Source organism: Lepidochelys kempii, chromosome 3 (assembly GCF_965140265.1).
Source record: "Lepidochelys kempii isolate rLepKem1 chromosome 3, rLepKem1.hap2, whole genome shotgun sequence".
Taxonomy (NCBI): domain Eukaryota; kingdom Metazoa; phylum Chordata; order Testudines; family Cheloniidae; genus Lepidochelys; species Lepidochelys kempii.
Window position 1 is genome coordinate 15295812 of NC_133258.1, and position 102136 is coordinate 15397947.

At 43.8% G+C, this 102136-nt stretch overlaps 1 protein-coding gene across 3 annotated transcripts; it reads right to left on the minus strand.

Moving 5' to 3' along the window:
* Nucleotides 1-9496: 9496 nt before the first annotated feature.
* Nucleotides 9497-90010, minus strand: CYP39A1 (cytochrome P450 family 39 subfamily A member 1). 3 transcript variants are annotated; one of them, XM_073335797.1, is made up of 22 exons: nucleotides 89904-90010; nucleotides 85994-86129; nucleotides 83875-84049; nucleotides 83237-83374; nucleotides 83068-83161; nucleotides 82382-82477; nucleotides 77580-77670; nucleotides 76777-76913; nucleotides 74397-74492; nucleotides 73910-73998; nucleotides 73043-73130; nucleotides 41907-42042; nucleotides 38860-39034; nucleotides 35284-35433; nucleotides 34343-34436; nucleotides 33657-33755; nucleotides 26308-26398; nucleotides 24055-24188; nucleotides 23340-23435; nucleotides 21433-21521; nucleotides 12687-12774; nucleotides 9497-11135 (listed from the first exon to the last, which is right to left on the minus strand). In XM_073335797.1, the coding sequence occupies exons 3-22, from the start codon at nucleotides 84009-84011 to the stop codon at nucleotides 11064-11066; spliced, it is 2190 nt and encodes a 729-aa protein (XP_073191898.1). In that variant the 5' UTR covers nucleotides 84012-84049; nucleotides 85994-86129; nucleotides 89904-90010; the 3' UTR covers nucleotides 9497-11063. The 3 variants fall into 3 exon arrangements, with proteins under 3 accessions (XP_073191898.1, XP_073191897.1, XP_073191899.1); XM_073335796.1 differs by lacking the exon at nucleotides 89904-90010 and having other exon boundaries at nucleotides 76777-76910; nucleotides 85994-86068; XM_073335798.1 differs by lacking the exons at nucleotides 73043-73130; nucleotides 73910-73998; nucleotides 74397-74492; ... (6 more) ...; nucleotides 85994-86129; nucleotides 89904-90010 and adding an exon at nucleotides 62769-63056.
* Nucleotides 90011-102136: the final 12126 nt, after the last annotated feature.

Below are 102136 nucleotides of genomic sequence, written 5' to 3' on the forward strand. Positions count from 1 at the left end.
AGTCTGGAAAAGAGAAGACTGAGAGGGGACATAACGGTTTTCAAGTACATAAAAGATTGTTACAAGGAGGAGGGAGAAGAATTATTCTTCTTAACCTCAGAGGATAGGGCAAGAAACAACGAGCTTAAATTGCAGCAAGGGAGGTTTAGGTTGGACATGAGGAAAAACTTCTTGTCAGGGTGGTTAAGCACTGGAATAAATTGCTGAGGGAGGTTATGGAATCTCCATCATTGGAGATTTTTTAAGAGCAGGTTAGACAAACATCTGTCAGGGATGCCTAGATAATACTTAGTTCTGCCATGAGTGCAGTGGACTGGACTGGACAACCTCTCGAGGTCCCTTCCAGTCCTATGATTCTCTGGTTAAATACTCTCACTGTTAAAAATGTATGCCGTAGTTCCAGTCTGAATCTGTCTAGCTTCAACTTCCAGCCATTGGACGGTGTTATACCTTTCTCTGCTATATTGAAGAGCCCATTGTTAAATATTTCTTACCCATGTAGGTACTTATAGACTCTAATCAAATAACCCCCTACCCTTCTCTTTCTTAAGCTAAATAGATTGAGCTCCTAGAGTCTCTTACGATAAGGCATGTTTTCTAACCCTTTAAATATTTTTGTGGCTCTATGCTAAACCCTCTCCAATTTATCAACATCCTTCTTGAATTGTGGACACCAGAACTAGACATAGTATTCCAGCCGTGGTTGCACGAGTGCCAAATGCAGAGATAAAATCACCTCTTTACTCCTACGAGAGATCCCTGTTTATGCACCCAAGGATAGAATTAACCCTTTTAGCCACAGCATCACAGTGGGAGTTCACAGTCAGCTGATTATCTACCATGACCACCTAATCTTTTTCAGTATCACTACTTCCCAGGATAGAGTCCCCCATCATGTAAGTATGGCCTATGTTCTTTGTTCCAAGATGTATGCATTTACATATAGCAGTATTAAAATGCATATTGTTTACTTGGGCCCAGTTTAGCAGGTAATCCAGATCGCTCCGTATCAGTGACCTTTCCTGTTCATTATTTACCACTCCCCCAATTGCTGGGTCATCTGCAAACTTTATCAGTGACAACTTTTTTCTTCCAGGTTATTGATAAAAATCTTAAATATCATAGGGCCAACAACTGATCTTTGCAGGATCCCACTAGAAATACACCACTCGGTTGATGATGATTCCCCACTTACAATTACGTTTTGAGACCTATCAGTTAGCCAGCTTTTAATCCATTTAATGTGTGCCATGTTAATTTTATATCTTTCTAGTTTTTTAATCAAAACATCCTGTGGTACCAAGTCAAATGTCTTACAGAAGTCTAAGTATATTATATCACCACTATTACTGTTATCAATAAAAATTGTAATTTAATTTAAAAAGTTATCAAGTTAATCTGACAGGATCAATTTTCCATAAACCCATATTGATTGCTGTTAATTATATTACTCTCCTTTAATTCTTTGTTAACTGAGTCCTGTATCGACCACTCCATTATCTTATCCAAGATAGATGTTAGAAAGACAGACATAATTAACAGGGTTGTCCTATTTACCTTTTAAAAAACTATTGACACAACATCAGCTTTCCTCCTGTCTTCTAGAATTTTTTGAAAATCAACATTAACAGTCCAGTGAACTCCTCAGCCAGCTCTTGGATACAAATTTTCTGCACCGGCTGATTTTAAAATGTTTAACTTTAGTAGCTTCTGTTTAACATCTTCCTAAGCTACTAGTGGAGTGGAAAGAGTGTTGTCATATGACATGACTACATCATCTGATTTTTTCCCAAATAAAGAACAGAAATATTTATGGAACACTTCTGCCTTTTCTGCTTTATTATTGATAATTCCACTGTTTCCATCTAGTAATGGACCAATAGCATTGTTACAATTCTTTTTGTTACAATATACTTTAAAAACTCCTTCTTATTGTCCTTAACTCTGTGGGCCAAAGATTTCACCTTGTGTCCCTTTGCTTCCCTTATCAATTTTCTACAATTTCTAGCTTCTGAGTTATAGTCAATACTATCAAATTGCCTTTCCTTCCATTTGTTCATTTCCCTTCTAAACCAAACCATTTTTTTAAACCAATACAACCTTTTTCGTAAATGGCTTTTTAGTCATCTAGTAAAGTGTACTTAAACAATTCCAATGTCTCACTCCTATATTCCTGATTAAATTCATCCTCTCAACAGATTTGGCTCATAATTGTTTTCAGCATTACGAAGGCACCAAGTGTATTATTGTTCTGCACTTTATTCTGTTGGCATATTATAAATGTGATCAACCCATTAGCTGTCTAAGGCAGTTGGCCCTGATTCAAAGTACTTAAGCACATACTTAAACTGAAGTGCATAGTTAAGTCCCATGACCCAAGAACCCCTCCCTGCCAACTGGCAAGGAGGTTATAGGAATGTGCTAATTCTGGTATGTACATTCTGGTTCACCAAAAACTGTTATGTGAGGTCTTTAATGAAATGCAGGGTGACACTGGTCATTAATACCAGTGTGAAATGTATGTACAGATACAATGTGAGGACAAACACACATACAGAAAATATGTTTTAAAGTCTGTATTGAGGCAGAGTTGACAAACAGGTTTTTCTGTCAGACAAGGGATATTTATTCACCTGTCTCGCTATTGAAATGTAAATTGAGTATTATCTCATTCACAATGGCTCTCCCATCACCCATCTAAGCTGAATGCAGATGAAAGACTAAGAATTTCAGAAAAGAACTAACAGGTAGAGAAACACTTAGGGGAAATGAACTTTTTCTTGAGCTACACTTCAAAGGTTTGCTGGACTATATTTGGAGAACAAAGATGACAACGAGGAAGTAAACAGGAAGTGCATTTACATTCATGACAATGGGATATCATTTTGCAATCTTTTGTTTCCATTATCATAGAATCATAGAATATCAGGGTTGGAAGGGACCTCAGGAGGTCATCTAGTCCAACCCCCTGCTCAAAAGTAGGACCAATCCCCAACTAACTCATCCCAGCCAAGGCTTTCTCAAGCCTGACCTTAAAAACTTCTAAGGAAGGCGATTCCACCACCTCCCTAGGTAACCCATTCCAGTGCTTCACCACCCTCCTAGTGAAAAAGTTTTTCCAAATATCCAACCTAAACCTCCCCCAGTGCAACTTGAGACCATTACTCCTTGTTCTGTCATCTGCTACCACTGAGAACAGTCTAGATCCATCCTCTTTGGAACCCCCTTTCAGGTAGTTGAAAGCAGCTATCAAATCCCCCCTCATTCTTCCCTTCCGCAGACTAAACAATCCCAGTTCCCTCAGCCACTCCTCATAAGTCATGTGTTCCAGTCCCCTAATCATTTTTGTTGCCCTCCGCTGGACTTTCCAATTTTTCCACAGCCTTCTTGTAGTGTGGGGCCCAAAACTGGACACAGTACTCCAGATGAGGCCTCACCAATGTCGAATAGAGGGGGACGATCACGTCCCTCGATCTGCTCGCTATGCCCCTACTTATACATCCCAAAATGCCATTGGCCTTCTTGGCAACAAGGGCACACTGTGACTCATATCCAGCTTCTCGTCCACTGTCACCCCTAGGTCCTTTTCCGCAGAACTGCTGCCTAGCCATTCGGTCCCTAGTCTGTAGCTGTGCATTGGGTTCTTCCGTCCTAAGTGCAGGACCCTGCACTTATCCTTATTGAACCTCATCAGATTTCTTTTGGCCCAATCCTCCAATTTGTCGAGGTCCCTCTGTATCCTATCCCTGCCCTCCAGCGTATCTACCACTCCTCCCAGTTTAGTATCATCTGCAAATTTGCTGAGAGTGCAATCCACACCATCCTCCAGATCATTAATGAAGATATTGAACAAAACCGGCCCCAGGACCGACCCCTGCGGCATTCCACTTGACACCGGCTGCCAACTAGACATGGAGCCATTGATCACTACCCGTTGAGCCCGACAATCTAGCCAGCTTTCTACCCACCTTATAGTGCATTCATCCAGCCCATACTTCCTTAACTTGCTGACAAGAATACTGTGGGAGACCGTGTCAAAAGCTTTGCTAAAGTCAAGAAACAAAACATCCACTGCTTTCCCTTCATCCACAGAACCAGTAATCTCATCATAGAAGGCAATTAGATTAGTCAGGCACGACCTTCCCTTGGTGAATCCATGCTGACTGTTCCTGATCACTTTCCTCTCATGTAAGTGCTTCAGGATTGATTCTTTGAGGACCTGCTCCATGATTTTTCCGGGGACTGAAGTGAGGCTGACTGGCCTGTAGTTCCCAGGATCCTCCTCCTTCCCTTTTTTAAAGATTGGCACTACATTAGCCTTTTTCCAGTCATCCGGGACTTCCCCCGAGTTTTCAAAGATAATGGCCAATGGCTCTGTAGTCACAGCCGCCAGTTCCTTTAGCACTCTCGGATGCAACGCATCCGGCCCCATGGACTTGTGCACGTCCAGCTTTTCTAAATAGTCCCTAACCACCTCTTTCTCCACAGAGGGCTGGCCATCTATTCCCCATGTTGTGATGCCCAGCGCAGCAGTCTGGGAGCTGACCTTGTTAGTGAAGACAGAGGCAAAAAAAGCATTGAGTACATTAGCTTTTTCCACATCCTCTGTCACTAAGTTGCCTCCCTCATTCATTAAGGGGCCTACACTTTCCTTGGCTTTCTTCTTGTTGCCAACATACCTGAAGAAACCCTTCTTGTTACTCTTAACATCTCTCGCTAGCTGCGGCTCCAGGTGCGATTTGGCCCTCCTGATTTCATTCCTACATACCAGAGCAATATTTTTATACTCTTCCCTGGTCATATGTCCAACCTTCCACTTCTTGTAAGCTTCTTTTTTATGTTTAAGATCCGCTAGGACTTTACCGTTAAGCCAAGCTGGTCGCCTGACATATTTACTATTCTTTCGACACATCGGGATGGTTTGTCCCTGTAACCTCTACAGGGATTCCTTGAAATACAGCCAGCTTTCCTGGACTCCTTTCCCCTTCATGTTAGTCCCCCAGGGGATCCTACCCATCCGTTCTCTGAGGGAGTCGAAGTCTGCTTTCCTGAAGTCCAGGGTCCGTATCCTGCTGCTTACCTTTCTTCCCTGTGTCAGGATCCTGAACTCAACCAACTCATGATCACTGCCTCCCAGATTCCCATCCACTTTTGCTTCCCCTACTAATTCTTCCCTGTTTGTGAGCAGCAGGTCAAGAAAAGCTCCCCCCCCAGTTGGCTCCTCTAGCACTTGCACCAGGAAATTGTCCCCTACGCTTTCCAAAAACTTCCTGGATTGTCTATGTACCGCTGTATTGCTCTCCCAGCAGATATCAGGAAAATTAAAGTCACCCATGAGAACCAGGGCATGCGATCTAGTAGCTTCTGCGAGCTGCCGGAAGAAAGCCTCATCCACCTCATCCCCCTGGTCTGGTGGTCTATAGCAGACTCCCACCACTACATCACTCTTGTTACTCACACTTCTAAACTTAATCCAGAGACACTCAGGTTTTTCTGCAGTTTCGTACCGGAGCTCTGAGCAGTCATACTGCTCCCTTACATACAGTGCTACTCCTCCACCTTTTCTGCCCTGCCTGTCCTTCCTGAACAGTTTATAACCATCCATGACAGTACTCCAGTCATGCGAGTTATCCCACCAAGTCTCTGTTATTCCAATCACGTCATAATTCCTTGACATCACCAGGACCTCCAGTTCTCCCTGCTTGTTTCCAAGGCTTTGTGCATTCATATATAAGCACTTGAGATAACCTGCTGATCGCCCCTCATTCTCAGTATGAGGCAGGGGCCCTCCCTTCACAGACATTCCTGCATCGTCTCTCACTATTACTTGAATCTTGCATCTTTGATAATAAACTTATTCTTGTTTCCTGAGTTAAATCATACAAGCTGTCGTGTACATTGGTCCCTTGGGGACAGCAGACCTGGCATTTCTATGTGTGTACAAGGTTGGACACTACAGGGGAATGCTCCACAGAGACCCTGGGACCGGGATGCACCAACTGTTAACGTGCAAAGTAAAGGAAGGGCTAGCATAGCTCAGAGTGGAGTGCTTGGGTGGCTAATAGGCTGCTGGTGGCAGGGAGCTGACCCCCAACTTAGGGATAAGCAAGTCTCCCTCACACTGGAGGTGAAGGGGAGGTAACAAAGTGACTCTCAGTCCTGCATACTCCAAGAACCATCACACTATATTACCGTTAATTTTTAGTTCTGTGATCAGTGCCTCTTCATCTGTCAAGATAAGGTCTACTATAGAATTCCCCAGTGTTGGCTGTAATGTTTTTTGAGTTAGGAAATGGTCATCTGTACTATTTAGTAAATGGAGTATTGTCTCATTCACAATGGGTCTCCCATCACCCATCCAAAATCAGAGACAGCAGGGTCCAGTCACCCTGTGACAAATCAGGTTTGGTTTCCTGTATTTTATTTCTTGCCCTGAAGACAACCTGTACCACTGGTTTCCCACTGTCAGAAAGGGAGGCTACTTACATCTAAACAAATGAGCACCAAGCTCCTAGAGTCCTTGCTAAGCCAGACTGAGTGCTTTGGTCACTTTGTAAGGAGATAGGTCCAGCTTGTGTCATGATAGAAGCGGTCAGAACCTAGAGTTCCTAAGGCATCTGGTGGGGCTTGGCCCACAGGGTATTACTTAATAGTTCTCTTGTACATACATGCAATAGAGATGACCTTATTCTTACTTATCACTGAATTTTAAAAATCTGCAAACACACCAGCCTGGTGGTGTTAAACAAAATACAGTCCCACCTTCTGCTGTCCATTACAGGTGCACTGCTCCATTAGTCACAGTAGCAGAGTAGAATTTGCATTCAGGCTACCTGAACATCCCACACAATATTTACTGCTACAGCAATAAACTAGGAGCCAGACTCAAAGCCCACTGAAGTCAAGAAGAGTCTTTTCAAGGACCCATAAAGGCTTTGCATCCTCAGGAAGGGCCTGATTCCAAGGCATGATGAGAACTTGCAACTGCTGTTGAAGTCACTGGAAGTTGTAGGTGCGCAACACCTTCTGAGATCAGGACCTAGCAAGTTACTTTTGTATAAAAAAAAGAAACAAACAATGAGCACAAGTGCTTAGATGCAACTAGTGGCCCAGCGCTCTGTACAGTCCTTCTCAAGTGCCACATGACTGGTACAGGCAATAAAGTGCTACAGCTCTGGTGCCTGTGCCGTTGGGAAAAACAGCAACAGAAAATATTAGGCAAAAGGGAGGCCAAAAATCAACAGGGAGAGGACGTTTATTGTTAGAATGACGAGAAGGGAAAGAGTTCAAAACCATTTATATTTGCTTGTTAAGCGCAAACAATGGGTCTCGTCTTGTACCGAACACAGATATGGTCCCTGCCCAGAATGCTTACAGTCTAACCTTACGCCCCATTGCAGACAGTTGGACTCCATATAGATGTAGGAATGTGCCCACACAGTTCCCTTGGCAACTTCAGGGCTTAAATTATACAACCAAGACCGATTAAATTAGCACAATGTGCCTGACAAGATCCCACTAATGGGATACAGCTATTGCACACTGCTTTATAAATCAGAAGATTTAGCAACTTTCAGGTTAGTTACAATACTGATAGCATGATTAAGGCTGAGCTAGTACTTTTATACTTAACCCCTATTTGCAATCACTCAGACTTTCTAGAACAAATAGAAACTTTCATAGGACAAAACCTCTCATATCTGATTTTAGCGCAGAGGTTGTTTTTAGAGGGTTTGAAGAAAAGCATTTGTAGATCTCAGAGGCTTAGACATCAAGTTAAGTTTAAAAAAAACAAAAAACAATCCTGGAGTGTGTTATGCAGGTTTGAAGTTGACACCCGAAGGTATTCCCAGCTCTCGAGGCAGATCGGAACTCATGTGCGCTCTATTTTCAAATATTCATATGTTAGCTGTCAGCTCTGTGTTCTTGAGGAACCAGGGTGCAGAATCAAGCCTGTATGACTCACAAAAGAACACCTGCCCTCCCCTTCAGCCTCTGCTTGACTCAAAACCTATCAGAAGAACGACTTACCAAAAGCAATGAAAAGTCAGTGGGCGACACACCTAAATCCCTCCAGACAAAGGTGACAGGATTAAGGCAACTCCCCTAACCTCATTTGCATGGAAGATGGGACAAGGAGGCATCTCCATTAGCATACAGAATGGAAAACAGAGATTCCAAGGCAAGAACCGCATTGAACTCTTGGACCAGAAAAGCAGGGAAGCACTGCATGATGGGGAATCTCTGCTGCAGATGTTAAGGAACCCATGCGTGCACACACCCAGCTCAGTAGTTATCAGACCAATTCTAGTAATAAATCCTTCATTGGTATCCAAAATACTGAAACTGATTAATTGCATTGTGAGCTCTCTTGAAGGAACACTGCCCATAGCCAGTAATGATCAGTTCCTATTGTCTAGCCTGAACAAAACAACTTTGGTATACTTCCTTGAGCCATTGGTTTACCCATAGACAAATCTTGTGTTCTCCCTTGAACCATTGTTATTTCCCTAAAAAAACCCCTACCTACGCTCAAGTAAGTGTCCTGATGCCTGGATCCAAAATCTGCATCAGTTCCATTGGGACCTCATCTTCTCCTGACTGATCATGCTGGGGTCTCAGCTACCACCATCACCTGGGAACCCTGACCAGGTCAAGCTTCACGGAGAGGTGAGAACCCAACTCTCTCTCTAGCTGTTTTTTTTTTTCTACTCTAGGTATAGTTTTCTAACCCTGACCTGTGTGATCAGGTATAGTTTTCTAAACCTGACTTTTGTAATCAAATTTAAGCTAGATTTAATATTGTAACTGTTTTGTTTGTTTGGCTCTCCGTGTATGGTTATTACCTGGCAATAAATAACTTTTATGGTTAAGGTGGTTGCTTCCCTCCCTCTCTCTCTCTGTTTTGTGGTTTTGGCTTCCCTATTTGCTCTGCAGCAACGCTCCTCTTACCTAAACTAAAGATCCCTGTAGCGCCCAAAAATCCTGTAGGGTTTGCTCATCAGGTGGGTTCTACCAGAACAATTGTAATGTCAAAGTGAGAACAGGGACATGCTGAACCTGTGGCATAGGAGGGTGGCAGCTTGAAAGTGCTGCTCGACCCAGCCTGCTGGGTCCAGGGGCATATCAGGGGTCAATTTGGGAGTGCTGACTGACCCGGTCCGCTCATATGTGCTCTGTTCATCTGTGTGTGTTTGTTCTTCTGATTCTGGGGCTGGAGGAACCCAGCTCTGGGGAACCTAGGTCCGGCAGGATAGCTCCATTGGGAGGAAACTTGCAGAAGGGAGAAGTTGAGCTCCATATGAAAACACAAGTGACGCATACAGTACATTGATAGAATTACAGAAATCCCCTCCCCCCCAGAAAAGTAACCCTAAAATGAGTGTACCCCAAAGCAACAGGCAAATCTGGTAACACAACTCCGCTGGAAAAAAAAATGTTTATAGCACAGTGTCATTACTGCTCATTGGGGATTACTGATGTGTCAAGTGTGATGTTGCCCTTTCGGAGAAAGAAAATATGAGAGAGTGTTTATTTTAAAGCAATGGGAAAGAAGTTTTTCCATGCTCACGACTGCAAAATACCAGAACAGATTTTGCTCAAACTTTCAAAATTAAAAATATATAGACCCATACTTTTACGCAGTGACCACACATGAAAATATCAGCTCTAAAGGTGAGTGTTCAGAACCACTTAAGCAACAAAAAACAGGAGGTGAGAATGGAAACTGTCTTGCAGCTGTAACTATAATGAGCACAACCAGAGACCACTTTAATATACCATTACCAAAATCACTAGCCAACCAGGCGGCTAGGTTGCAATACTGTCAGATCCATAAACCAAGCGAGATAGGATCTGGTCACCAATTTAGTGCATCATACTATAGTTGTTATTTTTTTTCCTATGGAACTTAATTCTGTAGTTCTTACCATTTTAAAATATCCTTTTTGGAGGCAAATATTTGTAAAAGTGATCAGTAGTCTTTACTTAAAACTAAAGATATACAAACAAGGTTATTATAATGTATCAAATCTGACAGCAGTTACAAAATTTTGTATATTCTAAAAGATATTTTTAATTTGTTGAATCGCTTCCTTTAACAGTGGTTTTTTCCAGATTTTCTTTTTAGGGTTAGATATTTTCAGATTTGTGCAACAGCCAAAAAAGGGTTGGCATTTCACATGCTGTAAATCATTAAACTAAAGCAAAAGTCTTCTAGACCTTAGACAAAGTTTCCTTGCAAATTCTTGCAAAGTATAAAATGGAAAACAAACACCATGGCAAGGCTTTCATTATACTATAAGATAGGGGGCAATTCTGAATCCCTGGAGCAACCAAAGCTCAAAAGTCAGTGGGAGTTTTGGCTGCACCCAGGGCACAGTATCACTTTCACTTTTCATATATTTCATTTACAATTATTTAGCTGTAGTTTAGACACAGGTCAGCTCCTCCTCTGGTGTGAATCGTTCCAGCAAAGACAGAAGAGTTATGCTGATTTACACCAGCTGAGGATCTGATCCAGAGGGCCCAATCACTATGGTCCTGAACTTTGTGCATTCATTTATACCAGTGCAAGGCATTACTGTTCTGACCTGCTAACGCTTACCAGCCACTTTGTACTGGTCCAAGTGAACATGCAGCACAGCTGTGAATTAGGCCAAGACGACCTGATTTTCAAAGAGCTCCCAGCACAGCCTCCCTCTTTGTGCCCCAAAGTAACAGTGAGCATAATGAATCTGGCCTCTAAATGCCTGCCTTGTGGGTGCAGTCAGCGAGTTAGAAAGCTACACACTGCCAATGATTACACCCACAAATTGTATATGCATAAAGGAAGGCTGCATTTTAAATACTGTGTCCTAAGCAATCAGGCCCTGGTGCTTAAATACCACAGTGATGGGCATGATACAAAAACTACATGAAGTACATACAGCATTTGAAACTGTTTAAAAACTGCTTATGGCACCGACTACACTGGAGCGCATAGGACATGCTAAAGTGAAACAGAGCAATAGTCCCTCACAGACAGCAGCTGGCAAAGGAACCAGAGTTAGTCAAGTCAGCTTTCATTGCCGGAGTTTATACCGAACCCGGCATGCTCCCATGGGCTGCTGTGTCCCCACTAAATGGAGAAGGCTCTGCAAAAAGATAGAAAAGTAGTAGAAAGACATGGTAAATATGCATCTGGGTTAGTTTAGTGAACGCAGCCCTTGTCTCGGTTTGCTTTGACATTAATGTTATAGGCATTGTTTCTTAGAGATTTGCTTTGCCTTGTTACACAGACTTGAGAACCAATATTAAGGCCAACTCTTACTCCCACTGAAGCCAATCGGAATTGTCATTGTCTTCAGCAGGACCAGATTTTGTCTCCCATGTTTCATTTTAGGTCAGTATTGGCTCTAATACAGTATGAAGCATGAACTCTAAGGGGACTCAATTTACTTTCAGTGGCATGATTGCCTGTGGTGGCAGACAGAAGGTGCAATTCACTCCAGTGGGAGTGCAGACACCAGTGCTGCCCCAGTCCTGAAGAGGGAGCTGCTGGCTGAGATATTGTGGCCATGCCCCTTTCCCTGGCTGCCCTACTCATTTTGAGGGCTGTGCTGACCAGCTCCGCTGCAATCCCCCATCCTAAATGGACTTTCCACCACTGGGGAGTAACAGCCCAGATTCTTCCACCAGAACCAAGGAGTGCCGTTCCTCTGATATGCCAGCCTAATGGGCAACTCCTATAAATCCTGGGTCATTGCAAGCTTCCATCTCTTCTCCTGATGTTAGATACCTCACTTATGGCGGCTTAGATATAAAGGCAAGTGGCACATTTGGGTCCTAGCAGGCTTATGTGTTGTGTTATGCAGAGCACCATGTTTGCGAAGGGGAATGCTAGCCAGCAAGCCCAGTGGGGAGGAATGCAGACATGGACAAGGAGCTGCTGCAGTCAGTGCTGCTCTTAGCCAGTCACTCAGTAACAAGGGGTATTTCAGGCTTAATAATTAGTGCCATTGGATGCTCAAGGGGGCTGAGCCAGGGATGCACAGGCTGCTCCCAACGTGTTGCATTCTGGGCCCTGTTTGAGAGTGCAGAGACACAGGGCCTGTGTGGAGAGGGAGTAGCCTCTGGTGGAACCAGGACTCTGTGCATTGAGCTTCTTTCCCATTCTGCAGGGGAGGGCAATCCCTTCACCTCTTAATGGAATGAGAAGGAATGTGAATTCTTTGGTATTGATGTATCGACTTGCACCTGGTCCTTATCCCTCTGCCACATGAGTGCAAAGGCAATGGAGAAACAGGCCCTTGGAGTTTCCAGTCGCCTACCTGGGAATAACCTTTGAGCACGTAATGTGGCAAGGGTCCAGCCCATCAGACATGGATAAAATTATGTATGAGATGACAGACAGAAGTCATTTCTATATCCTCTACCTTGTGCTAAGTACCGGTAGAGAGGCAAACAGCACAAAGTCATTTAATAAGAAGCTAGGATGAGGTTTAGCCATCTATGGGCCAAAATGTGCTCTCAGCTGCACTGCTGTAAATCCAGAGGAGCTCCATTGGCTTCAATGGCTGGATTTACATAGCTAGAAGTGAGGGCAGCATTTGCCCCTTACATATTTTTATCAATATTTTCACCATTTCAATTGAGAGTAAAGAAACAGGGTTAAAAGATTTGGATTAAACATACAAATATTTTACCTCCTTTGGTACTGGGTCCAAAAGAATAAATTCATATTTGTAAAGGAACAAAACGACTAGCATGTGAACCTCCATTATAGCAAGCCACCTAAAAAAGGCAAAGGAGAAAACAGTCGTTTATCTGGCATGACCACCTCATATTAGCAGAAAAAACACACGATCCCTTTTGCACACTTTAGAGTCCATCGCCTGTCTCTGCACACAAGTTTACCTCCAGCAGAAAATGATGCTGAGGATCTTGCTCTGCTCCTTTAGCAGGTAAAGGGTATGGCTGTTGTAGCTTCCCCTCCTGTCTGTGAAACTCTAAAACTACTGCACTGTGGTCCTCAACTCCTCTGCTACAAGAGTTTGTTTTAAAATAGGGTCTGTATGCTCATCTGTTGGGCCCTACCAAATTCACAGTCCATTTTGGTCAATTTCACGTCATAGGGTTTTTAAATGAGCATTTAATGTTTTCAGATGTTTACATCTAAAATTTCATGATGTTGTAACCGTGGGGGGTCCCGATCCAAAAGGGGATCATGGGGGTGGGGGAAAATCACAAAGCTGTTGTAGTGGGGTTGTGGGATTGCCACTTTCACTTCTGCACTGCCTTCAGAGCTGGACACCCAGCCAGCAGCCGTGGAGCTTCCTACAGCCAAGGGAAGTACCCGGAGTGGGGTCTGATCCCTCCCTGAGAGCAGCCGGGCAGGAGAAGAGGAAGTTCCATCCCTCTACAGCTCAGCTGGGACTAGCAGCTGGAGCTCAGTGCAGTAGGAGCCCCCAGCCTGCCCCAGCCCCTCCCTCTCGCTTTCCCCTCCAATAGCTAGATTTCATGGGGGGAGGTCTGATTTCATGGTCCGTGATGTGTTTTTCATGGCTGTGAATTTGGTAGGGCCCTACTCATTTGGCAGCGTATGCCTTTATTCTCCTCACATTGTTGTGAGCCAGGAGGAACCTCACTGTAGCGTGAGGGGAATGAGACCTAGAAAAATACTACATGGGTACAACCTTCTATGTCACAGTACAATACAGCTGGGAGCGGGACAACAGAGTAACCATGAGATCGCAGCTTATTAGTTAGCATGTCAACATCAAAACCTGGTGAGAGGCCTGAACAGTTAGATCCTTTCCCATGTGCCCTAACAATCGCTGAGCTCTCCATTGTCAGTCTGTAGAGGACTTCAGACAGCCTCAGTCTTGGCTGTTGGGTTTTCCCCTCCATGGATCTGCACAAGAATTTTCTCTACCCACTCAGGCCCAGTTCACATTTAAGTCAAGTCAATGGGACAATTCACATGCTTTATGTTAGGCACGTGCATAAGTACCTTGCTGAATCAAGGTCTCAAGTAATAATACTTTACTCTTATAGCATGATTATCAGTAGATCTCAAAGCATTTTACAGAGGAGGTCAGTATCATTATCCCCATTTTACAGATGGGGAAACTGAGGCACAGAGCAGTGAAGTGACTTGCCTAACATCACCCAGCAGGCCAGTGTCAGAGACAGGAATAGTATCCAAATCTCCTGAGTCCCAGTCCAGTGCCTTCTCCAGTAAGTCACACTGCTGTGAAGAGAAACCAAAGTAGTTCTGTAACTGAGTGGGTCAGATCCTGCAAAGTGTTGTGCACCCCCTCAGCTCCCACTGACTTCTCCAAGATTGTGCTCAGCACCTCACAGGATAAGGCCCCAGAGTGATTTTCCTCTGAGAATTCTGCAGAGTTCACTCCTTCCTGTTTTTACATAGTGACAATATGTGCTTAGTAAAGACTATCAGATGTTCTGTGTTCTATGTGTTACCCTAGATTTAAGGGCTGCGTGTACCTCAGAATGTGATTAAGCCAACTGCAACCATATTATGTGCATTAAGCCACCATGAACTAATAAAATAGAACACGGCATAGTTAAGGGTTAATTTGAATAAAGTAGGGCTTCTGAAGGCAAGGTCAAAACTAGCTGCAAGCTTGCAGACTCTGCTAATCAAAATGGGAGGAGGGGAGAGACAGAATCAACAATTTGAGATTGACAGGGAATAAGTGGACAAGAACCTTGGAGTTTGGGTGCCTTTGACATAGAAGCTTATTATGACTAGACTGTAAGGAATGTTTGTTGATAAGTAGTTTACTGATATTAGGAGAAGTGATGACTTAGCAGGGGTCACTACGATCTGTGTGTTTTGTAAAAGTTAGTTATAAAAAGGACTAGATAATAGAGTGTATTTTGGAGCAGTCCTCTGAAGCCATCCTGAGTGACATTCTTCCTGACACCTTACTCCCCAGTGGGGAAAATGATTGGCCATCGCAGAACTGCTGTAACTACTCAATACTGTCCCCTATTTTAGGTAAATTTTTGGGATGTTCTAAACCTATTGCTTGTGTCTGTGTGTGCTTAAATATAATAAACTGTAGTTTTAGATAAGAGCATGCTTACTTGTGTTAAATCTATCAGCTGGAGTGCTGTGTTCCCATTGATTTATTCCTGACACTTCCTGGAGTGAAACAAGTTACCAATGCTGTGGGTTCTGAAAACCCTGGGTAACACTTGGGCTATTATTAACTATTTGTAACCTGGTAGTGCCTCAGAGCCCCAGTCATGGGCCAGAACCCCATTGTGCTAGGTGCTGTACAAACCCAGAACAAAACAGTGGTCCCTTCCCCAAAGAGCTTGCAATTTAAGTAGAAGACAAGACACAACAGATAGATATGGGGAGTATGAGGAAACAATGAGAAATGCTGACCAGTACTGGTAGGCAGCTGGTGTGCTGAGACACACCAACTCAGTTGTTGTGTTTCTTTTTACAGACACCACAGCAAAGGAGTCAGGAGAACAATGAGGTGGCTTTGTGGATGTTATGAAGAGCTCCTCTCACACGTGAACAGCCTGGGAGAAAAAGCACAATGATGCTCATTTGATAGTTTAACAAGTGGTCTATTTTCATTTATGTTGATACTGGAATTTCATCTGAGGTTGGACTTTTATAATGTGGGAAGACAGAAAAATTATAACACATCATTAAACTATAAAATGCCAGTGTCAAACTAAATGAAGATTCACTTTAGCTTGAGTTATTTTCCTGCCTCTACCACCTACTGACTGTGACATGGGACAGCCTTTCAGGACCCTTTTGCTCACCTGCAAAATGGGGATAGTGTTACACACTTTGGAAAGTGCTTTCAGATATGTGGATAAAAATGATATGTAAATATTACCTGTTATATCACAGCAAGCACAGCCATTATTACATTGTGACCAAATGCACCCTGTATTCACACCCTATTGTAATAATCTTCGTACAAAATATGCCTCATCAGGTATCATCTGAAAACTAACAACTCACTGGTCAATAATATCGTGGTGAAATGTATGTAAAGTAGTACCTCAGAGTTACAAACTGACCAGTCAACGACACACCTCATTTGGAACTGGAAGTATGCAATCAGGCAGCAGAAGACACACACGCAAATACAATACAGTACTAAATGTAAATTACGAAAAAATAACAGGAAATCAGCATTTTTCTTCTGCATAGTAAAGTTTCAAAGCTATATTATGTCAATTTTCAGTTGTAAACTTTTGAAAGAACCATTTAATGTTTTGTTCAGAGTTGTGAACATTTCAGAGTTATGAACAACCTCCATTCCCGAGGTTCTACTGTAGTAACATTATATGTAAGGTTTCAGAGTAGCAGCCATGTTAGTCTGTATCAGCAAAAAAAATGAGGAGTACTTGTGGCACCTTAGAGACTAACAAATATTTGGACATAAGCTTTTGTGGGCTAAAACCCACTTCATTGGATGCATGCAGTGGAAAATACAGTAGGAAGATATACACACACACAGAGAACATGAAAAAATGGGTGTCATCATGAATAGGTTGGAATATGAACAAGAGGCTGCTAGGCAGCTCTCCAAAACCACTTTCTACAGGCCATTACCCTCTGATCCCACTGAGGGTTACCAAAAGAAACTACACCATTTTCTCAAGAAACTCCCTGAAAAAGCACAGGAACAAATCTGCACAGACACACCCCTAGAACTCCAACCAGGGGTATTTTATCTGCTACCCAAGATCCATAAACCTGGAAACCCTAGACGCCCCATCATCTCAGGCATTGGCACCCTGACAGCAGGACTGTCTGGCTAGGTAGACTCTCTCCTCAGGCCCTACGCTACCAGCACTCCCAGCTATCTTCGAGACACCACTGACTTCCTGAGGAAACTACAATCCATCGGTGATCTTCCAGAAACCACCACCCTGGCCACTATGGATGTAGAAGCCCTCTACACCAACATTCCACACAAAGATGGACTACAAGCCGTCAGGAACAGTATCCCCGATAATGTCACGGCAAACCTGGTGGCTGAACTTTGTGACTTTGTCCTCACCCACAACTATTTCACATTTGGGGACAATGTATACCTTCAAGTCAGCAGCACTGCTATGGGTACCCACATGGCCCCACAGTATGCCAACATTTTTATGGTTGACTTAGAACAATGCTTCCTCAGCTCTTGTCCCCTAACACCCCTACTCTACTTGCGCTACATTGATGATATCTTCATCATCTGGACCAATGGAAAAGAACCCCTTGAGGAATTCCACCATGATTTCAACAATTTCCATCCCACCATCAACCTCAGCCTGGACCAGTCCACACGAGAGATCCACTTCCTGGACATGACAGTGCTAATAAGCGATGGCCACATAACCACCACCCTATACCGGAAAACTACTGACCGCTATACTTACCTACATGCCTCCAGCTTTCATCCAGACCACATCACACGATCCATTGTCTACAGCCAAGCTCTAAGATACAACCGCATTTGCTCCAATCCCTCAGACAGAGACAAACACCTACAAGATCTCTATCAAGCGTTCTTAAAACTACAATACCCACCTGCTGAAGTGAAGAAACAGATTGACAGAGCCAGAAGAATACCCAGAAGTCACCTACTCCAGGACAGGCCCAACAGAAAGCCACTAGCAGTCACCTTCAGCCCGCAATTTAAACCTCTCCAGCACATCAAGGATCTACAACTGATCCTGCAGGATGATCCCTCACTCACAGATCTTGGAAGACAGGCCAGTCCTCACTTACAGACAGCCCCCCAACCTGAAGCACATACTCACCAGCAACCACACCCCACACACCAAAAACACTAACCCAGGAACCTATCCTTGCAACAAAGCCTGTTGCCAACTGTGTCCACATATCTATTCAAGGGACACCATCATAGGACCTAATCACATAAGTCACACCATAAGAGGCTTATTCACCTGCACATCTACCAATGTGATACATGCCATCATGTGCCAACAATGCCCCTCTGCCATGTACATTGGCCAAACCGGACAATCTCTACACAAAAGAATAAGTGAACACAAATTAGACATCAAGAATTATAACATTCAAAAACCAGTTGGAGAACACTTCAACCTCCCTGATCACTCAATTTCAGACCTAAAAGTCGCAATTCTCCAACAAACAAACTTTCAAAAACAGACTCCAATGAGAAACTGCAGAAATCGGAATTAATTTGCAAATGGGACACCATTAAATTAGGCTTGAATAAAGCCTGGGAGTGGATGGGTCATTACATAAAGTAAAAACTATTTCCCCATGCTAATTTCCCCCCACCCCTACTATTATTCACACCTTCTTGTCAACTGTTTGAAATGGGCCATCCTGATTATCACTACAAAAGGTTTTTTTTCCCTCCTGCTGATAATAGCCCACCTTAATTAATTGGTCTTGTTACAGTTGCTATGGCAACACCCATTTTTTCATGTTCTTTGTGTATATATATCTTCCTATTGTATTTTCCACTGCATGCATCTGATGAAGTGGGTTTTAGCCCACGAAAGCTTATGCCCAAATATATTTGTTAGTCTCTAAGGTGCCACAAGTACTCCTAGTTTTTTTTTTAAATTATATGTAAGGTTATGCATTCCCTGTATTTGAGGATGGTAGCATGTGTTCAAACCACACAGCCTTGACTAGGCAGAAGTTGTTAAACAGATCCGTCCTAAACAAAGAAATGTTTGCTTAGCTCAATTTACATACAAGTAGTAAAAAAGGTCCTCAAGACTGCAAGGCAGATAAACTGGTTTTTCCAAAGATAAAGGACAAGCTGATGCCTCTGGCCAGATTAATTGGCAATCACCAGTCCATCGGCCTTTTTTTGACAGCAAAAGGGAGCAGGAACAGCTCAATCTGCATTTTAGCAAGGAACAGCATGGAACCTCTTTCACCACAAGACTCCATGTCTCCGTCCACACAGTGGGAAGGAACTTTATCTAATGGTAACCCAGAGGAAAATGCATTTCAAAGGGGCACTGGACTATAAAACTCAGGGGTAAAAACACCCCAGGATTTCTCTCTTTTTCATTCACCTAAGACAACAAAGAAACCAGCCCTTTGACTTTGGGGTGGACCTGATCTGAGAATTTGGTCAGCCATGTTGCTGGGCATCTGTGGTAAGGATTTTTAAAAAACTAGATTTGGTTCAAGGTAAGATTAGCTACTAGAAAGAGTCTTATCTTTATTTCTCTTCTAACCATTTCTGGCTTTAATGCTGGATACTTGTACTCACTTAAAATCTCTTTGTAGTTAAACTTGTTTTATTTTTTAATCAAAAAACTAATCCAGCATTGAGTTTAAACTGAGCTGTTTGAGTAACTCCAGGTGAAGTAGGAAACTGTTGCATATTGACCCTTTAGAGGGGCAATGGACCTCTAATATTTGAACTGCCCAGGAGAAGGCTGGACAATGCAGAACACATTTTGGGGAAAATTCAGGATTGGGAGTGTGTTGGAGTCACCCTTCAAGTTGTAACCAAGGCTGGTGGAAGCCAGGGTGTGGTTGGAGTGTTGCTGAATGGCTGCTGGAGTTAGAGATGTTGGACTAGGGCTGCAGCTATACACAGCCATTCAGGGTGTGACCTGCATGCAGTCTGGCTGTTTGTGAGTGGCCCCCTTTGGGAGCTACAACAGCAAAGCATTGGGAGGCACCCAGAGTTGCAGGTGGTGACAACCCCTCACTGGTGTGCATTGCACCCCAAAATGTGACACACATATTCACATTTGCCCTGCATTAGCTCATCTTCTTTCTCCATCTCCTCCCTTTTCCTTAAAGATCTATGTCACTGCATTGCAAAAGAGAACATTAGACAGGGGGTAGACCCTGGGTTCCCCTCTTTCCTCTTGGTTCCAGCCCAGCAACACTGTAGCAAGCAGGCAAGTTCTGCTCCCTTGGACTCTACTGCCTTCCTGGGCTTCTTCCTAGCTCAGCCTGCCTGTAGGCCTTCTCCATAGCCCTCTTCTGGGCCCACTGTGTTTCTGTAATCTTCCCAGGTTCCATGACCTCTAAATACTCACTCTTCTTAGAGGTTGGGGGCTTGCATGGCTCCTCCATGCAGTTCCCCAGTAAGTCTCAAATAAAAATATAAACTTAAACCACTTCTTCCCTCTTCAGGCTTCAATTTTCAGCTCCCTCCTGCTATGCTATGCTCTCTTCCTCAGTCGAACCCTTTCCAGGGGCTCTCTGACTGAAAGTCTAGATCCTGCCCTTCTATCAAGACTAATCACCAGAGTTTGCTGTACCCCAGGAACTTCTCTGTGTTTCTCCCAGCCTCTTGCCACAGCTCTCTACTCAAGAGAGGGTGCCAAGAGTAGCTCTGCCCCTGAGCTTCTGCTTTCTTCTCCCCCTCTTGCCATGAAGTCCTTCACTAGCCTAGCAGGAGTCTTCCTACAGACCTCTCTATTACCCAGGGAGGGAATTCAGAATTATCTCCTTTCCACTGCCCACTCATCTGGCTTCTTCCCTTTATAGTAAACCCCAGATGGGATTAATCAGTAATTGGGCCTAGCACATCCTCCAGGTGGACTGATTGTGCTCTGGCTCCAATTAACCCTTTCTATACCAGTGTGGGGTACATATCCCAGCATACTAACCTAAATCGCCCTTCTTGCAGTTTAAGCCGATCACTTCTAGACCTACCCTGGGTGGCCGTGAAGAACAATTGATCACCATCCTCTTTATAACAACCTTTTACATATTTGAAGATCATCAGATGTGGGCAGCTGGCTCTCTGGGATGGGGAGGTTGTTCCATGAATGGGTGGGGGACAGCATGGAACAAAGAAGTGGGCATGAAGGAGGCATCAAGGCTTGCTGAAGGAGTGAAAGGGGATGTGATGGAGATGACATCTGTGCCATGGGACAAGGCATAGTTTTAAAGGACCTGGAAGGCAAGTACAAGACATTTAAACTTAGGGGAGCCAGTCAAGATATTCAAAGAGGGGTGTGATATGATTGGACTGATGGGCAAGGAGCCTAGTTTATCATGAGGAATGAGAGAAGAGGTTTAGACTGGAGAAACATTCCTTAGATCAGTGACAGAATTTATGACCACCACAATCCCACGTACGTAGACTAGCATGCCCTGTAATTGAAATAACCTTCCATTGATGAAAAGATGCTGGGAGAGCAGCAGAACTGGGCTGACTTCTGTCTCCCAAGATGCAGAACCCTGAAAATGTTGGTCTCAGACTCTACTTTTATCTCACAGCTAACTCTACCTTTCCTATGTGTGCAACTTCTTATCAGACCAACTCGGGCAAGGCCCAAAGATTATTGAACTACTGATCGCTGACCAATGTCAATACATCTGAGGACAAAAAAAAAAGAAAAGAGGAGTCCCACAGTGAGGAAGCTGTTCTCTGCAGGGTTTAGGAATAAATAAACCCCAGCTGTTTCACTGACCTTCCTGGACACTGATGCTTCCCTCCTCCAAATGCCACAAAGCCGTCCAAGAAAGCATTCTTCTCTAAATTTGCCTCTTTCCAACGATCCTGTGGGAAGAAAACATTTTTTTTCCAAATCAGCCTTGTATAAATAAGCTTAACATTTTTCCAGGCTAAAAATGACCGGGACAGCTAATCCTGGCATATAAAGCTCCCTTCAACCTGTTAAGATTACTTGACCACTGTGTTGCTAGCATATGGATTTGTAAACAAGGTAATTTAGTCAAGCCCATTTAAGACAGGAATTTAGGGCCAGATTGACAAAGACATTTAGGCCCCTAAAGGAGCAGGAAGGTGCCAAGTAGGATTTAGGCACTTAGGTGCTTTTGACAATCCAACTAGGCACCTTACCTGCATGTTTAGGCACCTAAGTGCCTTTAAATCTAGCCCTTACCTCACTGAAGCAAGCTGATTCAGAGTGAAGGCTCACACTTTGTCCTTAGTTCTCCCTGAATTGCAAGGTAATACCAGGCAATGCAAATTTAATTATGCATAGGATCTTTCATACAAGCATCTTTCATACATGCATCCAACGAAGTGGGTATTCACCCACGAAAGCTTATGCTCCAATACGTCTGTTAGTCTATAAGGTGTGTGGCAAGATGGCCGATGTTCATATGGTGGGTCCTGTGCTTTTCTTGGGGAGGGGCTAAGATGCCACCCTTTGCCCCTGCTCTTGGGTGCTGAGGACCTCGCTACTAGCCCAGGAAGGTGGTAGAGAAGGGAAGCGGGGGAGGGGGTCTGGGTTTGCTCCTTCCTCTGAGTCCCAGCCCCTCTCAACCCCTGCGGGTTTCTTACCCTTGTCCCCCTTAGGTGGGGTTACCCTTGGTCCTTAGATGCTGGGGGGAAGGGAATCTCCCTCTCCTGCTGTGGCAGGGTCTCCTTTACTTCAGTTCTCAGGTCTTCCAAATCTCTCAACACACCTCCAAGCTCCAGTCCTCTCTCCTTCCTCTACCCTTGACTGCCTGAAGCAGGGTTTTTTTCCTTCGGTTCCTGACAAGTGCTCCAATTAACCTGTAGCAACCCTCTCTAGTCTACAGGGAACCACGCCTTAATTAGCCTAGGGCTTATATATTTCCCCTTGACCATTCTACCACTGCTCCCTGGCCTCCCTGTATCACAGATGCCACAGGACTCTTTGCCACTTTTACAGATCCAGACTAACATGGCTACCCCTCTGATACTTTCATCCTGTCTTCTAAGTGTCATGAACCAGAGCTCTCTGTAAGTTCAAAAGCTTGTCTCTCTCACAAACAGAAGCTGGTCCAATGAAAGATGCTACCTCACCCACCTTGTCTCTCTCATATTGGTGATAGGCAGTGGTCACAGCACACCAGCAGCCTAATTGATGCAAGTTCTTTGTAGGTACCATGGCAAAGGAGAGTTTTGAGGAGGGACTTGAAGACAATGTAGATGGGTAAAATACACAGAGATGAGGTATAAAACAGATGTCCAGTGGAGGAATCACTGGGCTCCAGACCAGGCTCAGTGCAAGTCAATGGGAGTCTTTTAATTGACTGACTTCAATGGGCTTTGGATCAAGTCCTATATGTATTTGCAATTTACCAGCAAGATACAATTTGCTACTTCAGAGTGGCGGTGATTACACAAAAATATTTTAAACATAAATATGTTCTTGAACTGGAGGATCTTGCTCATTCCAGCAGGTCCCTCTTCTTTGTGCATGCTTTCTTCCCCTATAAATACTAAGGCATTAATCCATATAGTGAGTATTCTAGGGATAGGATTAATATCTTCCTGAAAGCAACCTTAAAGGAAGATGCACTCAACAATATGTTTTGGATCTAATTACATGCAAAAAGGAGAAGAGAGAGCAAAATAAATACATCAAAAGAGGCAACTTACAGGTTTGAATGTTTCAGGGTCTGGAAAGTATTTTGGATTCCTGTGCACCCAATATGGAGACAACATCAACATGTCACCTGTAGGGATGGTGAAAGTCTAAAAGCAAGAGAAACAATTCTGAAGTAAAGAAATAGATAATTGCAAGTTCAGTCTGCTCTCAAAACATATTATGAATGCTGCTGGTTCACCAAAAACAGAATGAAAGGCCTTGCTAGAGAGGAAGTGCAGCTGGTAAAGCACTATTGGGTGTATTAAGGATGTGATGCAAGGGGAAAATGGGTTTGCACCTTTTGTTGTTGTTGCTGCTTCTTTATTACATATAAGAAAGGCCTGGAGGGGTTTTTTAACATTAGATGTAACAGGAATGTTAAATCTGGTCTTCCCTGGTTCTTGCTGAAGGACTGTATTCAGAAGTGGATTGTAAACCTAGGTAGTCCTCTCATTAAGAGCTTGATCTGAAACCTAGTGAGATCCACAGAAACACTCCTGTTGAAGTCAAATGACCTTTGGATTATGTCCTGAATGGGTGGTAATGCCACTTCTTTACCCAAGATAGCTTTTCTCCCAAATGTTTGTTTAGGAGATTCCTGAGTATCCTGATTTAAATAAGGATTGGGGTTCCCTATGCCTAATTTATTATGTCCAGATACATTTGGGATGGTGACTTCTAGAAGGATTACAGTGTACTATGACAGCCTCATAAAAACAAACCTACCTGAATTTTTATTGGAGTCACTACTTTCTTAGTGATTGCACCTGGAGACCTTAGCCGTATGGCTTCCAAAGTGCACCATTTAATTAAGATAAGCTTCTTAAGGTCATCTTCAGATACTTCAATATTCTCTTTACCTGTTGCATTATAAGAAATAATAATGTATGAATAAGACAGTAAGAAGTACAAGATTTCACATGGGTTATGAGATTTCATCATGCACTGAAACATTTTGCTAGAGGACTTCTGGTAGAGTGCCTCTAGAATGTCTAGTTTCAGAGTAACAGCCGTGTTAGTCTGTATTTGCAAAAAGAAAAGGAGGACTTGTGGCACCTTAGAGACTAACCAATGTCTAGAATGTCTAGAATGCATTCCTCAAACAGTTTTATACACTGGCTGGCTAAGCCACTTTGGTATTGTTTTAGCATGTAAGGGTTTCAAATATATCTGGTCAACAAGTTTCAGACTTGTGATAGCTCAACAAAAACTTGACAAAATGTTGATGAAAAATGGTAATTTTTGAGGTGTATGTAAAATTTTGACCAGTTCTAGTTTTAAACCGTGTTAAACGACGTATGTAGATGGATACTGAGACCTAGTGAATGAAACACTGAACTGGGCTTCAGCAGACCTTGGTTCTATTCTTAGCTCTGCAATGGGCCTGCTGGGTGACATTCGGCAAGTCACTTCACCACTCCGTGCCTCAGTTTCCCTATCTGCAAAATAGGGAGAATGATACTGACCTCCTTTGTAAAGTGCTTTGAGATCTGCTGATAAAAAGTGTTACAGAAGGTATTATTGCTGTGCAGAATCTCACTGAACCCATTTAAATTCGCAGAACCTTAAATATGTTACATTCCTTACTGTCTAATCACATGACCCTGTTATCTGTGTGTTTCTGCTCCCCTACTCTTTCATTGTATCTGTGTTATGACCCTGACTTGCATTGTGTCACACTGAACTTAGATGGCATGCTCTTTGGGGCAGCAGCTTTGACTTGTTCTGTGGGGCATCCAAGCACAATTTTGGGCACTAAAAATAGTAATAATAATTAAGCACCTCAGTGCCCACCCTATTCTTTATTTTATTTCCTTAGGTTTGTTATATGTTCGTAGAGTCCATTGTAAGACAATAACTTGGGTAAGTTATTGGATCTTACTTTTACATACTGTGTTAGGCTCACTAACTCTCAAGACAGTTTTAAAAATGGAAGCAGTTTATAAGGTGCCTATTGAAGGCAATGAAGCACGCTGCAGGAATGACAACATGAGATAAAACATGGAAAAAGGAAAGGCAGCCAGACCAAATGCACAGCAAGGCAACATCACAGAAATACTCTGTGGCCCAATGGCACACAATAACCTTCAGGAAAACCAGCCATACACAAAGGTTCCCATTGGGCACACACACAAAATAGGAAGAGAGACTTTGGCAAATGCTAAATAAATCAAACATGATGGGGGCATAAATAGTTCACAGTAAACAGACCAAAACAAGTAGGACTTGCAGCATGCCCTGGTCACAGCCAACAATGAAGACAGGTAGACCTCCAATACAAGGGAGTTCCACAAGTAAATTTCCTTGACTAAGAAAATCCTGCTTTCCAGTTCTGAGTGAGTCAATGGAAGCAAGATCAGAGCAGTCTCAGCCCAAATACAACAGGGACACAAGGAATTTGCCTTCAGGAATGAGTACAGCCATTACAGGCAGATCTGTCCACCCTTCCATGGACTTGAGGAGAACGAGTGAGTAATGCTTCCTAAAAGACATGATTGTATATTAAACATGGGGCTTCGAGCCAGGATGTCCTGAATTCTCTCCGCTTCTCTGGCACTGGCCTTAGTAATGCTTCAAACATTATTTCCAGAAGTAACTCCACCGAAGTCAATGGAGTATAACCGTTTGAAACAGCTTTCAAGTCAGAATCAAGCCTTGTTCCTTTGACAAGAAAGCCCTTAGAAGATATGAGAGATTTCGCCCAAATGCTAGGGCTGAGCCTGAAGAGCCAAATCCTTAGATCCTTGCTGAGTTCTTACTCAATTTTTATTTATTTCTTGCATTGACATCAACAGGTAGGTTTGCTTGAGTAAGGATGAGCAAATCCTGAGTAAAGATCTCAGGGTTTGGCCAGTTATTATTTGTATTGCAGTTATGCCTAGTAACCCCAATGCCTGGCCCTGTACAAATTCAGAACAGATTGTTATTTTTTAAATGTATATTCTAGAATTCGACAGTCACTTATTTCTGGTTTATTACCTGCTTTGCCGAAAACAGAAACGAGGTCCTCCATGATGTTCTTGTAAATAGAAGGGTGGGATAGTATAAATGCCAGAGTCCAAAATGCCACCTAAAGAAAGAGACTGAAAGAAGTTACCTCAGAATTATAGAGCTGTATTGTAAAAGTGTCAGATCAGAAGCACAGGCTAGAGACACACCCGTCTGGGGTGATCTAGGTATACTTAGGGGGATGGGACTCAACCTCTCGAGGTCTCATCCAGCCCTACGCCTACGATTCTAAGTCACAAAGCTCAAGTCCAGATCCAAACCACCCTAAGTTTTAAGGGGTATTTGGAGTGGGCCCCTCCCTCACGGAAAGCAGATGAGGATGACACTGTAGAACAATGTGACTTCTATTGATTCACAATGGACATGGAAAGTATGTGAAGGAGTTTCGAAAACTGCTAAGTGGTCTGAGAGATTGCCAGAGGCCCTGGGATAATGAACCTGAGTCTCATCCCACTTACACCTTTGTCAGTCGGAAGTGGCTACTAAAGTCAGTGGAAAGCCAGTGCAAGAGAGTCAGGTGATTAGCGAGAATATAATGCTGAAATGCATTTGCAAACCAATGAACTGCAATTCAAGTTTTAAATGCAGGGAAGGGCAAAACACAGGCGCACGTGTCTCCTGTTGAAAAGCTTTACTTGTACAAAATGAATGTTTGTGCACAATTACCCAATTCCTTTTGTGGGTGTGTGATGACATGGGGTCACAGCGGTGTACCCCCTTTCAGTTAGGAGTGGCACCACACTTCCCTTCACCCAGCTTATAAACAAGCCCACACAAATCTTTTTATCAAAGAGCACACCCTTTTCAAGGGTCGTACTTATTATTAACAAGAGCCATCAGCCTACGTAGGCGCTCACTCAGGCTATGTCTGCACTACCACTGATGTTGGTATGACTTACGTCACTCAGGGGTGGGAATAAGCCACCCCTCTGAGTGATGTAAGTTACTCCGACCTAAGCGACAGTGTGGACAGCGCTATATCAGCAGGAGAGCTTCTCCTGCTGACGTAGCTATTGCCGCTCATTGGGGATGGATTAATTAAGCCAATGGGAGAGCTCTCTCCCAACAGCTTAACGCAGCTAGACTAGGGAGCTTAAAGAGGTGCAGCTGCATCGGTGTAGATGCTCCACTGTAAGCTCTCTAGTCTAGCCAGAGCCACAAATACACCTGGGGACAGTCATCATCGCAGGCCTAGTCCAACTAGTGATCTCTGTTTCCTTCCTTCATGAGAGACTTCTTTCCTGCATCTGTAGCCAGCCTGTTTGTGGAACCCTTCCCAGTTCCTTCTCTAGGGGTAAGTCTACACTACAAAATTAAGTCGACCTAAGTTATGTCAACGTACACCCACCGCAGTAATTAACCCTTTTGCATATCCACACTGTGCTATTTGGGTCAGTGGTGTGCATCCTCCCCACGAGCGATTGCACCGATTTAACTGTCAGTGTGGGGCATTGTGGGTTGGCTTCTGAAAGGCAGCAACAGTTGATGTAAGTGTCTACGCTGACACTGTGTTGACCTAGCTATACTGACCTACGCACTACGCCTCTCGAGGAGGTGGAGTTAAGTCGATATAGTGGGCGAGTTACATCGGTGGATGCTGCATTGTAGTGTAGATGCTTACAGAGTTAGGTCAACATTAAATGCTTTATGTCAATCTAACACTGTAGAGTAGACTAGGCCTAGATTATTCCTTTTCAGTCTTTCCCTAAGCTCTTCTCCTTGGAGTGTGGCTGCATTAATTTAGCCTCTCACTCTCTCCCCTTAAACGGCTCTCTTCTCTGGAGTTGGGTCATGTTAATCAAATTGTCTTGTACACAGCTCTCTTCCCTGCAGCTGAGTTGTGGGATAGTCTATTGTATTGTTAAAGAAGTATGGGCCGGACTCAGCTGCTCCCTTCTCCTTAATTAGCCTTCAGGGCACTCAGCTGGACAGTGTTTCTCTGCCGATATCCCTGGTGTTTGCCCTGGAGGGAATAGGCAGTATATATGCTAGTGCCCCTCTCCCAGCTCATTCCCCATTGATTGGATGAGAGAGGAATCTTGGCTCACCCTCTCTGCAAAACTCCTGGCCCAGGGTCCTTAAATGTACAGTGATAGAATTTGCTTCCAAGCACGAATCGTTCCTAGGAGCTGTTGTATTAATTTAGATAGAATATATTGGCCAAAGGTGTAAACATAACCCAGTCATTGTACAGCATTAAACAGTGCTAAATAAGGTCCGGGGTTTGGTATATAGAGACCTCAGCCTGCTTAACACCAGGACAAACATGCCATTAAAAAAATTAATGTTTTATTAGAGATACGGAGAAGAAGCAAAAACAGTTCAAGCACTTGAAATGTAAAATATACTGTAAGACTCATTTTAACAACATTTCTCATTCCCTTTAGCTGGAGAGAGTTTTAGGACGAAAAGCCCCCTTTTTGACAGTCTCTTAGATGGTAGGTTTCAGAATAGCAGCCGTGTTAGTCTGTATTCGCAAAAAGAAAAGGAGTACTTGTGGCACCTTAGACACTAACCAATTTATTTGAGCATAAGCTAATAATAATAATAAGGTAATAATTGTCCTTTTGGGTAAAAGCAAAGTAGTTAGTTGGGATGGGCTGGAGCTGCTGTTGAGTTTGATCCTGCTTCATCTCAGCTGGTGTTTAGGATTCAGGTGGAGCTGATAAGGCTGGCAATGTCATCTGGATCCCTCTCGCCGGCCTGGTCTGGTCAGGACACCTCTCAGGATCATGAAGGCCTGGGGTCCCAGGAAACAGTGGGGGTGGCAGCCATGATGGTGAAGCTCACTCCAACAGTCTGCATCTGTTCTTACATCTTCTTTCTCCCCCCAAAGCCTTTCTTTAAGGACCAAAAGGCAGCGATGGCTGAAATAGCCCATCCCCTCATTATTTTGTCCACCAGTTAGGCCCAATATCCAACACAGAAATTTTGGTTCATTAATTTCCAGTTCCACACCTTCTGTTTTCACCAAGGTGGACTTCAGCATAATCTTTGAATCATATCAGCGTGGCCTTTTTTCATCTGGACTAATTTAGTCTGGTTCTTTTGCACCTGCCTATAACATACATTATTGAAAGCAATTTGACCTACTTTCCACCAACATTTTTTTAGGTTATTGTAACAGCTTATGAACTTTCATACACATTTACAATTGAGCCTATACTTATGGTATAGCACTTAGAGGAGAGGAAAGTGATAAGGAACAGTCAGCAAGTCATGCCTGACTAATCTAATTGCCTTCTATGACGAGATAACTGGTTCTGTGGATGAAGGGAAAGCAGTGGACGTGTTGTTCCTTACCTTTAGCAAAGCTTTTGACACTGTCTCCCACAGTATTCTTGCCAGCAAGTTAAAGAAGTATGGGCCGGATGAATGGACTATAAGGTGGATAGAAAGCTGGCTAGATTGTCGGGCTCAACGGGTAGTGATCAATGGCTCCATGTCTAGTTGGCAGCCAGTATCAAGTGGAGTGCCCCAAGGGTTGGTCCTGGGGCCGGTTTTGTTCAATATCTTCATAAATTATCTGGAGGATGGTGTGGATTGCACCCTCAGCAAGCCTGCAGATGACACTAAACTGGGAGGAGAGGTAGATACCCTGGAGGGTAGGGATAGGATACAGAGGGACCTAGACAAATTGGAGGATTGGGCCAAAAGAAATCTGATGAGGTTCAACAAGGACAAGTGCAGAGTCCTGCACCTAGGAAGGAAGAATCCAATGCACTGCTACAGACTAGAGACCGAATGGCTCAGCAGCAGTTCTGCAGAAAAGGACCTAGGGATTACAGTGGACGAGAAGCTGGATGAGAGTCACAGTGTGCCCTTGTTGCCAAGAAGGCCAATGGCATTTTGGGATGTATAAGTAGGGGCATTGCCAGCAGATCGAGGGACGTGATCATTCCCCTGTATTCGACACTGGTGAGGCCTCATCTAGAGTACTGTGTCCAGTTTTGGGCCCCACACTACAAGAAGGCTGTGGAAAAATTGGAAAGTCCAGCGGAGGGCAACAAAAATGATTAGGGGACTGGAACACATGACTTATGAGGAGTGGCTGAGGGAACTGGGGATGTTTAGTCTACGGAAGAGAAGAATGAGGGGAGATTTGATAGCTGCTTTCAACTACCTGAAAGGGGGTTCCAAAGAGGATGGCTCTAGACTGTTCTCAGTGGTAGCAGATGACAGAACGAGGAGTAATGGTCTGAAGTTGCAGTGAGGGAGGTGTAGGTTGGATATTAGGAAAAACTTTTTCACTAGGAGGGTGGTGAAACACTGGAATGCGTTACTTAGGGAGGTGGTGGAATCTCCTTCTTTAGAAGTTTTTAAGGTCAGGCTTGACAAAGCCCTGGCTGGGATGATTTAATTGGGGATCGGTCCTGCTTTGAGCAGGGGGTTAGACTCGATGACCTCCTGAGGTCCCTTCCAACCCTGATATTCTATGATTCTATGGTAAATTTGTAGGTCCAATTATCACAACAGACTGCTTTCTCTCCATGTCCCCCTTAGGTCCATATTTTATATATATTAGTTGCAGCATTTCCAAGGAACTGCTTCAATACAGACTGGAGTGGAGGAGGATGCAAAGAGCCCACCCCATAGAGATGGGACCAAAGGTAGAAGAAGATAGAGAGGTAGACCCTTTCAAACCCTTAAAAGGCAATGCTACCTGTGCCTTTAAGTGGCAGACTACCCCATCACTGGGTGTAAATGCATTTTGTGGGAACAATGTTGTACCCAGCTGTGAAAATCTGCCCCGTATGTCTAATAAAAGGTCAGATAAGAAGCTGACAAAAGATTAAGGGCTGGATTGTGAACTCTTGTTGCCATTGTTGACGAGTTACTAACCTGAGTAATCCCAATGATTTCCATGGGTCTACTTGGTTGGGTGAGTAACCCTAACAGTGGGAGTAAGAGAGCTCACAGTCTGAGTAAAATTCAGTCTCCTCCTCTGCTGAATACTTGCACGTTCCTCTTAAATGAGCCTTTTCCTGTTTCTACTTTAAACTATAAAAAGGAGTGTGAAATATACAGTGCCTACATTCACTCTAATTTCAGATACCCAGGCATTAAAATGAATTAGTATGCCATTTGCTTTGCATGCAATTAGGTTTCAGCCACATAAATGGAAAAATGAGGTATCAAATTCCCACTAATGCTTATAAGATAGATAAGCCTAATAACTTAATAAGTAAGACCCCTGTATAGCACAAAAGCTTGTCTTTCTCACCAACAGAAGTTGCTCCCATAAAAGATACTACTTTACCCACCTTGTCTCTCTAATACAGGAGCAGGGCCGTGGCTCGTTGGGGGAGGGAGGAGATGGACACGGATGGGGTAAGGGGCCATAGCTGGGCGTGGGTCTGGGGCCGGGAACGGAGCCACAGTCAGCAGCCAAGGCTGGGGGCTGGTGCAGGGCTGGGAGTGGAGCTACACTGAGGCTGGGGCCGGGACCAGGTGCAGAGTTGGCAGCTGGGGACGCAACTGGGGCGGGACCAGAGCAGAGCTGGAGGCGGAGAGGAGCTAGGTGGCACTCCCTGCCCGTGCCCTGTGGGGACAGGCCTGGGCCCCATCGTGCCCCACTGGACATTCTTCCACGCCCCCCTGGGGGGAGCATCCCATACTTCGGGGACCTCTGCTCTAATATCCTAGGACTGACATCTCTAAAATAATACTGCATATAATAATCTGCAGAGCATTACTCTAGTAAGTCATATCAGTATGGCAGTGTCATCAAAGAAATGTTTTAATTACCTGCAAAACAAAGTGAATTTGTGGACATGAAGTTTTAACTGATTATGCATGAAGTAGTTTATACTTTATGAGAAGGTGAAAATTCCCTGAAGTAATATGAAATCAAAAGCAGAGCTACTTCAAAACTAGAAGTATCTCTTCCCTTGCTGATTAAGCAGAAAGTCTGGTCTATATACAGATTTTGTACAGGTATCTATCTCAGTTGGAGGTGAGATTTATTTACTGATATAGTTAAACCAGAATAGCCCTGAGGATGGAGGCAGTTATACTAGTAAAAAAAAGTGCCTTATAATAGTATGGCTTATTCCTCTTACAGGAAGAGGAATGTCCGTATAAAGCACTTTTATACAGATATAAGTGCATCTATGGCAGGGTGGAGTGTACCAGTATAACTATACCAGTCTAGTTAAAGTGGTACAACTCTAGTGTGGACAAGGCCTAAAAATCCCATCTGAAGAGCTTACTCACAATAAGGCAGTTTTTAATAAGTCTATAGGATGTTGGTCCCAGGATACTAGAGAGGCAAGGTGGGTGAGGTAATATTTTTTATTGGACCAACTTCTGTTGGTGGAAGATACAAACTTTCAAGCTACAAAGAGCTCTTCTTCAGGCATGGGGGAAGGAAATCACAGCATCTGAGCTAAATATAAGGTGGGACAGATTGTTAAGCATAAGGGGTAGTGCATGTTGGAGGTGGTCCCTTGAAATGAAGTGCGAAATTGAGGGCTAGATGTTATGCATAAGGGGTTTGAATTGGACAATTAAGGGTAGCGGGCGGTGTGGTGTGTTACAAAATTGTTTTAATGAGCCATAAAAGCAGCATCCCTGTTGAGTCCATAGTTTTTGGTGTCTTGCAGAGTTATGAATTTAAGTTCCTAGGCTCACCTTTTGAAGGTGTGTGGTGGGGTGTACAACCCCCACACTGGTGAGAAAATGGTTAAGGAGCAGCTCTGGGCCCAGAAAGCGTCACAATGAAGGCTGAGCTCAAAAGGGAGCAGCTTAGCTCAGTCAGGGTGGATGGAGCAGGGGAGCAGTTGTGTGTTTCAGGCTCCTACTGAGAACCCGCCAAGGCCCCATGCAGCGGGACCCAGGCCTCAACACCAGACCACCTGAGGCCTTTCAATTGGAGAGGTTGATGATGAAGAGATGCAATTGCAAGAGCAAGACCGATTGAACCACGGACAGAGAGGGCTCTAGGGAGGACTCAGCGGCTCCCAGTGATGCCAACAGAGAAACAGAAGCCAGGGTAGGAAGTGGCCCAAGGAGCACCCTAACCCCTAGGCCAAACATTTTGAATTATTGTTTCACTGGGCCCTGGATTGGAACCTGGTGGAGCAGGGGTGGCCTGGGTTCCCCTACCCCTGGCTATTGATGCTCGCCACTGGGCAGCATAACCCAGAGTACTGCCACCAGGCAGTGCTGCCAGGACTGATACTGAACTACCCCCTACCCCACAACAAGGTGTTGTGCAGGTTTCCTTTGAGGACAAGTATTGAAAAAAAAAATCAGATATGGAGTTATCTGGTCCAATCAAAGAGGAAAGAAAGTGTTCCTGCAGCCATCATACTTACAGGCATAGCATTTGCTTGCGAGGCCCAGAGCAATAAGAGAGCATAATTGGGAGCTAAATGTTTTCCATGCAAGTTATCCAGGAGATGCTGCAGCAGTGTCTGTTATAAGTAAAAGCATAAATATACACACACACATTAGTGTCTTAGGGTACGATTTTCTAAAAATTGGGTAGATGCTTCCACCTCTGCAGAGCCACACTTGGGCAGAAGGGGGCACTACAGGGCAGGTATTCTCTTTGCCATAAGGCCTAGAGTAAGGTTGCTAGATCCTCTGAAGCCTGGCTTCCCCACATGGATAATCCTACTTCCTAAAGTTTGAGATTTTTTTCAGGGCAATTCCTCTGTGTGTCCCCCAAACTGCTCTGAGGCCCACTTTTGCTTCATCCAAAGTGGATTCCCACACTCCTTTGTCTCAACCCCCTAGTAGTCAGGGCTCATCCCTCCATAACACAGTATCTTTAAGAGTCTGGGCTTTCCCCAGTTTCCAAGGGGTCCTGTGCAGTGTAGCAGACCTAACACTCATGACAAGCATGGAATAGTCATCTTATGTCGCCCTGTTTCCCACAATCCAGGCATACAGTTGGGCAGACTCCATACCACTTTCCCTTTCTGTCTCTGGGGTGGATGAAGGAAAAGCAAGGCTTCTGAGGTAGTAAGTTGTGGGGAAATGGAACACACAGATTTACCTTGGAATTGCTCTCTGACGGATTGGCTCTCTCAGCGTCTGCTACCACTTTTTCTAACACTTTTAGAAGCCATTTTTTGGATTTAGACCACTTTCTGTGAAGGAAAAAAAAATAGGAATGATTTGAAATGCATTTGGGGAAACAATTCAGGCAGCACAGCGCAACATCACTTTCACGGAAGAGGACTCCTCGCTTTCTCTCCAAGGCTTCTCCGAGCACCTCGGCACTCTTTCTTTGAGGGACAGATGTACCAAGCTGATTTTTCAGTACTGTTGAGTCAACATCAGCAGCGGCTGCTCAGCAACTCTGAAACCCACAATAGCTAAACACATGATCTGATGGCTAGAAGAGAGACCTGACACTCAGCACTTTTAGATTTTCCTGCCAGCTCTGCTACTGGTTTCCTGTGTGACCTTGGACAGGTTACTTAGGCCAAATTTTTCCAAAAGTAACCATTAACTTTGGGTGTCTCAGTCATTGGGTGTCCAATCTGAGAAAACAAGGTCTGATTTTCAGAGCTACTGAGCACTCACAGCTCTCATCTGAAGGCAATGAGGTCTGTGGGTGCTTACAACTAAAAATAAGGCCCAAGATGCCTCAGGTTGGGCACAAAATACTGAAGTGCTGGCCCAAGAGAATAAAATGACAGGATGGGACATCTTTTACAAAACCAGCACATAGGACCTGATTCTCCTCATGCAGTGGTGTAATTCCATTGACTTTAGTGGAGTTATCCAAGTTTTACACCAATATACGTTAGAGGAGAATCAGGAGCCTAATTTTTAATGGACAAAATTTAAAGCCCAACTAACACTGCATATGACCAAGATGGAGTCAAAGGCAGAACATTGGTTTCCGAGGAAATGCTGCTAGGGTTACCAGGATAAGATACTTCTAATAGGTTTGCAAGACTTGCCCCATTCCCCCACCCGCTCCGTTACCTCATAAAATACTCAGGCATCTGGGACCCATATTCAAAATCCTCATCATACTTCTGAAAATGCTCTTCAAACTCCTTGATGTCACTCTTGTTTGTTGGACAGACGTCTTTTCCAAATAAGATATTTACGGTTGCTGGATACATGACAGATCTGTAACAGAAGCACTGCAGCATTAGGCCAATGGGAAGCTGTTCTAGCATCTTGCCAGGCCTGTTTGATTACCAACAGAAAAATAACTCTTTGGGCCTAACAGTCGAACCTTAACTCATGCTGGGATGAAATTCTCCCCTGTGTAGAGGGGCCAGCAGGACTTAAGCCCTCAACACAGAGTTTAAGTGGGACCTATGTGATGAATAGCCCTTGCACAAGCCCTCAGCTTGTGGTCAAATTTTACCAGTTAGTGAGCACTTACTCTACCAAGTAGCTGCAGGATGGCCCTGTCCTTTGGAATACCCTCTCCCCACCCCCATTATCCATCAGTCTGATTCCAAATGAGCTTCCATGCTAGGACTTCCCCAGTCGGTGGCTGCACCAGAATCCCTTCTCCTGGGTGATACCCACAGCTAGGGCTTAGAAATGTAGCCCCATCCTGAGTCCTGCTGGGCTAGGGGACGCTTCCCTCCCCCTCTCTGCCTCCCTCCCAGCCTGCTCATTTGTCTCCTTCCCCCTGCACACATCCCCAGCAGATTTCACTGGGGGTCATTAGATCTATAAATTCCTAACATCTTCTCCTGAGCTCCAGCTACTGTTTAATGACTATTAGAGACAGGGATGGTTTCATTTAGTTTGCCTTTCTAAGTATCATAAGCTACATTTCTCCTGCTGTCTCTCTAGAGCCATCTGCTGGCTCAATGCATTTCAGCTCCAGGTCAGCTATATAAACATTTTTCAACCAGTGTGTATTTCAGTTTTTTCAGCCCCCATTTTATAACCAACCAATACCAAACAAAAGGCACATAATAAAAGTGTACAACACAAGATTTATTAGATTCCCCTTTCTGTAGTTGATTATCTTAGTTATGACGTGTCAAGGTTCCTTCCCCACTCTGAACTCTAAGGTACAGATGTGGGGACCTGCATGCAAGACCCCCCAAGCTTATTCTTACCAGCTTAGGTTAAAACTTTCCCAAGGTACAAACTTTGCCTTGTCCTTGAACTGTATGCTGCCACCACCAAGCGTTTTAAACAAAGAACAGGGAAAGAGCCCACTTGAAGACATCTTCCCCCAAAATATCCCCCCAAGCCCTACACCCCCTTTTCTGAGGAACGCTTGATAATAATCCTCATCAATTTGTACAGGTGAACCACAGACCCAAACCCTTGGATCTTAAGAACAATGAAAAATCAATCAGGTTCTTAAAAGAAGAATTTTAATTAAAGAAAAGGTAAAAGAATCACCTCTGTAAAATCAGGATGGTAAATACCTTACAGGGTAATCAGATTCAAAACATAGAGAATCCCTCTAGGCAAAACCTTAAGTTACAAAAGACACAAAAACAGGAATATACATTCCATCCAGCACAGCTTATTTTACCAGCCATTAAACAAAAGAAAATCTAATGCATTTTCTAGCTAGGTTTCAGAGTAGTAGCCGTGTTAGTCTGTATTCGCAAAAAGAAAAGGAGTACTTGTGGCACCTTAGAGACTAACAAATTTATTTGAGCATAAGCTTTCGTGAGCTACAGCTCCTCAAATAAATTTGTTAGTCTTTAAGGTGCCACAAATACTCCTTTTCTATTTTCTAGCTAGATTACTTATAGATTACTTACTAACTTAACAGGAGTTGTAAGGCTTCATTCCTGATCTGTTCCCAGCAAAAACATCACACAGATAGACCAAACCCTTTCTTCCCCACCCCCCCTCCAGATTTGAAAGAATCTTGTCCCCCCATTGGCCATTTTGGGTCAGGTGCCTGCAGGGTTACCTTAGCTTCTTAATCCTTTACAGGTGAAAGGGTTTTGCCTCTGGCCAGGAGGGATTTTATAGCACTGTATACAGAAAAGTGGTTACCCTTCCCTTTATATTTATGACATGACCTAATTGGCTTGTTAAGTTTTATGATAGGTCTGCACTGCACACCACTGGCAGGGGTGGGTATGTGTAGTTATAAGCCTGAGTGAAAAACAAGCCATTGCCACACTGCAGTGAGTAGCTACACACACCAGTGAAAGGCTCTGGAAGAGGGGAGGCAGTGGGGAAATGCCTTTCCACACAGCTTCCTCTCTGCCAGAGTCTTTCCCTGCTGGCAGAATCTTTCCCTGAAACGGGGAAAGGCCCTGGCAGCTGCCTGTGGTGGGGAAAAGGAGGCAATGGTGGGCAGATCCCAGAGCTTTCCCCCCACTGCCAGAGTCTTTCCCTGCTGCCTTCCCCATGCCAGAGCCTTTCCCCACTGCTGGAGCCTTTCCCTGGTGCTAAAAATAGGATACATAGCCACAGGGCTCAGGCATGTCTTTACTCATCTAAGCAGTGCTTCACCATCCATACAGCTATTTATACCCATGCTGGGGTGGAGGGAAGGAGAGCTGTACTCTACATGCCTCTCTAAGATTTGTGCAGAGCAGATGTACCTTGTGATAAATGGCATTGGATCTACAACAACTGAATGCCTCACCTTACAAATATGGTTCAGCTTCATTTCCACATAATCACAGGCCTACCAAAGTGTATATGAGCCGCACAACTGGGAAAAAGCGCTATGTTATCAACAGGTGAGAAGTGTACAGGTCTGCCCAGGCAAATATGGAATGAACTTCCCCAAGAATTGAGGTTCATCATAAACCTCATCACTTTCCACTCTGAGTGCAAGGTGCATTTCTTTTACCTTGCCTTCTCTAGTATAGCAACAGGTATATTTATATGAAAAAAAATAAAACCTCCCTCCCTACCAAAAAGACATTCCACTGCACACGCTTCTCCCTTGGGGAGAGGATGAGAGAACAAACACACATGACACATGTTAGTCATGTTGCTTAATGCACTATAAGAAGGTGCTTAGATACTGTGGTCATGAGTGCGGCATAAAAGTCTGTACAGAATATTAGATTGTCAGCCAGGTACTTCTTGCACACCTGGCATGAAATCCTGGCTCCACTGAAATCAATGGCAGAACTCTCATTGACCTCACTGGGGACAGGGTTTCACCCCGGATTTTTATGGGAATTGTTTAGTTCTGCCAAGGGGTGCATGAGCCAGTGCTTGCCAATATAACTTGAGAAACTTCCTAGACATGTGAATCCTTGACCTGGGGTCCCCTTGGCAAATACCTTGGTAAGTAGAGGAGGCTGTGCTTACCTTTTTTCAAAACTTGTAACAGACTTTTCTCCATGGCAGCCAGTCCCAGCCTCCACCCTCTCCAGACGCAAGGACTTTATGAGCTGCACCAGCCAGCTCTAAGTCACTGGGCACAGTGAGGCAATGAACGGCTTGCTCTGCATTCCTGGAGGAGTTTTTTTCTGGGATCCCACAGCCTGATCTCCACCTGCAGACTTTATAATACTGTCACTGCTGCAGCTACTATTTATTTAGCAAAAAACATGGACATCTGTTCAATAGAGCACGATTATAAAAGTCACATACCTTATTAGATCACTGAGATTCTCCGTTCCTGCTATGCCCAAGTAGTCCATGTGCTCATGTAATTCTTGACACAGAGTCCGAGCAAAAAGGTACAGGCGAGAGGTACCCATTTTTCCTTTCATCATGCTATAGAGTCTGCTATGGTTCAGATAAAAGATTTCTGCAGGAACTGAAGCTTTAAACACAAAAATGAGAGAAGGCGTAAATGTTTTGGAAACTAGCCAAGGTAAATTTTAAATGTAAAAAGTGTCTATTTTGTATATTACTTGTGACACTAGTTTCAGTTTACCGTAATCTTTCTCTCCATGAGTGAAATTCATACCCGTGAAGATTTTATTCCCACAGCCTGCATTTCTGACCTTGTAAAGGGATCAGCAGTGGTTAACACCCAGACCCCACTAAGTTTTGTTTTATTTTGCTCAGTAGGGAACTTCCTCCTTCTGCCCTATAAAGCTTCAGTCTCTTGGAAATAAATATGCCAAACACTTCCCCTGATTTATGTGCCGAGCAATTCCAAAGGCACGTTTTGGAGCTTCATGTTGAGAGCATACAGAATCCCTGCTCCATCACCTGCACTGAGCACCTGCTAGGCTTGCGGGGGAAGGGGGGCTGTGAGGGGGGAGTTCAAGGAGTTACTGTTAATCTATAAAGCTGGAAGTGGTCTGGGATCTAAGTGTTTATTGTTCAACTGTCCCCCTCACTCTCTCCTCCGCAGCAGGTGCCGCTGTGCACTCTGGGAAGCCATTCCCCTTGGTCTCAGCCCATGGGGACAGCAGCGCATTGAGATGAAGCCTGGTGGAGGTACAGGCGTGACACCACCATCACCGGGGCCCAGCTGAGAACAGGCCTGTAGGCATGAGCTCTAGCCAGCAGCCTCACTAAGGTGAGAGTAGTGGCTGAGTGCGGAGAACAGACTCCTGACTGGGTGTGGAGTGACAAGCGTCATTTCTTCATTTTGATAATCTGGTCACTTTATTCAAGCCTTGTATTAAATAGCAGGTGTCATCATAGCAGGTCCCAGGACCCTACATGGAGCACTGTTTCTGTGGTGTGTGTGTGTGAAGGGGGCAGGGGGTGTTAAGCAATGTACGTGCTTTTAAATACTGAGTGGCCCAAAAGGCAGCAAAAAACCCCCCAAACCCTGAAATGTATTATTTGGAAAAGAATCTCATGATTTTGAGGGGCCTGACTCATGATTTTGAAAGCTTGAGGTTGGGAATACTGGGATAGGTGATTAAACACCTGCGCAGGGAAAACTTTGGGAGGACTGTCACTTTGTTCAGTGGCACATTTTTGTTTTATGGCTAGCAAAGGCAGATTGCACAATAAGTATGTGGAGGTGGAAAATGCAGCCTGCAATAGACAGCTGCTGGCTGTACCATCTAAGCCTGGGGATTAGAGCTGCCCTATTTTGGTTCTCATCACTGCAAACATGCACAACATCTCACCTTCTACCAACTCATTTCTCTCTCAACAATGAGAGAACTTACTCCTGTAGTCCACTTTCCATTTACTTAAAGGATGTGTGAATGGGATTTAATGTTGGCATAGCACACCAGCAAAGTGTGTCCTGCATTCTTCTCCACTGTCTGTTCTTCTAAAGAAGAACAGCTTACTATAGCTACCAGCTAACAGTTTCTCCTTTTGCTCAATTGGTAGAAGTCTGTCCTGTGGCTCTGATGCTCTTACAAGCTCCTACCACAAAAAAGCCCTGATACCTGGTTGGGGCTGTTAAGTTTTACTGCCACACAAACAACAATATGGGTTGTAGGTTCAAAAAAAAATCTACTGATGACATGTTCTGGGATCATTATACATGTTCAGGGCCTTGGACAACAAATAGTTACATCTGTGTGTGACAGTTTGGGGAATATGTTGGTGTCAATTTATAAATTTCATTTAGTTTTGCGGGGACCATTTATGATTGTAACCTGCATTGTGGATTAGAATCCCCATTTTGTATATGACCCATTTTTGTGCCCTGGCATGGAGCATCATTTTGAACTGGCATATGTGTAGCTTGCTCCAGATGTATAACAAAGCCAGAGAGGATGGGGTTGGGTAGTGACAGGACGGGTAGTGACATTTCTCAACCTCGGGAGACCTAACACAAGAAGTGTCATCCAGCCAGCTCCAAAGGAATATGGACTTGTTAGTGACTCTTCTCTACTGTACACCCCTGTGAAAAAATGTGTTGTGAATGTGAATTCAGCATGACTGGGGTATGAGCTTTCACACTAGAGGCTCATGACCAAGGCTGATTGTAAGCAAGAAGGGTGCTGTGTGCATGGGGCTGGCCATGGCCAGCACCAAGAGGGAATGGCTGCCAGGGAGACAAGTGAGTCTCCACCTAGCCTGAACACAGATAGACCCTTGGACACCCCTCGGACATAAATGGAGGGGTGAGACCAGCCCAAGGGACAGTTATGTTCAGGTGTTTGTTATTTTGCCTAGATCTTTAACTCTTGTGGGCTGTCCATGAGACAGGTGTGTGTGTGTTGTGTTGTCCATGAGTCAGGTGCATGTGAGAATGAGAGAGAGTGAAAGAGAGATTCCTTGCTTTCATGGTTACATGATTCCTGAAGGGTGCAACTGGAGAAACCAGAACTCATCCAGCCTGGTGGACTCTGGAGGGAACAGATCAAAGCTGCTGGGGTGCTCAGGAGGAATGGGGCACAGGTTCCAGTGTCAAGGTGGTTGGAGTGCAGGGTCCCACTGCCATGAGGAATGTCAGACGTGGGGTCTACACCTCAGGAGTGCCTCTGAGTGTCCCAGAACCAGGAACAGTGATCTATCACTACCCAGATCCAGGAATTTAGTGGCCCATGCAGGTGGATCTCCTCATGATAGACTGGTGTCTATCCAGAGAGCAGGACTGGCCCAGGCTATGACATTGTGTATTGCATTTGCCCCTTAACTTTATGCTTTAATTGTGGATTAAGATATGCATTTGAGACCTGATCCAAAGACCCATGGGCTATGGATCACATCTTTAACCTTGATGGGTGGCTAGATTAGCTTTTCTTTGAAATTGAGATATCCCTTACTTGTGCGCTGGACCGTTTGCTGCACCGCCTGCTCAAAATCTATGTCCTTAGATGTCAAAAATGCTTCAATCCCCTCTTCCTCGGTCACAAAGGTGAATCGGTTTCCCAGGGCAAACACTGTGAATATTGGCCCATACTGCAAAAACAAGGAGGGAGTTAAAAAAATTAATGACTTTATTGCTAAGACATTTTATGGGAGACCATGGCTCTGATCCTGCAACAGGAATTGCACCAATACAACAGAAATGTTGAGAAGATAGGGGGGAAAGAAAATAAAACCAAAGCGGGGGGTAGAGGGATGCAGCTTCACTATCTAAAATCCTTGTTCAGGAGCAAACAGACATGTAAATAAATTAGACTTGAATTCATAGATTTTAAGGTGAGAAGGGACCCTTGTGATCATCTCCTCTGACCAGCGGCATGGCACAAGCCACAGAATTTCACACACTGATTCCTGAACAGACACAAGTGTGGTTCAGCTAGCATATAGCTTCTAGAAAGATACCCAGTCTTGATTTCAAGACTCCAAATGCCAGGAAAACGACGGCATCCTTTGGTAATCTGATCCAATAGTTACTACCCTCACTGGTAAAGAGTTCCATCTTATTTCCAATCTGAATTTTTATAACAAACTTCCAGACATTGGATCTTGTTACGCGTTTGTGCTAGATTAAAGAGCCGCCTAATATCAAATATGTTCTTCTTGTGTAGGTATTTAAAGACTACCTCTTATCAAAGACAAGGTTAAGTTAAATAGATTGAGGTCGTTAAGCCTTTCATTGTTAAGATGTGTTTTCCATCCCACAAATCATTGTTGTAGCTTTTCTCTGAAGTTAGCTTCTCTAACATCTCATATCTACTCAACTCAGAACTCACTACTGGAATCCAAACTCTCCCAACTGTTTGGAAGCTAGAGCATTATTTTTCACCAGTTTTTGGTCTTTGAACTTGATTTAGGCTGTAATTATTGTGTGGTCTGTTCTGCAGAGCGATCTTTGGGAGCATAAGTTTATGATAGGGAGACAGGTGAAATGTTTTAACCAACACACTGACTTCTAGAGAGAAAGGATTGCCCAGTGGTTAGGGCCCTAGTCTAGTACCTGGGAGGACAGAGTTCAATTCCTCATTGTGTCACAGATATCCTGTGTGACCCTGGACAAAACAGTCTCTGTGCCTCAGTTCCCCATCTGTAAAATGGGGATAATAGTTCTCCTCTGCTGGGATGTTGTGAGGATAAATACATTAAAGGATGTGTGGTGACCAGATTACTATGGTAATGGGGACTATAGAAGCACATAAAATAGATTTTGCAAGAGAGCAGTAGCCACATGAATTCAGTGCTTGTGAGATACCAGACAGAGATCAAAGAAGCCCTCACTGTCCATTGGAGTTGGTCATAACATTTTTTTTGACAAAGAGTGGGTGGAAAGTGTAGGGAAGAGACCTCAATATTGATGCAAAATGATATTAGTAAAATTATTATAACTTATTTTTATAATGTTAAGTCATTACAAACATGTCTGTGCCTTTACTGAGTCTTAGGAGATACATATCCTTACTTCATAGGGTGCTTGGAGAAAAGTACCTCACCTGCATATATTTTTGTTTGTTTAATTATATGAAACATCCAAGCTAAGGAAATTCTTAGGAATTTTGTTGTCTGTCAATTTGACAAACTCCACAAGAGTCAAGGAAGATAACACTATATTTATACAAACCCTAAATTGCAGCTGTTGTAATTTCCATTTTACTTTAACACTTTATTCTTTGCTTTGATGCTCTGTTGTACAGTGTTATAACCAACGTTTACTGCAATTTGCGTTTTGTGTAAAATATTGAATTGCAAATTGTGAACGCTCTAAGAAGTGCTGGATCAAAAGACGAACCAACCAACCACAGCATCTTATCACAGAACAGGACTGCGAAGGGGTCCACTCACGGCAAGTGCACTTCCTTGGGGGTGGGGCTTTTTGTCCCACCTGGCACCCCTTTCTGTCAGTTGCTCATGCTGTAGCCTCCCCCTCCCCACCCAGTGACTCGAAGTTCTCTCTCTTTGTGACTTGGCCCTCTGGTGACTATATAAGCCCCCCCTTCCAGGGTAACAAAGTCTCACTGGAATGCCGGGAGGAACGGCAGCAGCTGTGGGCTTCTTTACACACACACACACACACGCACATGTCACTCTGCTGGTGACGGAGGGTGGGGGCGGAGAGAAGCCCTGGGCTGGTGAGCCTAGAGGAGTGTGGGGGAAGGTCCAGAGAGGAGAGGAGCCAGCACTAGTGAAGTGGAGCACCGAGCTGGGCCGGCGGGGACCCTGCTAAGCGTGGGCCTGCCACCATTATAAACCCAGCGCTGTGCGCCGCAGCAGATCTGGGGTCGGGGGTGAGGCATCTCTCCCTGCCGCAGCCCCGACCACCTGCGCGGTGTTTCATAGGCTGCTGCGCGGCCACACAGCTTGGAGGGAACTTAGATCTACACCGCAAATCAAACACCCGCGGCTGGCCTGTGTCAGCTGACTCAGGGTCGTGGGTCTCAGGCTGCGGGGCTGTAAAATTGCCATGTAGATGTTCAGCCTCAGGCCGGGGCATGAGCTCTTGGCCCTGTCTGGGGGTGGGTCTCAGAGCCCAGTCTCCAGCCCGAGCCCAAATGTCTACACGGCAATAAAACAGCCCTGCAAACCCGAGCGAGCTGACATGGGCCAGCATATCGTACAAGTTGTTTCTGAGGCAGAACCAAAAGCTTGGCATCCGTAGTTTAAAACTGGTCTTATCAATGTTCTAAACATCCTCCTCCTCCTCATCAATACCTTCTTATCTGCATGCCGTTTGTAGGGTTGCCAACTTACTAATTGCACAAAACTGAAAACCCTAGCCCTGCCCCTTCCCCAATGCCCCGCCCCCGCTCACTACAGTCCCCCTCCCTTGGTGGCTCGCTCTCCCCCACCCTCACTCACTTTCACGGGGCTGGGGCAGAGGGTTGGGGTGTGGGAGGGCTCTAACTGGGGGTGCGGGCTCTGGGGTGGGGTCAGAAATGAGGGGTTCACGGTGCGGGAGGGGTCTCCAGACTGGGGCAGAGAGTTGGGGTTCAGGAGGGGCTGAGGGCTCAGGCTGGGGGTGCAGGCTCTGGGGATGAGGGGCTTGGGGTGCAGGAGGGGTCTCCAGGCTGGGGGGTAGGGCCGAGGGATTTGGAATGTGGGAGAGGGCTGTGGGTTGAGGCAGGGAGTTGGGATGTGGGAGGGGGTACTGGTTCTGGGCTGGGGGTGCAGGATCTGGGCTGGGGCCAGGGATGAGGGGTTCAGGGTGCAGGAGGGGGCTCTGGGTTTGGGGGGGGGCTCAGGGCTGGGGCAGAGGTTGGGGTGCAGGCTTACCTCAGGCGGCTCCTGGTCGGCGGTGCAGCGGGGCTAAGGTAGGCTCCTGTCCAATGGGAGTGCGGAGCTGGTGCTTGGGGCGGGGGCAGTATGCGGAACCCTGTGGCACTCCCTCTCCCCCCGCCTAGGAGTCAGACCTACTGGCTGCTTCCGGGGCACAGCACGGTGCCAGGACAGGTAGGGACTAGCCTGTCTTAGACCTGCAGCACTGGCAACCGGACTTTTAATGGCTCGGTTGGCGGTGCTGACCGGAGCTGCCAGGGCCCCTTTTTGACTGGGCGTGCTGGTCGAACACAGGACACCTGGCAACCTGTACAATCACTACATAAGTATTCATCACATTTAATCTTGAAAAGGCCCTTATCAACTTTTCAAAAATTCCAGGTCAGAACTCTTTTGTGTTTTTGACATTTCCTTGGAATGGGAAGTAAAAGTACCAAGGCCATCTTCTTTTTGAATTTCCCAGATATAAAACAGAAAAGGATCCATCCACTGAATTAAATCTAGTAGGTGCTCCTGCATTCCATATGACCAGGTTATGCATATCAACAAAGTGTTCTAGCATTTACAGTTTAGGTCAGTTTTCTTTCCCACAGATCATTATGAATATTAAAGTCTCTGAAAATTATGATTTTTTTTATATTAGCTAGATTTTCGAATGATAAAATAAACTAATTTTAATATGGACATTATAAATACATATAATCAGAGCTTTTGTTTTGTATGGGAATCTCAATATCGTTATATTCAAAACTTAGTTTCTGCACATCCATATTGACATATCTAAGACCCTCTTTTATAAATATACAGACCACTCCTACTCTGGCAGCCTCTTGATCCTTCTGGAGTATATCATATCCCCATAGACTGAAAACAAGTTTACTCGTTAGCCACGTTTCTTGCACATATATTACATCAGGCTTTTTTCCCATTTCAAAGATACCTTTCCTAAATTCCTGTCCATGCATTATGAAACTATTTGTACTTCAGCTAAGGATTATTAAGGCCACGTTATTTAAGATGTATTATTGCCTTCATTAAAATCACATGAATGCGGTCTATTGAGCGGTTGTCCATCTTTAGATATTTTTCTGCTGCTTTTGCTATGATTTTACTCTTTTCAGTTCCCGCCGCCCCCCATCTGCAGGGTGCAGTTAAATACTTCTGTAATTAATGCTATAAACTTCTCTATACCTACAAGCAATACATGATCTCCCATTCCTCTCATAGTCTCCTCCCTGACCAGAGATATGTTCTGCTGCCCCTGTACATCTTTTCTCTTACTTGAGTATTTTTCTATTTGCTGCAGTGGTTACCTTTTGCTGCTTTTAGGTTGTGTTCCCTCTACACAGTTCTCATATGAGTGATTTCCTCCACATTTACTGCACCTCAATGTTCCCTTACAAATCGCTGCCACATGTCCAAATCTTGGACAATTACAGCACATCATGGGGCGGCGGGAAGAGGGGGACACCTATGATTTAGCCCAACAAGAATGATGCCCAATTTGGATCCTATTCAAAAGTGTCTCACCTTTAAGTGTTATACATCCAGCCATAGATGGCCAGTTTTCTCCCTCTCTTGTACTAAAGTAGCCCTTTTAAAAACAATACTTTATCTTCACCTATACTCTTTTTGATATCATCCTCAGACAATTCTAGCAGCACTCCATGCACAACCACTCGTGCTTCTGTCAGGAATTTAGGCAGTTGACAAGTAACTTTCAGGTTCCCTAAGGTTACAGTTTTAAGTTTTTCATCTTGCTCCTTATGTGTACATTCTAATCAATAGATCCATTTTCAGTGTTCACATCTCCTGTCACTCATTCAGGCCTGCGGAGAGCAGTTCTGGGCCACAGCAGCTGTGGCGGCTGGGGGCCTCCAGGCCCTTTTAAATCACCGGGCCCCTGGGCAATTGCTCCATTTGCTACCACCCGCATCGGAGGGCCTGCACTCATTTGACAATTATGAAATATTGACTTTATCCTGTTTTTGTTTTTCATTTCTCTGGATTCCTTCATACTCAGATCCTAATATATCTAGTCTTTTTTCTTCTTCCTGATCTGAGACCATTCCTCATCCCCTGCTGCTTCTCCTTTATTGTCCAAGGCAACTGTCTCCCTGCCCTCCCCCCAGTCAGTTTCAATGTTCAGAAAGCTGGGTTTCATCTGCCATTAGGCCCTATCAATCCCTGGTTCCCCTCTAGATTCAGCATCTAAGGTTAATTGTTCTCTCCAGGCCCCCAATAACTCACTCAAGGTTTGTGTGGCATGGGCACTCCCTCACAAGGACACATCTCCTACCTAAAACATCAGCTGGCAAAGAGATGGGTTTATCTCAAATAACGGACCTTACACAAAAGTTAGGTCCCAATTTTAAGAGGATGTTAAGAGCAAAAAGGAGTCATACATAAGGATGTGTTAATAGAACCATAAAACTAGGCAGTAGATTCTTTTGTAATCACTGTAAAATCTTCCTCCTGGAAGCCTTAAGAAAAACATTTATAGTTGAGAAATATTTTATAGAAAACCTTTGTTTATTTCGTAAGTGTAGAGATGGCATGACCTCGTAAAACGCTTACTGAATAGAAATCTTCTAATGTAATTTCCTAATATAATTGCTACCATTATAAATGGTAAAATGCTTGATGGACCACCATGGAATCTAATGTTCTTGATAACCTAATTACTAATATAAGAGGCCATTTAAATAGAGTGTACTTATATTATTGGGGAATTAATTATTTAGCTATTTGGTAAACTTATGGAACCAGTCACCCAACTCAGGAAGACAAGAATAATCTCTACAAAAATTGTTATGAAGAATGAAACAATTCTTTAAATAGCTGTTTAAGCAAAAAACTCTCTTTAAAAATTATTGCCTTCGAAAAAGATTGCTTTGAGAATTAAAGCATTTACGTAAAGAGTAGGGGTGTTTGGACTTTTTGAAAACAGAATTTCATTTCCTGTTTAACTCTAATAAAACTGAAAAAATATCTCAGAAAATAGACTGAATAAAAAGAATTAAAACTTTAAAAGTTTTCTGATACTTTCCTGCCACAGAAGAACAAAAACATTTAGAAGTGTGTTGCACATTCATTAATCAGACTGCAATTTGAGGAGCTGAAGATACCACCAAAAAGACATGGAGCCAAGGAAAGGATAACAGCAGCCAAATTTGAATCTAAACAAGTCTGAAAGAGGTGTTTTCCTATAATTTCATGAAAATAGGAAGGAGAAGAGTATAAATTCTGAAGTGAGTACTGTTCACTCACTCTCTGCTACTATGCTGAAGCATTCCTCAACTCATCTTGTCCCTTCACAAGCAAGAAGCCACAGAGAACTAAGAAAAAGCAGAAAACCAGGATGGATAAAAATCAATGATTTAAAATAAATAAATAAATAACTTTTTAAAAAGTCGTGTTTTTTATTTAAATCAGATTTTTTAGATAGATTTTTTCCTCAAAAAAAATTATCTAAAGATAGATACATTATAGCTCAAAGATATCTCATCATGGAATGGGGATTATAAAGTCTAATTCTATAGTATGAGACAATATATTTATGTGATGTTTAAGAAAAGTTTTGTAAATGAGTTCAAATAGTTCATGGATTAGGGACCCAATAGTATGGGGTCCAGGGGCTTCTGTATAGATTGTTTAGGTCAATCTTTCTATCTACCCAATGGGACTCAGTGCTCAGTTTAGAAGATATCATCAGAGATGTTTAGTTTTGCAGTTCTCAAACTGTGGATTTGTGTCTCCAGAGGTAACATGCTTGTTAACAGCAAAATTGTTTTAAAATAAATAAATAGATTTGAGATCTACCATACCATTCTCTCACTAGAAGGGAAAGCCTATAATGGCAGCTGGGCCATAAAAGAGACCCAGTTTGGGAATGAGAACCATTCAAGAAATATATGCTTGCTGTTGATGTTTTCAAGAAAGTCACATCAGTGAACTGGTAGAAGTCACTTAAGCAGTTCGATTCGGAGATTGTTGAAGTGATAATCTCACTTTTAACAGCAGTAGCTTCTTCTGCTGGTATAGAAAAATATTTTCTTCTTTTGGACTAATTCATTCCAAATTGAGAAATTGTTTGGGACCTGAAAAAGCAGGAAAGCTTATTTTTCTTTTCCAGATTATGAACAAACAGGAAAATGAAGGTGAAGACGATTGAGTTAGCAGCTAATATTTTAATATTAGAAGCCAATATTTTAAGTTTCTCATGTTGACCTGGCTGACATAGTAGATTTTACATTGTTATTGTTTTTTTAAATGTTTCATTTAACTATTTTAGTTAAAAACAATTTTAACAAAAACAAACCTGATTTTAAAAAACTTGAATGTTTAACTAAATTCAAAAATTCATATGCTTGTTTTGTTAAAATATTATGTTTGCTGTTGAAGAAAAAAATCCAGAATACATAACATTGTTGTTTTAGTTAAATAAAACAATTTCAGTGTCTGTCTGGTCGTGTTCTCCTTCTAATACAGCATGGAAAGAAAATCCTCCAAATATTAATGATTAACCTGTTGAACTGGAGATAGTTCACCTCCCAATGACTTCAAAAATATCTGCTTCAATTTCCTTTGGTAAATGAAATAACCAAACAATTATTCATTTTCTGATATAGCTGTAAAACTAATCTGAAAAGTTTTCAAAATAAATCACTTTAAAAATGTATAGTGTGTACCTTCTAAAAATGAAACCTATGTCTATCTCTGAGTTGTGAAGAATATGTATTAAGGTTATAACAACCAATAAGAATGCACTTTTATGTAGAAATCCATGATTAAATTGAGTCTTCCTGACTAGTGATTTAAATCAATCCACCCTGCAGAAAACTATATCACACAGCAGTAGCAAAGAAAGGCTATCTTCCAACCGAAAGACAATCATCACAGATGAGGTGGAAGCAGTCAAAAAACACTGCCAAGGGATTAGATTAGAAAACTCTTGTAATGATTTTATTGGGATATTGAAATGATACTGTAATCTAAAATATTGACAGCTTCTCCTGTTAATCACCAAATGGTTAGACCATATATTTCTGGAGAGGAGACAGAGGCTAAACACTTGTAAACAGAGAAATAGTGGGTTTAATTGGATTTAAGATATTTGCTAAGTGGCCTGTTTTAAGAGAACTCCTTAAATGGCTTCTTCTAAGCAACTGATTTAAACAACTTTGATAGGAGTTAGTTAAGAGTGCTTACTCTGCCTTTTTATAAACTGGTTTAGGTTATCAATGACAACGTGACAGGATCCATCGGCCCTTAAAATTTTGTCCATCCATAAACAGCTTTTAGTTTCCTATGAGATACTAAGACTGGACTCACAATAATTTTGGGAGAGAAGACCTGGGCCTCAATTTACCAAGAGCAAAATGCCCATCAAAGGTGGGCTCACCCTCAAAAGTGTAATCTCTGTTAAAAACTTTCCACAGAGGCATAAAAACGAGATTGCAATGGAAGTAGCCAATTTATAATTAGTGTTCTGTCATTTGTGTTTTGTTTAATGTTTTCTTTTCCTTTCTTTATTAATAAAATCATCACAGTTATGAATGATGGCTATTTTGCTTGGTCTTTATTGTCACCTAAAGTATGTAAAAGAACCCCTGTAACTCAGGGTATGTCTTCATACTACCAGCGGGATCGATTTATGCCGTATAGTCTAGACTTGATAAATCGATCCCCGAGTGCTCTGCCATCGACTCCTGTACTCCAGCGCCAGCGGAGTGATGGGGGAGCGGCAGCAGTCGACTCACTGCGGTGGAGACACCACGGTAAGTCGATCTAAGTATGTCGACTTCAGCTACGTTATTCACGTAGCTGAAGTTGCTTAACTTAGATCGATCCAAGCGCCCTGCCCCCCCAGTGTAGACCAGGGCTAAGAGTAGAGTCACATCCCTGAATTGTCAGTGAGAGAGAGAGAGGGAATTCATAAGAGTTGGCCAACCATTTCTTGTTTCTCTAGACTAAATATTTTTGGTAATTTGGGAGATAAAATTACTTGGTGCCCACCACAATTAAAAATGATCACTTTTCTCCCACAAAAGGGAGAAAGAGCAAAAGTTACTCCCCATTTTCTGGCTAGCTCCAATATCTACAAGAAATTAGCAGCAGGACAAGCTTCCTCCAGGCCACCCTGTGGATGAGAAGATAGTTTCAGGCTTAGTCAGCCCTTTTTTCTCTTGAGAGAATTCAGCTAAAGCTGATGTCTACCTAGCCACGAAAACCTGGATGGGGCCACCAGCTCACTTCAGATAAGCAACCAAACAGCCATCTACTGGCACGGCCGGATTTACACCTTACGCGCCCCTAGGCACAGCATCTTCAGCGCCCCCCCCCCGTGGCCCTGCCTCAAGCCACCCCCCCCACGTCCCCGTGTGGCCCTGTGACCTCAGCAGCCCTGTGTGGCCAACTTTACCTCCAAGACGGTTGCTGTGACTTTTCACTTGAGGAAAAAACGCACCAGCCACCCGCCTACTAGCTGTTTGCAGCTGCCCACCTGACCAGTCAGCCTCAGCCAGCTCAGGCTGTTCTGGTGCCACAGCGGTCTCTGGGAGGCAAAAGGCAGAACTGCAGCAGATTTTCTGCAGGGGAAAAAAAGTCTGCCTCCCTCGTACAAGAATTCTGTGCATGCTGCAAATGTCACCTAAGGGGAGGGAGGGCAGCATGTCCAGGTTTAACGTTTCAGGGTTATTGTATGAAAGGGTTTGGCAGATGTACAGTCTGTAACCATGTAACTGGATTTTACAGAATTTTCTATGTCAGAATACCTCGCTGATTAGGGTGGGGGAAAGATCATTTTTATGATTAAAATGATGGTGTTGTCCTTGATACTTGAATTAGTTAGAATATATAGTTAGCGTACTGCCAAACAAACTTTGTTTCATCAAATACCATACTGGTGCTTTTACCCTTTACCCCATGCTGCTTATCTAATCTAAGGGTGACATCCTGGTCACTGAGGTCAATGGTAAAATTCCTGCCTCTGGGTCTGCCAGCCTGGGTTTTCTCATTTGTATCTGCATTTTTGGGTCTTGATCCATCCATTAGCATCAATGGGAGACACTCCTGTTGATTTCCATGGCCCATTGACTTCCATGGGCTCTGGATCAGGCCCTTAGATTGTAAATTATTAAAGAGAGGGGCAGTGTTTAATCTGCATGCCTTTTATGGCATCTAGAGCATGTGGCTGACACTTGTAATAATCTGTGACTTGCCAAGATTGCAATTTTATGTATTACAATTGCAACATGTGCTGGGCATTAGCAGGAATAGTTACACTGGATCGCCCTCCTTGCTGATCATAATACCTCTGCTCTAGACCTTTTGGTGAATGTGAGCCACGGGGGAGGGAGGTTGAAGTAGCCTCTCGTTCTTTTAAAATTTCAGAAAAGGTACAAAGGCTGACATCCTCTGGTCCCATTTAGGTCAATGATAAAATTCCCATTCACTTCAGTGCAACCAGGTGTTCACCCAGAATCCCTCTGTGATAGGGTGCAGGGGCCCTAGTGGCCACGGGGTTAACTTTGGCTCCGTTGCCCTTCCTCTGACACCGATTTCCATGGGTAAGGTTGTAAGAGAAGTTTTCTGTGAGAGAATGCTGTTGGGCTGTATATCAAGAGGTCAGAGGTCATGGCTGAACCCCCAGCTTGGGAATTTTCTCTTTAATTTCTTATGAACACTATCCCCCGAGGGAAAACAATCTTACTGACTAAACCAGGGGTGTTTTCTGCTGAGTCGTTCCACCATTTTCCATCTCTCCTTTTATGTCCTCCTCAGGGGGAATGACCAATGAATAAGAAACCACCACATAAAAGCTTTGATTTGCTCTCCCATTTCCCATAGCTATGTCCTTTACAAAAGAGATCCATCACCACCAGACGTGGCTAGGGACAATCCTAAACAAACTGGAGCTCTGGAGGTACCCGCGTCTGAGCTGCCAGAGGAAGGCGTGTGCTATGCAAGGATGTTTGGCTGACTCAGCTGGGTAATGAACAGACAGATCACCTGAGCTGCCTGGAATGAGACAGGGCCTTTGTGAAATTAAGTGCAATTATGAGCTCTCTAGGCCTTGCACTGGTCTGGGTGATGCACCATGAATGAGGGTGAGTATTCCAGTGCAGTCCAGCCAAACCATTTTGCATATGTAATTTCTTTTCTCTTTAAAAACTGCAAAATTCCCTTTAACTGCCTTTCCCCACCATGTTTAGAAGATGTTAAGTTTCTATGGTTAAGCACTTGAGTCATGAAGCGCTAAAGTTAAGACTGCATGTGCAACCATAGCTGTGTTATCCTGGATATCTGCACTGCAATTAGAACTAGTAAAAAAAAATTCCATCAACAACTTTTTTTCCCATGGAAAACTAGATGTTGACGAAACAAAGATTTTCACAGAAGCGCACGTTTTCCTATTTTAAAAAAAACAAAGACCACCACCAACAACAACCCCAGAAACCTGGAAGCCAATAATTTTCAGCTGAAACATTTTCAATTTTTAGTTGAAAATGTTTTGGTTTGGGGTGAAAATTGTCAGTTGTTGGTAGCTGAAAACAGAACAGTTTTCAGTGTGGTGTTTCTTACTGTTTGATAAACTGTCAAAATTTCCTGCAGGAAAAAAAAAAATTCCAACCAGTTCTAACTGCAACACAGTCTTTAAATACCTAATCACGTGCTACCCCTCATAATAATGTACCACTTTTCTATGAACTGATAATATGTGTCTTATTGTTTCGTGACTGAGTCGGAGCTCTGCAAGGGCTCGTGTCATTCACTGAAGATATTGTATTTAAATACTTGTTAATAAAAGCATTGAGATGTGGCAGCTTATTTCAACAACTCCCTTAAACATCCTCAAAGGTGTGACCTTCCTTCACTATATTAGAAAGGCTTAATTACAGAGCTTGCTCAGACACTTTGAAGATAGGAAGTGCGTATTAATTTGACCTGTTGTGCCACAAATCAATGCAAAAAGATTAGCATTTAGACAACATTAAGGTTGTAAGATCAAGCACACAAAAGTTAACACCATGATTGCTAGGATGAGCCTAAGTAGAACATATGCAGCTTACTCTCCAGCCACTGGTTTCACCTGGTTTCAGAGTAACAGCCGTGTTAGTCTGTATTCGCAAAAAGAAAAGGAGTACTTGTGGCACCTTAGAGACTAACCAATTTATTTCAGCATAAGCTTTCGTGAGCTACAACTCACTTCATCGGATGCATACTGTGGAAAAAGAAAAGGAGTACTTGTGGCACCTTAGAGACTAACCAATTTATTTGAGCATAAGCTTTCGTGAGCTACAGCTCACTTCATCAGATGCATATCGTGGAAACTGCAGCAGACTTTATATACACACAGAGAATATGAAACAGAACATCTGTGGGGGGGGGTAGGAAAAAACAAGAGGAAACAGGCTACCTTGCATAATGACTTAATGCATAATGACATAATGTCAAACTGGACAGTCTCTACGTAAAAGAATAAATGGACACAAATCAGATGTCAAGAATTATACCATTCATAAACCAGTCGGAGAACACTTCAATCTCTCTGGTCACGCAATCACAGACATGAAGGTCGCTATCTTAAAACAAAAAAACTTCAAATCCAGACTCCAGCGAGAAACTGCTGAATTGGAATTCATTTGCAAATTGGATACTATTAATTTAGGCTTAAATAGAGACTGGGAGTGGCTAAGTCATTATGCAAGGCAGCCTGTTTCCTCTTGTTTTTTCCTACCCCCCCCCCACAGATGTTCTGGTTTAACTTGGATTTAAACTTGAAGAGTGGTCAGTTTGGATGAGCTATTACCAGCAGGAGAGTGAGTTTGTGTGTGTATGGGGGTGGGGGGGATGTGAGAAAACCTGGATTTGTGCAGGAAATAGCCCAACTTGATTGTCATGAACATTGTGTAAAGAGTTGTCACTTTGGATGGGCTATCACCAGCAGGAGAGTGAATTTGTGTGGGGGGTGGAGGGTGAGAAAACCTGGATTTGTGCTGGAAATGGCCTACCTGATGATCACTTTAGATAAGCCATTACCAGCGGGACAGTGGGGTGGGAGGAGGTATTGTTTCATATTCTCTGTGTGTATATAAAGTCTGCTGCAGTTTCCACGATATGCATCTGATGAAGTGAGCTGTAGCTCACGAAAGCTTATGCTCAAATAAATTGGTTAGTCTCTAAGGTGCCACAAGTACTCCTTTTCTTTTTGCGAATACAGACTAACACGGCTGTTACTCTGAATACTGTGGAAAGTGTAGAAGATCTTTTTATATACACACAAAGCATGAAAAAATACCTCCTCCTACCCCACTCTCCTGCTGGTAATAGCTTATCTAAAGTGATCACTCTCCTTACAATGTGTATGATAATCACAGTTGGGGGGGGGGATGAGAAAACCTGGATTTGTGCTGGAAATGGCCCAACTTGATTATCATACACATTGTAAGGAGAGTGATCACTTTAGATAAGCTATTACCAGCAGGAGAGTGGGGTGGGAGGAGGTATTTTTTCATGCTTTGTGTGTATATAAAAAGATCTTCTACACTTCCCACAGTATGCATCCGATGAAGTGAGCTGTAGCTCACGAAAGCTTATGCTTAAATAAATTGGTTAGTCTCTAAGGTGCCACAAGTACTCTTTTGGTTTCACCTGGCACAGGATACAAACTCTCCTGACTTACCTGCAGAACATGTATGCACTGTTGTTGTAGCCATGTTGGTCCCATGATATTAGCAAGACAAGGCTTGTGTGAGGTAATATCTTTTATTGATGTGATGGGGTATCCACCACACACAAGGTCTGAAATTAAGGTGGCTAGGTAGGCCAATTAATTGCACCTGGAAGAGAAGCCAGGGAGCAGGGATTAATCGTGTGACTCAGCTGAACAGGAACAGAGAGGGCCTGTATAAAGCACAGGAGCTGAGAGCAGAAAGAGGCTATAAGCAGGGCCAGCTCCAGGCTTTTGGGCAGCAGCTCCGCTGAGGTCTTCGTGCCGCGGCAGCTTTTGGGCGGCAGCTCCGCCGCTCTTCCGGGCATGGCGGCAATTCAGTGGCGACTGTTTGGGGCAGTAAAATTTGTAGAGCCGCCCCTGACTATAGGAAGTAGTCTGTAGTCATTCCTGGTAATAAGGAGGTCTGTTTGGGATTATAGAGGTAGGTAGTCTATAGTTTACTCCCTGGGAGGCAGGAGTTGTGCAACTGGCAAACCCAGAGAAGGGAGGTGAGCCAGAAGGTACTAAACACTTTCAAAAGATGAGCCTGGTGCTTAAATTCATAACTTTGTGAGACACTAAGAGCTTGTCTACACTGGCACTTTACAGCGCTGCAACTTTCTCATTCAGGGATGTTAAAAAACAGCAAGTTTCAGCACTATAAAGCGCCAGTGTGAACAGTGCCCCAGCGCTGGGAGCTATGCCCCTTGTGGAGGTGGGCTATGCCCCTCGTGGAGCTGCGCCATGACCACACAAGCCACGTTAAAGCACTGCCATGGCAGTGCTTTAGTGTTGCCAGAGTAGACTAGCCCTAAAAATCATGGTCTTCATAAAGGCACCTGATTTATGGCTTATTACAACAATCAGTAGCCCATCGACCTTCATAGAATATCAGGGTTGGAAGGGACCTCAGGAGGTCATCTAGTCTAACCCCCTGCTCAAAGCAGGACCAATCCCCAACTAACTCATCCCAGCCAAGGCTTTCTCAAGCCTGACCTTAAAAACTTCTAAGGAAGGCGATTCCACCACCTCCCTAGGTAACCCATTCCAGTGCTTCACCACCCTCCTAGTGAAAAAGTTTTTCCAAATATCCAACCTAAACCTCCCCCAGTGCAACTTGAGACCATTACTCCTTGTTCTGTCATCTGCTACCACTGAGAACAGTCTAGATCCATCCTCTTTGGAACCCCCTTTCAGGTAGTTGAAAGCAGCTATCAAATCCCCCCTCATTCTTCCCTTCCGCAGACTAAACAATCCCAGTTCCCTCAGCCTCTTCTCATAAGTCATGTGCTCCTGTCCCCTAATCATTTTTGCTATCCTCCATTGGACGTTTTCCAATTTTTCCACATCCTTCTTGTGGGATGTGGGGCCCAAAACTGAACACGGTACTCCAGATGAGGCCTCACCAATGTCGAATACAGGGGAATGATCACGTCCCTCAATCTGCTGGCAATCCCCCTACTTATACATCCCAAAATGCCATTGGCCTTCTTGGCAACAAGGGCACACTGTTGACTCATATCCAGCTTCTTGTCCACTGTAACCCCTCGGTCCTTTTCTGCAGAACTGCTGCCGAGCCATTCAGTCCCTAGTCTGTAGCGGTGCATGGGATTTTTCCATCCGAAGTGCTCTGCACTTGTCCTTGTTGAACCTCATCAGATTTCTTTTGGTCCAATCCTCTAATTTGTCTAGGTCCCTCTGTATCCTATCCCTACCCTCCAGCGTATCTACCTCTCTTCCCAGTTTAGTGTCATCTGCAAACTTGCTGAGGTTGCAATCCACCCCATCCTCCAGATCATTAATGAAGATATTGAACAAAACTGGCCCAAGGACCGACCCTTGGGGCACTCTGCTTGATACCGGCTGCCAACTAGACATGAAGCCATTGATCACTACCCGTTGAGCCCGACAATCTAGCCAGCTTTCTATCCACCTTATCATCCATTCATCCAGCCCATACTTCTTTAACTTACTGGCAAGAATACTGTGGGAGACCATATCAAAAGCTTTGCTAAAGTCAAGGAACAACACATCCACTGCTTTCCCCTCATCCACAGAGCCAGTTATCTCATCATAGAAGGCAATTAGATTAGTCAGGCATGACTTGCCCTTGGTGAATCCATGCTGACTGTTCCTGATCACTTTCCTCTCCTCTAAGTGCTTCGGAATTGATTCCTTGAGGACCTGCTCCATGATTTTTCCAGGGACTGAGGTGAGGCTGACTGGCCTGTAGTTCCCAGGATCCTCCTTCTTCCCTTTTTTAAAGATGGGCACTACATTAGCCTTTTTCCAGTCGTCCGGGACCTCACCCGATCGCCATGAGTTTTCAAAGATAATGGCCAATGGCTCTGCAATCACATCTGCCAACTCCTTTAGCACTCTCGGATGCAGCACATCCGGCTCCATGGACTTGTGCTCATCCAGCTTTTCTAAATAGTCCTGAACCACTTCTTTCTTCACAGAGGGCTGGTCACCTCCTCCCCATCCTGTGCTGCCCAGTGCAGCAGTCTGGGAGCTGACCTTCTTCGTGAAGACAGAGCCAAAAAAAGCATTGAGTACATTAGCTTTTTCCACATCCTCTGTCACTAGGTTGCCTCCCTCATTCAGTAAGGGGCCCACACTTTCCTTGACTTTCTTCTTGTTGCTAACATACCCGAAGAAACCCTTCTTGTTACTCTTAACATCTCTTCCTAGCTGCAACTCCAAGTGTGATTTGGCCTTCCTGATTTCACTCCTGCATGCCCGAGCAATATTTTTATACTCTTCCCTGGTCATTTGTCCAATCTTCCACTTCTTGGAAGCTTCTTTTTTGTGTTTAAGATCAGCAAGGATTTCACTGTTAAGCCAAGCTGGTCGCCTGCCATATTTACTATTCTTTCTACATATCAGGATGGTTTGACCCTGTAACCTCAATAAGGATTCTTTAAAATACAGCCAGCTCTCCTGGACTCCTTTCCCCCTCATGTTATTCTCCCAGGGGATCGTACCCATCAGTTCCCTGAGGTTGTCAAAATCTTCCTTTTTGTCCTATGACTACACGGTATTAATTGGCTGCTTCACCCTTGAATGGTCTCTTAGATTAGACCATGTGCTAACTACTTGTGCTAAACTATCTGTTTGATCTTGTATTTAGCTGTGATGCTCTTAGTACCTTCCCCTGGCAGGGAGAGGATGTTGGCCGAGGGGGTTCTCTGCGACTGTGGGGCCTATTTCTGTTCCTCTCTCTGCTCAGGTATCCGGGCAGAATTCCTCTGGACCACGTCCGCTGTCTCCCTTGACAGCTTCGAGGAGCGGTGGGTGCTGTCTGGGGTTCTCTGCATGGTGTCTCTTTCAGATTCCCTATTTTTAACTCTTTGATCCTCACACTTGTCCTTGTTTTTTCTTCTGTTGTCCCCTGTATCTATTTGAATCCCAGACTAAGTGGCACCTCTCCTGAGGCTGGGGGAGGGGCCTTTAGCCATGGGGGGGCTTGTACCCACCCACATCCCGGAACCCAACAGGCCCAGAAGAATAACTCTGTGTAGTTTGGAAGCTTATGTCTCTCACCAACAGAAGTTGGTCCAATAGAAGATATTACCTCACGCACCTTGCTTACAGACAGCCCCCAATCTGAAGCAAATACGCACCAGCAACTACACACCACACAACAAAAACACTAACCCAGGAACCAAACCCTGCTACAAAACCCGGTGTCAACTCTATCCACATATCTGTTCAAGGGACTCCATCATAGGATCTAACCACATCAGCCACACCATCAAGGACTTGTTCACCTGCATATCTACCAATGTGCTATATGCCATGTGCCAGCAATGCCCTTCTGCCATGTACATTGGCCAAACTGGACAGTCTCTACACAAAAGAATAAATGGACACAAATCTGACATCAGGAATCATAACATTAAAAAACCAGTAGGAGAACACTTCAATCTCTCTGGTCACTCAATAACAGACCTAAAAGTGGCAATTCTTCAACAAAAAAACTTCAAAAACAGACTCCAGCGTGAAGCTGCAGAACTGGAATTAATTTGCAAACTGGATACCATCACATTAGGCCTGAATAGAGACTGGGAGTAGTTGGGTCATTACAAAATCTAAACTTAATTTCCCCCTACTGTTACTCACACCTTCTTGTCAACTGTCTGTAATGGACCACTCTCATTACCACTTCAAAAGTTATTTTTCCTCCCTTGGTATCCTGCTGTTAATTGATTTATCTCATTAGACTGACCTTACAGGTGGTAAAGCAACCCCCATCCTTTCATGTATTTATACATGCTCCTGTATTTTCACTCCATGCATCTGATGAAATGGGTTCTAGCCAACGAAAGCTTATGCCCAAATAAATTTGTTAGTCTCTAAGGTGCCACAAGGACTCCTTGTTATTTTTTATAGAAACTGTAGTCTTTAAACCAGTGTGCACCTAATAACGCATCTAAAGGTTCTGACCTAGGCCGCTCTAAATGGCCTGGAACCTACCTACCAGACTGTATGTCTCCCCATGCCATACTGCCACAGCTATGATTGGCAGATACACTTGCTATCATTATAAAAGAGTCAGGGGTAGTGGCAGGGGCACTTCCTGTGAGGGCTCCAGGACTCTGGAATTTACTCTCTCTCCCTTGATTTGAAATAGCCTGGTTAAGCTGGTGATCTTCCAGGCATGCTGCAATAGACATCTGTTTGATAGGGTTTTTGGAGAGGGCTGAGGGATGCTTCCCAGAATGATGAAGACATAGGCGCCCACTTTCTCTCCATGTGGGCGGTAGAGGGGGGGGGGGGGCGCTTGACACCCCTGCTCCACCCCAGGCCTGCCCCAACTCCACGCCTTCCTCCAAGCCCCAACCCTGCCCAGCCTCTTCCTGCCCCCTCACGGAGCCCACTCCTCCCCCTCCCTCCCAGCGCTTCCTGCACACCACAGAACAGCTGTTCAGCGGTGTGCAGGAAGTACTGGGAGGGAGGGTGAGGAGTTGATCGGTGAGGCTGTTGGCAGGCAGGAAACACGGGGGCCGGGGGGGGGCAGGGGGGAAGCTTAGCTGCCTGTGGTTGCTAAGCACCCACTAATTTTTTTTCCATAGGTACTCCAGCCCTGGAGCATCCATGCAGTCAGCGCCTATGGATGAAGGGATCAAAACAAGTCTCTAAGTGTCTAACTGGCAGAATACTTGTTTGAATGCTGCTGGGGTTATGCGATACTATTTTGAAGGCAGTTTGAGCTATGTGTAGGCATCTTCTTCATTTTTTAAATCTAAATAAAGTTTGCATCATAGCTTTGAATTTCAATAAAAGGGAAAAACTTGAACTAAATTTTCATGACTTTTATTCCAGAATTTTTTTTACCAGTATCCCTTTAGCTAGCTGGGCAGGAATGCACAATGAATTGTGTCTGTGGCCCTGATCCTCCAAAGCCTTATGCATTGCTTAACTTTAATGTAGTCCCAATGAGCCTGATTCTCCTTTACCTGAAGGATGCTTTATCCCATGCTGACAGTGTAAAGGAGCCTTAAAACAAGTATAAATGTAATTTATTCCCATGTTAAAGCCCTTTTACAATGCCAGGGTGGTGTAAAATGGCCTTGGTGTAAATAAGTATCAAGCCCGTGAGTCTAATAGGACAACTCCTGCTCAATGTTAAAGACGTTTTCTAATGCAACTTCTTGGTCTGAATTGCCTTTGTTCATTTCAAACAACTTGTTTTTCAACCAAAATCACTAATCCTCAATGAGATCTAATCCACGCCCAGTCTCTAGCTTCAACCTTAAGTATCTAAACGGATATTGCTCCAACTTTCTGCAAAAGAAATCACATGCAGCAAGAAATAAACTGTAGGAAAATTTCAGTCCTCAAAGTGAATGTTTTGGAAATAACTCTTTTGCAAAATGAATCATTCTGGATGGCAGCAGGCATCTGCTCTAATATTGCCCTTTGATTTACATTAGATGTAATAATAAGAGATCTGAGGGAGAGATTTACAATTATGTAACACTAAGGTTGATATATTATGCACTCAAAAGCCAGGGAATTTTTCTGCACTCAGCTAGGTTGTATGAACTTGTTGTGTGATTCATCCTGAACTAACACTGTTGCCAGTTTTATTGTATTGCAAGTCTTGCGATATTTGGTGTCTTTCTTAAAGCTCCAGCTACTGGAGTCATGAGATTATATTTTAATCTCAGGTTTCATGGGCTGGGCTGGGGAGGGGGAACATAAACCCCACCAAGTTTCTAGAACTTGTTGCAGAGAACAGCTTGAAAACATGAACCCTGAAGACTCAAAAAGGAGGCAAATAAAAAATCTCCCCCCCTTTTTTTTTTAATTTCATGATCGGGGGGGCAGCCCATCGTTTGTGAACACATGCAGCTGGCACTACTGACTGTGTATTAGGTGATACCTCATACAATCAGCTCGCACAAACTTTTACAGTCCCAATGCACTTTGCAACGTGTTTCCCTTCATGTGGAACCCAGGTCAGTACCCAGCTGAGAAAGAAAAGCTGCATGCATTGTGTGTCCCGATCAGGTGCTCAGGTACTATTGTGCGAAAACAGTGATTGCAATATCAAGTCCAAGGTATCTAGGGTAACCTGCCAATCAGTTGACACACATATCACCTATTTCAGCCGGAGGCTTCTGTGTTACAATAAAAATGATAGAAATCTTCTTAATGTTGTAAGGGATTCCTTTAATGCAGAAAGGTTCCTCATCTGTCTCCCTATACTGCCCCAGGCACCCCCTCCCCCAACACACAGATGCATGCACCCTATTATAATTCTTACCTTGACTCTGGCTTGTTCTATAAACTCCAGGGGAGCTTTCCCAAACTGAAATGCAGCTCCCAACCAAGGGATCCAGCCACTAATGCAAGGTGGGGAATTTGGGTTTCTTGGCTGAAACAAAGCAAACTTGACCATAAGAAGTCCCAGAACCAATACCAACACAACAGCCATCGTTATGTCCATTTTCCTGCACACTGACTGGGGAGCTGCTCCTCCCGCTGCTTTGAACTGGCTGCTGCCGTTCCCAGCTTGAAAGATTGCCCAGGCTCAGTCCAGGACAGATGATAAGGCCTATTTTTCCTGTCAATGCCACTGGCTGATCACTGCCATGGAGACAAGATTCCAAGGCAAGAAACACAGCCGGGTTGTTCTGCCCACTCTGGAAAGGAGGGGAGGGAGAGTTGCTTTCTAATCAGGGGTCAGAGGAGATTCACAACAGTTTAAATCGGCTCAGGCTGCAAATGTTTGTTATCTGTCTTCAAAGCAGAGGGTTAGAAACTTATTTCAACAGCTGTGAGCTACTCAGTCACAAACATATATATATATATAACAAACTGGGTATGTGTATAACAAGTGACTGAGGGACTACATTTCCCAGAAGCCTTATCAGCAGTACTTCAGTGATGCTACTGCATAGAGTTAGCCTTGAGAGCAGCTTTCAGTAAGATTTGTAGTTGCTGTTGCAGCTATTGGAGCTTTAGGAAAATAACCTCAGGGAACCAGACCCTGAGACCACGAACGCCCATGAACTAGTGGCACAGAGGTTGAGAGGGAGTTGTTGGTTTATTATTTTTCTATTTAAACTAAATGATGTTAAAAGAATGTTAAGACTGACTGCAAAGCGAAGTGCTCAGAAGTGAGGTTAAGGCAGCCTGTTCAGCTTTATCTCTGCTGCTCCGTTGGGCAAAGGCATGCCAAGACCATTTTTAGTTACACAATCACAGATTTTTTTACAGGAATAAAAGTTCCCATTAGTTCTGCAGCATTCCTGCCTCATTCAGTGTGTAAGTTGGATCTTGTGCCATGAATGGGATACCTGGAGCTCTAGCATTTAAGCTGTCTGTACAGCTGGGTGAAATTTTTCAACTAAACCTTTTTACACTGAAAAATGCAGATTTGGTGACACTGAAATGATTTGCAAATTCATGTCAAAGTTGATTGAAATGTTTTAAGTGGGGGAAAAAAAACCTAAAAAAAACCTCTGAAAAAATGTAAATATTTTGCTGCACAGGCAACCTTAATTCCAGCATTTCCTATATTACAAGTGCTTGACTTTGCAACCTAATAATGTTCCTTTAACATATAGTTTAATTATAGTAAACTTGCGCCATAGCTAAGGTTGCAATAGAATTACTGTTTGAAGCCCAATTTTCATTTATTTTGATTGTTTTTGATGAATGAGTTGGACCCCTGCCTCATTCACTGCACCTGCTGCCCACTAAGCAGACCCTTGATGTACAAATGGTCACTGGAGTCAATGGATACTGCACCTGCCAAGTGACAGTGGTATTGTACTTTATTTCCTGATTCCTGTCACCTGACCTGGGTCAGGGCTACATCCCTATGACACTCTGTATCTCGGGGGAACACTCTGCACCCCCATGTTCATCCTTATGATTGTGTGGTATCCAATGCAAAGTTTGTCATGTCAGGTGTCTTCGGAAGGCTCATGATTCACTGAGCATTGTTGTTATAGTAATGTTATAGGTTGTAATTTCATGTATAGAGTTATGAGGCTGAAAACGTATCCTCATGGCTTAATTCAAGCTCAGGCAAAAACTTTCCAGGAACAGAGGGGCAGTTCACACCTCATCAGGGCATGTATGGGACAAACCCAGCCCAGCCTCACAAGAACAAATGACACTGGCCTAGACAGCAACAAAGGATCTGTTGGACTCTCGAGTGAGTCACTCCCCTTTCCTTGGTCAGTCAGGGACTATGATGAGGTAAAGCCAAGGGGGAAGAAAGAACATGATAAAAAGGAGTGACATTTGCCATGCTCTTCCTCTCTCTCTTCCACCTCCATCTACAGACATCATCACCAAGCGACTGAAGCGCTGATCAAAGGGGAGAGCCTGGCTGAAGGGCAACCAGCCAGCCTGTGGGGAGAAGCATCTAGGTTTGTAAAGGCACTGAAAGTGTTAGGATCAGCTTAGAATGCGTTTTGCTTTTATTTCATTTGACCAAATCCAACTTGTTGTGCTTTGACTTATAATCACTTAAAATCTATCTTTTGTAGTTAATAAATGTGTTTGTTTATTTTACCTGAAGCAGTGCGTTTGGTTTGAAGCTTGTCAACTCCCCTTGGGATAACAAGCATATCAATTTCTTTGTTAAATTGACAAACTCATATAACCTTGCAGCATCCAGCAGGCATAACTGGACACCACAAGACGGAGGTTCCTAGGTTTGTGTCTGGGACCGGAGATATTGGCTAGTGTCATTCAGTTGCACGATCCAAGCATCTTGCATGACAGAGGCTGTGTGTGAACAGCCCAGGAGTCAGAGTTCTCACAGCAGAGAAAGGTAAGGCTGGCTCCCAGAGTCAAGGATTGGAGTGACCTAGCAGATCACCAGTGCAGATAACACCAGGGGAACATCGCAATTCCTTCCCCAGGGGAAGGTGTCACAGTATACAATGGTTACTATTTGACCTACCTCATTCACTGCCGAATCCAAAATTGTAGAGAGAGCTCTCAACTACGCTAAGACAACATAAATTTAGAATAAGTCCAATGGCTTCAGGGAATTTACTCCATATTTGTAACCTGATAATAGCCTCGCACTCATAAGTTACAACATGTATTTTGTCATGCTGTGCTTAGGAATAGTGAAGCTGTGTCTCTCAGGGCTTGTCTACACTTACTAGGGCATCATCGAGCGGCGACAGATGCATTGGTGGTAGAAGACCCGCTAAACTGGCCGCAGATCGCTCTCCTGTAGACTCCTGTACTCCACCGGATCGAGAAGAGTAGGGAGAGTTGACAGGAGACTATCTCCCATCGAGATTGTGTAGTGTGGACCCCATGTTAAGTAGATCTAAGCTAAGTTGATTTCATGTAACTCAAATTCTGTAGCTTAGATAAAATTTCCCCTGTAGTGTAGACAAGGCCTCAGTATTACCCTTTCTAAATATTTTACTGAATTCTGCTTGATGAAATGATAGTAAAGACATGGGGGCTGTGGTGTTCTCACAGGCTATTTTTTCTGCTTATGCTTCCTCCTCTCCCCAAACACTCAAAAGTTAGGAAGTGCCAGAACTAAAGTTTTCTGTGCAAGCTTATTTTAGCCCCCTTGTGCATATGCATAATTATACAACCTTTAATTCCATGTTCACATACATTTTTTTCCATTGGACCCCTGCCTCATTCAGTGCACAGGATGGATGGTACTCACTTAAGGATGGTTTCATGGAAAGGTATTTGAACCTGCTGTGAACATTTAACCCACACATCTCCTGGGTGTGGTCCTCGGTCCCCTCTAGTGGCACCGAGACCACTTAGAGATTAATGAGTCTGCTACAGCATTAGCTAAGGGCCACGTGGCTTTTAGCTCATGCAGTAGAGGCTCATGCATTTAGCTCCAGATGTCCTAGGTTCAACCCTGCCCACCAACGACGGGGGTCTGTCGGTGTTACAAACACCAAATTATTAATTTCCTGAGGGGCTTTTCTATTGCACTTATCATGATCCTTTCTGGTTAATAAGTATCTGTGATGCAGTGTCCACCCCACACAGGACTGGAAAGGGTTAAGATGGCCAGATAGGCCTATTAACTTTACAGGCTGCAGCTGGAAGGAGAGTCAGAGAGCAGGATATTGATTGCAAGCAGGTTCAGCTGTGCAGGAACAGATGGGGCCTATCAAGACAGGAAGCTGCCACAGATGGGCTGCTGCTGGGAAAGGGCAGTCACTCCCTGCCCTGAGAAGAGGGAGGGATTCTGGGTGGCTGCTGAGATATGTAGGCTGCAGGCTGTCCCTGGGAGAAGGGTTTGGAGTTTGTATGCCCAGAGCCAGGCGTGGTAGGAAGCAGTCCAGGGAAGTAGTGAGGGCTGGGCAAGAAAGCCTAGAACTACTGGGTTGAGGGTCCCTGGACTGGAACCTGGAGTAGAGAGTGGGCCTGGGTTCCCCTACCTGTCACTGGGGAAATGGCACTAGTGGGGCAGTGAATAGGTCACAGTGGGAGAGACAGAGAATCTGAAGGACTGTACCTTGGAAGGGGGGAAACATGCTGAGTGACCTAGCCAGAGAGCTAAATCATTAAGAGGATCCTGCAGTTCCTGGGATGAGAGAGGAGCTGCAGACCTGAGAGAGAAGGTCTGACGGCGTGTGACCATGGGAAGTGGTGTCAGCCTCAAGAGCTAATCACCAGAGTGACCAGGAGGAGGTACCAGACAAGCGGTGAGTACTGTGCCCCATGACTGTGTCACAAACCATTTCTGCACTATTCTCTGCTGCATACAGTCTCTATCTATAAAAAGAAAAGGAGTACTTGTGGCACCTTAGAGACTAACCAATTTATTGGAGCTTAAGCTCATGAAAGCTTATGCTCAAATAAATTGGTTAGTCTCTAAGGTGCCACAAGTCCTCCTTTTCTTTTTACAAATACAGACTAACACGGCTGTTACTCTGAAACCAGTCTCTATCTATGTGCATTACAGAGACAGGATCTGTACATTCCCAAAGGGACCTAGCATTAGAGGCAGGATTGTGATATGGTTCCTGTTGGTAGAAGCCAGGGAGTCACAATACTCTGCTCTCTGAGCCATCCTCGCCCACTCTCCTTTGTCTACCAGTTACACACAGGGCCCTGCTGGATGTGCCCTGATTGTCTTAACACAGACATCAGACACCCATAAGAACATAAGAATGGCCATACTGGGTCAGACCAAAGGTCCATCCAGCCCAGTATCCTGTCTACCGACAGTGGCCAATGTCGGGTGCCCCAGAGGGAGTGAACCTAACAGGTAATGATCAAGTGATCTCTCTCCTGCCATCCATCTCCACCCTCTGACAAACAGAGGCTAGGGACACCATTCCTTACCCATTCTGGCTAATAGCCATTAATGGACTTAACTTCCATGAATTTATCCAGTTCTCTTTTAAACCCTGTTATAGTCCTAGCCTTCACAATCTCCTCAGGCAAGGAGTTTCACGGGTGGACTGTGCGCTGAGTGAAGAAGAACTTCCTTTTATTTGTTTTAAACCTGCTTCCCATTAATTTCATTTGGTGGCCCCTAGTTCTTATATTATGGGAACAAGTAAATAACTTTTCCTTATTCACGTTCTCCACACCACTCCTGATTTTATAGACCTCTATCATATCCCCCCTTAGTTTCCTCTTTTCCAAGCTGAAAAGTCCTAGCATCTTTAATTTCTTCTCATATGGGACCCATTCCAAACCCCTAATCATTTTAGTTGCCCTTTTCTGAACCTTTTCTAATGCCGGTATATCTTTTTTTGAGATGAGGGGACCACATTGGTACGCAGTATTCAATGGATTTATATAAGGGCAATAAGATATTCTCCGTCTTATTCTCTATCCTTTTTTTAATGATTCCTAATGTCCCGTTTGTTTTTTTGACTGCTGCTGCACACTGTGTGGATGTCTTCAGAGAGCTATCCACGATGACTCCAAGATCTTTCTCCTGATTAGTTGTAGCTAAATTAGCCCCAATCATATTGTATGCATAGTTGGGGTTATTTTTTCCAATGTGCATTACTTTACATTTATCCACATTAAATTTCATTTGCCATTTTGTTGCCCAATCACTTAGTTTTGCGAGATCTTTTTGAAGTTCTTCACAGTCTGCTTTCGTCTTAACTATCTTGAGCAGTTTAGTATCATCTGCAAACTTTGCCACCTCACTGTTCACCCCTTTCTCCAGATCATTTATGAACAGGTTGAATAGGACTGGTTCTAGGACTGACCCTTCGGGAACACCACTAGTTACCCCTCTCCATTCTGAAAATTTACCATTTATTCCTACCCTTTATTCCCTGTCTTTAACCAGTTCTCAATGCATGAAAGCATCTTCCCTCTTATCCCATGACAACTTAATTTACATAAGAACCTTTGGTGAGGGACCTTGTCAAAGGCTTTCTGGAAATCTAAGTACACTATATCCACTAGATCCCCCTTGTCCACATGTTTGTTGACCCCCCTCAAAGAACTCTAACAGATTAGTAAGACATGATCTCCCTTTACAGAAACCATGTTGACTTTTGCGCAACAATTTATGTTCTTCTATGTGTCTGACAATTTTATTCTTTACTATTGTTTTAACTAATTTGCCTGGTACTGACGTTAGACTTACCGGTCTGTAATTGCCAGGATCACCTCTAGAGCCCTTTTTAAATATTGGCGTTACATTAGCTATCTCCCAGTCATTGGGTACAGTAGCTGATTTAAAGGACAGGTTACAAATCATAGTTAATAGGTCTGCAATTTCACATTTGAGTTCTTTCAGAACTCTTGGGTGAATGCCATCTGGTCCTGGTGACTTGTTACTGTTAAGTTACAAGAACACCCCTTGTGTTCGTTCTCTGGACACAGCCATGCCATGTTCACAAGTTTAGCTGCCTCTGCAGCAAGGTGTTAATCTTCTGTCATCGGGATTTCGTCACCTCTGTAGGATCTTCCATTCAATGTTTTGATTTCAGTGCGGAAGTCCTAGTAGCTATATGTCTCAAATATCTAGCCGATCTCCTATGTCACAGGAGAAAACCAGTTTCTTCCCTGCAATGAGTAGCAAGACCAAAGTGATAGAGTCCTAAAGATTGTTCATAGATGCATATGTGTTGAAAGTGGGAATTTTCTGTAATATTTTTATGAACTAAGAGTGTAGGTCATGCTTACAGGATGGGGGCCTCTATTCCGCGGAGCAGTCATTCTGAAAAAGATTTGGGGGTCATGGTGGATGATCACCTGAACATGAGCTCCCATTGTGACACTGTGGTCAAAAGGGCTAATGTGATCCTGGGTTAGATAAACAGGGGAATCTTGAATAGTAGAGAGGTTATTTTACACCTGTGTCGGGTACTGGTGTGACCACTGCTGGGCTACTGTGTTCATTTCTGGTGTCCATAACTCAACAAGAATGTTGATAAAATGGAGAGGGTTCAAAGAAAGAGAAGGTTAAAGGGTGATTTGATCAGTCTATAAGTACCTACATGGGGAACAGACATTTGACAATGGGCTCTTCGACCTAGCAGACAAAAGTAAAACAAGATCTAATGGTTGGAAGTTGAAGTTAGGCAAATTTAGACTGGAAATAAGGAGTATATCTTTAACAATGAGGGTAATGAATCACTAGAACAATTTACCAAGGGTCATGGTGGAATCTTTATCATTGACAACTTTTAAATCAAGATGGAATCTTTTTCTAAAAGTGATGCTGTAGTTCAAACAGGAAGTATTTCCGGGAAATTCTGTGGCCTGCGTTTAGACAGGAAGTCAGACTAGATGAGCAGAGTAGTTCCTTCTGACCTTGGAATCTATTAATATGCTCACAAAAACATTGCATTCACAATAATTTGTTCTTAGGTTAGATACTAATGTCCAGGTCCTCAGCTGGTGTAAACTGACATAGCTTTCACTGAAGGCAACTGAAATCAATGGAGATACGTAGATTTACACCATCTGAAGATATGACTGAGCATTCTCAGCATACGAACCTTTTCCTATTTAAAAATGTTAAAACTGTGAATTCATTAAGGAACAGAGGAAATGCCAAATCAGAAAAGTCAAATGGTCCATTACTCTGGAGGTGGCTGGTACAGGAAACCAAGTTAATAAAATAAACTTTCATTCTCTGAGTTTATACTGCACCCTGCATGGTCCATCGGGCTGACACACCCTTGATAATTGGAGAAGACTCTGTAGAAAATCACAAACAATAGAAACCTGTAAATATACATACAGATTAAGTTTACACAAATTAAGGTCAGAGCAGTGTAAAAGGCCCATAAAGTGGGAATAAATTACATTTGACAGTACTTCATGGACTGGTGTAAAGGTGCCTTAGTGTAATTAATAATAATACTTAGCTCTTACATAGCACTTTTCATCAGCAATTTACAAAGGAGGTCTATATCATTATCCCCATTTGGCTGATAGGGAAACAAGCACAGAAAGGGAAGTTACTTGCCCAGGGTTACCCAGGAGCAAACTAGGAATAGAACCAAGGTCAGCAGAGTGCTGGTCCATGCACTATCTACTCTCTTACACTGTAAGAATCTGTGCCCTTGGGATGGATTTTGCTCTGTTATATTGTCAAGCATAACTTCACTGAGAACATGTAAAACCAGCATGAGATCAGGCCCTTTACTAGTCAATCACAATTTGAAGATACAATACATTTACATTCTGTTTTGTTTGGCAAGTTATTTATGTTCATGAGCCTTTACTGAGCTTAATTTTGAGGGTTGGTGTCTGTTCTCTGATACCTTTGAAGCATAAGACTAACACTTTAGGCCAAAATTTTCAAACCTGGGTGTCTTAGAATTGGATACTGAAATCCCTATTTAGGATGACCAATAAAAAAGGCCTGGTTTTCAGGGGTGCCAAACACCCACCATTTTCACTGGAGTCAGTGTGAAATGGTGGGTGCCCAACACCTCTGAAGATCTAGCCATTAGTCTCTGGTTTCTATAACCACAGTCCGACAGTGCAGCATTTTGAGGAACTTGTTAACAGTTCCCCATGACAAGGTTTGACACTGATTTTTAAATCCAAATCCATCTTTGGCCTACACAAGTTTGTTTCCTTATTGTAAATAGAGTCAGCTGAACATTTTCCTTCTAAAGTCCTCATTAAAGACTTGTGTGATGAATTCCCATCAACCCCCTCCCTGCTGACTTTCCAGCCTGGACACAGGCACATCCTCCTCCCCTGGCCAACAGAGGAGAAACTCTTTGAAAGACCCTGCCCCAGGAAATCTCCTTGCTCTTGGGCAGGACAGCAGTTGCAGGGTGACTAGGCAGCAGAGGAGGGAGAGGACACCCCAGATAATAGGCCTAACCCTGGACTGGATACCCCCAGGGGCCAGACTAGGAATGTTTTACCTTGAAATGTAACTCTTTAAGCCACTGCACACCTAGAGTATTTGCAACCCTTCCCTTTTCTGACAGCCCAGATAAATGTCCCTTCACTTAGATGTGTGTCTGAGTGCTTATTAGGTAGGAGGCAGTGTGGCCTAGTGGATAGTGCAATGGACTGGCATTCAGGAGATCTGGGTCCCAGTCCCAGATCTCCCACTGGTGTCCTTGGACAAGTTGTTTCACCTCTGTGCCTTAGCTTCCTCATCTGTTAAATGGGGATAGTGATACTGACATCCTTTGCAAAGTGCATTGAGTTCTACTCATGAAAAGTGCTAGATAAGGGCTAGGTGGTGATGTTCCTGGTGCTAGCCAGGTGATGTTCCTGGTGATGTTCAGTGGCTAGGCCTCAAGAGGTGCTAGCCCTGTTGGGTCCCAGGACCCAACAGGGCTAGCACCTCTTGAGGCCTAGCCACTGAAGTGCCTTCTATACTTGCCCCCAGATTGTGGTACATGTGCTGCACTACTGAGAACCTTAAGAGGTTTGGTGTGGGACAGCACTGAGCAGTCAGCAATTACACTTGAATGCCACATTGCTCCCAAGCGTCCACCTGTACTAGCTGGCTAGATCCCTTGCTATCGGACAAAGCCTGTGCAGTCCGGGTACCCATGCACCAAAAAGACCACAGTGGTGTTGCCACTGAGTGGAAAGGTGGGGCTGTGGAGAAGTTGCACACTGTGAAGGAGAATGTGGGTGGGTCAGGAAGGTTGGTCCAGACCCAACTAGATTGTCCGCATAAAGGACTGTGGGAATGGGCCAGCCTGTCCTGCTGACTCCCCCTCAGGGGGGACTCTGGCTGCAGGATTTGGCCTTATGTGTTTTATCATTCATTTTTTAACAAAATGATAAACATTCCAACTGAGGCCTGGTCTACACACTGTGTAGTAATATCACTATTTTTGGTAAGGATGTGATTTTTTTTTAATTATATAGTTATACCAGTACGACCTGCAGTATGGATACAGTTATACAAGCATAAAAGTGCTCTATACCAGTATAATTTATTCCCCTCCCTCTATGGAATAAGCTATATTGATATAACTGCATCTATGCTGGGGGGGCTGCACTGCTTTCACTATGCTAGTATAGCAGTGCAACTTTTGCATGTAGATAAGCTTTGAGGGTAAAAGATTTAAGCGTTTAAAGAAAATAGATGCAGATACTGACAGATGTTACCTGCTTTGGCATTGGGTCCAAAAGAGTAAACTGATATTTATAAAGGAGTATAATAATTAACATGTGAGTCTCCATTAGAACAAACCACCTGAAAGAAAAAGAAAGACAAAGCTTATCCATCATGATCCTAGCACTGTTTCTGTATAATTATCATATTCTATTGTATGTTTTTTTTCCTGGTATCTTTTACCCATTTAAATCCTACTTCCGTTTCCGCACAAAGGGCAGAAGGGATAAGAAAGTTAAAGATCTAAACAGAGGAGTTTTTTCAGTGTTACCTTAGGTGTTAATTTCAAATGACATGTAGTAGAGGGCTGGTTTTGGTTTAGTTTGTTGCTTGGGGAGGGGTTTAAACTAAACTGGAAAAAGCCACCCCTAAGACCAGTATAACCTCCCCTGTGGACACTCAATCTGGTAAACCATAACTGTAAAACTTTCCCATGAAGAAAAGCCCTTAGATTAGTGCATTATTCCTTACTCCAAGGGCAGAGAATGTTTTATAGCCACTCCAATGCCATGAGCTCAAACTGGCACATCCTGTATTTGAAATAACCTTCCACTGATGAAAAGACACTGGGCTGAGCTGAGAAAAGAGCTGAGCTGACTTCTGACTCCTCTTCTCCTCTTCTGACTTCTCCTCCTCTATCTCCTGATCTTCTACGCTGCTTTTCCATACATCAAAAGACTAATCTCTCTTCCTTTGTGTGCAGTCTTTTAATAGACTGACCTTGGACAGACCCCCAGAAATGACACGCTACTGATCACTGGTGCAAAAAGAAATTGTTTTGGAGATAAAAGAGGAGTCTCCTCCAGTGGAGCTATTTTCCACAGAATTAGGAATAAAAAAACCCCAGTTGTTTCACTGACCTTCCTGGACACTGGTGCTTTCCTCCTCCAAATACCAAATAGCCGTCCAAGAAAGCATTCTTCTTTAATGTTGCTTCTTCCCAACGACTCTGTGGGAAGAAAACCATTTTTTTTCCAAATAAGCCTTGTATAAATAGTCTTAACTTTATTTCTCCAGGCTAAAAATGACTTTACACAGCTAATCCTTGCATATGAAGCTGTATTGTTGCTGGGGTTTATTTGCAATCTGTTATGAATTCCAGTTCCCTCTCACAAGAGGAGAGGGATGGGTGGTAGCAAGGTCTGACCAATGAATTATTGGGGTATTGCAGTATTTTTCTTCATGAACAGGCAATATATATTCAGTTTTATACTGAGACTCTAAGTTCTTCTAGGGAGTTTGCACACTTTACCACTGTTTGCTGACCTTTCAGCCCTTCACATGGCTCCATTTTTCCAGCCCAGGGCAAAACACAGCAAAATACATGTCCCAAAAGAAACAACTTACAGGCTTAAATGTTTCAGGCTCAGGGAAATATTTTGTATTCCTGTGCAACCAGTAAGGCGATGCCATCAGCAAGTCACCAGGTGGAATGACAAAATTCTAAATGAGAAACACAAATCATCAGCAAAGGAATACATAACTGCAAGCCCAATTGGCTACCAGAATGTCTTGTCGAATAAAAATTGTGCGAGGGAGGGAAATCCTGGCATGATGTGCAGAATATTTCATCTTACTCCCATTGAAGCCAATGGCAAAATTCTCATTGACTTTAGTTGCAGTGGGATTAACCATACATGTTCTTGTTAGTGTTACTATAGTGAAGTGTGGACTAAAGACTACCTGTAAACAGGGCTCAAGTCCTGCTAGAAGGCTCCCGAATGCCATTCTGGCACTTTTTTGCAGGGGCTGTAACAGTATTGCAGTACTATCACTTACTGAAAATATCAGAAGTGTGTTCTGGCACTTCTTCTTTCAGGACTGAAGCGTTGCTGACAGGAGACATCCCTGTCTTAAGTGACTAATTAAAAGTCAAACAAAACAGTAGTAGAAAACAAGGGGATTTTTTTAAAGACCTCCTTGACTTAAGGAAAAGTGGACAAATAATTCATGCATCCTCCTGTCTTTTGAAATGTGTCCAGTATTTTCATCAAGAACCAGCAATGTGTATTCACTGTTTTATACCCTTTTACGAGTAGACTGTAAACTCTTCCAGGCAGTTTGCACACTTTTGAGGACTTCAATAGCTCAGACATAGGTGAGAGGTTTATCGCAGGAGTGGGTGGGTGAGATTCTGTGGCCTGCGTTGTGCAGGAGGTCAGACTAGGTGATCATAATGGTCCCTTCTGACATTAATATCTATGAATCTACTTTACCACTGTACAGAATCTCAGGCCCCTGGCATGCTATACAAATAATACCATAACATACTCTCCTTTTGTGTGGCTGAGTCACCTTAACAATGAAGCTGATGCTGGTTAGGAGGTATGGAGTAGGTCTGAGGATATAATGAATACAAAAAATATAGAATGTGTGCATCTCGGGGCCATCTTGTTTGTACTTGTCAAGTAACAGCACTTCACACAATGGGATCCTTGATTGGCATTCCTACACGCTACCGTAATTAGAGCTGAGTGAATAAGGGTTTTTTCCATTTGCTGGCAATTCCAAAAATAATTTGGGGGAGAACTTTTTGAAAAACTAGGAAACAACAGGGCAGATGAAATTCAATGCTGATAAATGCAAAGTAATGTACATTGGAAAACATAATCCCAATTATACATACAAAATGATGGGGTCTAACTAAACTGCTAACACTCAAGAAAGAGATTTAGGGGTCATTGTGGATACTTCTCTGAAAACATCCACTCCATGTGCAGCAGCAGTCAAAAAAGTGAACAGAATGTTTGAAACTATCCCTTTCCTAATGGTTCCTATTTTATTATCTATCATAATGCCACTATCTAAAGCCACGGTAGGCCCACATTTTGAATACTGCCCGCAGTTCTAGTTGCCCCATCTCAAAAAAGATATATTAGAATTGGAAAAAGGTACAGAGAAGGGCAACAAAAATGATTATGGGTATGCAACAGTTTCCATAGGAGGAGAGATTAAGAAGACTGGGACTGGTCAGTTTAGAAAATGGACAACTAAGGGGGGATATGATAGGGCTCTAAAATCATGAATGGTGTAGAGAAAGTGAATAAGGAAGTGTTATCTACCCCTTCACATAACACAAGAACAAGGGTCACCCAACAAAATTAATAGGCAGAAGGTTTAAAACAAACAAAAGGAAGAACTTCACCACACAATGTACAGTCAACCTATAGTTGCCAGGGAATGTTGTGAAGGTCAAAGGTGTAACTGGACTCAAAAAAGAATTAGATAAGTCAGGGAGGATAGGTTCATCAACTACTATTAGCCAAGATAGTCAGGGATGCAACCCCATACTCTTGGTGTCCCTAAGCGTCTGACTTCCAGATTCTGGGATTGGATGACAGGCAAGGGATCACTCAATAATTGCCTCATTCTGTTAATTCTCTCTGAAGCATCGGGCACTGGACACTGTCGAAAGGCAGGATACTGGGCCATTGGTCTGACCTAGTATGGCTGTTCTTACATTCAGCAGATTGAAAAGTTTGAAAAAAAAATTGGAGTCAGGTCAAAACAAATTCAAATTTTTGGCTTGTTTCACCATGACCCATTTTTGTCAGATTTTTTTTTTAAACTACAGCAGTGTTCTAAATAATGGGCTTGACAATCTGAATGAACTGGTGACATCTATTTCCAGAAGATTTACTCAAATAAATTGGTTAGTCTCTAAGGTGCCACAAGTACTCCTTTTCTTTTTAAGAAAATACAAAGTCCATTTAAAATAATACAACACCTGAACTTTTAGTGGCTTCATTGCTTTCCTTATGATTGAACCGGGGGCCACTAGCCGTAAGGCTTCCAAAATACACAGCTTAATTGATGGAAGTTTCTTAAGGTTGTCTTCAAAGACTTCAATCCTAGCTTCACCTGCTGAAACAAGGTGGCATGACACAGATACAGTAGTACATCAGCCCCCTTTCAATTTAGAAAATTTCAAATCAGAATGGGAGTGATTTGAACCCACTTTGTACTCATGGGTGGGGAGAAGGGATATTTCACCTTGGTGCTGAGATCACTTTGCATTGGGGTACCTGGCCCAAACCAGAAATAATGACCCACTGCGGCTATCCCATTCCCTTGTTTGAGTTTAGTACCGCAAGGGTCCTATTAACTTCAGTAAGGCTGAAGCTCACAGAAATCCCTGAAAGTCCATGGAAAAGTCATGGAACAGCACACATGAAAGAAATGTCATTTAGTTGAAGATATTACACAAATATAAAGGCCAAATCATTAGAGGCTAAATCCAGAAATATTTACCCTGATGTTACTCAGGCCCAGATCCTGAGAAGTATTTAGGTGTCTCATTCCCATTGAAATCAAGGAAAGTAAGGCACCTAAAGACTTTTCAGGATCTGGGCCTCAAGACCTTATTCAGGCAAACTCCCAAAAAAGCCAGTGGCCAAACACGCATGGACTTCAGTGGGATCAGGCTGAGTAACGACAGAGCAAAAACTGAGTGAGGGTTTTGGTCGTATGTTAACTGTGGTTTTACTTTCTGTTCTGTACCACTGCAGTCACTTATTTCTGGTTTATTACCTGCTTTGCCATAAACAGAAACTATGTCCTCCATGATGTTCTTGTAAACAGAAGGGTTGGATAGTATAAATGCCAGGGTCCAAAAGGCACCCTAAAGAGAAACAAAAATTACCTCCGCGATATTAAATTCTGGTAAATTAAAACTAGGTCACTATAATGGATCAGAGCCTGCTTACCTTACTCACATGAGTAATCCCCATCTAGTTAACCAGGCAAGTGAGTAAGGTGGGCAGAGTTGGTAATGCAATTAAATATAACGTTATTGAAAACGTTTTAAAAGAAAACACTGTAAGTTACGGACCTGGTTTTCAGAGGAGTTGAGAACCCACAGCCCCTTTTACCTTCCCCTGGATTAGTGAGAGGCCAGCACCTGTGAAAATCAGGCATTCAATGTCTACAAATGAGCAAAAGAAGAGGAATTGGCAGCTAGAACGGTGTTTTCACAACAAAGCACCACGTCACTTATCTGGATTCATAAGGTTGAGATGATAAACTATTGCAGAGAACCAGAGCCTGGTTTCAGATGAACCTGGGGTGGGGCGGGGGCGGTTTATGGAGTATTTCACAGTTTTTTATGGTTTCAGTGTGATATGAGCTGAAATGCAGCAGTTTGCTCTGAGCTTTGTGGGCTGCACAAATGCAGAACTCAAAACAGAACTCAAGTGATGCAAAAGCACAGGAAACAAAATCAAATAGAGGGGCCAGATTCTCCGATTTGCTAAAACTATTTGGGGATGCTCCTCTGACAGGGTTAGCAAGGTTTATGGCTGCTTTACATTACTGGAATGGTGTAAAGCAGCCAGAGAGCTCTGGTGAATCTGTCCCACAATGTTCCCTTGTAACAGCGTGGCTTGGTCCTTTGAGACCTAGAAGCCTGGGGCCAGCCAAGCCTGACTACTGAAGAGGCATATTTGCCAGACACCAGGTGATTCCCCTATAAGAGCACCAGGAGCTACAGTGAGTGAGAGAGGCTGCTGCAGGAAAGTCCAAGAATGGAAATTGAGGCTGGGAACTGGAAAGCAACCTCTGTCCATGAGCAGGTGCTCAGGCGGCAGCTGACCCTGTTACAGCCTTGTAAAATGAAACTGCCAAGTTCTTGCACAGATCTGTGGATAGCAAAACTAGGTCCCATTCCTGCTCTCATTTAAATCAATAGCTTTACTGTCACCAGCTTCAACAGAAGCAGTTCATAGGTCCTGAATCCAATTAGGAAAGGCACCTACTCCAACACATCTATTTCAAATGAGAAGATTGCTTGTACCTTCCAAAACTACTGATGGGCGTGAACCAAACAGCCCCAAACAAAATCCCAATTCAAGTATGAATTTTCTATATGGCTCCAGTCTTTAAGGGGTTTAACCAAAACTGAGAATCCAACCACCATTGAAGGTTAAGCTATTAGAAATATATATCTAATTGTAAGCAGAGTCAGGATGAGCTCCACCCTGACATCTGGTGGTGAGGTGTGGCAAGTTGTGGAAAAGAACTTCAAGGGCTGATCTCATTTGCATAGGCACACCCACCCCACCTAGAATGAGGCCATAGCTGCCCAAATGGTCACTTTGGCTGCTGTGAGATCCCCAGTGTCTCTGTTATTGGGGCAGGAAGAATAAATTGTTATTACCCTGATTATGGGAATCAAGGAGAGTGGAACTGTACTTGGCCTTTTGTATGATGGAGGGACTCACCATCAACTAAGTAGCACTCGCTAGGCAAGGGACATGGGTTCCAAAACTGTGTGAATTGAGAGAGGTTTAAGACAGGTATTAGTACCTGGTGGTGGGGGCCCCCTTTGTGAAGGCCTGAAACACCAATTACATCTCTATTTCTGTCGCCTGTGGAATGTCAGAGCTAATTTTGGGTCTATTAAGAGTCTTGCTACAGGTACTGTGCTGAGTTCACTTTGGCCTTATGGAGCACCAGCACTCAAGGCTCCCACTACTATGAGCTGAAATCACCAAGCACTGTGTCAAGTAGTAGGGAGCCGGAAGATCTAGAGTGCAGTGGTGCTGTTTGTGGATAGGCTGGCAGAGTGTTCATGAGATAGTGAGCTGTGCAGAGTGGAGCTGTTTGTGAGACAGCGGAGCCCTGTGGGGCAGTCAGCTTTAGGACATGTAAGGTGGCCCTTACCTCTTCCCCCCCCCCCCCAGGCATATTTTTACCCAGACTGGGGAGTAACACTCTGCTGATGAACTTTTGAACTCTGGGGCTGGATTTTTTGGACTTTGGCTGATTTTTGGATTGCTAGACTCAAGAGACATTTGGGTTGTGGGACTCAAGAACCTGAGGGAAAGGATGTGGCCCAATTTGCTGGGGTGGGTCTTTGCTCATGGTTTGGTTAATGAACACTACTTGTGGTGGTTTCCCAATTTAATGCTGATATCATTTACCTCATGTTATTAAAGATTCTCTGCTACACCGAGACTCTGTGCTTGCAAGAGGGGAACTATTGCCTCTTTGAGGCACCCAGGGGGTGTGTAAGATTTTCTCTGGTCACTGGGTGGGGGGTCGAGCCAGTTTTGCATTTGCTTTGATGAGAGGGAACCCCTGTGTACTGAACCCGGCCCTTGCTGCTATCAACTTGGCCTGGCAGAAGGGTTACATAATTAAAGACCCAATTACAGCCCAGCTCAGAGATGGATTCCCCTTGTATTATCTATTTAATTCCTGAGGGTGTGTACACCTAGCAACCAGATAAGAATAGTTTCAATACCTACATAAACAGACACTGATACCAAAAAGGAGAGAATAAGCAGCAATCCTTCCCAACAGGTGCTTAACTATCTACATTCTCTAATCTCCAAGAGACACGGGATGGAAATGTTATGAGCTGGATGAAATCTTGTTAGGGGTTGAATTAAAACCTCATTGAGATTGGTGGATGGAATGTATCCTTCAATTAACATAAGTACAAGGCTAAATTAATCATATGCCCCCATGTAAAACAAAAGGATTATATGATGCTGCCCAGAAGTTTTGGATGGTGTGGGGGGGGTGGGCTTTGGGCTGAATTTTGTTTTGGGTAAGGGCATGCATGCGATGCAGTGTGCCTGAAGAAATCCAAGCAGAAGTCTGTAAGCATGGCATGGCCCTGGAAGAAGCTAGAGAGAGAGCTTTTTGGGTCTGGTGTTGGCTAAAAAGACCTGAGTTTGAAGAAGCAGAACCTTGTACATTCCTTCAGATAAACAAGATTGTATCCAAGAAAATACCAGACTCCATCATCAATTTTTACTCCCAGCTGGAACATCCCCAGGGCCCGGAACTTTGACTAGTCATTTGGGTCAAAAAGGGGTAACAGAAAAATAGTGGCTGCTTTCAGTGAGGCTTTCACAACACCGACCAATGTGTCGTGCGAGAGCCTGAGCATACACGGAAACATCTTCCATGTGCTGCCACTACTAAGCCCAGTGAGCAGGCCACGTTGTACATTCTTTTTATACTAGCCATTCTGATGGCAGGCAGCATGTTGTTCTGCTGTGTGAGGCACTCTGCATAAGATGCAGAACGAGATTTTCAAGTTCGTGATCTATGGTGCCACCTCTGATGTGGTGGAAAAATTGTGAGATGCCAGCAGCATCCTCCCTTCCTTGGTGTCAGCACTAACAATGCATTATGCAGTGCTCTTCAGCTATGGGTGGTGGGTATCAGAGGCTGAGGGAGGCTGTGCCTCCCCAAACAGCCTGGAGTGGCTCTGCCCACACTCCACCCCTAGGCCCCTTCCTGCAGTTCCTTCCTGGTTCCTGCTCTTCCACGCCCCAGACTGACTAGGGCTGGGGCGGCTGGCGTGCCGCCGGGATTTGGGGTAAGTGGGGTTGTTGCTGCGCTGCCTGCCCGGTACTCCGGGGCTGGGGTTGGGGGCCTGTCTGGAGCTCCAGGGCTGGGGGCAGCCTGGGGCAGGGGGTGCGCTGGGCTCCTGCAGGAGAGATGGGGCAGAAGAGGATGGCAAGGGTTGGGGCCGTGGGCAGAAGGGGAGGCGCCAGAGGCTAGCCTCCCACAACAGTCAGTTCACTGGCCGCCCATCTCTTCAGAAGTGTTAGCACCATCAAAAGGTAGGGGGAAAAGTGCCAAGAACACTGGCCTGTCTCTTAGCAATAGTAAAGAGTCAGGTCTTGCCTTCACAGCACACAGATTTTCTGTTGCAGCTGTGTCTGGTTGGGGACCAGGGACCGCCTGGGAGATTTCCCTGTTGCCTGTGAGCCAGTTAGACCCTGCTCTACCAGGGGCAGTTGGAGAAGTGCTGAGTGTTTCCTGTGCACAAGCTGCCTGGCAACCTTTACTTCTTTGTGCCTGTTACTGGCTGTTGAATGTGGAAGGTGCCACGAAGAAAATAATTTGGGGAAAAAATTTTCCTTTTCCTTATCAATACTGAATTTGAATTCCTTTGTATCAGTTGCTGATGCCTGGTCTACACTCGAAAATTAGGTCAGCATAACTACGTCACTCATGGGTGTGAAAAATCCACAACCCTGAGCAGTGTAGTTAAGCCGACCTAAGTCCCCATGCAGACAGCACTAGGTTGACAGAAGAATTCTTCCATTGACCGAGCTACCGCCTCTCGGGGAGGTTTATTACCTGCGCTGACAGGAGAATCCCTCCCATCAGGGTAGGTAGTGTCTACACTGAAATACTACGCAGTGCTGCTGTAGCATTTTTCGTGTAGACAAGCCCTCAATCCCTCTGAGTGAACATATTACAAGCTTTTCACTCCTTAATAAATCTTCCAGATATTGACCGTTATTTTTTCCTGTCTTTTCCCAACAAATTGGAGATGCGAGAAAGCATTTCTCAGATAGTGTACTTACCAAAATAGCATTAACTTGGGAAGCCCAGAACAAGAGCAGCAAATAACCGGAAGCTTCATTTCCATGCAAATTGTCCAGGAGATGCTGTATTAGTGTCTCTCATAAACAAGAGAATGAATATGCATGTTAAAGGTCGTCTAAAAGAATAGTTTGCTAACATACTCTGCCTACAGGATGATCACATTAATTTATTGAAGAAAAAAGTCCTATTACTTAACAGTCCCGGGTCTGAGGCTAGAACCCTTTTCCCCCTCCCTCCTGTTCGGCTTGAGTTTTGTTAACATTCCAAAGGGTGGTATTTATTAAATTGGAGAGACCACTCACTCCAGGGCATATCCTGCACAATTCTCCTTCCCTTTCATGAGTACAGGAATAATAATCAAATCATACAGAATTCCAACCAAAGCAACAAAACTTGGTAGGTGGAATTATGGTCAAGCAACATTAAATTCATGTAATTGAAGCTGGTCAGAGCTGACTTTTCTCCTATAGAGGTAGCAGAGAATTCTATCCCTTTAAGTTTTCAGACCCTTCAGTCTTACAAAAGTGTCAGCTTGAGCACCCTAAAATGGAGGCACCCAAAATCACTAGTCATTTTTAAAAATCTTGGCCCATGTCCATAACTTAGCCTCTATACCAATGGTAACCTGGCAGTTTATAAAAAAAAATTTTTTTGGTAGGTTTACCTTAGAGCCACTTTCTGAAGATTTGTCTTTCTTTATATCTGTTGCAATCCTTTCAAATACATTAAGTAACCAAGTTTTGGATTTACCCCAGTTCCTGTCAGAGGATGAGATAAATGGAAATGGATTTTAAATACACCTTAAGGAACAATTTATGAAGCATAAAACTCACCTTAAAAAAAATTCAGGTATCTGGGACCCAACTTCCAATCCTTCATCAAAATTCTGAAAATGCCTTTCAAACTCCCCAGTTGTTGGACAGAAGTTTTTCCCAAACAGGGTTTTCATTACTGCTGGACACATGATATGCCTGTGAAAACAGAAGGTTAAAAGTAATTCATTCAAGCATTTTTTAAGGCAAGAATGTAATCTTTTTGATTAGCAGTATAAGAATATTTAAGAGTGACTCTGGTGAGAAAAGTGACTATGTAAAATGGAACCTTCTCACTCGGCAGATCTGATGCTTGACAATAATAGAATCGGATCTGCTGACTTGAAATACATTAACAACTTTTCACTTCTATAAGCCCTGCAGAACCAACACTGCCATGGGAAAGTAAGCTAGATTCCATTCTGGTTCACAAATCAGTCAGGGTGAAATTGGCTCCAGAGGGTCAGCACAGAGGGCCTTGCATCACATCAGTCCCCATTAAGCCCCAAAAATCAGTCTTATGTGGGACTTCGGTGAGACACAGAATTTTGTGCTGACCCTCAACACAGATGAATTTCACCCACAATAAATAAATATTTACGTGTTTAATAAACATACTGGATATCTGTGCATTAGAGCTGGATTGTAAATCTACGAACCTTACTAGGTCATTGAGATCCTCAGTTCCTTCTTTGCCCAAATGCTCCACGTGCTCATGGAATTCTTTACACAGAGTCTCAGAGAACTGATGCAGGTTAGAGGAACTCAGTTGTTGTATCATCAATTTGAAGAACATGCTTCGGTTCTGATGAAAGCTTTCTTTGGAGATTGAAACTTAAATAGAAAATAAACAGCATGTTTTGGAAGCCAGCAAGTTAATTCCCCATCCACCCACCAAAGCAGATGGTGAGGGAAAATGTAAGGAACTCAGCTATTATAGACCAGTCAGCCTAACTTTGATATCTGGAAAGATACTAGAACAAATTATTAAACAATCAATTTGTAAGCACCTAGAAGGCAACAGGGTGAATAAGTAACAGTCAACATGAATTATCAAGAACAAATCAGGCCAGATCAACCTAATTTCTTTCTTTCACAGGTTTACTGGCCTCTTGGATGGGGAGAAGCTGATGTGATATATCTTGATGTTAGTAAGGCTTTTGACACAGTCTCACATAATATTCTCACAAGAAAACAAGGGAAATGTGGTCTAAGGGAAATTGCTGTGAGGTGGGTGCACAACTGGCTGAAAAATCATACTCTTAGAGTAATTATCAATGATTTACTGTCAAACTGGGAGGATGTATCTAGTGGGATTCCACAGGGGTTTGTCCTGTCTGCCACTAGTCAATATTTTCATGAATGACTTAGATAATGGAACAGAAAGTATGCTTATAAAATTTGTGGATGACATGAAACTGGGAAGGGCTGCAAGCACTTTGGAGGACAGCATTAGAATTCAAAATGACCTTGACAAATTGGAGAATAGCTCTGAAATGAGCAAGATGAAATTCAATAAAGACAAGTGCACAGTACTTCATTTAGAAAGGAAAACTCAAATGCACAAATATAAAATGAGGAATAACTGGCTGGGTGGTAATACTACAGAAAAGGATCTGGGGGTTATAGTGGATTACCAACTAAATATGAGCCAACAATATGATGCAGTTGCAAAAAAAGCTAATATCATTCTGCAGTGTATTAACAGGAGTGTCCTATGTAAGGCACAGGAGGTAATTGTCCTGCTCTACTAAGCTCTGGTGAGGCCTTAGCTGGAGTATTGTGTCCAGTTTTGGGTGCCACACTTTAAGAAAAATATGGACAAATTAGAGTCTAGAAACCCTGACTTACAAGGAAAGGTTAAAAAAAACCTGAGCATGTTCCGTCCTGAGAAAACATGACTGGGGGCTAGGGGGCCTGATAAGTCTTCAAATATGTTAACGGCTGTTATAAAGAGGATGGTGATCAATTGTTCTCCATGTCCACTGAAGACAGGACAAGAAGTAATAGGCTTAATCTGCAGCAAGGGAAATTTAGGTTAGATATTAGGGAAATCTTTTTATCTATAATATTAATAAAGTACTGGGATAGTTTGCCAAGAGAGATTGTGGAGTCCCCATCATTGAAGGTTTTTAAGAACAGGTTAGACAAACACCTGTCAATGATGGCATAGGTATATTTGGTCCTGCCTCAGCATGGGAGGATGGACTAAATGACCTTTTGAGGTTCCCTACATTTCTAGGATTCTATAACGAGCGCTCAAAAGGTTAAATCCACTCCATGTAGAGGACTAGAACAAAGCTCATTGGCAAACTGTGTCCTCTGTTTTTCAACATCTAACATTACATCTACACTGCAATAAAAGACCCAAGGCATGGTTGCAGCTGGCTACAGGTCAGCAGACTTGGGCTTGCAAGGCTATAAAACATCAACATCTAAAAATGCTTCAGAGTCTGGGCTCCAGCCTGAGCCCAAATGTCTACACTACAGTTTTATAACCCTGTCAGCAGACCTGGGCTTTGAGACTCAGTGCTGCAAGTTTTTTATCGCAGTGTAGATGTACCCCATGAGGCCTTGATTGAGATTTTGGGCACTACTAAAATAATGGGTCAGAAGCCAATGGAGATATGCCAATTTACATCAGCCAAGAATCTAGCCCAGTATTTCTGTGTACTGGATTCTTCTCCCTAAATTTGTGACTTGACCTTGGATCCAAATAAGCTTCTTAATCTTGATATGTGACTAAATTTGAGGTCTACATAAGAGAATATCCTGTACCCGTGTGTTGGAGGGCTTGCTGCACCGCTTCATCCAAATCTGCTTCTTTAGACCTCAGAAATTCAAGAACATCCTCTGTCTCAGTCACAAAGGTGAATCGATTTCCCAGAAGGTACACGGTGAACACTGGTCCATACTAGTACAAATAATAATAAAAAATCCTGACAAATATTGTTGTAGTATTAGTGTATTTTACAGAAGACCAAGATATTTTCCATAACTTCTGCAGCAATTGCCAATTAATCAAGAGTTAAAACCCACTTTAAATGGACACTATCAAGATGAAAATTATGAGCCTGATTCAGCACTCTGTTATTACAGTTTTACATAATAAAACATGGTGTTAAAGCATTATGGGGCCAGATATTTTAGAAGTTGGCCTTGTTTTTGTAATTTAGGTCATTTAGATGCCTAAATAGCAGACTGCATCCACAGATAATTGAGTGCAAAATAATGTCCACAGAAACATGATAGTGTTAACTCTATTGAATGGAACATTTTGTGTGTGAACATTTTCAGTGGAGTTGCACCAATGTAAAAGTGGCTTATTCAGAACCGGCTCTGCAAAGCAAGCACGTGCTTGTGGCGGCACAATTCCAGGGGCACCATTCCGGCCACCTTTTTTTGGCGGGGGGGCAGTTGCGCTCTCGGAGCTTGGGGCGGCAAATTTTTTGCTTGGGGCAGCAAAAAACCTAGAGCCGGCCCTGGGTTTAATGGAATGGAGAATATTTAAAACCACTTCTTACCCATTAAAACAACAAGGAGTCCGGTGGTACCGTAAAGACTAACAGATTTATTTGGGCATAAGCTTTCGTGGGTAAAAAACCCGCTTCTTCAGATGCATGGAGTTCTTACTCATGTTATTACTAGTAATGGGGTTTTGAATCAGCCCAGAATGCTTTGGGTTTACCTTCTACATTTCCAGGGATAATGCAATAAGTCATGTAAGTTTCACTATTTGGTTTTCCTGTACTAGCACAATGCAGTTGTGTTTTGATTTCCAGCACTGGACAATATGAATTGACCACATTTATACAGAGAAAGACCTCAGTTTTCAAAACATCCTCCTACACTGTGGGCACAATGATGAATTTGCATTTAAATGCAGGTGTAAAGCTTTAGGCATGATTAAATTGAACCAGCAGATGTACTCATCTGGAAGCCTACTTAACTGACTGCATCCATAAACCAGAGTTAGGTATTTAAATGGGTCCAATTGTGAGAACAATTTAATTTGCACTCAGAATTTTGGGCCAACAATATTTGAGACTTGGATTGAGGGCTAACTTAAAACAAAAGTTTAAAAGGCCAAAATAGCTCAAATTACACATTGCTACAACTATTAGGATACATTTTCAGCCTGATTTTAACGAGGCCTGTTTTTATGGACACTATTTTCCTTTCACAATTATTTGTAATGCAATCTGCTACTTTGGCCTCTAAATAACCTAAATTGCAAAAACAAGGCTGACTTCTAAAAATCTGGCCTCCTAATGTTTTAATAACATCAGGTGTTTTTATTCTATCAATGTATACAGTACTGTAAGGTATGACACTAATACAAATACAAACTAATACAAAGCTTCTGGGATCTGCTACTTGGACTTTCTGAGACTTCAGACAAGGATGTCAATTAAGAGGATAGTTGTTGTGATTTAAATACTTCTCAGCTAGCTGGTGAATTGTATTAATCAACTCCTTTCACATAAACTGCTGAATGTAACAATTTTCATTCACTGCATAACTGGACAGGATTTGACGTGACCCATAAGAACTTCTGTAGACAGATTTCAGAGCAAGAACAGAGTCTTCACCCAAATCTGCCTGCATTCTTATGCAGAGTTTAAGAGTTCTGTAGGAGAAGATCCCCTCTCCTGTGGAACTCTGCTGGACATGGAGAGAAACTCTCTCTTTCTTGTGGTGATCCTGAGCTCCACAGGAAAAAAAAATCTCTAATAGAAAAATTCAGTGGAGGGGAGAGGAGGAGTTGTGTCAGCATACAGAACATTACGTGTGATTATATTATATCCTGCAAAGTTTGGGTGAGGCACAAAGTGGAGCATATAGACGGGGTTGTGGTTGGTGGCAACAGTCCCCAGAGAAGACGAGTAGGGGGTCATGTGTGGTTAAGTGCTCCCCCCCACCCCCGACTGCCCTGTGAGGTTGGGGAGGGAAAGGGTCTCTGTCCTCCCGCTGCGCCTGACCCCCGGCATGCTCGGCCCCTATCCCTGGCAGCCGGGCCCGGGCGGAGAATGGAGGGGGCGGGACCAGCCGTTCCTCGTGTTGGGCGCTCTGGGTCGCCTTGTGAGAACCTCGCTGGGAGCAGCAGTCCGCTCCCTGCCTGGGCCCGGCTGCCAGAGACAGGGGCTGAGCGAGCCAGAGTCCCCTCTCCCCCCCCCCCCCCCCCCGAAGTGTGTTTCCGGCTCGCTCGTCCCCTGTTCTGGGAGTGGGCTGCCGCCAGGCTCTCTCGGGCAGCTGCTGCACTGCACAGAGCAGTGACCCGGAGCCGCCTGCTTCAGCCGCATGAGAAGCGGCTCTGCTCCTCGCCCGGCTGCCAGGGAGAGCGGCCAAACGTGCTGGGGTGGGAGGTGCAGCAGGAGAAGGACGGAGGTAACGTGGACTGGGGAGAGCGCGGCAGCAGGCTGGGTGTAGGACAGGAGAGTGGGGTCGCTGGGCGGAGAAGACACATGGGGCGACCATGTGTCCTCCCCTTTAGATTGTGTCCCCCCCAGTATGCGGGGGGGAAACGAGTCATCTATGACTGACCCCCTGACTTCTAGCTAGGCAAATCTAAGGATGTGATGCCACTGGAAGATTTTATAAAGTCTGCCCAAATGGCTTCTAAGTTGGTCAGAAAACAGAATTTCTGTCCAGTGGGAAATTCCAACGTGTTGCAGGGGGAAAAATCATCCCAAATCAGAACAAACAGTTGAAAGCTCAAAATATTTTATGGAATGGAAATTTCAAACTATTTCAATTTGGAAACATTGCAAAGACCTTATCAAAAGTTTTCATTTTGATAATATTGAAACATTACACTACTAAATATAATATATGCATGTGCAATTTAAATAAGTATAATAACATGAAAGTTTTTTAAAAAATAAATTAAAAGTCTAAACGAAATGAGAATTAGAGCTGAACTAAACAAGAATGTCAAAATGAAGTGAAACAATAAAGTCAAAATAAAATACTGTATTCTGATTTTGACAGTTTCAAATGTTTTCTGGTCAAAATGTCAATAAAAATTGACATGTTACCTCAAAAAAAATTGATGTTGTTGGGGACACTGGGGCATGGCCACTAGGTAACTCGAGGGGATGGAAGACCACGAGTGTCGATGAAGCCCCCTCGCACTAGGCCCAAGTGTCCTTGCCCCCCTTTTTTCACCCTTTTTTTCATTTGCGTACACCTTAAAAATTTCAAATGGATGTGTGGACCCCTTTGGAAATCTTAAACATAATTGGCAGACCCCCAAGGGTTTGTGGACCCCAGGTTGAAAACCACTGTTTTATGATAATGACAACCTATTGCGGACCCTTTAGACACAGTCTACAGACTCCGTGGGGTCCGCAGACCACAGGCTGAAAATCACTGCTGTACGGGAAAAGGAAGCTGTTTCAAAGCCTGGTCTGTAAGATCAGCGGGAAGGGGAGCCTTGTATTCTTCTCAGCATTAATAACTATAGGCTTAAAAACAAAGTATAGAAATTAGAATAGAAAAGCTCAGCTAATGGTATAAATTTAAATGGTCAAAAATCAGGAAATGCAAAAATGAAAGTTAAATATTCAACTTGAAGTCTTCTTTCTTTTGCTTATACATTACAACACAATCTTCAGTTACATGGTAGTATCCCATTTCTCCAATAATACATTACTTATTCACACAGTTATGTCTACCAGCTTATTACCTTGATTCTGGCTTGTTCTATAAACTTCAGAGGCGCTTTCCCAAACTGAAATGCAGCTCCAAACCAAGGGATCCAACCACGGATAAAAGGTGGGGAATTTGGATTTTTTGGCTGAAACAAAAAATACATGATAATAATAAGTCCAAGGACTAAAGACAAGATGGCAGTAACATCTATGTCCATTTCCTCCCCAACACCTATGACTGATGATTCAGAGAAATGTTGCTGTTGATTCCAAACTGGCTTCTGCTGCTGCTTCTGCGGCTCCCTTAATGATATATTGTAGTATTTATATAGCGCACATGGGTGTACGCAGGGCTGTACACAGGGCAAATGTGCTGAATATATCTGAACTGAAGAACTGTTTTGTATAGGATAAATGAAGAATGGGGTGTGGCTGTTACTTAGCACATGTAATGGAGTGGGTGAGTATGTGAAAAATGTTTGTGGCATAAAAGAGAAGGGTTGGTTGATCATTAATTCAGAAATTCTCCTAGTTGTAATTGGGTTAGAAGAAGACATAATACTAGGTGTGGATGCAGGACGGATATAGCTTGATGCAAAGCTCATTGGTGTCAATGGAGAGATTCCCTTTGAGTTCAGTGTGCCTTAGATCAGGTCCAAGGGAGAAGCTAATAGTAGTATGGGTGTAGAAGGAAAAATGTGTAGGCATGTAATGAGTTTTGTAGCCCGGGCAATGACGATGAAGAGCTTGGATTTGATGTGGAAGCTGGCGAAGTAAGCTAGAGCAAATAGAGGAAGGGTGGCCAGTGGTTAGACTGAGTTGGAAGAGCCAGGTTCAGTTCCCAGCCCTCTCACAGACTTCCTCTATGACCTTAGGAAATTTACTCAGTCTCTTTGTGCCTCAATTCCCCATCTCTAGCATGGGAATAATAGCATTTCCCCACCTCACTGGGGAAGGTAAATGTATTGACGGTAAATGTATTAAAAATGGTGAGGTACTAAGATACAATGGTGATGGAGGCCACATAAGTACCATAAAGAGATAAGGTCAGAATGACAGGAGAGGAAGATGATTGTGTCAACCCTGTTTTGGATAGACTAGACTGGGGAGTATAGAAAGGGGGCTATAGCCGTCAACATGAGAGATGAACAGGGATAGAGAATAAAGGACAAACTTTAGATTCATAGTTTTTTTTTTTTTTTTTTTTTAAGGCTGGAAGGAACTATTAGATCATCTAATCTGATTTTCTGTATATTACATGTCATAACATTTCACCCCATTACCTGTACTGAGCCCTGTATTTAGAGATGTTGATGTTGACGTTGGCAGCAGGAAGTATAAATTAGATAAGAATTTGGCACTATGCGTTTATCACTCTGAGATACTTTGGGTTGAGGAGTTTTTTTTTTTTTTTTTGTCTGTACAAAAGAGAGAAAAATGTCCTTTAGGAAATCTCAGCAAACAAGGTGTCAAATTAACTTTAGTGGGATTGCTATTCAGGTAAGTGGATGCATCTTCAACAGGACAGCAGAGGAGAATCAAAATGAACTCTTACAAGTACATCAAAATACTGTACACAGAGCAACACTTGAGCCGCAGAGTAATGATTACAGTCTACAATAAAACATTGCAAAATACATCACAGCATCCCTTTGACACGACTAACCTTTTGCTAGTTTCATTTGGCACTGCAGTGGGATTCAGCTCTCCCTGAAGTCATTTACAAACTCCCAGGGAATTCAGTGGGTGAAGGATTGGGCCAGAGTTTTTAAAACTACTTCCTTTAGTGTATACCCCTTTGAGTAGCAAAAATGTAATATTCACATTACAGCTTTTAGCACACTTTTGATCTATGTAAAGCAAGGGGCTTTGCAGAACAGACAGGCAATACAATCTTTGCCCTGAAGCCACCACTGTAGCAAACACTTATGCAAATAAGTAACTTTTCACATGTAAGTAGATCCATTGTGTTCAGTGGGACTATGCATGTGCAAAGCTCCTAATATATGTAAGTGCATGCAGGAACTGGGTGTAAGGGCAAACCGGCACATTTGTTCTTTCTCCCATGCTGCCCCTCATGCTCAGGAGAAGCTCACTGTAAACATCCGTAAAACTTACTTGTCCTCCTTCAAAACCCCTTTAACTCTCCTTTGTCGTGATCCCTACCAACGGTTAGGCTGCTGGAGTGCTGAGATCACAGCCTATCATGCTGGCCAATACTGTCTCACTTGTTTCCTTGTACTCCCCAACTGTCTGGATCCATCTGTTGTCTCTGCCTTATACTTAGATTGTAAGCTCTTCAGGACAGGGACTGTCTTTTTGCTCTATGTGTGTACAACACCTAGCACAATGGAGTCCTGGTCCATAACTAGGTTCCTAGGCTGGCTGGCCGGACTACGATAAATACAAATGATAAATAATAATACCATTATTATTCTCTCACTTTGATGTGGAGTAACCTCTTATCCACCCATGTAATTCCAGTGATATGAAATACAGGTTCATCATAGTAAGGGGTGTAGAAGGAGGCTGGTAGGAGCCACAACCTAATGTCATCAGAATGTTTTATTTAACCAAAGGCATGTAATTGCAAAAGGGTGGATTCTCCACAGTGCTTCTATGGCAGGAGAGGATGCAAAGCAAGGAGAACTCAGCTGGGGGCATAGAAAGGGAGAAGCAATTCCATGGCATGCCCCCTTTCTGGCTCCCTTGTATCATTTCTGCAAGGCAGGGCTGCCCCATTTTGGAAACAGGAAGGGGTGCCAGTGGAACTAGACGTCTTATGCTTTCTGTAGCATGCTTACTTCTTGGGAGGCAGCATGGTGAAGTGCGAGGATGTAGCTGTGAGTGTTGGATGCCCTGAGTTGTTTTCCTGGTTCTAATACTGACTTGCTGTGTCACCTTGGGCAATTCACTCACCCGCTCCGTGCCTCAGCTTCCCCATCTTTAAAATACAAATAGTAATGCTTATACTTCTGTGTAAAGTACTTTCAGATCTATGGCTGTGAAGTGCCATTTAAATGCAAAGTATGGTTGTTTATTGTTTTGCAGGTCTCCATTATAGAGTTTAGTCCAACAGTGTTGTCAACTCTTGTTAGTTTTTTCATGAGCCTCGCAATTTTGGGTGTTTTTATTGAAGCCCCAGCTCCTGGATCGGGGCACCATTTAGGAAGGGAAGGGGGGACCTGGCCCCCACCCCTAAGTTTTGTACCACATTATAATTTTACAAACAGGGTGGTGCAAGGGGGGATTTGCAGGGACTATAGCCACCTGAAAATTTGTCTCAGCCCCCACCTGTAGCACCCCTCCCAGAGCTGGTTGCTCAGCCAGCAGCCGCCACTCTCCGGTTGCCCAGCTCCTGTCACCCTGGCAGTCTCCTCTTCCCTGGGAAGCTGATCCACGGCTGGTGCAGCACTAGAGGAGCTCATCTGATGCTAGAGGTGGCTGTGCCCGAGTGGGTCTCTGCTGAGCTAGGGAGGTGGGGACAGATGCCTGACTGTGCATGTTCCTCTGACTCAGGAGTAGGAGCTGCTGCTACTGCTGTACTGAACAAGTGTTCAGACTCCTACATGCTTGGCTTAAAGAGACAGTGTGCTCAGGGCCAGCTCACAACATTTTGGCACCTGAGGTGGGGAGCTCAAATGATGCGCCCATGCTCCCTCGCTTGGGCCAAAACTTTGAAAGGTCTCAATTCTGCCTTCTTCCTGTTCTAATCCTCTCATGGTACTGCTCTTCTACCTACCCCAATAAAAGAGAACTAACAACTTAAAATGCCTTGTTCAAAAATTTTAAGTAACACTTAACTTTCAAATGCCTGAACAGCAAATGTAACTTTGTTATACCAATAAAATAAAAACCAGCAAGATCTTATTAAAGGGGAAAAGGCAAAATACCACATTTATTGTGGATACAGAAAGAATCATAGTAAGCCGTTAGTTATAGCTAGAACATTCCATTCAATCTCATATTTATTCACACATTCATTCACACACACACACACACACACACACACAGGTTCTGCAAGGTTGTTATCATAGTTACCAGCCTTAGAGTTGCTCATGCCAAGCCACTGGCCAGGTGGCCTGGACATGAGGAGGGAGCAGGGCCTTGTCAGATGCTCATCTGATGCTCCTGGAAGTTGGTTTGCAGAATCAGACCCCAAAGTTCTCACTTTCTAGAGTCCATTTTTATAGGAATTTCTTCCTATGCCAGTCTATGGGAATTGCTTCATCATGCTGTTGCTGAATCAATCAGCAGAAAGCACATTCCTGACGGCTCCGTGCTGCTAGATGTTATCTTGTTCTTTGGTTCTCCCATTCTTGAGGCGGTTGGGTGGATTCCAGTCTGCCCTCCGGGGGGTCCTCTGGTTATTTCCACTTGACGCCTTCTTCAGCTGATGAACACTGGATTCTTAGGCTGGCACCTCCCTGATCATTCAGTTATTATCCACACCAAGCATCCATCCACATACATCCTCTATTTCTATTTTAATCACAATTGTTAATACAACAAAAGGGCGGGGAGTCTCTGGGTGCTGTTTCTGTTGTTACAGAGTATTGCTTTGAGAACAGACTCTGTCTTAAAATGTACTAAGGCAATTAGCAGCTTGCAAGTTTCACACATAGAGGAAGAGAAACAGTACCAAAAACCAAGAGACCTCTTAATTAGTAATAGCCTGGAATTTAAACCATGGGGAATCAAACTCATTTGTGATTTTAATACAGAACTTCTTTAATATGATCCAACAACTTTTCTTGTCTGCATAGTAAACACTGGCATTTTTATCTGTTTGAATAATCAAAGTGGTGCTTTCGGTGCCTTCTTGGTTGTAAAGATTTGAACTGCTTCCTGAAGGTCCACAGTCTGGCCCAGCTCATGCTCTATTGAGATGGTTGCAAGGCCGACCAGCCTCTCCTGTGTCATTGTGGAGTGTAGATGTGTTTTTATTAGCTTCAGCTTGGAGAAGCTGCGTTCTCCACTGGCAACTGTTACAGGAAGTGTTAGACGTATACGCAGAGCAAAAAAAAGCATTTGGAAAGAGGGTGGTCATCTTATTTGTGCACCTACATTCCAGAACAGCCTTTGGAGTTGATCCCTGCTGAAATGCATCTTGAAAGGACTTTCAGTTCATCACCTAAATCACTCGCATCAATATAGCACATGTCATCATGGGTCAACACTGTCTCTAGTGCCTTGCATTGCTGGTGTAGGTCTTCTTCAGGTATAGTGAGGAGTTTTGGAATATCATACAACATCCCAAATATACCGCTGTGTTCCTTGAGCTGCATGAAACGTTCCTCAAGTGACTGTATTGCACAATCTAGCACCTGGTTAAAGAATTCAACTTTGAATTGTTGTTTGGGGTCTCTTATGGGATTATCCCATGCCTCGTAATCAAAATGCCGTCTTCTTCGGTGACGCTTGTATTCTTGAACGGGTGGGAAAATAGCTTCAGTATGAAGTTCCTCTGCCAGCTTCTATGCACTCTTCAGAATGTTTTGAAATCCCTCATCTGACCAGTAAGACTGTAGGTATGACTTTGCTTTGTCCAGTTGTTCCATTGCTCCAGCTATATCAAGGTCAACACCTTGGAGTCTCTTGCTTACAACATTTATTTCAAACAGTATGTTATGCCATAACACTAAGCCACACAGAAATTTGAAGTTATGTATGTTTCTGGTGATTCTATTTCCCTCTGCCACTGTTCTCCCACAAATAGTTCCTGTCATAGCATTATCCTCCATAACGGCAACTATAGCATCATCTATCTTCCCAATTTGGTGTTTGATAGGCTTTATCGCCTCTGTCAAGGTTCCTCCCCCACTCTGAACTCTAGGGTACAGATGTGGGGACCTGCATGAAAAACCTCCTAAGCTTATCTTTACCAGCTTAGGTCAAAACTTCCCCAAGGTACAAAATATTCCACCCTTTGTCCTTGGATTGGCCGCTACCATCACCAAACTAATACTGGTTACTGCGGAAGAGCTGTTTGGACACGTCCTTCCCCCCAAAATACTTCCCAAAACCTTGCACCCCACTTCCTGGACAAGGTTTGGTAAAAAGCCCCACCAGTTTGCCTAGGTGACTACAGACCCAGACCCTTGGATCTTAAGAACAATGAACAATCCTCCCAACACTTGCACCCCCCCTTTCCTGGGAAATGTTGGATAAAAAGCCTCACCAATTTGCATAGGTGACCACAGACCCAAACCCTTGGATCTGAGAACAATGAAAAAGCATTCAGTTTTCTTACAAGAAGACTTTTAATAAAAATAGAAGTAAATAGAAATAAAGAAATCCCCCCTGTAAAATCAGGATGGTAGATACCTTACAGGGTAATTAGATTCAAAACATAGAGAACCCCTCTAGGCAAAACCTTAAGTTACAAAAAAGATTCACAGACAGAAATAGTTATTCTATTCAGCACAGTTCTTTTCTCAGCCATTTAAAGAAATCATAATCTAACACGTACCTAGCTAGATTACTTACTAAAAGTTCTAAGACTCCATTCCTGGTCTATCCCCGGCAAAGACAGAATATAGACAGACACACAGACCCTTTGTTTCTCTCCCTCCTCCCAGCTTTTGAAAGTATCTTGTCTCCTCATTGGTCATTTTGGTCAGGTGCCAGGGAGGTTACCTTTAGCTTCTTAACCCTTTACAGGTGAGAGGAGCTTTTCCCTGGCCAGGAGGGATTTTAAAGGGGTTTACCTTTCCCTTTATATTTATGACAGCCTCCATTCGACTTTTCCATCGTGTGGCACTCAGTGGTTTTAGTGTCAGGAGGATGTTCTCAGATGTTGCTTCAAAATTTGCCATCGATGAGTTGATGCAGAGAAATATACATAGATGCTTTGAATTACATTAAACAATTCAGCAGCCTCTCTAGAAGCTGATGCTGCATCACTGACCACCAAGTTCAATGAATAAGAACTGCATGGGACAAAAAAACCTCGAGGCTTTAACTCTCGGATCCGTGTCTGCACTCTTCTGTTCTTTCCTCTCATGTTGACACATTATCGTAGCCCTGACCTCACATGTCATCTATCGCAATTCCCATATCTTCCAGCTTTTTAAGAAGCACATTTTTCATACCAGCTCCTGTAGTATCATCAAGGTCAATAAATTCTAGAAAATGCTTTCTGACAGTCACCATTGCAGGGACATTTTCACTAGGTTCTGCTGTTCTTACAAAATGCACCATTAAAGTCATTTGTTCCTGTGACAGGTTTCGAGCCCCTAGGGGGCGATGGAGAGCTATGGCCCCACTGGCAGGCCTTAGTCACACCTTTCGGGCACTGGGGAATTAGTGGGAAAGGTGTGCCGGCACGAGTCTGCGGCGCGCCCCTTGGGCCGGGGAGCGCCGGCACGAGTCTGCGGCGCGCCCCTTGGGCCGGGGAGCGCCGGCACGGGTTGGTAGCGCACAGTTTTGCTACCCAAGGCAGGTTGGCCAGGGTAGGGGAACGCAGGCCCACCCAACTGCACTGCGTTCCAGCCCAGGACCCTGACAGTGGCGGGAGGTGAAGGTCCTGCTGCTGGGTCAGCGGGGGGCCATCCGCGCACGCTGACCAAACACACCCACCCCACAGAGCAGTTCTGCCCCTGGGCTACTTCCTACCCGGTTTCTCAAGTGGGTCTCTCCAGTCCCTCCAGCTCGTCCAGGTATTCCGCTGTTGGCAGCTCCAGCTCCCTCTCTGTGTCGGGCTCATGCTGGCGTGGGTTACCGCCTGGCCCCTCCAGGTCCTCCGGGTACTCAGCGGCTGGCAGTCCTGGTCGCCACAGGCCTTCCTCCCGGTCAGGTTCCTCCTGGGCCCGGGCCTCCCCTGGGTCGGCAGCAGGATCGCGAGGGAGCAGCCTGTGTCTGTCTCCCTCCCTGGTGCTCTCCTCACTGGGCAAAGGGTCCTGCCCTTTGTACTTCCTGTCCCACCCCTCCCTTCCGGGGATTGGCGTAAGCTTGGTCTGGCACCGCCCACTCAGGCTGAGAGGGTGGCTCTTTACCCTCTGGTTCGGAGGGAAGCCACCCTGGCTCCCTACAGTTTCATATGGCTGAGGTCAGGTGTGCAGTCCAGAATAATAGAGTACTATCTTGCTGACTTCAGATCTGCCACAATCTTCTGTTTGACTTTTGTTGCCAGTAACTGTATGATCCCATTTTGAATTGTTTTTCCAAGGTAGTGGTGTGTGTACATTTCTTGGGTGGTGACTCTGCTTAGATGCTCCTGGAGTACAACATCAAACTCAGCAATCAGCTCCACAACTTTAAGGAAGTTTCCATTGTTTGGCACATACAGCTGATCTGAAGTGCCACGCGGTGCTAGGTTTTGGGTAGCAAGCATTCTCACAATGGCAATGAGCCTTTTCAGAACATTTTGCCAGTAAAGAGACTCTGATGCAATCTTCTCTTGATGCAGATCATCTATGCTGGCCCTTAACCTTAGTCTCATCTCAAGCTCTTTCCACCTATGGAATGCTCTCTGGTGATTTCCTGCCTTCTCATGGCATGCCAGATTTCTAGACAGATTTTTCCAGTCCTTTGTTCCTCTAGAACCCAATGTGGCTGGAACATTAGACTGGAAGAGTTTGCAACAAAAACAGTATGCAGCATTCTGGGTTTTTGAGTACATAAGCCATGGCCTCTCCACTTTGTCACCATTGGGGATTTCACGCCAGTAATGTGTTGAATGAAAACTTCTATTTTCATTGTCTGTGGGGAACATGACATTTTTCACTTGCTGTGGTCCATGCAGTACAGGGAAGTCCCTCAGGCTACTGCTCAACTGGGTCCACAGTCCTGGATCATCTAAACTTAAGGAACTAAACTCAGCAGCACCTGTTTCTTGCGCCTCCACCACACTCTTCTCTAATCTACACTTTTCTTCAGAAATGTGCATGGTTACATCCATTTGAGATGGAGATATGGATGCTGCAGTAGCTGCCAGGTCACCTGCACTCTGACTAACTGGACGATCAGGCATCTCCTCACCACTCACATCCTCACTGGGGCCGGAAGGCTCACTGTGAACATTTGTGTCTATGTATCTCAGGAGAACTGCTTCCTGCTTAGCTAGAAAAGCTTCCTTTGCTTGCTTTCTTTTTCTGAATGCTGCCCCAGAGGGGTGTTTTCTTTTTTCACTCATGACTGCTGTTCTGTGCCAGCGATAGTGGCTCTCAACACTCAGTTGAAGGGGACAAATAAGCAGGCTGGTAGCAGGGCCTAACTGGCTCCTACTACTTCAGTTGACTGCCTGTTCTCCTCAAGAGGGTTCAGGGAAGCAGCAGGAAACAGGAAGCTCCCTGAGAAGCTGGTGTCAACCAGTCCAGGCTCCTGGGGTGCTACAGAGGTACATAAGAGGCTCCTCCTCCTCTCTCTCCCTGCAGATCCTGCTGCTTTCTGTTGTTCCCTCTCACCTTTTCTCCTGCCTGCCTGTTAAGTCTCTTGTACCCTCCTTCCTCCAGCACAGCACTCCACCATCCCTGTGCATGTAGAGCAGAAATAATACATATGCACTAGCAGCAGACACAATTTTCTACACTCTGGGTCCTATTGGTGCCCCCCCCCCCCAGTCTGGCACCAGAGGTGGCCGCCTCAGTTTGCCTCATGGTAAGGCCAGCCTGAGTGTGCTGACACAATCATTCAGCACACACAATCTCATACACACACACCTTCAGTCTCCCACACACTCTCCCCAACACACACACCATCAAATAATAGTATCCTTCTAGAATTTAAATTTAGCTTGTACTCACCTTAGCAGTGCCAGTTTTTTTTAAAAAAAGCTAAACACAAAACTTTAGGCACTGTGCAGATGAAGGTTGCTTATTTTCAAATTATATTTTTTATTATATCTGTAAAATAACTTAAAATTTACATGAAAATAAATGCAGTTCCAAGTCCGATACTAATAGTAATGATGGATTCAAATATTAATGAGTAACATATATGATTGTGATCAGTAAACAGAAATGCCAAAATAATTAAACAAATTCCTATTCTTAATTAAAGAGGGGGAAAAAACTTAACTGTGCATGTTAAAATTAAGTAAATATCTTTTTAGTGGAGTGAAAAAACAATTGACTAAAATAGAGTGGATAATTGTGGTAACACAGTGTGTGTCAGAGAAAGTAAGCAGATATTAGGCAAATTTTATTTATTTTTATTTATCTCTACTAAAGGTAGTGTATAAAGTATCAAACTTGTGTTTCTGATATCTGTGCTAAGGCTCCAAAACTGATACAAGATATTTCCAAACCCAAGCATTGAGGTATTCTCTCCAGATTGTTCTAAATTTACATATAAACTTAAAATATGGCTTTAATTGGTGTTTTTCTTTCTTTATATAGGAATTAGATACAGTGTTCCAAGCAGTTAATTTCTAACTTATCTGCAACACAAAACAAAAAACAAAACAAAACATCACACCTAGAGTTTTCAGGTGCCTAAGTAGCCTCTGAAATCACGGTTAAAATCTGAAATAGCACCCCTGTGCTGGAGTCCTGACTATGTGAGAATCTCAGCTTTCATCTCGGAAAAAAAAGTTTCTAGCCCTCATGATTCCAGAGCAGAGTTTGAAAACGTGAACTCTAACCACTCAAATAACTGAAGGCAAATATATATACATATATAGTCTAATTATATATATAGTCCGGCAACTCACGGAAGTTACTAGATCGCAGGCCCTGGTTCTCATGGGAGACTTCAATCACCCTGATATCTGCTGGGAGAGCAATATAGCGGTGCACAGATTATCCAGGAAGTTTTTGGAAAGGGTAAGGGACAATTTCCTGGTGCAAGTGCTGGAGGAACCAACTAGGGGCAGAGCTCTTCTTGACCTGCTGCTCACAAACCGGGAAGAATTAGTAAAGTGGATGGGAACCTGGGAGGCAGTGACCATGAGATGGTCGAGTTCAAGATCCTGACACAGGGAAGAAAGGAGAGCAGCAGAATACGGACCCCGGACTTCAGAAAAGCAGACTTTGACTCCCTCAGGGAACTGATGGGCAGGATCCTCTGGGAGAACAACATGAGGGGGAAAGGAGTCCAGGAGAGCTGGCTTTATTTTAAAGAATCCTTATTGAGGTTACAGGGACAAACCATCCCGATGTGTAGAAAGAATAGTAAATATGGCAGGCGACCAGCTTGGCTTAACAGTGAAATCCTTGCTGATCTTGAACACAAAAAAGAAGCTTCCAAGAAGTGGAAGATTGGACAAATGACCAGGGAAGAGTATAAAAATATTGCTCGGGGATGCAGGAGTGAAATCAGGAAGGCCAAATCACACTTGGAGTTGCAGCTAGGAAGAGATGTTAAAAGTAACAAGAAGGGTTTCTTCAGGTATGTTAGCAACAAGAAGAAAGTCAAGGAAAGTGTGGGCCCCTTACTGAATGAGGGAGGCAACCTAGTGACAGAGGATGTGGAAAAAGCTAATGTACTCAATGCTTTTTTGCCTCCGTCTTCACGAACAAGGTCAGCTCCCAGACTACTGCATTGGGCAGCACAGCATGGGGAGGAGGTGACCAGCCCTCTGTGGAGAAAGAAGTGGTTCGGGACTATTTAGAAAAGCTGGACGTGCACAAGTCCATGGGGCTGGATGCGCTGCATCTGAGAGTGCTAAAGGAGTTGGCGGATGTGATTGCAGAGCCATTGGCCATTATCTCTGAAAACTCATGGCGATCCGGGGAAGTCCCGGACGTCTGGAAAAAGGCTAATGTAGTGCCCATCTTTAAAAAAGGGAAGAAGGAGGATCCTGGGAACTACAGGCCAGTCAGCCTCATCTCAGTCCCTGGAAAAATCATGGAGCAGGTCCTCAAGGAATCAATTCTGAAGCACTTAGAGGAGAGGAAAGTGATCAGGAACAGTCAGCATGGATTCACCAAGGGCAAGTCATGCCTGACTAATCTAATTGCCTTCTATGATGAGATAGCTGGCTCTGTGGATGAGGGGAGAGTGGTGTATGTGTTGTTCCTTGACTTTAGCAAAGCTTTTGACACGGTCTCCTACAGTATTCTTGCCAGCAAGTTAAAGAAGTATGGGCTGGATGAATGCACTATAAGGTGGATAGAAAGTTGGCTAGATTGTTGGACTCAATGGGTAGTGATCAATGGCTTCATGTCTAGTTGGCAGCCGGTATCAAGTGGAGTGCCCCAAGAGTTGGTCCTGAGGCCGGTTTTGTTCAATATCTTCATAAATGATCTGGAGGATGGTGTGGATTGCACCCTCAGCAAGTTTGCAGATGACACTAAATTGGGAGGAGAGGTAGATACACTGGAGG

Bases quoted from the DNA above. Each gene is read 5' to 3' on its own strand.
- CYP39A1 (XM_073335797.1), bottom strand. From the start codon at position 84,011: ATGTTCTTCAAATTGATGATACAACAACTGAGTTCCTCTAACCTGCAT. The intron at 77,671-82,381 runs GTAAGTACACTA...GTTTCTCTTTAG, and splicing joins CCCAAGTTAATGCTATTTTG to GGTGCCTTTTGGACCCTGGC. The intron at 34,437-35,283 runs GTAACGGAGCGG...TTTCCTTCACAG, and splicing joins ATGCCTGAGTATTTTATGAG to AAAGTGGTCTAAATCCAAAA.